The 112,492-nt window shown below is 51.1% G+C and overlaps 6 protein-coding genes across 7 annotated transcripts; 3 read left to right on the top strand and 3 right to left on the bottom strand.

Moving 5' to 3' along the window:
• The first annotated feature begins 34,314 nt into the window (after positions 1-34,314).
• Positions 34,315-36,131, top strand: KCNA10 (potassium voltage-gated channel subfamily A member 10). The gene has a single exon (XM_042800048.1). It carries the CDS (start codon positions 34,388-34,390, stop codon positions 35,936-35,938), a length of 1,551 nt encoding a protein of 516 aa, XP_042655982.1. The 5' UTR covers positions 34,315-34,387; the 3' UTR covers positions 35,939-36,131.
• A 4,844-nt stretch (positions 36,132-40,975) lies between these two features.
• On the bottom strand, positions 40,976-44,777 carry LOC104369246 (embryonic pepsinogen-like). Its single transcript, XM_032988930.2, has 9 exons — positions 44,722-44,777; positions 44,189-44,351; positions 43,761-43,878; positions 43,154-43,272; positions 42,844-43,043; positions 42,308-42,421; positions 41,668-41,812; positions 41,310-41,408; positions 40,976-41,113 (listed from the first exon to the last, which is right to left on the bottom strand). Exons 1-9 carry the CDS (start codon positions 44,775-44,777, stop codon positions 40,976-40,978), a joined length of 1,152 nt encoding a protein of 383 aa, XP_032844821.2.
• Positions 44,778-47,690: 2,913 nt separating this feature from the next.
• On the bottom strand, positions 47,691-52,243 carry PROK1 (prokineticin 1). The gene is made up of 3 exons (XM_042800073.1): positions 52,172-52,243; positions 49,952-50,077; positions 47,691-48,659 (listed from the first exon to the last, which is right to left on the bottom strand). Exons 1-3 carry the CDS (start codon positions 52,241-52,243, stop codon positions 48,540-48,542), a joined length of 318 nt encoding a protein of 105 aa, XP_042656007.1. The 3' UTR covers positions 47,691-48,539.
• Positions 52,244-55,030: 2,787 nt separating this feature from the next.
• On the top strand, positions 55,031-56,881 carry LAMTOR5 (late endosomal/lysosomal adaptor, MAPK and MTOR activator 5). Of its 2 annotated transcripts, none has more exons than XM_042800027.1 (4): positions 55,031-55,068; positions 55,330-55,391; positions 55,881-55,998; positions 56,513-56,881. In XM_042800027.1, the coding sequence occupies exons 2-4, from the start codon at positions 55,331-55,333 to the stop codon at positions 56,571-56,573; spliced, it is 240 nt and encodes a 79-aa protein (XP_042655961.1). In that variant the 5' UTR covers positions 55,031-55,068; position 55,330; the 3' UTR covers positions 56,574-56,881. The 2 variants fall into 2 exon arrangements, with proteins under 2 accessions (XP_042655961.1, XP_042655960.1); XM_042800026.1 differs by having other exon boundaries at positions 55,059-55,142.
• Positions 56,882-58,271: 1,390 nt separating this feature from the next.
• Positions 58,272-69,851, top strand: SLC16A4 (solute carrier family 16 member 4). Its single transcript, XM_032988938.2, is given in 10 exon segments — positions 58,272-58,704; positions 59,217-59,323; positions 60,463-60,595; positions 61,144-61,287; positions 61,769-61,930; positions 62,459-63,007; positions 64,320-64,531; positions 65,282-65,375; positions 69,499-69,638; positions 69,640-69,851. Coding segments are annotated over 10 exon segments (1,596 nt in total). The 5' UTR covers positions 58,272-58,688; the 3' UTR covers positions 69,679-69,851.
• A 9,833-nt stretch (positions 69,852-79,684) lies between these two features.
• On the bottom strand, positions 79,685-87,586 carry RBM15 (RNA binding motif protein 15). Its single transcript, XM_042800010.1, has one exon. The coding sequence runs from the start codon at positions 87,478-87,480 to the stop codon at positions 84,601-84,603; it is 2,880 nt and encodes a 959-aa protein (XP_042655944.1). The 5' UTR covers positions 87,481-87,586; the 3' UTR covers positions 79,685-84,600.
• Positions 87,587-112,492: the final 24,906 nt, after the last annotated feature.

Raw genomic sequence — 112,492 nt, 5'->3', positions numbered from 1 at the left:
TTTATGAGCAATGCATCCTGAGTGAAATGCCACAGTATTTGCTATAACGCTGAGTGGAAGCAATCCCCAAATTGGGCCAGTTTGTGTTCCTCAGCCCCGTTTCCAAGCACAGGAGAAGCTCCAGCCAGCTTTGGCAGATGACAAACCCTTCCCTTATCTGCATCCCGTTGGCTTGTGGGTTCATAAATATCTAAACACAAAGTGGTACAAGGAGTTTGCCGAATAGAGACTGCTCTGCACAAGCGCTCCAAAGAGATGGCGGGAGGAGACTGTGAGGCAGTTGCAGTAATTATTTTAAATTGCCAGTTTATCAGCGTGCTGCACCATCCAGGCCATGCTTGGAGGATGCGGGAGATGCTGTCAGGGGTGTTGCATCCTCCTGCCAGCCGAGCTGCTTGTGCTTTTACACCATTCAAAGAGACGAGCAGAGGGATGGAAGAATTACACCGTCCAACACGGAGACCTCCCCGTGCTTGGGCAGCCCTTTCGGCCCCGTGATCGGTGGCTCCCAGCCTGTGATCCTGACTGCGGCGAGTGGCTGATCCCCGCTGAGCACAGCCTGGCTGGTTGCGTCTGTGCTAAATGACCTACTTTCCTCCACTTTCTTTGCTGAGCACTGCCTCTCTGCCAGGCGAAACCCCACGAAACCCCTCGCGGATCCACTCTGGAGCTCAGAAATTAAAGAGACCTCCAGAAGCAGAATGTACCTTCAGCTTCTGGGTCGTGGGTCTTGCCGAGAATACGGAGCATCAGTCCACCGTGACAGGGTAGTGCCAGCCATAAGAAACAGATGGATCACAAGGCTGAGTAGGCTGTTAAAAAGTGTAGTGTGTCCTTTAGTATTTGTTCCTTATACTCCTATCTTGCTCTCATCCATGTGCATGTGAGTATTCATTTTGCAGGTAAGCTGCATGCTTCATCCCAGGCTTTCTTCTAGCCCCAGGTTCAAAGTACCTATCACCCTTGTGATATAATCCCTTAGCTCTGCTGGAATTTTTCCTCAGTCCTCTTTATATAAAACCCCATTTTCCATACCTTGTTTATCTCTGCAGTCAAATGTTACGGGCTCCTGACTTAACATTACTAGTGATGCTTTTCGGCACAGGGAGGACCACGCCGCACACCTTTGCAAAATCTCCTCTCCCTTCCGAGGGGCTCAAGCCTTCAAAATCCTGCTCATTTACATCGAGGAAGGAAAAGATTCAAGTGCCAAGAAAGCACTACCTCTGTTGCTTGTCCTGGAAAGCTCAGGATGCTCAAGCCCCATTACAGCCCATCGCGCGTGCCCCAGGGACGAGCGGGAGTTTTTAGCCCTCCTGGTTGCCTGTTAGCGAGTCCGCTTCCATTTGGCAAAGTGGCCACTTGGATCCTGAAAGCACCTTCCGGAGCGGAGCTGCGAAGAGGCCATTAGGTAAGATGCTGACAGCAGGGAAGGGAAAAAGATCCCGCGCTCAGGATGCTGCCGCCCTCCCGGTGACGCTCGGCGGATGCCTGGGGCAGTGGGACTCGGGCAGGAGCTGATGCAGAGTCAAACCGTCGCTGCTGCAGCACCGTTGTTTTGCAGTAGCCTTAACCAAGCATCTAGGTGCAAAGAATTTGCAAGGGTGGGTGTGTGAAGTGGGGCCCCCACAGCCTATCTTTAGGTAACCTCTAGGCAAAGGTTCGGCACTTGCACAGCTCTTGCAGAGATGCACATTTATCCTGCAGCTCTGGAAATCAGGCCAGGTCCCTCTTTCTCCTTCCCACTTTCTGTTACTCCTTCTTTTCCCTCCTTTGCATTTGTGCTGGGTGCTGAAAAACCTATTCCTGGGAGCAGTGCTCTCATCCACACCCCGGCACAGTGTATGGGGCTGGAGCTTTAGGCAAATGAGAGCAATATCTGGGTGTATTAAAGAAACAAATCTATGCTTTTACAGATGCAGATTTGAGTCTGGCGAGGCCCTGGATTAGGGCTGGCAAAATAATGAGGTGTGATCCAAGGATTAAAGCCAGGTCTATCCAATATTTAGAGATACCCTAACATTTAGGCCCCCTGCTCCAAAGTTATCCTGATTTCACGGGGAAGGCAAGAACCCAGCTGCCTTTCTCAGCCCATGCTGCTAAAGTCCTGCTGGGACATCGTGTTGCCCTGTGCCTCTCTGTGCTGGAGAAATGCAGAAAGATCCATGGTGAGACTGCCTCAGCTTTTTATCCTTAAAAATAGTGGGAGGATCTGGGTCCAGGGTGTCTGGGAGATTTCCCGAAGGCTCAGCAGAAAGTTTTCCCCCCTCCTACTCTCTGTGGCTTGCTGTCGTTGGCGCAAAGCTTGCTGGCCACCCTGGGTGCTCACAGGAGATGGGGGCGTTGGTCCAAACTGGAATTGGGTGATGCTCTACTAATGAGTCTTTGGGAGGTTATTGGTTTGAAGGGTGACTTGCTGCATTTGTAGGGACCCAAGGAGATCAGGCGCTGCAGCCTCAGGGTTAGGAGAGAAATCCCAGGGCTGGCAAGAACCTGGGGAGTTTGTTTTTGCTGCTGCCTTAATGCAGTCAAAATCAGCTCCTGGTAAGAACAGCGCCGGCGTCTGGGGAGCTGGAGATGCCGAGGTCATCCCACTCTTCACATCTGCAAAGAGACCAGCCGGGCACAATCCACCAGCTGCCCCCACCTCCACCGCAACCTCCCTCCCGCGACCGCCTCTCCGCTCTGCAGGCACCGGGCAGGATCAGGCCCCAAAGATATGGTTTTTTATCCAGTGCGAGGAAAAGGTGGGGGGCCGGCAAGAGAAGCAGAACAAATCTATTCTGCCAGGCACCTGCTCCCTGCCCTGCAAAAAAATGCCAACGGCGCATCGTTTGAGAGCGTAGCCTTTTCCGCTTAGGCACGGGGTTGTCTTCCACTGTCCTTTTATCCTTGGCTAATTAAAGGCAAATCTCTGCTGAAGGAACACAGTTCTTCGTAGTTGAGCCTCAATAACTAGAAAGTGGCTGCGAATGCTCAGATGCAGCTGCAGAAATCCTGGGCAGAAATAGCATTTTTATCTTGCAGCTTACCAGCTTTGGCTTCGGGGATAATACATTTCTGAGTTGTAGAAGGAGACAACAGCAGATACAGCCCCATATTGGCCGAGTTTACTGGAGGATCAGTTGGATGGACTAACTAAACTCCCCAGTCATCCCTGGGGAGGACCTGGAGATGATGTGGCCATGGTGGGGTCCCTCCAATCCCTGGGGATGCTGTGGGGAACAGCTTGGGTGACTTGTGTCTGAGCAAACGAAGGTGTTTGCTGGTCTCTGGGCAGGTGGTTCTACGTGCGAGTCCTCTCATCCCCAAGGAGATGTCTACAGGCAGCTCGATCCCATCTGGAAAGGGCAGGGCCCTGCTCCAGCTGCTGTAGAGGAGGTTGAGGGAGGCTGGTCCCTGATGTTGGGTGAGATCATTGAGATAGGTCCTGGGGAGCCCAAAACCAGGCTGGGAAGGTGGAAAGGGCAGAGGGAAGATGGATCATGGCGCTTGCCTTCCCATTTTTCTGTGTCTGCTCTCTGCCCCCTGCCAGCACGGCACAGTGGAAGGGCTTTGCTCCAAACCTCGTGTTTTATCCCCCTGGGAGGGCTGGGAAGGCTCAGGGGAGAGGAGCAGGGCTGGAAGCTGTTTCTCCAGCATCAGCTGTTTAAAACCAAGCAGTCTGGTCTGCTGGGGTCACCTGGGGCTCAGTGCACTCAATGGAGACTGGCACCTCTGGGGGATGGAGGGATGAGGCTCCCCTTGGCTGTTGGCCTCTCTCCAGCAACTGCACAGGGGATCCAGATGGTTGCAACTTCTTCCACTTCCAGACTAGTCCAATCCACGCTCTTGAGCATTCACATGCTGGTTATTTCCACCCTTTCAAAGGCAGAAGGAGAATTTAACCCTGAAGGACCTCCATCAGATAAGAAGAATGCTCTGCACTTGTGTAACATCTCCTATCCAGTCAGCCCAAAGCACTTTACTCACAAATGTTTTTAAAGGTTTTGGGTTACTGTAATGCCCTGAAACCCTTAAGGATGAACAGTGAAGCATTTGGTATAGCAGGGCATAATTTCATGAAGACAGACACACAAAAAAAGGTTGTGGCATCCAATAAGGCTGGCAAGAAACAGGCATTGATAGTAACTATTATTATTCTGATGATGACGTTACATGGCTCTTACACAGTGCTTTTCATTAGTAGCTCTAAAGTGCTTTAGGAAAGAAGAGATTCAGATGTCTCAACCATCTGCAGCGATTTCAGTGGAGGAGCACAGGCAACGGTCTTATGCAGAAGCTCTTACTGCAATTTTACTGGTTGCAGGGTAAGGGCCTCCTCTGCTCAGCTCCCAGCCACCCTAATGGCATTTTATTTATTATTCAACTTCTAGAAGTCTCCCTGTGCTGCGTAGCCCAGGGATGTGATCCTGAGAAACCAGTGTAGAGCTGGGGGGAACACCCCTCTCCATAAATAACCCCCTCCCTTAAGACCCCCCCTAACACGCCCATTCCACCTGCAATGAATGCAGCAGACTGATGCTAAAATCCCAGTATTTTTGGCCATTTGAATATTTATGTGAGCAGCAGCCCTCCCACGGTGGGAAGGGATGTGGTGTCCCTGGAGGGAGACACCCCCGTAGCTTTGGCCTGCCACCCCGGAGGGTTTTGCTCTGCACAGGCTGAACAAGGACGACGAGAAAGGGCATTGCAAGAGCTCCCCGGCACGGCTCTGCGGTACGAATTCTCCTCCAGTCTTCCTCCCCGCTCTGGCTGGGGGCCAGGCAGGTAACATTAGCTGCCCTCCACCGCAGCCCTGCGGTTGTGGGTGCGAGCTCAGGCTCCAGGAAACCTGGGACCATCCCTGAAGCAGCAGCAGCTCCATCCTTGCAGCGCTGGGCAGAGCCGCCTCCTCGGGGAAGGTCCGTCCTCGCCTCCGCGCTGCTGCAGCATCCGTGGGCTGGGAGGAGCGGCTGAAGGTGAGCCGGCCTCGTGCACCGGCTCAGCGCAAATACGGCTTTGGAAACAGCCAAAGCTCAGCCCAAAGGCAGCTGGTGCCTGTGCCTCATTTCTGGGGCCCCTGGGTTGCACTCCGAACCCACACGAGTGCTCCTGGGCACTCCTGACATTCAGCCCGCGTTGGAAGGAGCTCGGGTTTGATGTCAGGCAGCACACGGGCGCTGCTGGCTCCCTGCGGGGGGTTTGCAGCGAGCTTGGCCATGGCCCGGGAGGCTTCCCACTGCACATAGCCCCCCACCATGTGCAGGACTTGGGGTTTCAGTTGCCTTTGCCCTTTGGCTCCTTTAGCGTTGGAAATCTCCTCTGCATTGTTTGGCTGGTGCGTACCGCAGGGTGTGCACACCCAGCCTGGTCCATGACTATGGGACGTGTGTGGATGCACTCCTTTATGCATGGACTTGCAAATAAATCTGTTAAATGAGCACTGGTTTCAGATCTCTTCCCTTCCATGCCCTCGTTTCAGCCTTACTGATGAGGCTGTAAGGGAAAATAGCTCGTGGGTTTAGCTCAAGCGGTTCCCAGGTGGGATGGTGGCACCTTGACCATGGTGGGAGTCGTCACTGGAAGAAAACAGCCCCTGAGAGCTCCAGAAAGAGCAGCAAAGACACCTTCGACCACAATGCAGGCATCGCTCTGGTGCAGGATTGATGGGATGGCACTGGGATGCTCTGCTGGAGGGAGAGGTTTTGCTCAGGTGGCTTCTCCCTGTCATGGGCTCGGGGGCGGCTCGATTCAGCTCTGCTGCACTCTGCGGCTCCCGCGAGCTCGTCCTCTCCCTCCCCACCAGCATCAGCAGAACCGCCGGCTCAGCACAAAGCTGCAACATCGCGGCTCAAGGATTAGACATACATTTGCCATAAATAGAAAATTGGGGGAATGGTTTTAGTGTATTAAATATATTCTGAGAGGCTGCTGATGTGCAGGAAGATGACTGCCTTATCGATCCCTGTCCTCGTCCTGCTCCCCACCTCCCTCTCGCCCTGTGCCGACCCCGAGGCCTGACCCTGTGGCCAGGAGCTGAGGATTTCTCACAGGGAGGATTTATTTTGCTCTTGGGGAGTGAAGAGCCCTAGAGCTGAGCTCCCCATCAGGCTGGTCTCCTGGGGATGTCTCATGCATATGGAGACACCCACAGAAGGGCCTCTCCATTTGGTGTTAGTGTTGGGAGCCCCACTATGGTCAGAGGAGAAAAACTCTTCATGATTCATGCAGCTTAATTTAACCATTTGCCTGAGGGCCAGAAGAGGCATGCCTTAAAAGAACCCATTTTTCTGCATTCATGGTGAAAGGAGCCAGGAAAACAAGCTCCGATGGACCAAAGGTGCCCACTGTTGGTGCAAGGGATGCCACTTGGATTTCCAGGGCACTGATGCCTGAGAGACCATTATTAAGACCTAACAGTTAGAAGCTGTGTGGGATGGGATGGCTTTGATACATGCCCAGGCAGAACAGTGCTGAGATGCAGGGTTCACATGACTGTAACTGCTTCCCATCACCAGCAACATGCCTGGATCCATATTTTCACAGCGAAGCCATAAGGACATGCCCCCCACTTTCTCAGCTGGTGATTTTCATGCCCACAGAGAAGAGACAAGACCCCTCTGGATGCTCTTTTCTGGGCCGCGTGCCTTTGGCGTGCTGAGGATGTGCTTTCCCGGCTGCCTGTGCTCCTGCCGTCTGCTGTGGTGGCACGATGCCCACTCACGCCTTGGCCGGATGGTTTCCCAAGGCAAACTCTTGCCAAGTGGAGACGGGTTGAATGGCCAACCAGCACAACGCTGCTGGTGCCACGAGCCTCAGCGGCAGCACGGGGGAAGGGGTCTTGAGGGCAGTACAGGACTGTAGGGTCCTCAGGGTCCACCTGAGCTCTTCTGGCCTGAAGACAGAAATCTAAATTAAGCCAGATGATTGATGTGGAGGAGGTCCTCTTCCACTCTGCTGATCATGACAGTGCTCTTGGCAACAAGACCCCATGAAGTTCTCCTGTGGATGCTTCCATATGTGTGAGAATCGAGGAGCTGAGTAGATGCTGTCTTTCCCCATGCCAAATACAAGTCATCTTCTCGTAACCTCGAGTCATCACCACTCACAGCAGCAGTTTCTGGTGCTGCAAGAGGAAGACGAAGGAGCATCAAGGTCCCATGGGAATAAAAGAGTCAACAGGGCTTCGTGGCAGCTCAGCACTGTATCTTCGGTGATACTGAACTGGCTCATCCCCAAGTGCACAGCTCAGAGTGCCTTTTGTTCCCAGTGCTGCCAGAGGCCCAGCATCCTTCTGCCACTGCTCTGGTGCCCTGACCCTGCACACATCCCTGGATTTACTCCAGTTTTGTGCCTGATGAGGTTCAGGCCTTATGTTGCCAGTTAATGGACTTTAAAAGACCTAGAGATCCTGTTCCTCCTTTCCTGGCTTCACTGAGGGTGAAATTTTGCTGCAGGGAGGGTGATGGTGAGGGTGTAAGTGTGCAAATCCCATGGGAGCCAGGAGACTCATCCCTTTGGGTCCCATGGGAGAGCCCAGACTCTGCCTGGAGGTGAATATTTTGCATGTGTTTCCATGCAGACTCCTAAATAGGAGCTACAAGATATAAATAATATAATCTAAGGGTATTCTCTATTCCTTGCTCTCTTCATATGCCCGTGGGAACAGTCTCATGGCTACACATTCCCAAGCCAAGCAGATGTGTCCTCTCCACCAGACCTGTCTACAAGTATTTCCATGACCAACAGAGGAGCAAGAGACACTGCAAGGGACCTGGCGAGACATCTGCAGGGAGATCTGGCTGAACCCAAGGGTCTCAGAAGTGAAGAACATCCTTCTCAGCATGTCCTGGTGATGTTTCCACCCTGGAGCAAAGCCACTCCTTTTTAGTGACTTCCTGATTATTTCATAAAAGTATTGGGAGGGACGGGATCATTTTCAGTGGCCTTGTGAGAGACAAGATGTCTCGTACGGTTCTTCTCCCTATTGATCGGACCCTCCAGATAAGACCTTCCTCTGAAAGCTATTGCCTCGGTTGTCCATTTTTCCTCCAAAATCCTCCTGCAATGATTGTAGCTGGCTGCTGTCTTCAGCGGTTCAGCTCACGCTTACATCTGCCGTTTTTATAAATAAAAGATGAGTGGATTGATTAGTCACTTCCCTCCGACTCCAGGCCTCTCACCCCCAACCGTTTGTTGGCTTAAATGGAAACTTCTCCAAACTCTTCTAGATGGTATCAGAGTACAGTTCCTCTTGGGATGAGGTGGGAGTGTTTAAGCATCAGAAAAATCTCTCCTTCACCTTTTTTCACACCTTGTTTAGATGTAGGGCTGGTTTTATCCTTGCTCACCCATGGGGTCCCCATGTGATGTGTGCAGATCCCTGGGGTGGGATGAAGAGGAGCTGTTAGTGGGGTGGTTGTACCCACTCCGGGGTCTTCACTGCTGGGACTTGGCCAAGATGAGGGCTACATTAAAGCAGGATCATGCCCACAAACCAGTCTGTCTCTGTGCATCACAGGGAAGGATGCTCTGCCTCTTTTCTTCCTCCTACAAGGCCTCAGGCAAGTCCTTTTAGCACAATTCCTAAAAAAAAAAAAAAAAAAAAAAAAAAAAAAAAAAGGCTCGGTGTCCTATAGGTCCTTTATAAACCCTGTCCCCCTGCAACGAGTCACTGCCCGTGGTTATGCACAATGTGGTTTTATCCTGGGTGGGAAGGAGCATTTACTGAGGTGTCTCCCCCTGTTTACTCCACACCTGCTACTAAATGTGCTTGCAGGGGAAAAAAGGAGGAAGGGGACACGCCAGCGGTCCCCATCTCTGTCCCCTGTCCCCCCACACCAGATCTGTGCCCTCCTCGATGTGGTACACCGGCAGCTGCATCCTCCTATTTAGAGGAAATCTATAAACCACTTAGTACAGAGCGAACCCGCCAGCTTTCCAGCAGCCTTCTGCGGAAAATTGATCAGCCAAGGGTTTAATCTTGGCATTTTCTTTTTTTTGCCCCCTTTCTCTCTCTTTCTCTGTTTTTCTGAAGTCATCTGGGCCACCCTCAGCAATGGCACCTAGCACCCAGCGGGATCCATCCTGCCCCCACCTCTCATGCAGTGGTGTGAAGCCCCACGGCCGATGCCCCCACGCCCAGCGAGCTCCCCCCCATCAGCCTTGGGGTTTTGGGGACAGTTTGAGCCTGGTCGGTGGCCAAGGTCCCGTGGAGTGGGTATCTGAGCTGCTTGCGGGCTCTACTGAACTCGATGTAGTCCCTGGGCTGAAAGGGCGTAATATCCCCCCATGGGATGCTTCAGCCCATACAGAATGGTAAAATATCCCTGGTGCACAGACTTTTCCCTCTCTCTTCATTTCCAGAGGTAGGGAGAGCAAGCAAGAGCTGGGAAACCATCCCCAGATGATCTGCACATCCGTACTTTTTCATCTGCACGCTCTCCTTCCCTTTTGCAGGCTCCAGAATCTCTGGGGGTGGGTGGAATAAGCCAGCCAGGCAAAGACTGTGATGCCAAAAAAGTTGTAGATCCTGCCATCAACCTCAGAAGAAGCAGTAAACCCTGCCCAGATAACCTGAACCTGCACCTACACCCAGAAAATCCCCACATCTGGCCAGCACCCACCACAACTGCTTTGGCTCCGGGGGCTGGTGCAGAAATTAGAGCCATTCCTGAGCAGGGAGTTGGGGAAATGTTTATTTTATTTATTTTTTTTTCACAGAAAAATGATGACTCATTGACTGTATGCCTTTTGTTGTTGTTGTGGGAAACATATTGTTTTGATTAATATCTCGGCTTGGGAATGTAGATGAGGAAAAAGATTTGAAGTTTTCAAAGCATCCCATTGGGAAAACAAAATCTCTTTTGTTTCAAATGTTAAGTTGTTTGGGAAAAGGCTTTTAAGAGGTTAAAACTGAGTGAAATGCTTGGCTTAAGAGCAACACTCATTCAAATATTCAAACTGCAAAATCTTTTGATGTCCCAAACTCTTAATTTACTCCAATTATAGGGAGGAAAACCAACCTATCCCCACAAAGAACCTCCAGAGGTGGAAAAGCTGTTTCCAGCCCAGAAATTGTATTTAAAAGAAGGATTATAGAGTCAGGCTCTGTGGGGGCACCTTGGACCTATATTTTTGTCCAAGGCTGACCCCAACGCTGCTGAGGTGATGGAGCTGTAGATCTAAACCATGGCACGGGCAGGAGCTGCTGGTGCTGGCTGGTCCCTCCTCCCCGGGTGACAGCTCGGTGGCTGGGACAGCGTACTGGGGTGTGGAGCAAGGGCTGGAGCCAGCAGCAAAACCCCTCCTGGAATTTTTTTTTTTTTTTTTTTTTTTTTGCCTTTTCACTGGAGGATGATGAAGGGATTTGTAACCAGAGCCTCACCAGGAGGAGGACCAACAGCACCATGAGCATGTCTTCACATGTGCAGGCTGGTGCAGGGAGAAATGCCAGAGCAAAGGGCATTTAGCACATTTAAAACCACTCTTGCAAAGCAGGAAAACCCCCAGACCTGGTGAAAACCATTTAAATCTCCAGGAGGGAAATGCCCAGAGTTTCAGCAACTGAATATATCCCCAAAAGGGACTTGAAGCAGAGCCTTGGGGATACACAAGCTCACTCTGTGGGGGTGGACAAGGTGGCCAGCAAGGGACACGTCAGCGGAGGACCCAGGAGCACCACGTCTCTGCAGACACGGTGGCAATAACTGCTCTGAGCCATTATCTACAGGAAGGGTTGCAAAATACCGAAGTGATGCTGAAGCAGGAGGAGACGCTTGGGCACACAGCAGCTTCCCAGAACGTGCTGTTCTCCTACGCGCCATGAATAAAAATAAAATAAAGCCAGTGTTGGGATGGGGTTTGTCACTGGAGGAGATCCCTAATTCCTTCAATGAGCTTCCAGGTGTCCCCAGTCCATTGGGATGAGGTAAATATCCCCAGTAGCTGCCCCTCGTGTCCAGGCTAGATGCTGCGCTGGGAGCTGGGAGCCAGCACAGGGCCACACATTATTTTAATGTCAGATGCTGTTTTCTTGTTTTCCAGGTGGAGAGCAGAGCACAGGGAGCTGCAGACTGGAGGAGAGGAGATTTGCTGATTGTGTTTTTGGCAATCATAAACTAAAGTGAAATTCAGCTGAGGTTTTGAGCCAGAGGAAGGCAGCAGAGGGGAGGAGAGGAGCATGACAAAAGTTGAACCGTGCCATTTGGATACTTTCAATAAAACATTCACCTCTTTCCTGTGGTAAAGATACATTGCTTTCTGAACTGCACTTTTTTTCGGAAGGGCAGAAAGGCTTGAACATTTGCTCCTTACTGAGATATAAATCATTTTTTTCCCCTGGGGTTCTCTTGTCCCTGCCCCAGTGTACACACATCCAAAGAAATGTCCCATCCCATCCCCGTAGCACCCTCCCCATGCACTGTCCCCAGCTCGCCCCCCCCTCCATGGGGCTGCCCCCCAAGCCAGAGACTCTGCTCAGGTTCCCCCTCCCCAAGTTCAGCTCTAGACATCTTGGTGCTATTTAAATATTTACAGCAGACGGTGGTAAAAAAGATTGAAACATGAATTATTCACAGCTTCGCTTTTATCTTGGCAAGGGCCGTTGTATTTAGCAGGGAGGATTCCTCCGGAGGAGGGAGGGGCTGTTTCGAGCCGGGCAAAGCGATCGAGAAAGTGGAGAGGGAGAGAGGGTCTTGGGGTGGCTGAGGGGGGACCTGAGCAGGCATGCATGGGGATGGCAAGATGAACCAGGCACTGATGCAAGGTGTATTTTTCCCTCCTTTCAGGTCTTTCCGAGTGGTGCAGGGCTGGCGCGCGGGGAGGATGCGCCGGGGCACGTCGGGGATCGCCGGGTGCAGGAGATGCTGCAGCGCCTGCACGGGCCCTGCATGGGTGTAAGCCCTGGCTCCAGGCTTGTCCCCAAGCCTGTGTTCACCCCGAGCCTGGGGCAAAGTGGCCATTTCAAAACGATCTGCATCCCATGGTCATCGCTTCGGGCATCCCGGGCACCGGGTGGTCGTGTAGCCCAGCCTGCACAGCAAAAAAGGGAGCGATTTCCCGCAGGGAACATTGTTCATGCAAGTGGTTTCCAGCGATTGGGGAATTTGTTGCAAATCCCCCCATACTCCTGCTTGCCCCTGAGCAATTTGCCCCAAGGAGGCCTGCAGAAAGCATAACGCAATCCCCTGCAAGACACTTTTTCTGGGGACTCAAGGGTTTCAATCACACCCTCGAGGCAAAAATAAGTGTTTAAAACCTCAACTGCAAAAGGGGGATGGAAAATCCTCTTTGCCTTTCTGTCCCTGGCAGCTTCTCCCTATCAGGATTGACTCCCACCAGCCTGCAGATGGATTTTGACACCATTTCGGATCTAAAGGGGAGCAGGTGACGTAAATCGGAGTCGGTTTTTGAAGGGGAGGAGTGGGGGAGAAACACATTAGGGAAAAAAAAAAAAAAAAAAAAAAATGCAACCCTGTGTTTCCTCTCCCTGGGTTTAGGGCTTGTTCTCAAGCTGGTGGCATCTTGTTTGCACCCAGGTAAATCCGAGCCTGTTGCCGAAGCAGTCTCACCAGTGTGGCCATGCAGCAGAACCCAGGAGCATCCTGCCTGCCATGGCAAAGCCTGGCCCTGCTCTGCTAAATGCCCTGTGCAGCGGAGGGGATGGCAGCACCGGCCCCGCCGTGCCCGCTGCGGCACAGCAGTGCTTTGCAGCGAGCGGGACATCCCTGCCCCTTGATTCCGCCGATTCCCACTGCGGGAGGATCCGGCCCTCTCCGGCTTTCCAGGCTGTTGCATTTTCTTCGCCTGCAGCAGGAGGCGTGGAGCCAGGCTGTTTGATTTGCAGCTCTGTTGCCTTCACCATCCCCGGCGAGAGCGAAATTAAAATGGGGATTTATAGCTCCTGCCTCCCCGCGGAGGCTGCAAATCCTGCGCAGAGCAGCAAGAGGGGAGCGGGCAGCCAAAAGGCAGCTCACGACACAGCTCGGAGCAGGATCGGGCCCCGTGGGGCTGCCAGGGCAGCGGAGCAGCCAGTCTCTGCTTCCATCCTGCCCATGCCAAGAACCAGAGGCTTTTCCTAAAGGGCACTTTCCCATTATTCAGCCCCAAAACTCCACTTCTATCTCTGCCATGGGGGCCAGCTTGACTTGATGGGTATACCCCATGTTACCCCAGCTGGGGATTTGGCCCCTTGACTCCACAGCTGCAGTCAGTGGGAGATTCGCACACTTTTGGCCCCAGGTTCAGCTCCCACACCCACAGAATGATCTCCCTGTGCCTCAGTTTCCCCATGTCTAAACCAGTCACCATACAGAGCTCTGAAGGATTAGGTTTGTAACTGGTGGCAACACGGGATCTTTTGGCTTTTCCAGAGAGGGTGTTTCCTTGCGTACCCCTCCAGGGGGAAATGAAAGGCTGGAGAAGGGAGCATTTGGATGCCCACACCCCAAAAACTGGGTGCTCTTGCGGAACAGCAACATTTGCATGCAGAGCTAGAGACTCAGCATCATCAGCCTGAAAACAGAGGGTGCCCTGGGTTTTTGCAGGTAGGAAAAGCTGAGTTTCCTTGTTTATTGATGAGTGGGCACATATTATCACTGGGGCTTCCCTGAGAGGTTATTCAACCATAATAATAACAATAATAATAAAAAAAAGTGTTAAATGATTCTCTGTAATTAATCCCATGGAGATATCCCAGCGAGGGCTGCGTCATGCCAGTGGGGTGGGAGAGAGGGATTGTTCCTACTTAGGGGATGGAGAAATGAGGTGCAAGGAGCTCATCTGCGGAGGAGGGAAATTCAGAAGGTTACACAGAGGGTTTGCCCAGCCTCATAATTAAGGGCTATCCCTTCCCTGGGAAAGACCCATAATTATTTCCTTGCTCCTAGAGAAGAATTAGTCACTGCTGGCCCCAAAAAAGATATTTCTTGCTTTGTCCTTCTCATCACCAGCGAGGACAGGGGTGCCCAGGCAGCTGACCCAGTTGTCCCTGTCCCTGTGTCCAAACCAGGGGCAGCTCCAGTTTAATGTGGGATTTCAAGGGACTTCCCCAATGCAACCTCCACCCTCCGCCCCCAAGAGCCAACCTCAGACTACCCAAATTTCTGCCCGTCCTCAGGCTTTCAGCGCACTTCAGCAAAGCTCTGTCCCATCTGGGATTTGCTGGGGTGTGTGTGGGGGGGAGGCGGAGATAGCTTTAATATTTTGCTTAAAAGTCTTTTCCAAGAATCCCCCCCCGACCTGGGGGTGGGAATGGGGGTAGCCAGTGGCAGGTTGCAGGGCTGATCTGGGTTACAGGTTGCCCACGGGGCAGGTAAAGTTGGGATGAAAAGGGGCATTTCTCCATAGTCCTGGCAAAGAAAGCCAATGCTGGAGAGGGGACAATCCCACTTGAGAACTGCTTCTGGAGGCTCTCCAGGGTTCAGCTCTCCAAGGGGTGCAGCACATCTTGCAGTTTTACGGGTGTAAACAGAGGCTTATCTACCCCAGGATCCTCCAGAAATGATCAACATCAGCTGCCCATGGAGGATAGGGATGGGGACAGTATCTCCCATGTCACATCTCCAGGGACACGTGCCTTGCGGACTGTGCTGCAGGGCCCTGCCTGGTTCTGCATGACTTTGTCCCTGCATGTGATTTGTGGGGCTGGGAAGATGGGCCAACCCTTAGGTGTGGTCCAGCACCTTCATCGCTCCTTTTTACCCTCTGAGTGAAGCAGTGGGGAGGGAGGATGTGGCGACCGATGCTGGAGCTGGGGTCAAACTGGGCACTGATCACCACCAAAATCCTTTTCCTTCTTATTCCCTGCCCAGTTCCTTGGTTTCCACTCCCACTTTCAGCCCAAACAGCACATCTGGTTTTGAACAGCAGGAAAACCTGCTCATTAGCATCATCAGGGGAGCTGCAGCTTTCCAAAGCTGAGGGCTAGTTGGGCACCTGAGGAATGAGGCTGATCATCTGGTGAGCAGCTCCACCTGCCTGAGGTTAGAAAAGGACCTTTGGCAAAGGCTCAACCAGTCTGGGATTCTCTCTGGGGGTGCTGGTCTTGCTGGGGCAGCCATATAGAGACTGTTCTTGGGTTAAAGCAGGTGAGCAAGGCCAGACAGCCCTTAGAGGGGTTGTGTTTAGATCATTAGACAGAAATAAAACCCAAGATGCGTCTATTTGAGGGTGCAGATCTGTGTTTCACATCCAGTAGCGCTGGGGATGTTGTGACAGATTTCTGGCAGCTCCTGTCTGCATTGTCCTCCCCTGCGGGATCCGGGAAGGGGGAGGAGGGTTTGTTAATGGAAAGGATGAGGAGAGGTGGGTTTCTGTGGGTTTTGTTTTACACCAGTGAATTTTGCTGACTCGTTTCAGGGTACACGTTGTCGAAGTGGGGGTGTGGTGCTGCCTGCTGAGCTGGCAGGAGCAAGAGGAGGCATGAGGAGATGGAGGGGAACTTTTGGGGGCAGCAATGAGAAACCAGCCCCCTGGGAGCCATCCTTAGGAGCAAATGCCTCATTTTTTTTTTTTTTTTTATGTTTATTTTTAATATTTTACACTAGGAGGGCTGTGGTGGGCAGAGGCCATCAGGCTTATGAATATATCAGTGTCTAAGAGCTCCCAATAAATGTATCTGTGTTTAAGTGTAGCCTCTTCTGGCCCAACAGATTATAGGAAGGTGCTGAGTGGGTGGTTTTTTTCCCTTTTTTACCCCAAAGAGGGTAAATTTTGCAAAAGGCACTTGTACCCCCTTAACTTCCAGGAGCATCACTGCATCAAGGCAGGTTTACACCAGCTGAGGATCCATGGCAGGTTTTTAAACATCACATTAGGGATGAAAAAGGGAGAGAATGGATGAAGGAAGGTAAAGGAGCTCCTGTCTGTCAGGTCTTTTCCCATCACTTCTGCTCGGTTGTGCATGGCAGCGGAGGGGATGGCAGAGCAGGATGTGACAGGTCATCACACCAATTTGCCAAGCTTTGGGAGTTCTCTGGAAACCAGGTTTTTGATTACAAGAGCCGAGCTTGGGGGAAGGAAACAGCATTTAGGGAGAATGCTGGAAAGCCTCATCTCCACCAAGACCGTTCCTGAGCCATATCTTTGCCCTTTGAATCCAGCATCTCTGCCTCCATCGTGGGAGTGAAGTTTCATGATCTAACGCTTCATTCCCACCAAGAAAATAACTTGCCTTTTTCCCTGCTCTGGCATGAGCCCATTTGAGCTCTAAACCAGCAGAAAAGTGAGGAATTTGCAGCAGGTGAGCAAGCTGAGGGGGCTGGGAGGGGGGAAGTGGGACCTTTCTAGTGCCTGCAGCATCCTGGCTGATGCAAATGTTGGTACCCATCACCAAGAGCCCCCTCTGCCCGAGGGGAGCAGAGAAAACATTTGTTATGGGACAAACCTGGGTTTTCATCCCAGAGTTGACTGATTTTTAGAAGAATATATAGATACTTGAGGTCCAGAATATGAAACAGCTGTGAACCAATCTCTTATTGCAGCTTCTAAGAGAGCTGGTGCCTAAATCCCTGGGATATTTTGATCCTAGATCCCTAAATCTGGTGGCTTTTGTTAGTTGGAGGGTCCCTCCCTGCATCTCCACCCTTGCCTTCCTCCCTGGAGCAAGGAATGTCTGTTGCATGAGTGGAGCCTGGCAGGTTTCCAGCTCTTCTTTTACCCCAAATCCTCGGCGGTTCAATTACAAGAAATTACCCCGATAGCCTGTGCCAGCCCCTCTGCGGTGGGCAGGTCTCACCTTGGGGGTCAGATAACCACAGCTTGGGGTTAGGAGGATATGTTGAGATGCAGCAAGCAGCTTGAATATCTGTTCCTATGTAGCTATATCTACATGCGTGTTGATATGTATGTGTTAGCATTTTCTTTTGTGCCTCCATATGTATGCAGGTAGAGAAATACATATCTGTACGTGCAGACACTTTATCTCCTTCCCTAGCCACCGGCTGAAGCAGCTGCTTCTACACCTTTCTAATCAGCCCAGTAAGTCATATTTTCATTTGAGTTGAAAGCTGCCCCCCAAAAGATCAATTCTTTTTGTCCCCAGGCTCAGCCTTTGTTGCAGTGCATCCCTGCTCCCCCCCAGCAGCCCCAGAGGCTCTTGGAGCTGAGACCCGCTGCAGCCAGTGTCCCATTAAGTGTCTCTTAGTACAGTGGCTTCATTCGTACCCACAGCTGGATGGGTTTTCATCACTGGTAATAGCCTCGACCCTCGTCATTCCCTGCTGTGTGTGTTGAAATGGGTGATTTTACTAGTGAAGAGGGGAACTAGAGCCCTTAAAATCCCTCTTGGTGCGTGTGTGCCTATGGGTAGCGCATCCCTAAATAAAACATATACACCACTGTCCTCTTCTGGCTGGAACTGTAATATCTCTGTCTTTTGCACTGTTACATTGCAGTCACTTGCCAAGACCCGCAGGACGCTTTTTTTTTTTTTTTTTTTTTCCAGATAAATTTGCTATGTGCCATCCTTCTGTGCTGCAGAGGATGGGATCTGGGGGCCCGACTTTGTCAGCAGCACAGCCCTGGGTTTGGGGAGTGAGGGACGGGGGTCTGGATGAAGCCCTCAGGTCCTGGAGACTGTGGAGTGCCACGGTGGGTTGCCCCCCATCCTGATGAGATTTAAATAAGTGTTGTGCAATGCTGTAAAAATACAGCATCTTGGATTAAGCTGCTATATTTCCATCCCCCAGACAGGGGCACTGTTGGATTTAATTGCTGGTACAAGATATTTTGATCATTTTTGGTTTATGGTCTGCGAAAGCTTCTCCGTGAGGGGCATAAATTCCTCTGTGAGATTAATTTAAGATTACTGACAGTAACTTTAATTTTCTTGGTCATTTTTTCAGAGCTACCCTTAGTCACCAATACCCAGTAACCACAGAGCAGACAAACAGCTTCTTTGGAGACACGAGCAAGCCCTGTCTGATGTTACCAGGCTTTAGCTGCTACAGGGACTTTATCTGGAGACTTGGAGTAACTTGTACAGGCGGAGATGCTGCTTGTGTGTTGGAGTGAAAGGAGCAGACCTGCTCCTCCCTCACCCAGTACAAAGGGATGTTTTGACAGTTCAGCCCTCTTGTGTGCTCAGTGCCTCAGTTTCCCCATATATAACCTCACCTTGGGCAGGGTTTTGAGACAACGATGTAAAGCCATGCTTGGCCTTGTGACTCTGTAAAGCAGAAATATCCGCTTGGGATAGATGTTGCCTTATGCCTGTCCCCTGCACCTCGCAGGAGGGAGCCTTCCCTTCTGCCACAGCTCCAATGAAGCTGGTTACAACCAGGGCACCAGAGCCATCTCCTCGCCTTCTTCCTGGCTGTCCCCATCACGTGCAGGGAGAATAAAGGGCCTAGCAGAGGTCCTATTTTCAGACTTTCTCCCTTGCTCCTCCGTCTTTCCTTCCCTAGCTGCAGGGGCACCAAATGGGGGGGTATTACCACCCTCTCTTCCCTGCTGCAGACTTTAATTTTTCATCTGTGTCTCTCTTGTTCCCCGATTGTCTGAAAAGAAATCATTTCTCTCTCCTTTGCCTCACTGCTCGCCCCAAAATGTGACACAGCCACATCTACCTCCCTGTACCGGTCCAGCCTGCTCTAGTTGAAGGTGCCCCTGCTCATTGCAGGGGAATTGGACTAAATAAGCTTTAAAGGTCCCTTCCAGCTGAACTATTCTGTGATTCCTTACCCTTTGGCTGATAGAAAATGGACAAGCAGTGGCCCCTTCACGGAGGAGGCTGTTGTGGGAGTTAATAAGGATGGATGTTTTGATGTCATCCTTCATGGATGCTGGGGTGAGATGCTGCTCTCCCCAGGGAGGAAGCGACAGCGTGAGCAGATACGTGTGCTGGTCAGAGGTGGTGAGAGTTTCTTATTACTGATACAGAATAGCCTGATTTCGGTGACCAGGAGCTGCCGTGACGTGGGTTAGGGTTATACAAACCTGCCGAGAAGGTGAGAGGCATGGAACAGGAGCCTGCCCGTTGATGGGGCAGCATTGAGCTGGGCAATGAAGACCCACAGGGTGGAACTTCATCAGGGTCAGCATGGGGTCCGGGGTGATTAGTGACAGTGTTTATAGACAGCCTGATGGGGGGGTGAGGATCAGATTCCCCAACACCACCCAGTCACGAGGGATAGCATAGCACAGCCCGATGAAATCAGAGTGGGCAGAGAAAGTGATAATGAAAGATTAGAGAAGGGGGGAGTGCTGGGGAAAGGGGGCCTCGGGGCACAGGGACAGCCATGGTGGGGCCATTGTCCTCTGATTAAAGAGCTGCTCTGGGGTCTGGGACACTGCTCCTGGCTCTGCCCTAAGTGCTCTTCACCTCTGCTGTGTGTTGGGGATGGGGTTGTGCCACAGACCTGCCTGAGATCCCCAACTCAAAGCAATAGTGCAGGCTTAACCTGCATGAGCCTCCCTTATTTTCTGTGCTCCTCTTGCTGACAGAAGCCAGCCCTGAGGCACAGAGGGCGGCATGGTGGGCACCAAGGTGTTTAACAAAACACACAGTCCAACAGACTTTGGCTTCCTTTAAAAGTGCTGCAGGTAGGCTCACGAGCAGCATTTCGAGCTCAGGGAGGGAGCATCTTCTGGGAAGGACCGTACTGGCTGCAGCGTCAGGCAGATACCAGAGTGCTGCCCGCAAACCAGATGGGAAAGATGGGCTCGGGAAGGAGAGAGGGAAAATTGCTGCCCCTGTTGAAATAGGAGCGGGTGGCAGTCCCAGCCTGCCTGCAACCCAAGCGGCTGCTCAAACCTGCTGCCGCGTTACCCTGGCCAGGGATGCACTGATGAGGCAGATCCCTGCCCTCCCTGGGCTTTGCAGAGCTGGTCAAGTCATGCAGGGATCAGGGAGATTCCCCAAACCTCCTTTTATTAAGTTAGTCTCAGCTTTCCCTTCTCCCACTCTGGGTTTTGGGGTGCTGGGGATTCCAACTTCTGAGTGCATGGAGAAACCCCCTTTTTTCTCCCCGCTCCGTGCTGTCGCCCAGCCTTCCCCTTCCCTCTCTGCCTGGCAGGGACCCGGTGGAGCGTGGCCGGCGCGGAGCTGCTGGTGCTTGGGCAGCTCGGGCTGCTCGGGCAGATGGCAGGCAGGGCAGGTCGCATCCCGCGGCACGGCGCGGAGAAAGCCACGGGGAGAAGCTTTTGGTTTGCTGCCTGGAGCTTCTCTGTCAGGTCTGGCATTTCCAGGGCATCGAGGGGGGTCTCTGGGAGCAGTCTGGGTGTGGTGGGGGAGGTGTCCAACCCTCCTCGGAGAGGGCTCGGGGTCATTGATGGTCCCCTGTCCTGCTCTGGATCGGGCAGCCAAGACCCTGGGGAGAGACTGGATTCAGTGCTACAGCTTCGAAGCTTTTGGTGATGAGCAAACACACATAAATCCTGCAAAGCAGGAAAATAAAGGAGAAGAAGGAACCAAGTGGGACAGAGAAAGGAGGTGGTGGAAACGGCAGATTGCCATGAGGAGGGAGAAACACAATCCACCCAAGTGGGTACATAATTTATTTGCCCATTAGCTATTAATAAGCCGGCCTTTTGTATCAAGTCTCCTGACGTCCTTGTAACAACTTCAGGCCTTTCTGTGGAGCATCACCCTTTCTGGGTGTTCCTGTGCCACTTGCCATGCTAACATGATTCTTGATATGGCCTGTGCATTCGTTACCACAATTCAGCTGAACGAGTAATTAATGAGATTCCCCATTACTGCAGTGTAACAGTAACCTCTGGGAAACACCCATGAGGCAGTACCAGTTCCTAGGGATACCGGGCATGCAAGGCTTTGGGTGGTGCTTAAAGGATGAGGTAAATCTTTGGGGCTTTCTTGTGAGTTGAGTTAAAGCAGAAGGGCCAAGCTGATGAGTTGGGCAAGCCATGGACCTTAACTTCCACCGCCCGCTGTCCATGATTGCTGCAGGGTTGGATGTGATACCTGATACCAAGATGCAGATCAGCTCAATGTAGCAAGGAGAGGTGGAGAAGACCCAACCAACCTGGTCAACAGACTCCTGGGTACCCTGCAGCCTCCAGCATGTACCTTCCTCCTCACCAAGTAGAACATAGATGGGTTTAACTCATCCCATGTATTCTTGGAATAAAGATGACCAGGACACCGTCCCATAGACTTGGAAGGATCCATCGGAGCAGCCAAAGTCTCCTACAGCAGGTTCTTGGTGGCTCAGGGAACGAGGTGGGTCTTTGCTAATGGGAAGGCCCTTCTGCAACCCTGGGATATGTCACCTCTTCCCTGGCATTGCCTGATGCTGCTGCTTTGAGCTGAATGCAAGGCCACTTTTTGAGTTTGCCCGGAAGTGTGGGATGCTCAGCCTCTCCTGGAAAACCCCTTAGAAGTCTTCTAGGCCCTCCTTGGGAAGTGGAAGGGATGCAAGTCAGCCAGTCCCCAAAATATTGGCATTGTGTCCCTTAGGCATTGAACAGGGAAGAGCAGTGAGGCCAGGACCCAAACCCAAAGCCATGCAGATCCCGTTGAGGCAGCAACATGCCTTGGTGAGACTGTTCCATAGCCCACATCTGGGCAGATAAGAGCTGTTGGACTCTTTGGTGCCTTTTGGTCTTAATATGTGGATGTCGCTGCTTAAAACAGGTGTTGCTGCCAGGTGGGCAGCTCTTAATGTCAAGGGGAATCCCTCCTGTCATGTGTACGTTGCTCATGAAGCAATGATGGGGGCAAATCTGCCCCCAAATAATGAAGCTGTGACTTGGGGGAGGTAGGAGGTTCAGTTCAAAGAGTTGAGCTCTTGGGGGCACAAACCCTCCCTTGGGTCTGGTTGCCAAAGAATTTGGGTTTGTTCAGGGGAGTATGTTACCCCCATGTGCGAAGATTTACCACAGCCCTCCTTGCAGCACCGCATTCCTTCCCCGTGTTTCCTTTAAAGCCAAGGACAGCAAGGTGAGGTAGGGTTTCATGAGGGTATAGGATTTCCGAATCTGAGTCTTTCCTGAGACAAACTCTTTCTAATCCTTACCTGCATGTCAGAGACGTGCAGGCACCGGCCACGTCCATAACCACCCAAGATACTCTTATTCCTTGAGGAAGGGCTGTAATTTAGGCTGGCTGAACAGGGCTGCAGGTGAGTGACTGGTTTTAATTTTATTTACTGTTCTTATAAAAGTCAATATGGCATTCATAATATAATGGAAATGTAACTGAGCCCAACACTCATGGAAAGTTCCCACCTATACTAAGCCACTCCTTTTATTTTACTTTATTGTCACTAGGATGTAGAAGAATCACCTGATTGAAAAGATTTCCATTTATCTCCAGCTAAAATGGTGCTTGGCTCGTGGTTTTATACCAAGTTGTGCTGATACAGGATTTTTGGATTCTCTTGGGTTTGTGCCTGAATCCAGACAGATACGCTCTGTGCTTTGAGCATTTACAGCCTTTGTTTCTCTTCCAAGACTTAAATAAAGTAGTTACTCTTGGCTGTGATCTTTTTAATGGGTTTGAATGCTTTGCAAGTCTTCCATTAGAAAATCACGAGCCGTTGCAATCTGCTTTATTGGAGCATATGCAAGAAACATTGAAAACATTGAAACACACGTGAGGAAATATTGGTTGCCTTCAGCCTGCTCATATGAAACTGTAAGGATGTGGGGTGAAATAATTCATCAGTATTTCTGACAGGCTGAAATCTATGGCTGCCAAGTAGTCACTTAAAACCTGAAACAGTGCCGGGAGCATCCTTTTTATTGGGATGAATTAAATGGGGAAGGGAATGAGATGCAGAAGCGGACAACATCAGATTCAGGCTGCAATAAGAATAGTTAATGGGATCTTGTTTTTTAGGCTGGTTTGGTTTTGCCTGGAAATAAAAGGGATGTTTCAGGTGATCCCAGGGGTCTGAGCATGGGAATCCCCACTGCGCAAAGCTGCTCAGCGCTTATCCCGGTGATACAGAGCAGGGTGTGGGGAGGGTTAATGGGAATATTGAGTCAAAACTGCTTCTAGTTCCAGTGGATTCAGTACAGTTTGCATTTAGTGATAAAGAATAACATCCAATTTTCAGAGAATCCAGTTTAGGTCATCTTTCCTGGTGTTGTGGGTCAGTGCAGGAGCAGCAGACGAAGCTGGTCCTGGTGCTGCCTCAATGCTCCCTGCAGCTCTCGCACTAACAAACGTTTCCATCCTCCAAGCACTAATGAAAAAGCAACATAAAAACTCAGGCACTGAGGGTAAAGGTTGGGTGGAAGGACTCTGAAGAGGCCAAAGAGACTTTCCTGGGTTAGTACTGAGTTTGGGTTCAAGCAAGCATCACCCCAGAGTTACTCTGTAAGAATTGTTTCATGTTTGAAGTGTGGTGAGTTTTATAGTCTCAGGGAGAGGCAATCTGTGTAGAGATTGTAGAAATTTGCTTACAAGCAACACCTCAACCAAATAAAGCCCAATTTTTAATGGGGAAAAAGTGACTGTCTTGCTGATTCCCAGAGCAATATGATTTGGCTTCATCAGCTGAGCCATTCCCTTTGCACCTCCCCTAACCCCAGAGTGGCTTAAAACTGCAGCTTTTACAGCCAATATCTGTGCCCCTGTGAATGATTTCCCACTGCAGCCCAAGATGAGATTCAGCTCATGGCAATGCAGCTGGGAAAAACACAACTTTGCTATGGTCACTTAAGTGCTGCCCTGGGTGCAGGGGGGGGACCCGGGCACCCCACCCCAGGGTGGCTGTACTCCCCTCCGGGCTCGGCTGCTGCAGGGCTTGGCCGTATCCATTTTCAAAGGTGATGAGGAGATTGGGAAATTGTTTAGAGACAAAACTGGCTCCAAATTTGCATGGGAAGCCCCAGGGCTGTCAGGGGAAGGCGACTCCAAGGGGCAGCTTTTTGCGCTCTCTGAGCTTTGAGGTGTCCTTTTCCCCACAGCTGGGGGGAGTTTTTCCAGGACTGATGTTCTAGAATGTGAAAAGATGGTTGGTTTTATTTCTCTTTATTTCCTTGGGTGTTTGGGGATTTGTTTGGTTTTGTTTTGTTTTTTTTTTTTTGAGCGGCACCTCTGGGAGACTCTGACTTTGTGCACCCTGCTGCTGGGATGCTGCTGAAAGGGCTCAGCACAGGCTGATCACAGTATTTTCCTTTCCCAATTCAACAACACAGTGTGGAAACCTGCCCCAATTACACAGGCTGGAATAAAGCTTGAGGGAAAGGCTACAGCATCCTGAGATGCTGGCAGGAGGATTCGGGATGCAGGCAAGGGCTGGGAACAGCTTTTGGAGGTCAGTTGGGAAATGCCCTGGCTGGTACTCGTCCCTTTCCAGGGTGATGCTCTCATTTTTGCCTTTGCCTGTAAAGTTCTGGGGCAGGGAAGGAAGGCAATTCTCTCTGCAGGGACTGGGGAATGAAATGGAAAGGGAAATAGCTGCAGTTTCATCAAATCCTGCTGGCAAAATGGGCAGGGGCTTGACACGGCAGCTCGGATGCCTTCGCTGAAGGCAGTAGGTGATGCTCACAGCCCCGATGACTCTTTGGACTGAGGGGTTATGGCTGAATGCAGTAACCTCTGCTCTGCACTGGGCTGGGGCTGCTCTTGGCTTTGTCCAAGGTACAGCCAGGACCAGTATTGGACGGGCAAGGTGTGACCCCCCTGCAGAGGTTCACGGAGGAACGGGCACCCCTGGCCCTATAAAAAAAGGGATGGAAAAACCACCCAGGGAGGCAGTTCCTGCTTCCGAAGCATCAGCAGCTTAGGGGCTCCTGTAATGGCAATTGCAGGCCCCCGGGAACAGAGGATTTTCTCATGCACCGGAGCAAAGTCAGGCCCAGATGTTGGCAGCAGCTGAGGAAGTGCCCGGCAAAGGGACCCGTGGCCAGAGGAGCGCTGGATGCTTCAACCCAGCTGGTACCCCTGCGTGCAGCCGTGCTGGCAGCAGGAGCAACAGAGGGTCCTGGTTCTGCAGCTTCTCTCTCCTTTCAAGTGGGTGCAGATGAACAGGGTCCCTGTGGAACCAGCACTGTCCTGGCAGCACGTGGCAGAGCATCCCAGTGAGCAGCTCTGCATGGAGGGAACGGAAAGGGCCACATCTGAGCATCACCTCCTCTTCCTCTGCTCCAGGCTGCTTCTTCCTCATCGTTGCTTGGAAAGCAAAGGCCATGACTGCATTTGCAGACACGAAAGTGGTGGGTTGGGGTTCTGGATGCCGCTGCTGCTGATGGGCAGGACCCAGCGAGGGAGCAAAAACCCATTTCAGGCACAAGGAGAATGAGGGCAAGGAGTCCCACCGGGCTCACGTGGGTACCGGCGTCGCCTTTCCGCCCAGCGCAGGAGAGGTACGAGCATCCCCGCGCTGCCACGGCCATGCGCCCACGAGAGGCAAAGGGGCAGCACCACCGGGCAGCCCCCGGCCAGCGGAGCTGAAGGAGGAGGAGGATGGAGACAGGCGAACCGGGCGCCCTGCGCGCTGGAGGAGGATGAGGAGGAGGATGCAGAAGCCGGGTTTGTTGCTCCCTCCTTCTTTACAGCAGCACTCGTGGCGGGATGAAGTTGGGGGTGGAGGAGAGGAGGGTTTGGTGGGTGGTTTTGGGGCACTTGGGTGCTGCACACCTTTTTTGTTTGGTAATTTTTGGGTGGTAGCGACCATAGGAGAAGCTTTGTTTGTCCTTGGAGGAAAAGCGAGGGCGAAGCACTCTTGATTGCTGGGGGCATGCTGCAAATAACCACGGTTTTGCCGGGAGACAGGGGGTCCTGCTGACACCCATCTCAATCATTTAAATCTTAATTACTTTTTGAGGCCAGGTTGAAATGATAATATCCTCACCTGGACAGGACTATGGGGTCCCAGGCTGCCGTGATGTGCTTGGGAGAGCTGCCCTCATCTCTGCAGCGGCTCTGGCTCAGCACATGATGCTGCAAGACCCAAGTGACACTGGGACCCCAAACCTTGTCACTGGCTCTTTTTAGCTGCCGTTGTTGCAAAAATCGGGATCAATGCAGGTATCTGTCTGACCCGATTAGCAGCTTCCTATTGCTTTCCATTTAGACCATATATCCATTTTTGGCTCTGGCTGACAACCTCCTAGCAGGGTTTGCTGCCAGTGTGGATTCTGGCAGGGGGACAAGGTCATTTATTTGTCCCTAGGAGCAGACTGAGGTTACAGCTCTGAGCTCTGGACAGTGGGGAAGGCGGGGGGGTGGGGTGTGTGTGCTGGTGCTCTGCCTCTATCCCAGCACTTTTGGATAGACTGGGAAAGTTTCCCATCGATTCGGGATCGAATTGTCTTTATCGCGTTACAGCCGCGGTAAGCAGGAGGGTGAGAGCGGGGAGGATGGCTGCCTCCCCCCATCCCCATCCAGGCGCCCTGACGCAGCCGGGATGCTCGAGGGGAAAGGGGTCACTCCATGCACCCACACTTTCTTGCCCTTTACAAGCGCTTTGTGTCCATCTGTCCATCTGCCAACCCTTTCCTAAAGCAAACACTTTGCAGCAGCGATTGCTTCATGAACCCCAGCGGAGAGCAGACCACCAGCCTCCAAAAAGCCCATTCAGCATCCCCCACAGTAAAAAATCCATTTAAATCTTTTCCTGAATCAGGCTGAAAGTCCGACTTTGAGTGCCAGGAAGATGAGGAGGGATCAGCTGCAGCAAAGCTTGGCCTGAACCCAGGCTACCACCAGCTCCCTTCGGCAAGCAGCCTGCATCACCGCAGAGCTCATTTCACCCCATCTGGCTTTTCCCACTACCTGTGTTGGGCTGCGGCAGCTTTTATGGGGCATCAGGTGCGGGACCACGTTGGCTCCCTCCTAGCAGGGACTTGCCCTCACTTGTTATTAAATTACATCCTGACCTGGTTAATCCGTAGCTGATTAATTTTGGACTCTGTGACCGAGTATCAGAAAGGTTTCATCTGTCTCATGGCATGTCCTGTATGTACTGGGCTCTCTGTTAATCTGATGTTTTATATATATACATATAAAAAAATATGGGTGGAAGTGAGGTATGCAAACTGGGGAGGATTAAAGGGGTCCAGCTGGGCATGCTTCTCTCTCTGCCACAGGGGTTGGCAGCAAGAGACCCCTCCATCCCAGCACCAGGAATCCAGTTTGGGATCTTCCTCTTGTGCACCTTTTTCCACAGGGGTCCTGCTTGGCTGTATAGCACATCATCGATTCTGGGGAAACTGAGGCACAGAGACAGACGTAGACTGTAGCAATCTGTGGCCACTGGTTCAGGCTGATCATTTAATTCCTGGTCTGATTTGTGAGTTTAAACATTTGGGCTCATCCTGTGCACCCTTGCCTAAGACACACTCTTAACCTCTCCTTTTAAAAGCAAATTCTCGTGCTGGGGTCTCAGACCAGGCTGCTCCTGAGCTCTGGGCTCCTTTGATGCTGGGGGGCAGGAAAAACTCTGGGCTCGCTCTGAGCCACTGTGTTATTTCAGCAGTTTGGTCCCCTTTCCATTTCTCCACTGTTGCTGCACCGAGGACTTGAAAGCAGAGGCAGCTTTTGCCAGACCCCTATCATGACCTCAAAGGTTTGAATTATTCTTTCCTAATTTTTTATTATTCATAAACTATCAGCATCTCCTCTCCTGCTTACTCCCTCCCAGCTGCACACGTTTGCCTTGACTTTAAAGACCTCGATTTGCAAATGACTCCCAAGGAGGGGGATGAGCTGCAAACTTTTGCAGGATCTTCCCCAGCAGCAAACCCAGAAGCTCCATGTTTTGATTCCAAGGAGGGTTCCTGCCCTGCTCCCAGCAGCAGTAGGTGCCCCAGTCACCTCACTAAGCTTCCAAGGATGCTCCGTGCCTGAATCAGAGCTCAAATACTCCCTTAATTATCACCATCCTTCGTTTCATTAACCTCAGTGCCAGGGCAGCCTGTCCGGCTGGAGTTGGCCCATAAACCCAGCCCTAAATTGAGGGTGTTGAATGGTTTGTGTTGTGTTTTTGCATATTGCAGTCTCCCTTTCCCCCCAAATCCAGCCCTCCCTGATGCTGGGGGGGGGTTGCTAATTGAGGGGCACTTCATGCAGGGCTGAGAAATAAGAAAATTTCACCTCAGTATCTCAAACAGCTGCAGAGGTGCCGTGGAGTCAGCCCAGCTCCATCCAAGAGCTGCGTAGCTGAAACAGTAGTGCTGAACCCCAGCTAATTAGTTCTGCTAAGAAAGAGGAAAATTAGCAGGGGCTCATTACTGCGGTAAATTGCTCCGTGGACTGAAGCCTGTAGCTGGCGCAGGGCAGAGCCCAGCAATTGCGCTGCTTTGCAGAAGTCTCTGCGGGCAGTTTTGCTTGAGAATTAGGGAAAACTCAAAAGAAGTGCCATTGCCTCGTTACAGGGGAGCGGCGATGGGGTCTGCAGGACTCCTCCTGTCTTCCCCTCCTTGTTCCCACCCTGCTTCAGTTCATCCCATGTCAGGTCACAGGGGAAATGGTTGTGATGAGCTGGTCGGTCCTCTGCCCTACTCTCCATAGGGAAAATGAAACTTTCTGTGCAAACACAGGTCCAAGCAGTAATTCAGGGACCTGCTGCAGAAAAAACCCTCCTTTGCCAATTAATCTTTCTTTGCAGCGGGACAGGCTTCGGGATGTGTTTTATCTCCCTTCCAGCGGCAGAGCTCTGTGTGTGGAGCTGCTGGGCAGCAATCCCGTACCAGTGTTTACTGGATGCCCGTTCATCCCAGATGCAGGACACCCTCGGGGGCCAAATTTTTCCATGGGTTAAATCCCAGCAGAGCCAGTGATGCCAGGAGTGCAGAGCAGAGGATTGGAGGGAAAGAAGTGAAGCAGGAGTGCCTGGGGCAGCCTGGATGGGAGGGACATTTAAATCTTTAGGGTCAAAAGGGTGTTTGAAGTCACCTTGATTGAATGCAAAGGCAGAACTTTCCCAAGGGTGTCCAGGGTGTAGCTGAAATCTCTTGAGATGAGTGAATTGTGTAACTGTCCTGTTTCTTGGAGACAATGACGTTATTCCGGGCACGTCTCCCCGTGCCTGTCTGGACCATAGCCCTGCTTTGCCTCCAGGAATATTCCTCTTAACAGCAGGTTTTTGCTAGAGCTGACATCTCAGCCCCAGCACAAGCCAAATCATCGGCTCCTTTGGGTGGTTTTCACATTTCCCTTGGCCACAGATCTTCTTTGCCTGGGTGCAGGATGTGACCCTTGTTGATGTCAGGGAGATTTGGGGGGGAAAAAAAAAATCTCCAAAGGTTTTGTCCACAAACACCATCACCCTGTGGTCGAAGCCATCCCACAGCTGGGTTTGGAGGGGAGATGGGCACAGGCTGAGGCTGAATTTAGGTGCCAGGAATATTGATTTATTGCCTTTTTCTTAGTAAATCTCCAGCTACCTCACCAGGGGTAGGTAAATATAAGCACTGTAATCTATAGAGGTGCAGAAGGGGGGTATATAAAATGATAACCCAACCCTGAAGGGCCTGATCAAAGGTCTGGATAATGTTGTGTCCTGTTTCCATCGCAGATGGCTGGATATAGGATGCTCCAAGCCGGCAGGTCTCGTGCTCTCCTGCGAGATGGGGTGGTTTAATATGCTCATTAACGTCACGGGGGGAGAAATAGCTCAGAGGACAGAAAAGGATGCTGGTGGGAGGGAATTGAGGTGACCAGGTCCCTCAAGAGCAAAGGAGTGGAGGAATTCAGGCTGAAGCACACGGGTAGAAATGTGCCCACCCCCTCCTCTGCTTTCCCCAAATGTGGAGGCCTGGGAGGAGATGGAAGAGGAAAAGGAGGAGGAAGGTGGGAAGGTCGCCTGGGTGAAGGTAGAGGTGGGACCCAGCCCCATGTGAGGCCATCCAACAGGGATGAAACCACCCTGGAACACCCAAGGTGAGGATGCCTATGAGCACAGCAAGCTCTGGAAAAGAAAGACAAATGTTTATAGGACAAAAAAAAAAAAAAAAAAAAAAAAAAAATCCCAGTTATTTCAGTGAATCGTGCCAACTTGCCCTGTGACACCCAGGGCATTTATTTATTTATTTATTATGGAGGTTATAAGCCCAGCAGCCCTGGGGTCCGAGCCAGAGGCTGGCCAGCAGCCAGGCGTGAGGAAGGGGCACATCCCCTCTCTCCCTCGCTCCCACTGATGCCCTCGGTGGGGTTATGCTGGCTGTGCCTGCTGCTGCCACCAGCCCCAGCCACCCTGGGGGGGACACGGAGATGTCCCACATGGCGGTGGCACCGTGGCCATCCCCTCTTGGAAAGGAGCTCGCTGTACCCACGGCCACAGGCAAGAGGTAGGTGGGCAATGGGGGATGCTCCAACCCTTGGGCTTTTCCCTCCTCTTTTTAATACCTTTACTGTACATTAATAATAAAAAGAGCCCTACTGCCTGCTGTTAATCTCTCTCCTGGTGCCAGTGGCATGCGAGTCCCTGTCCCCCCTTTCTGCCTCCCTCCCGGGGACCAGCTCAGACCTCGCCACATCATGGACAAGACTTGTCCTCGCTGGACCATCCGGAGCATTATTGGGGATTAAAGGGGGCATCCGCCAGAAGGGCACGTCCCCCCCCCGGCTCACTCACCGATGAGTGGGCAGGGGCAGGAGGTGGGTGGCCGGGTCCCCTTTCCCCAGGCGAGCAGGGCATGGGGACAGGGTGTCCCCTGCAGCCCGCCAGCCCCCTTTCCCAATGCACCCCCAGCTCTTTTTAGGGTCCCCAGGGCGATGGCAGGGCCGAGGCTCCGAACTGCGCCGGATCCTGCCGCCGTGCCTGCCAAAGCCCATCCCCGGCGTGCTGGGCTGCCAGTTATACAGTGAATCACATAGAGAAGAGCCTTTTAAATGACATTGCCTGCGTTATCCCAAAGGGACCTTTCAAGGATACGGCTGGACTTTTTTTTTTTTTCATCTCTGCTTTCCCTACACATCTCTATGTGTGTTTAATAACTCTCTTCCCAGATGCAGAGAGCGTTGGCACTTCCATGCCCTGTGAGGGTAAGTCCCTGTAGGTGATGGCGTGGGGGGGGCTATGGGAGGAATCGGCTCCTTTCTCATCCCAGTACAAGGGTGATGGGGAGGGGATGGGGAGGGAGAGAGGCTCAGCGTCTCTCATCTTCTGGAAAAACCTTGGAAACAGCCATTGTTCACCCCAGGAGTGCGAGGGGTGGCTGGGGGTGAAAGGACAGCGGGTGGGAAGCAGAAGGGAATTGCAGACAGGGAGGTTTCGATGGTTGCAGAGGGGCTGGTGGAAACCACGGCCCCGATTTACTGCGATGTGATGGGCAAATCACAAACTCCCCCCAAATGACCTTTCTCTTTCGCTGTCTCTCTCCCTCGCTTGTTTTTTTTTATTATTATTATTATTTTCCCCAGCCAGGGATTTCAGCTGAAGGGTATTAGTTAATCAGATTCTGAGAAGCAGATGTTAGGTGATTTAGGGGGAAAAAATGAGGCAACTTTCTAGTTCAAGCCTCCGCTGGAGCCCGGAGTGTGCATTGCAAAGCTCTGCGAGGATGTTTTGTGGCTTCGGGCAGCACGATTCATTTTAGTCTAACTTTAAAATGAAACAGATGGGGTGGTCTGGGGGCTTGGGGACAGGTGGGACCTACCTGTGGTAACGGGGACAGGCAGTCATCAGCATATTTTGGGGCTTTGAAGGCAAGAAAAGGAAAGTCAAAGCCTTGCATCCCTTGGGCAGCTGCCACGAGGGCTTGAAATGGAGCTAAAATGCACCTTTCCGTGTCCCAGCAGGGAGGATGAGCACATCTTTCCATTCTCAATCATGACCATGACATACAAATTGTCCCTTCACAGCTCTGTGCCTCAGTTTCTCCATGAGGGGTGCTGCCGGGGGGCTCAGTTCAATGTCTATGGAGGCTCTGGAGCAAAGCCAGATTTCAAGATATCATGGTTTCTTCCGTGACCAAAAGTCTTGGGTTAAAGCCATCCTATGGCTGGGGGATTTTCTTGCCCGCGGTGCCAGCGTGCAGTATTAAGAGTTAAGGACACTTAATGCTTAAAATACTGAGATCATCTCACGGTGCTGACTTAGGATGCAATTTCATGGTCAGCTTTAGCTGCTCTAATTTTGCTCCATTGTCAAGAGAAGCTCCCAGGCACGTGGTCCCCTTTGGGCTCTCCCACCAGGACAGAGCTGTGGTGGAGCGTGTGGTGGGGCAGTTCGGCTCACCCATCCAGCTGAACACTAAACACTCCTGATGTCCTGATGCAAAATGATTGTCTTTATTTTTCTTTTTTTCTGTTTTAAAAATCATCTTTGGCAGTTAATACTAAGAAAAAAAAAAAAAAAAGTGTACACAAGAGGGGAAAGATATGTGCTGCTTTTTGTGTTTTCTTTAATGCTTGTTTTTTCTTTGAAATATTCAAAGGAGTTTTGTTTGGGCTGGGCTTATGGCAGTAGCCCTTTGCCTGCCTCCTGATGGTACGTGGGCACTGAAATGTGGGTTATCTGCAGCAGGTTTCAGAGGGCAAAACTGCACTGCTACTGCTTCCTCCAGGCATAATTTCTGCCCCATTGCCCTGAATGCTCCTCTCTAAATGTCCCCAAGTGGGAAAACTAGCCCAAAACCAGCCAGAAGCAGCTTTATAGAGATGGATACCTAAGAAAAACCATGCTCCATGGCTTTTTTTTTGAGCAAAGAAACATGATCTTAAAGTAGCTTACGATAAATTGTGGGATTTGTCCCCAAATCCAGAATCACATGACTCCAGTGAAGAAAGAGCAAGGTTGAGCCCTCGTCTGGGATATAGCTGCTGGCTTCTGTATGAAGTTTTGCTTTTGGGGTTGTAATGCTGAGAGCAGAAGAGGGAGGATTTGTAGCAAGCCATGATGTTAATGTCTACTTCTGCAACAGTTTTGGGTTTCTAGCTTGTCCTACCCACCTTCACCAGCAGTGCATCAGCATGGATGGATGAGTCTGATTTGGGCGAAAAAGGGAAAGAAAAACTTCAGAGCCCCAAATGACATCAGTTAAATAGAGGGGTTGAGGCACCATGTGCAGCTTGAACCCCGTGGACAGGCTGGTCCCTTCCCAGCACGTCGCTGCACAAAGCAAAGCCGGTGGTGCAGAGCATCCTCACTGCAGGACCAGCCCCAGCGCCGCTGCGACTCCATGCAGACGTGGCCTAAATTGCATTGCTATTCTTGGAAGTTGAGGGCATTTGGGTTTTTTTCACTCCCTCTCTCCGAACTTCACTGGGTAAGAAAGCCAGCGTGCCCTTGGTGATTAGAGGTCACGCAGAGCAGCTCTGTGTGTCCTCCTGTGGCTTCTCATGTCTGGAAAACTTATTTGCAGGGGAAAGATCTGGAGGGAAAATAAATAAGGGGGTTGAATTTACTTGGAAAGTGCATTTTGGGGCTAATATTCCTAGAACCATTCCCTGTTAACCTCTAATTTCTGTTCGTGCTTCTCCCTGAGGCAGGACAGGTAATTTCCCAGCTCCATAACGTGGCCTGGTCCCTGGGCTCCTCTTTGACTCTGCCTTTGAGTTCAGTACAACAGCAGCAGCATGTTGGGAAGATGAGCACCCAGAAGTATTTTGGGGACGTGATGTCCATTGCCGAGTGCCTGACAGAGCTGGATTGGGAAAAAATCCACCCCTGGCCTGAAAGATACTCTCCAAGTGACTTGAATGTTTAGTCTTCATCTTCTTACTGTGGCTGGGAATATCAGGTCAACCACGAAGGAGGTCTAGGAGAGCTCTGGAGGACATCACCTCACCCACTGCCCATGCCAAAGTCTGGATCAAGACAAGGGGTCCCAGTTTGTACCCCTCTTCGTGCAGAGCAGCAAAGGGGTTCTCCACGGCTGGTGGACATGTCCTCCTTCTTCTTTCCTGCTTTCCTCATGGACTGCACTCCCCAAATCCCAGTGTGGTCCCTAGTTTGGGAATTGCTTTCGGAACTCCGCTTGACCCAGCTGCAACATGCCCAGCAGCTCCTGGAGTTTGACCCGATGCCTCTCCCAGCTGGAGCAGAGGCTGCTGCTAACCAGGACACCCATGTTTAATACCTCCAAACCCTGCTCCAAACTCTGGACACACACCTGGAAATATCTGAAATTGATCCCTTGCTCTGGGGGGCTGGGATTGCTGGGGAATGGCTGGGTGGGACACCTGGGTTCACCCCCATCCTCTGCTACTGCCTGACTTTTTATCCTTGAGTGTTGTAAAAGGTATTGGGAAATTTAATGATGATAATGAAGCCATGACAAAAGGGCTTGTGGGATCTGGAGATGAACGACTTGCTGGAAGTATAAGGCTTTTACCAGTCAATGAAATAAATGTTTCCATTAAAAAAAATAAAGGGTTTTCTGACTTCAGGTTTGTTCTACTCTTTTCAGTTGAGCCAAGGGATATATATGCATAATTCAGCTCTGTCTCCCTGTCTGTTCACTTGCAGATCCTCATAGCGTGGGAAAGACACAAGCTGCCGGCATCCGACCCGGGGATTTATGCTGCTAATCTGATTAGTGTATGATGGACGTGTCCAGTTGGAAGGAGATGGAGGTGGCACTAGTCAGTTTTGACAACGCTGATCAGATCGTGGAGGATCCCTGTTATTCAAATGACCTCAGCCCCGCTGGCCAGTCACGGAAAGGCCATCCCAGCTGCGCCAACCTCCTCTCCAACTTGAGAATCCTCATCAACAGCGAAAACGCCAACAATGAGACCATTTTCTCCAGGTTCTCCGCCGAGTTCAGTGAGCACCTGGTGGGGGAGAGGGTGGGCATGGATGAGGGGGACCAACGAGTCATCATCAACATCGCTGGGCTGAGGTTTGAGACACGGCTCAAGACCCTTAACCAGTTCCCTGAGACCTTGCTTGGAGACCCAGAAAAGAGGATGCGGTACTTCGACTCCATGAGGAATGAATATTTCTTTGATAGGAACAGGCCCAGTTTTGATGGGATCCTGTACTATTACCAGTCTGGTGGGAAAATACGACGCCCGGCCAACGTTCCCATCGACGTCTTTGCTGATGAAATCACCTTCTACGAGCTGGGTGATGAAGCCATGGACCAGTTCAGGGAGGATGAAGGGTTCATCAAGGACCCCGAGACCCTTTTACCAACCAATGACTTTCACAGGCAATTCTGGTTGCTCTTCGAGTACCCTGAAAGCTCCAGTGCAGCCAGGGGTGTAGCTTTGGTCTCTGTCCTGGTCATCGTCATTTCCATCATCATCTTCTGCATGGAGACCTTGCCAGAGTTCAGGGAGGAAAGAGAGTATAAGTCCACCCAGGAGCTTTCTAAGAATCTGACAGACACCTTTCTGGCCCACAGTACCTTTACAGACCCTTTCTTCGTCATAGAGACTGCCTGCATCATCTGGTTCTCCTTTGAGCTGTTTGTCCGGTTCATTGTGTGCCCCAGCAAGACCGAGTTCTTCAGGAACATCATGAACATTATCGACATTGTGTCCATCATCCCCTACTTTGTGACACTCACCACCGAGCTGATCCAGCAAAGCGAACTCAACGGGCAGCAGAACATGTCCCTGGCCATCCTGCGGATCATCCGGCTGGTCAGGGTCTTCCGCATCTTCAAGCTCTCCCGGCACTCCAAGGGGCTGCAGATCCTGGGGCAGACCCTAAAGGCCAGCATGCGGGAGCTGGGCTTGCTCATCTTCTTCCTCTTCATCGGCGTCATCCTCTTCTCCAGTGCTGTCTACTTTGCAGAAGTGGATGAGCCACAGTCCCATTTCTCCAGCATCCCCGACGGCTTCTGGTGGGCTGTGGTCACGATGACGACCGTTGGCTACGGAGACATGTGTCCCACCACCTTGGGTGGGAAGATCGTGGGGACTCTGTGTGCTATTGCAGGGGTACTAACCATTGCCCTGCCCGTCCCCGTCATCGTCTCAAACTTCAACTATTTCTACCACAGGGAGACAGAGAATGAAGAGAAGCAAATTCTGCCTGGGGAGGTGGAGCGACTCCTCACCACCGTGGTGACAGGGAATGGCAGCATGGAGTCACTCAATAAGACCAATGGGGGTTATCCTCGAGACAAAGCCAAAAAATGATGGTCAAGGCCATGATGGGACTGGGCACTGTCAGGTGGGATTGGCTGGATAAGGTATAAAACATCTGCACGCTGTGATTTTTTTTTTTTTTAAACCAAATGTTCTGCTGCTTTTTTTTTTTTTTTTTCCTAGATATTTTTCAATCTCTGATTGCCTGTGGCTATTCAAATAAATACCATCTTTCTTATCTCTCTTCCTGGTCCATCAGTCTGTTTTTTATTATTTGATGCTCATCTGTTTGTCATTTATCTTCTTTGTCCATGGCATCAGAGTGGAGTTCCCCATATACAGAAATTTCCCCCATTTACTGGAGAGGAAAAAAGAGCAAAATGATGTGAAATGCTTTTCTCAGCAGTACCCAGCTGTCCAGGGATGAAGATGGGTCCAGCTCCCTACTTTTCTTAATCCATTTAAAATAATTCCTCCCCACCCACTGCTCAGGATCTGGGGCTGACCAATTCCCAGATTTGCTCTGGCTGAAAAATAAGCTGGCAAGAAAAATGTAAAAGTTATATTTCTAGATGGATGAGTTCCCTGGTCCGCCTGCCTAAACAATTTGGTTGGCACAGCAGGGTGGGCAGTGATGGATGGGACCAAGCCACCAGGTGAGGGGATTAGGAGGAGAGGGATGGTGACTGGTCGCGGTGACACGGCCACCAAAAAAGGTCCAGGACACTGTGGTCCACTGGGGTTTCTGGTGGAAAACTGTGTTCTGAGAGAGGGAAGGGGATTTCTCCTACAACAAATGCTTGACTCGAGGGTTATCTGGTGTACAAATGCCCCTGAGGACAAGCCATGGTGACCTTGTAGCTTTTATTGTCCTTTACGTTGCTGCAAATGGGGCACAGAGTATCGAGGGCTGACACTTCCCAACAGCCTGTCTTCACATTGTAAAAAGGCACTTCTGGTTTTCTAAAACATGCAAATTTCCATAGGCAATTTTGATGGGAGAAACCAGCAACAGATCATTTTGCCATTCTTTCTAATGCCAGCAGGTTTTCTTCCGACAAAAACATTTTGTTCCGACTTCACTGTTTCACTTGGCTTTTTTTGATGTTTCTGCCTACATTAAAATCACAGTTTTTCATACAGTGTCTACACATCCGCTTTTATATCCCACATCTGTTATACTTGATGTCTCATCTCCTAAAGGTTCGACACGATCATTACGCAACGTGCCAGCATCTCTGGTTTGCGATTTCATTCAGAAGGAGCTGTGAAAGATGGAATTTTTTTTTTTTTTTTTTTTTTTTTTAAATTCCTGGTCTGGTGGAAAATGTGAGTTTGGGCTTGCTGGGATTTTCCCTGTGGCAGAAATCCTGAAAGCCTGGTCTGGGGCAGGGCGGGGTGTGTTATTTTGATTTTGGGGTCTTTTTGTGGACTGTCTTTCTGCAATGAGGTCTTTCAAAGCCCAGGGAGTTGGATCCGGGACATGCCCAGTACAGCTCCTTCAGGACAGTTTTTTCCCACTGGGACAAATCTCCATTTTTGCCTGCTCTCCCTAGTTTCATCCCATCCCTTCACCATCTTCTTCCTCACCCCATCCCTTGCAACCCCGAGACTGTCATCCCGGACAGGAGGAGGAGCTGTGAGAGATATTTAATTTCCTTCCCACCATGTTCAAGTTCTCATCACATGTGGGGTGGCACAGCTGGGCACAGCTGGAGACCCCAGCTCCTCCCCATTCACCCCTCAATTCTCTCCAGCAGCTATTTTTATTTTACAGCAGGTTCTTTCGCCTTTTTGTGTAGAAATCTTAAACTTTTTACATTCTTTCATTTTTTAACATGCTCCTCCCCAAACTTCACTCTCAGCTTGTCAAAGCTGAAGCACTTTTGGTGTTTATTCCTTGGAAGTCACCATGAGAAACCCTGGCGAAAAGATTTGGGTTGGAAAATATTCAGACTTCTTGCTAAGAGCACATCTTCACTGCTCCTGCTCCCTTAGCAAACAGGGACCGAAATAGTGCTGGGGTGGACGGATGGATGGATGGATGGATGGATGGATGGATGGATGGATGGATGGATGGATGGATGGATGGATGGATGGATGGAGGGATGGGTGGATGGATGGAGGGATGGATGGATGGATGGATGGATGGATGGATGGATGGATGGATGGATGGATGGATGGATGGATGGATGGATGGATGGATGGATGAATGGATGGATGGATGGATGGATGGATGGATGGATGGATGGATGGATGGATGGATGGATGGATGGAGGGATGGGTGGATGGATGGATGGATGGATGGAAGGTTGGATGGATGGATGGAAGGAAGGATGAACAACCTGATTCTTATTAACTTGTACACTTTATTCTCAAATAAAAGAATAGATGCTTCGAAGTCTGGCATGCAGAAAATCTTATTTATTCGGACTTAACTTTTTGTTCTTGGCTTTGTGCTGCTCCATGGGAGCTGGTCCCCAGCTAGGAATTGGGGGGGGGGGGGGGAGGGGGAGGTTGAGACATGGGACATGACAGATCTCCAGATCTGTGAGCTGAGGACAAACTCTGCAAGGGTTTCCCCAGCACTTGAGGTGTTGTGGGAGGCCAGGTCTGAGGGTGATCCCTGGTTTATGCTATGAGGATGTGGTCAGAGGCATTAAACCTCTCCAGACACATTAGCTTATTTCCAATTTATCCTAAAGTGAAGAGGAGGAAAACCAGGCTGTAATTACACAGTGTCAACACCCAGCTGGTGCTTGATAAAAACCTTCCATAAAACCCATTTTCGCCCACAATTTGCAGTTTAGTACCTTCCCAAATGCAGGCCCAAATCTCAATGAAATCCATAAAAGGCTCTTATTAAGTGTACTATTCTTGAGACAAGCCCTAATGAGCCAATCTGTCACGTCGTCTAGCACATAGGCTGAATTCCCACTTGAAATTTTGTACTGCCACAGGAAAAAAAAAAAAAAAAAAAACAAACCCCCAAAACCAATATGAAGACAAGAAACCTCTTTGCTTTATCAGAAAGACGTCCCAGCTGCTTTTTATCCCTGGAGCAAGTTGGGACCTGTGGCCACATGTGAAATATTTCTCAGCTAGAATTGTTTCCCTCCTCCTTTGGGCTGAAATTTCCAAGCAAGCCCTGGAACATCCTTTTGCCACCAGGCAGCTATTTCTGCATGTCCCCAAGGCACAGGAGTACGGTTTTGGCACCACAGCCACGAGATGGCACTCCAGGATAGACATTTCCTTGGACGCAGACTGTCCCGACATGTGTTTCCCCCTCTCTAATTCATGCTTGGAAGCTTTTCAGCTAATTTAGTTTTTTATTGCCTGTGCAACCGCAGCTGTGGGAAGGGATGCTTTGGCCATGGGGGATGCTCTCATGGAGGAAGCTCATTGCAGGGTGGCACTTGCCGGGGACTCTCAGCACTGGCGCAGAATAACCGTGCCAGGAGGGTTTAGGAGCTGCCTCCTGGCACAGCATTTGGGCTGCTGGTCCTGGCCAGGACAAGGACACGGCTTCCCTCTGCCATCCCACGCACCGAGAGCACAGCTACAGCCCCTGGGTGCTCTTGCTGGCTCTTGTCCATCCTGGCAGGGGCTGGTCCATGGGTCGCTGATGGTAAAGTCCCACCTGCCCAAAAATGCAGGCTTGGGTCCCTCTTGTGCTTGGGCACAAGAGATTCCCACACGCTGGGGCTGACTGAGCCAGGGCTGTGTGAGCTCAGAGGTGGGGAGGGGGATAAATCATATATCCACCATCCCACATCATATACTCTTTTCTAGTCAGCTTGAAGAGAGGACAACTTTTGCACAGTGAGAGGAGAGAAAAATTAATTTCCAAACTCAATTGCCTGGATCTCTCCCTTCACATTGCTGTTCCAATCAGATAAGCAATTTCTGGGCCCCATCAGTGATGGAGCCTCAGTTATCAATAAATAATGCAACTAGCCCCTTATGCCCCAGCACAGTAGAAATGAAGAAGCAGCAGGGACTCTTGGATTTCTTTCCCAGCCGCCTGCTGAGTGTTTTCACTGCAGCTGCTCGGGAGGAAAGAGGCAGCCTCCATTTTTAATAGGATTTTATATGGATGGAGGTAATTTCCTTTTCAAAAATGGGAACTGTGACTTTAAAAGAATGAAACAAAATCAGAGAAGAAATCATCTTGATCATTGCGAGGGAAAATGATCATAAAATAAATATATTAGGTTTTGGTGGGGTTTTTGCACAGTACTAAAGACTATAACTGAGGACTAAGTGGTGTTTCCAGGCTCTTGGTGACCACCTCATAGAACAGACTGGTTCATTATTGGGAAAGGGGCATTTAATTGAGGTTCGTTATGGAGAAACTACTAAGTATAACTGGATTGATCTAAGCTATAGAAACTGAAATAAGGCATCACCTCTACACATGCACAGCTGTGCATGCACTTCTGTAAAAGCCTCATGATGGGAGGGCACACCCTGGATGAGAGCCAACACCTGCCCTGCTCCCTTGGGGGCTCCAAGGGAAATCTCCAGCCAAGCCACATCTTCCAGGGCCAGTCACTGCCCTGAGATGTCTTTGGGCTACTGGACACCACGGAGGGGACACGGGGGCAAACCGTGAGCCCAGGGACAGGGAGCCACCAGGTGAGCCACCGGTGGGACGTGATTGTGGGGCTGCAGGGATCTGCTCTGAGATGAACTGTGTCTGGGATGGTGAGTTCATCCTCCCTGGATAGAAATTTGAGTTTTCCAGAATCACCCACTTGATGTAAAGATAAAAGAGCCAGTCTTCACTTCCTAGGGGCCCACCCCTCAGACCCTGCAAGCTATGACTGCACCTCCCAAAGGCCTTAGTCTAGACTACGTGGACAAAATGGTCCTCAGACACCACAAAGCATCAAGTATATGACAGCTCCCTCCTAATTACTGCCATTTTATCACAAATAAGTGTGCAGCAATCAACTCTGAACCATCAATGCTTTATTTGTGTGTGAGCAAGAGATTCCTTCAGTATCTCCTGCTACACCAAAAAAACATGGTTGTGATCTGGTTGCATGATGAAACCACAGGACCGCTGGCATCGTGGTGGATCTAAATAGCCTTGGCCAGTCCTATACGGTTGTTGGCCCGGTCAAAGATGCTGTAGTACACCCTGATGAAGACGTCTCCTGAGATCCAGAGGTCCCCAGAGGTGTACTGGAAGCTACTGATGCAAGGGCCTTGGTTGTTCTGCATTTGAGCAAGAAAAGGCAAATGGGGAAAATGTGGGCTAGTATTTTTTCTTGCATTTCCCTGGAGGCCCATGGCCAACCATCCCCTGTCTCCCATAGGAATCGGAGGAGCCAAGGCAACCAGAGCCATTGGAGAAAGCAAAAGTACATTGAGAGAGGGTCCTGAAACCAGGACCACCTGATTCCCCCCTTACCTGCTCAGTGTAAGCCAGGGCAGACACAGGATACTGAACCCCATCAATGACAAAGATGACATCGGGCATAGCAGAAATGGAGCTGCAGTTCACATGGTACTGCAGAGAGCAGAGGGAAGAGGCTCTGAGGTGGGAAACATGTTCACAGGGCAAGGAGTGAAGGGGGTTTGCTTTCACCAGTATAAACTAGAAACTAGGAGCGTGTCGTGGTGATCTCTGTGGGAGGTATCAGAGGAGCAAGGCTGGTTTGCCATGAGCAGAGGTGCGGTTTCCCTGTGCGTGGAAGCAGGCTTGGCGCTGGGCTTGGCAGTGCCAGGCTGCCTCCAGGGAAAGCAGAACAATCTGTGGGTGCTCTTACCTCTCCGTATGTGTCCTGCCTGGCCCCGACTGCCCGCTGGATGTTACTGATGTCAGAGGGTGGCCCGGCCACGAGGGAAGTGCCAGTGTCAACGATGGCTTGGCAGCCACCACGGCATGCAATCTCCTGGCTGTCCACGATGATGCTGGGGGCCAGATAAAGCACGAGGCTGTTAAATAACCAGCTGGATCTTAGCGATGTTTTCAAACTTCTTTTATAAGAGTTAAAGCTGTGTAACTCTTGAGCCTTTTGCTTTTTGGAATTTGCAATGCCAGCTGGTATCACAGCCCCTGTTGCACACATGGGCACTGAAGCTCTGAACACAACCCAGCAGTTGGGACCCAACCGAGCCCAAAAAAGTGGGTTTTGGACCATAATTTTGCTCTACTCATCACCAGAGACATCCCCAAGAGCACAGGCTTTGTACAGAGAAGAACTAGGCTGTGTCCAAAGGCACAAAGCATCCCCATTTTGGGTGGCAATTAGCAAAGTACTATGGAGTTTGGCCCTTTAACATTCTGCATCCCACCAGCCATGGGGTGTTAGATGCCAGTGCAAAGCCTCTGATGCTGATGGGTCCAAGGTTTCTTTAGAAATGCTGGTTAGAAATGAGTATAGACCAGCAGAGCTGTTTTGTTACCCGTCCATGGAGAGCTGCCAGTAACCCTGGTAAGAGATGGAGATCCAGTTGATGGAGCCGGTGAAATAAGACTCATCGATTCCCCCAAAGATGACCACATTCCCTGTTGTCTCGCTGGATGATGCAGAAAATAAAGACAGTGGAGGGTTTGCCACATGGCTTCAGTGCAGGTAGCTTAAAACAGCAGGGATGTGTGTCCCACGGGTTGAGATGCTGCTCGCGATGCCGAAGTCACATCTGCTCCCCTCCTTGTTATAGAGCATCAGCGAGGCAGTGGCACAACAGCAGTGTGTGCCGGGTCCTTTGGACCCAGAAAAAGGGAAAAAGGGAGCATGTGGCTGGAAACTAGAGAGGTTTCCCTGCAAGCCATAAGCTGCCCAGTGAGGCTGGTGACCATCTGCTATGAGCCCCCCAGCCTTTGCATGTCATGACACATAGACAACAGCCGGATGGCAGCAGTGACGGCAGAGGAACTGGAGCCACCAGCACATGCAATGATCTGCACCTGCTGCCTTCCCCAGCCCCACATGGCTTACCAGGACAGATAGACCGAGAAGACATTCTCCTCCAGCAAGCTCTCATTCACCAAGTTATCAAACACCGGTGTGATCCCATCAGCAGCCAGATTTGGGTAGCCCAAGCCCAGGATCCCATCAAATTTGACATGGACAAAGAATTGGCTGGGCTCGGTGGTGCTCAAGCCGAAGAGCTGGTTGGTGTCCACTAGAGATGCAACCTAGGGACAAGGAGGATGCTGTAAAATATGGATCAGGCACTGCAATATCAATGTTAATCAGGTGGAGAAGGCAAAAGGACCCCCACTGGAAATGCCATCATGACACTCACTGTGATGGTGTCGGAGCCCACAGTGCCCTCCATGGCACCAGTGCCGTACTGAATAGACAAGTTCTGCCCTGTTCTTCTGTAGGTGGAGGACTGTGATGGGTTAAACATCTGATGGTTTTCTAGAAGGTAAGTGAGAAAATCAGAAATGAAGACTTTCAGCAAGGCTGAGCCGTAAGGGAAGCGTGGGAGGAGGAACCCTGCTGAATTGCTGTTTAGACCTGCCATTTATTATCCTGCTTTCAGGAACAATTTAGCTGTGAGCATTTTCTGTATGTCCCTGCCCCTCCTCCAGCAAACAGGGATCTGCAGGAAAACCTATCACCCTCTTTGGACAGATGGAGAAACTGAGGCACTGAGCACTAGGCACATCACCCTCTGGAGTACCGCACCGAGTATGTCCTACACCCCAAATACTCATCCCTCTAGTGCATTTCACAGGTGCTAGGGACCCAGCACCATGGGGTCTGCTCGTTGCACTGGATAGGTGGCCCCTGGTCCCCTGGCAATGTCACCCCAATCTTTAGGCTTGATCATGCAGTGATAAACCCAGGACGTGCTGCTGGACCCAGCTCTGCCAAAACGGGGAGCCCTGCCTGCCCCTACTTACGGCAAGCCAGGCTGGTGCAGGAGATGGAGGGAACCCAGAGGTTGGAGGAGCCGGTGTCGAAGACCACGGTGAAATCCTGCGGCGGGGTGCCGATGGAGATGGTCCCGTAGTACTCCATCTGTGGGGCAGCAGGACCAAGGGATCCCTTTAAGGCATGAAACCAAACCTGGCGCTTCCCCAGGCTTGCAACCTTCGTGGTCCCCTTCTTCATGGAGACACCCTGCACCTCACAGAGCTGCTGGGGGGACATTTCTGTGTCCTGGCTCTGTCCGGGGCCACCAGCATGGGCAAGAAGGCACAAAGGATGTGAGCTGAAGGCTTTGGGGTAAAATGATTCAGGTTTGTTCCATGCACAGGACAGACATGGGGATGGGCGTCCCATGAACCTCCCCAGGGTTACTCTGCTGGGGATCAAAGCCAATACTCACGTCCAGGGTGTTTAGCAGGGGCTCAGTGGCCACTTTGGTCCCGTTGGGAAAAGCATGTGGGAATTTGGTGCCGATGTCGTAGCGGTGACTCTGGAAGAAGTGGTGCAGCAAACCCTTCTCCCTGAGGACTTCTCTCAGCTTCTCCCCCCTTTCCAAGGGCAGCCTGGCACAAGCACCAAGGAAAAAAATAAAGTAGCCAGGATTTTGCTGCCTGCAGCTCCTGCAAGCAGCATTTGACACTTTCAATATTTGTGCTGATCTGACAGCAGAAGCACAGCGGACTCCCCTAAAACACCGAGTTTTAGGGGATTTCTGCAAAACCCCGATTTCTGCAAAACCCCAAAGCACCTCTAGAAACCAGACACCTCCCCGTCCCACCCCCTTCCCGGGATCCCCCATCTCCCCTTCACCCCTGCAGCAGCTTTCCCAGACCTCAGCTCCGCTTCTCAAAGCCATTAAAAGGCTCTGAGTGCTCATTTTCCCCCTTCACCTTGACTCAGGTGGCCCGAGAGAGCGATGCTGCGGTGACTTACTTGGGGACGCCCTGGGAGAGGGCAGAGGCAGCGCAGAGAAGCACGAGGAGCCGCATCGTGCCGGGGCTGCCAGGGCAAACGCCCGGTGGTCTATAAAGCCCCCACGCACCCCACCTGCGGTACCAAGAGCAAGCAACCTGGGCCACCACTGCCCCGTCCCCTCCGGCGGGCACCCAGCCAAGGCAGGTGACACCCAGGGACCGACAGACACGGCAAACATCGGCTAACATCAATACATCACCTGGCAAGGTGGGGGGACGGTCACCCTAATACAGCCCCTGTGCTCCCCCTCTACCCCTCCCTCCAAACTCTCATCCTTTAGCACGCCAAATCCTTCACCACAGCCGGGCACTGCCTGTTTGTGGGCATCATTTTGGCTTTTCGTTTTGACATCCAAAGCCTTTTTGACATCCAAAGCGTTTTGACATCCAAAGCAGTGGAACACCCCCACGCCCCCATCCTTTATGGGCGTTTCTTCCCCAGTTGGGGTGGGGAAGGGGTTCCCGTGGGGTGCCGACGCGCGTGTGCACCCCAGGGGAGGTGGGCGCGTGGGCTATCCCCACATTTTGACACTCCGGTGCCCGCTGTTATCTGCAAAAAACAATTAGTACGGTGGGATGCAAACAGGCTGCGGGAGAGGTGACCCTGTGGCACGCTCACCCCTCTCAGAGTGGTTTGCCCAGAGATACGGGGACCATTAAAACCAGATTAAAACTCCTAACGAGTGCCTCGGTATCGCCTGCAGCGATAATGGCTCCAGGCAGCGCGCAAAGAGGAGAGCGCGAAGGACGTGGGGCGATGCTGAGCGAGGCAGGATGAGGATCCTGGTGCCCGCTCAGTGCTGCTTTTATTTAAGCACCATGTCCCAAGCCACTACATCCCCTCCGGACCCCTGAAATTTGGTGGCAGCTGCTGGTGTCTCGGCAGGACATTGGATTTCTCTGATGACGGTGTGGAAAAGCCGACAGACCCTTTTTTTTTTTGTCTTTATTTTTCGAATTTCTGGTCAGTTGTCACTATCTAGGAAGGTTGCTGTGGGCAGAGCCACTCCATCCCCGCGCTGCCGGGACGGTCCCCTCTGCGGCAGGGGGAGCGTGGGTTTCTGCAATGGGGCTGGCTCTTGTAATGGAGTAAAGCAGGAATAATTAATAATGATTTTTTCAGCAGAGGGAAGGGAAGCAGCTGCAACTGTCTGGTTGATTGGTGCAGGAGCAGGAAGGGGCTGGGGTTGGGCTATGGAGGCCAAAAAGGCAGCGAGGCGCATCCCAGTTGGGTCTCAGACATTGAGTTCAAAGTTCAAAGGAAGAAGTGCAGAAACCTGCTGGGACCAAAAACCTCACTCCAAGCTAAAAAAACAATATACATAGATTTTAAATAATAATAAAAATAATAAATTAATATAAATATAAAAGAACTAATATATAATAATACACAATAAAGGTATAATAATAATATTACTGTTATATTAGTATAGTGTATATTGTATATTAGATATATATATAGTGTGTGGTATAGCAATAAATAATAAAAATAAATATAAATTTTATATTATTATATATATATAATATAAATATATAAAGGTCACAAAGTCCAGTCTTAACCCTGTCAGTAGCTAAGCAGCTTCCCAAAGGCTGCTGCATCTGTTGGAGATGGGGGAACTGCAAGTTGCTGTAGAGAGAAATGTGGGGTGGGAGCGATAATTTATACCCGGTGCAAAAGTGGGGCTGTTTGATGTGTGTTTTAGAGGAGGGAATTGCACGCTGCTGGTTGGCAACCATACCACGCAGTTATTTCAGGTGTTGACTGTCCAGACCCGGGAGCATCACTGGGATGTGGCGCCGGGTTTGGGCCACCTCAGCCGGGTCCTGGCCAGGTCCCAGCCCGTGCTGGCTCGTGCAGCCGGGCACGGCTCACCCTGGAGCCAGAACATTAAACAGCGAGTGGGGAAATGCACGTGTAGGAGGACGAGAGGGGCACTTGGCACCGCGCCGTTGGGGGGAGAAGCAGCTCATGAGGACGCAAACAGCCCCCCCCCCCCATGCTCCTGATTACGAGGTTGTGTTGACTTTTCCCCCTGTCCCCATGGGAGGACGTGCAGCTTTTGCTTTGTTGATTGTGCTTTTCCCCCTGCATGGAGGTTTCCACCTCTACGGGGAAAAAAAAAAAAAAAAAAAAAAAAAAGGATTTGCTGGGTTTTGCTCCCCTAAATGCACTTTGAAAGCAGCTTAAAAGTGGTTTTTTTTTTCTGCTAAACTGCAGGTAAAACTATGCAAGGACACATCCCTGGCAAGAGCTTTCACTCAGCATCAAACACCAAATGTCAATTATTTCACCCGCCACGATAACACAGTGTCTGCCACAAGCATACATTTGGTGTTTTTAGAAAGAGAAACAGTTGCTGCTATAGCACCAAAACTCCCCAAACCCCACGAAAACACACCAAAACTCCCCAAACAGGGAGGGCCCAGAGCACAGGAAAGGGCCAGGGCTCCCAGCACCGAGCCCCAGGGGCTTTCCAGGAGCAGCTCGAAAATAAGCTTTGTGTTTAAGCACTGCTTCTGCTTGAAAGGAAACCAATCAGGGTGGGTGGGTTGCTGTAAATGCTGATTATTCTTTTTTATTACTTTTCTTTATTTGTTTTTATTTATTATTGCCAGGGGTTGCTGTAGGAAGCAGAAGGGAAGCTCAAGTGATACATGAATCTTCCACAATATGTTTTTAAGAGGGGAATTGAAAGCACATGTCTGAGATAAATTTTAGCGCATTTAATTCACTTCAACATCCCATTCTCCTCTCAAATTTGACTGACATAAAGAGAGGCTCCCAAACCTCATACGGGGCCTGAACCTCAGGCAGATGCTGAGGCTGAAAAACATTTTCCTACATCCCAAAACCCCACATCCAACACGTCACGACTCCAGCCAGATCTGCTTCAGCCTCTGCCAAACGCATTGCATGGCCTGAACTTTGGGGAAACCACTTCCTTAATCCCCCACAGCTACTGGATATCGATTTCTTTTAATTGCCAGCTAGATTAGACTGTCCATCACCAGCTTGAAGAGCAGCTTCCAGGAAAAAACAGGCTGATAAAACACAATCGGGCACTGTCACAATGGGAATTAATCATTACAGAAATGGTTTATCCAGTAGGAATTGCAGGGAAACTGCTCAGACTTCTCACAAAAGGAAGTTTCTGCCCCTCTGATTTTTGTTTTTCCTAGTGCATGACTGAAAAGTGTAAAAATAATTAAAGTCAGGACTCCACCACCATCTTCACCACAGGGCTCAGGCCTGCAGACTCTTTGGCAGATGAAATGATGCTGCTCAGCTTCACATCCCAAATTTTATGATGTGCCAAGATAAACACCATGGGAGGAAGCTCTTGGGTGCTGGGTGCTCAGTATCTACTTTCACTCTTCCCAAATTGCATCACCCTTGATTCTGACTGTATAAAATAAAGGAGGGAGGTGAACGCTAGCTGACAGCATCCATTACATGCAGACAACATCTTGTGGAAGGGATTTATGAGCCCACAGGCATTTGCCACACACACTGTCCTTCGATCCACTCCTCTGCAGTGGATGTTGGAGTCGGGTCCTGCTCCGCACTGGGACAGAACTTTGCTAAGCCACATGTTGGTGCAGCTTGGCCTAACTGTGCCTCAGTTTCCCCATATAACATATAGCTTATAACAACACTGTCTACCTTGGAAAAGCTCTTTTAAGGCTGCCCTGGTGCTATGTGGGCACCCAGCAGCCACGGGAGAGGGCAAGAAATGGGTTCTGGGGGCTTACGGATGGAAAACAGGGAGCATAATCCTAAAAATCAATGTTCTTGAAGTTGATGGAGCAGCGGTAGCGGCCGTTCAGGAACCTGGAGCATATGAGGTTGGGCAAACACGGGCAGGTGTGGTGCTGGCGCTTCCCGAAGAAAGGGACCTGTGGAGAGACACAGGAGAAATGCAGGAGAGATGTGGGCATCAGGGCTTTGCTGCAACCAAAAAATTATCAAATGGGATCAAAGGCCTGAGAAAATCTCTGGGCCTTCTCGGAGGTTTAATAGGGGTATGCCTGAAATTAATTTTTGATCTGTCTGAAGCCCTTCGCTCCTTCCGTGTGCGAGCAGAAGGCACAGCATCGTTAAATCTTGCCCCCACCATGCAAAATCAATATGAGAGCACGGAGTGGGCTGCTCCCCCCGGGGCCGGGACGCTGCTGCTAAATCCTCGCGGAGGAGGGACGGCAGCAGCGTTGCGCTTTGGGCTAATCTCAGCGCGCTGGGGTTTCTTATCAGACAGAAATCACGGCGCTGGGCAGCTCTGCAGCATTAACTCGGCTTCTCCTCGCTTGGCAGAGCATTTATGGCTCAATTTGGAGCAGCACGGTGTGCACTTTTCTAATAAATGAGTGGGCCAGGCGGCTCGGTCCCAGCTCCGAGTTGACAGCCGCAGCACCCATGGGGCATGCCGAGGTTTTAGGGTGGCGCGGACAGGCACGGAGTTGTTCAAAATACTTTAGAGGCTGAAAAACATTTTCCTACATCCCAAAACCCCACATCCAACACGTCACGACTCCAGCCAGATCTGCTTCAGCCTCTGCCAAACACATTGCATGGCCTGAACTTTGGGGAAACCACTTCCTTAATCCCCCACAGCTACTGGATATCGATTTCTTTTAATTGCCAGCTAGATTAGACTGTCCATCACCAGCTTGAAGAGCTGCTTCCAGGAAAAAACAGGCTGATAAAACACAATCGAGCACTGTCACAATGGGAATTAATCATTACAGAAATGGTTTATCCAGTAGGAATTGCAGGGAAACTGCTCAGACTTCTCACAAAAAGAAGTTTCTGCCCCTCTGATTTTTGTTCTTCCTAGTGCATTACTGAAAAGTGTAAAAATAATAACCAGCTGCACCACACCAGCTCGGGGACCACCATGATGGAGCCCAGAGCCTCCTCCCGAATCATAGTCATAGAATCATCGTTGGAAGGGACCTCAAGAATCGTCTGGTCCAACTTTTCTTGGCAAAATCACAGTCTAGACAAGATGACCCTGTCCAGCTGAAGCTTAAAAGTGTCCAAAGTTGGGGACACCCCAGAACCCCCCCCACACCCCTTCTCCATCCTAAGGCATTAATGGAGCTTTTCTCCCACGTGAGGAGCTCGGTGCCCTTTGCCTGGTCCTTGTCCCCCCACCTCCCAGCCCCACCGGGCATCCCCAAGCCGGTACCTTGTGACTGAAGGGGTGGCACTCGTCCCCCTCCTGCCCCAGGGGGGTGCACATCCGCAGCCCCCGCAGCCAGAGGCTGACGGCGCAGCAGGTCCCGCTGCCGCACTGCGGGTCCCGCTCGCAGGCCTGGGGAGAGGGATGATGGTGGGTTAGTGTGACTGGTCGGGAAAGCATCGCTACCCCTCCTCTGGGGGGGGCCAGTGGAGAAATCAGCCCACGCCAAGCTGCTGGGTGTAACCCCTTAATGGGGATTTAAGGGAAAGGGGATTGTTGTTCTTGGCTCTCCCGTTTTGGGTTAAGCTGGGGAGGTTTTGGGGCAGGGCGCGGGTTGGATGAGGGGCGCTGGGGTTTGCAGGGTGAAAGGGGAAATCCCTCGTGCACACCGTGATGGAAAAGTGCACGCCAGAGGAAAAGTTTACAGGTGCCCAACTTAAAAACAGCATCGGTGCTAAGTCAGAGCAGCAGCATCAGGGAAGAAACTCACTGTCCGGATCCTCCTGCCTGCACACACCTCGCCAGTCTGAGCCTATAAAACCCAATAAATAATGCAAAGGCCCAGTGCTTTTATTATTATTATTATTGTTAGGAGGGAGCAGAGTAACTCCAACAACTCAGCTTCTCCCACCCAAGGCAGATGGAAAATGGAAAATGGTCTCCTCTCCCCCCCCAGGACTGGGGAACTGAGGCTCAGATGCAAATGCTGCACCAGCTCACCACAACACATGGAAATTGAGAGGAGGTGGATGGAGGCACCTCAATCACCAAGCAGGTCCCATTTTGCCCCCCAGGCTGTGTTGGCCATCACTTGAGCAGCTCATTGCACCCCAGATTTTCTGAAAACTGACCTGTTTTCCTGACGTCAGGTTGGCAGCACAACAAGAACTGATGGGGCTCACCCAATCCCCTCCCTGGGATCACCCCCTCCTTGGGGCACCTCTCTCCCAGGAGGTCCCAGCTACAAGCCCATCGCTTGTAGAGATGAAGAGGTGTGGAAATTTAAACTGGGGAAAAAAACATGAAGGCAGTGGATAGAGCGAAATTTTGGGGTGCAGCTCTCTCACAGGGGGGCAATAAGGGGATTTTGCAGAGTCTTCCCTTTCCTGAAGGGAGCCTGATTCTCTTCAAGAATCCAAAGCACCTTGTAACATCCAAATACTGTTAAAAATCAGATCTCAGCAATGATGGACCCTCACCTGCAAACTCGGGGTCAGGGGGCTGGTGAGGAGGTGCAGGCAACCAGGGAGCTGCACATCCAACCTCTTTTCTCTGATTATTCAGAATGAGCTATTTAAGACCTGGGAATAATTGCAAGAGCTGCTGGGTGTATTTGGCCCTGGATGGAAGAGTCTCCCCCTGACCTGGCTTTGCAGCTTCAGGTGTGTGCAGGGGGCTGGGGAGATCCAGCTGAAAAAAATCACAGGCTGGAAAGGTCTGACTCTAAGGGGTGTCTGGGAAGAGAGGAGCCAAGAGCCAGCTGAAATCAACCACAAAATTCCCCTCAGTTGGGAAAAGACAGGAGGTAGAGAGGCAGTCGGGATGCAAACACGTCATTTTGGTTTTAAACAGACTTTTTCCTGCCAGGGGAAAAAGGAGGAGGTTCAGCCAAGCCCAGCTTTGCTGAAACCAGCATCTGGACTCCTGAAGCATCACAAAAGCCTGGATTCTGTCCCCAAAACTTGCTGTTCCTCTTGCTTTTAGCATCACCCTTGGTCCAGGTCTTGCTCAGCAGCACCAAGCTCTCAGACACGCCGAGCGCCAAAAGCCCATTAATGCAGCAAGGTAAGCATCATACCTCTCCTTTGCATCCCAGCATTTCCCCCCTCTTTGAATAATTTCTTTTCATTTGGAAGGGAAAAAGACAATCTGGGGTGCTCGTGCCCTTGTCCCGGTTGGGAACAAGCTCTGGGGGATGCCCATAAAGATATATTATTTTTTCCCTGATGGAAAACTTCCTAAAATCCCTGTGTGCTGTGTCTGACGTGGTGCTGAGAAGAGAAGCAGAAAGAGCAGCTCACCGGAGTGACTTTACACTCATGTGTGCTGGGGCTGGCTGTGGGAACAGCATCCACACGTTGGAAAAACAAGCAATAAATTGGGAAAAGAAAACCCAAAGCAAACAGCAAAAGGCACCGATTCTTGACTTATTTCCCAAAATAATTAAAAAAAAGCCCAAAACACAACATAAAAATCAGCCAGGTGGGGGATGGGACTGGAACTTACCCCAGTGATGACGGCGCAGGGGCAGGAGGTGATGAGCAGAAGCAAGCAGAGGGTTTGCAGGAGTGGGCCCATGGTGCCAGGGCAGGAGCTGTCTCCCCGAGGTCTGCAGCAGCCCTGCGCCTCCCACCCTATATAACCCTTCTAGCTCCGCCACCATGGGCTTTTTTTTTCCCCCCTGATGATCTCAGAATAAACAGATGAGGCCTGAATCTCTAATGGTATAAACAAAATATTAATAAAACCACCGAGCAAGGGAAAAAAAACCCCACCTCTCCCACCCGCACTCACAACCCAAGGTTATTTTTCAGCTAAGCCAACACAGCTGGATTTTCCAAGTACACCTCTATATCCATATTCATCCTTGATGGATGTATTTAAGAACTGAATTAAGAATTTGTGATTATTTAGCTAAAAGAAAACATAAGAATAAAGTTGGCCTGCTACTTCATGAGATCACAGTGCTTAATAATGTGGCTCTGTAACAAATATCTTGTAGAAATAGAGACTCAGCTGCATTTATTTGTGAAAATAACAGAAGGCAGATAGGGAATAATATCTTTTTCAGTAATGAGGGTGTGTTTGAATCTGAATATAACGTGTCATCATGCTGATTTATGATTTGAAGTATATCCCCATACCTCAAACTGCATTTGGTGCATCTCCTGGGAGCACAAGGGAATAAGACCAGGGAATTGCTAAAGTGGCTAAAAAGGCAGGAAAAGCTGGAATTATCAGTTTCTTTTTTTAATTTGTACATCCTGGGAGGATGCAAGAGACAACATCCTAACGTGCTCAGGGATGGGGGGGCCTCAACAAAACACCCACCAGCCCCCAGAGTCGTGTCCATCAGGTGAGAGAGGAACAAGAAATCTCTGCAGCCTCTGCGGTGTGATGCCCCTGCAGAGCTGGGGCCATTCGTCAGCCGCCACCTCATCCCATGCAGCCCCTTTGGGAGTCCAGCAATAAAAAAAAAAATTAAAATAATTAAAAATGTAAACACCCTTCCATAGCCAATGCATGGTCCTGGACTCCCACAGTCCAACCTGGATTTGTCCTGGACTCCCCAGACCAAGCTCCCAGTGCCTGCAGCCGTGCTGGCTGGGGCCACACAAGCAGAGACTGTGGCTAACACCCTTTGATCAACAAGAGCAGGAAATAAAACTCCATTTTCGCCCAAAAGTAAAGCTGGGTCTGCAATTCTGACCCAGCAAGCGGAATTTTTTCAGCCCTGGATTGCTAGGTACCATCCCCATGGTATCAGGGCTCCTCACCAGCATTATTTATTCCCTTCTGACTCTTCCCACTGAGGAATAAACATCCTTGAGCCCGATTTTGGGGCTGCTCCCTATCAGATCTGGTCCATGGGGGCAAATTAGGGACCAGGAGCAGACGAGGAGCTCAGCCCCAGGAGAGAAACATGGCCCGAGGTTATGGGCTGCAACTTAAAATATGGGTTTGATTGGAGACACGTGGTTTAATCAGGATTTTCTGTTGAATTTCTTTTGTAGAAGATCAGTCCAGTGCTAAATCATCTATTTAATTAGTTAAAAATAGCCCCGGCATTTCCCTGCCCGGAGACCAGCACTTCTTTTGATGTGGCAGCTGTTCTACTGCTTCACTAAAGTCTCCTCCACCTGGGCTTGAATTAATTAATCTCCACTCTCCCCAAAATTCCTCCTTCCAGAAATCCTGCAGCCGGGAATGGCTCAGGAGCAGTCGCTTTGGGGAGGTATCCTTGCAAATGTACCAACAGCACAGGGAAGATGCAGCTCCCCACCTCTGTAGGGCATATTTGTATTTTTGTCCTGCATTACTTCCTAGAAGGTGGGGGAAAAACAAACGAACAAACAAACATACAAAAAAAAGGCAATATAAGTCTGAGCCATTCAGTGGGGTGGGATGCAGAGGGGAGCCCCTGGGCAGTTGGGATTGGGGCTCTCACTGCTGCCCGAGAGAGCTCTCAGCTTGACCAAGGAGAAAGAAAAATAAAATATAAAATAAAAAACACTGCCACGCTTCACCTCCCCCATCAATAACATTTTAATTTTCTGACCTGACAAGCTAAGATCTATTGCCAGACACAGTCAGGAATGGCTTCAGCCAGCACCTTATTAGTGTCACCAAGCTTTGCGATGCACCCACCATAAATTAACTCCTACTCTCTGCTGGCGGCGGGGCTCATTTTTTGATTTTTTTTTTTTTTTTTGAGGGGGGGGGTGGGGGAGCTCCTTGCAGGAAAACTGGGCTGAGCATCGCTTTTAACATCTCTCTGACCCACGAGAAGGGGAGGGGGGTTCCGACCAACCCCCGCCACCATAGGCACCAGTCCAGTGTGGCCCTTTTTCGGTGTAAATGCGGGGCTCCAGCCCGTGTCCCCGCATCCCCCCGCCCGTGGTCCGGCTGCCAGAGGATGCTCCGGCCGGGGAGGCCGTGCAGGGCCACCGCCACCAAACCACCGCCCCCATTTCATTTTGCCGCGTGAACCCCGAGCGGTGCGGCACGGAGGGAGGGAAACACGAAGCAACCACGCTCAGGGATATCAAGGCGGAGAAAAGGGAGGGTAAAAAAAAAAAACGCGAACTGTGCTACAAAGAGGGCGGCTGTGGGGGGCAAGGGGGTGTGGGGCCTGGATTTGCAGCAACACCCCCCCGCCCCCCCCCCAAAAAAAATAATTAGGCCGCGGCACAGGCGTGAGGGGCTGCTTCATTGCACGGAGCCCCGGGAGGCTGCCGAGGGGGGAGGGCGCGGGCAGGAGGGGTGGGAGCAATTCGGGGTGGCCCCCGGGGTCACCCTGCGTGGGGCTGGGCGGGCGCCTTCCCGCGGGCCAGGCCTTTTGGCCCCGCGGCGCCGCCGTCTGAGCACGTCACGTGGGCGACGCCGCTGCCAGGAGCGGCCGGGTAAGGGCGGAAGTGGAGGGGTTGGGGGGGGGCAGCGGAATGGAGGGGACGCTGGAGCAGCACCTGGAGGACACGTACGGGCTGGGGAGGGGGGGGGGGGGGGACACGGGGGACAGGGGCAGGGCTGGCCGTGCCCCAGCGGGGCCGCGGGGTGGGGGTGAGGGGGGAGTTGGGCCTAGTCCGGCCCGAGGCCCCGGGCTTGCGTGCGGGGCCGCCCCGGCGCTGACCGCCGCTGTCTCCCCCCCCCCCCCCTCCCCGCAGCATGAAGAGCCCGGCCGTGGTGGGCGTCCTCTGCACCGACTCGCAGGGGCTCAACCTGGGCTGTAAGTAACCGAACACGCCGCCGGGGCCGGGGGGGTACCGGGGCCTCCCCCACTGGAGCGGAGAGCCCTGGCAGGGTGGGCGCTCGGTCCCACGAAGGATTCCCGGGGGTTGGGGGGGCACTGGGACCTGGCCTACTGGAGCCCTCCCCGTTTGGGGGGTACCAGGTCTTGTCCTGCATGAGCCACCACCCTTTGAGGACGGCTGGCCCTGCTCCATCGTAGCCTTCCTCCCACCTTTGGGTGTCCCCAAGGGACCCCCCCAGCACCCACCCACCCGCGCCGTGGTACTCAGCTTCCCTGCACGCACTGGAGGAAACCGGAGCTAGCTCTTCCTGTCACATAAAATTCTGGCTTTTTGGTGGTTTGAGGGCAACAGTCTGGGGAGATGCTGCTCGCGGGAGAGGGAAATGGGCCCGGTGGGGGGGCTGCGTCACGTGCAGCGCTGGCGTGGCCCGCGTGGCTTTAGCCAACATCTCCCCCCTCTCGCAGGCCGAGGAACCCTCTCGGATGAGCACGCCGGAGTCATCTCCGTCCTTGCCCAGCAGGCAGCCAAGCTCACCTCCGACCCGACCGATACGCCCGTGGTGTGCCTGGAGTCGGACAGCGGGTGAGGTTCCAGCCCCGCGGCTGCCACTTTTTACCCCCTCTGCCTTTCCCCCAGCCCTGGGGCCCACCCCAGAGCCAGATCCCTAGAGCAGCTCTCCTCCTTTGAACTAAACTGGCAGATGTGGAGGAAGCCCCATCTCTGAAGCTGTGGGGAGAAGGCAGTCACTGCCATAGGCTTGTGAATTCATTAGATTAATGGGAGCTCAAGAAGCAGGAACTGCAAAAGCAGTAGGAAACCTTTCAGGGGGCGGCAGTTACTGCAGCTCTGTATTTCATCTATACTTGGTCTCCCCACGGATAACAAAGCCCAGGCTGTAGCCACAGTGTAGTAGGCAAAGACTTCTCCAAGATTCTTCATGGGAGTGGGCAGAAGAGATGCAGCGACCGCCAGGTCTAGCACAGAGCTGGGGGTTGCTGCAGCCACTGAACTATACCCCTGTTGGGGTTCCCACCCCTGTCAGCTCCTCCTCATCTCAGCTGGCTTCTCAACTGCCTCAGCACTTTTCTTGTTCTAGGAATATCATGATCCAGAAGCACGATAGCATCACTGTAGCAGTGCACAAGCTGGCATCCTGACCCCCGGGAACCTGTGCAACGCTCCACTCCCAGCTCTGGCCCAGCTCCTCCTCACTGGACAACCACTCTCCTCTGCTGCTCCAGTGCAGAACGTGCTTGTAGTACCAAACCTGAGCTGAAGGCTCTCCCTCTCCACTTAACAGCTCCTGTGCAGCTATCAGGGTCTCCAACTCACATTTTAGCACTTGTACTGCTGAGGATGAAATGTGGGTCACTCACCAAGCTTGTGTAATGATCAGATACTACAAGGTGTATGTGTGTACGTGGCCTTATTTGTTGGAGGAATCAATAAATGACCTGCAAAAACACGGCTTTGCTTCTCTTTGCTCTGGCTGTGAAAACTCTACCCGCTGCTTTGCCTCATTTCCAAAGCCAAGCGAGGCAACTTCTCCCAATCCCTTCTTCCTTAGTGTTTCTGTAGAGAAGAGGAATAGTGCATGAGGACTTGAATTAGCGGAGGCACCTCCAGTAGAAAATGTCCAAATGCTTTCCAAGGAATTTCTCCAAGGAGATGTTTAGCCTCCTCTAGTTAAACGTTCTGTGTGAGAGTTACTTGCTTACTCTGTCTTGAAGTTCAAACCTGTGTGTGCTGGCCCTGGCACCTGTGTGAACTGTAGATGGATATTGACAACATCCTCACAAATTCAAGCCTCTCTCCCTCTTACAGATTCAGACAGTTGAATCCTGCACAAAAGCTTTCCCCTTGCAAAACTGTTACACTCAAATGCTTCCTATGTGTAAAGGAGTAAAAAGGAGCTGGCCTGCAGCTGTCCTCATGCATGAAACGGAAGGGAAGCTTCAAAGCCAAGCATGAGCTGAAAAACTGGGCTAGGTCAGAGATAAAACAACATGCATGCTGCTTTGACTTTAGTACTGGGAGCGGCCCCATTTATCAGCGGTGCTCACAGTCCTGCAGTCGTTGCTGTGTATGAAATGGGCAGGTAGGAGCAGCCTGCCCGGGGTGCTGGGCTCCGTGCTCCTGAAGTCGGTTAATTCTGAGTAACAACCCGGCCGCAGCAGCCGGGGGTGGTGTTTCTGGGCCACTCTTGAAGTGTCCCTCTTCTCCCCTCACCCTGACAGCCCAGGGAGCCGGGAGCAGCTCAAGCCAGAGCGGTTCTACCCAGACACCCGACAGCTCCAAGTGCAGGTGCCGCACCAGACGCTGCTGCCAGCACCCCCTGGCTCCCTGCCTGCCAAGCCCACCTGTCCTTCAAGCCCTTAAACCATACTCACTGCAAAAAACATTCCACTTAAATAAAGGCTTAATGCACTCATTGGGAGTCCTGCTATAGGGAAAGCTCCTCCATAGGTCCCGATACATCCCGGGCTCCCCCAGTAAGATGGATCATTGCCTTCTCTGCCAAGGGAGGGGAGCAGAGATCACTATCACAATCCTACAATTTTATCTGACCTCAGGAACACCGATTGGGGTGACAGGTCAGCTGAAACGGGGGGAGGAAGCGTGAGGGCTGTATTTACCCGGGAGTTTGTGCATATTTACAATAGAGGCACGGAGCCAACTCAAATCTCGCTCAACTTCCAGCTCCGCTCGAGGGCTGCGGCAGCACAGCTGCTCCGCTCCAGCTGCCGACCACCTTAACTGGAAAAGCTAAAGCTTCCCAGACGATCCCCTCCTCAGTGACGCAGTTTCCCGGGCCAAGGGCTGCTCGGCAGAGGCAGGACAGGCAGGGACAGGGCTCTGCTCCCCCGCGGCTGCCAGCAGCCCCAGGCTTGGCTTCAGTCCCCCATTGCCACCTACCGCCTTGCTCAGTGTCTGGCAAGACCCAGGGCTTTGCCTGGAGCTATAACTCTTGCAGGCTTCCCCTCCTCCTTCCTCCCAACAGGATTTCTGCTCCGAAAGCCCCGGGTTTCCTGCTCCCAGCTGGGGAAGGGGAGGGACTCCTGGCCTTGGGGCCCCACAAGCCAGGCTCTGCCTCCGGGGAGGAGGAGGACGACGGGCTCCATGTCCCACTTCAGGGCTCATCATCCTCACTGGAGGCGAATGAAGGACGAGGTTTTGGGGTGCCAAGTCAGGAAGGGGGGGATTTAGTCTCTGGAGCAAATGAAGAGACAATTCCTCTTTGCAATCGACTGTTTCAGGGAGGATTTTCCAGCATGCAGCAGCAAGGCGGTAAGGAAAAGTTTCAGGTTCATCGGCCCCGACTGCTGTAGGGTCCAGCTGCTCCCCCAGGCAGGATCCTGCCAGAGGCACAGGACAGGCGAGGATGGAAGGGAGATACGCAGAGATGGGGTAGGGAGAGCTTAAAGATGGATATAGACAGTGAACCCCCAACTGCTGGCACAAACCACTCAAACAATCCACTCTAAAGCAGCAGTGTAGTGCTTGTCACTTAAAATCCCTTAAAGCTTATATGATTACACTCATTTGGTGGGAAAGAACAAGAATATTAAACTGTTTTCAGGCAGTAATAATGTGCAACTTAAGATCTGTTGGCAAAAAGCTTGGTAAAAGCTTCACCCACCCTCAAACGCTTTTGCAAACTGAATGCAGAATAGTAGTGCCTACCTCATTAACAGCCAAGGACTTGAGGGTTCAAAGACTGCTGATTCCTTTGGGGGAATAGTTTTTGAATTGAAACAGCAATGGCTCACGGTGTTAAGTCCTGAAATTCTCATTTCCAGGGGAAAGAAAGGAGGAAAAGACGGAGGCTCTGGCAGCTGGGAAGAGCCCAGGCACCGAAGCTGCGGACAGAGGGTGGGCATGGGGAGTGGTGTTTCACTTCTTCCTGGTAAGCTGGGAACAAATTCAACTAAACCCTCCTGCACCTGGGGCAGATAGAAAGTCTCAAGTCTCACTCACATGGAGCAGAGGACAGGACAGGCTGATCCCACCCAGCTAAGGGCAAAAAAATCAATCGTGCTTTGCTACACACAGTGCCATCACCTGTGTCACCGCGGGCTGCGCAGACACACACACACCCCTTTCCCTACAAAATGCCACCCGAAAACATCTCTGTGATGTAAATGAGGGTGCCCAAGGGCCAAAAGGCAGCTTGCAACAATAAGATGACTTTTCCTTACTCACACACACCATCACTGGGGTGTCAAACCCCAAAGGGGTGTCTTGTACCTTCGGTAAGGGCGCGATCCCACCTTGGGGCAGCAGCAGACTGGAGCTGAGATGGGACTGACTGCAGGAGCAGCACAGGGTGCCAGCAGCACACACACACACGCGGTTACTCTCTCCCAGGAGGACCAGGCATCCCGACACCACTTAAAGGCACTAATTCCCAACGCAACAGGCTTTAACACCACACACCATTTTCCCCTGTCAGCGATGAAGACAATGCCATCTCCCAGCCAGGAAACCTGGGAAGTGCAGGAAAGCTTTCCCCACTTCCACTCCTTCCAAAGTAACTCGCTGCCAATCATTAACCACCCGCTACCCAGGAGGAGAGGGGGAGTTAAAATTAAGGACACAAACCGTCCTTTGCCCCCGTGGCAGGGCAAGCCTGGGAAACTGCACTGGCTAATGTCCATCCCTGCTCTGCTCAACACCTCATCAACTCCCAGTGATCACCAGTAATGCAGAGACCCATTTAGATTATTTTTTAGTATTAAAAAATAACTTATAGAGCAAAAAAAACTGTACAAAAGTCAGGCTCTAGTGTTATTTTGTTTCTTTTTTTTGGAAAGCCAGTTTGCACAGTAGGTTTTTTTGAGGGTCCGTTAAGACAAAACTGCAGCGAGGCCACCACCAGTCATCTACCCTGCTGATATTCCCCCCAACACACACACCACCAGTTAATGTGCCCCCAGTTTGGTTTTCCGCAATACAACAAATTATCCACACAAGAAAAGCAGAAGAAAAAGCTTTTCCTCCTGCCCGACCCCTGTGGCACGTCACCTCCATCTGCTTCCAATTCAGGTCAACGTACTCGTGATGGGGATGCTCAAGACCTTTGGGATTTTCTTCGTGGCTTTCCAAGAGGAGGTGGGGGGCTCCTCCGAGCAAGTCAGCTGGATCGGCTCCATCATGTCCTCGCTGCGCTTCTTAGGAGGTGAGCCGGCGTCCGCAGGGATTGGGGCAGCGCTTCAACCTCGAGCCCGTTTGCTCTAAGAGGCACCGAGGACGCTCTGCAGATCCAGTTTCCATCCCAGACTGCTGCAAACCGCACACAGCTGGTACCCCCACGTGTCTTAGCAGGAGCATGGTCCAAGGACGGGGATCGTGTGTGTCACGACACGTCGCTGTAGCAGGTTTATTACATACGTTCAGAGCAAAGCCTCACCCCTAACACCAATATTATTGCCTCTGAGCGAGCCAGCTGCTGACTAATTCATTAGGAAGCGGGCTCAGGACATCTAAAACTTTGGGGTTTGACTCCCCCTGCCCCATCCCCCCAAGCTCCCGGCATACTAGGCAAGGTCTCTTGACTGTTCTCCTGAATATTAACCCACCCCAAATTTCTTGTCACCCCCTCCCAAGGTGGCACATTGGACCACTTCCCGGGGCACCAGATGCAACGACCCCAATACAAGTCCCCAAGCCCTGCAAAGCAGCATTTGCCATCTTCAGCCCAAGACTTCTCCCTCCTTTCCCTTCCAGCCCCGCTCGTGGCCGTGGTCTGCAGGAGGCTGGGCGAGCGGCCGACTTCCATCATCGGGGCCGGCTTGGTCGCAGGGGGCTGCCTGCTCAGCACACAGGCCACCAGCGTCCCCTTCCTCTGCGTCTCCATGGGACTTCTCCTGGGTGAGCAGCCTGCGACTCATAGTCGGGCAGAGATTTTCCTGGGCACAATGAGTAAAAGCGGCTCCTTTAACATTAAACCAGGCAGTTCCTTTAATAGTAAAGCATCCCCAGCTCCTTTCTATGAGATGATGCGTGAAAACCCAAAGCTTCATGCTCAGGAGCATAAAACACCAGTTTCAACATGTTAGTTCCAACTAACTCCGCTTTTTTTCTGGACCCAACATGAACTCTGGCCTTTTAAAATCCCTTACTAAAAATGCACAGCCTCGAAAACCCCAGATACTCAATATCACGCATGAAAATCTTCCCCACTGACTGCAACAGCAGCAGCTCCCCCCACTTTCAGGCCACGAACCCTGCAGAGCACCTCCGCTATGGGGACAACAAGCCTGGGATGGCACAGCCTTGAACCCCTAAAGCTCACGATATGAAGCAGTTGCTTTTTGGGCATGGACATCTCCATTTCTTCCCCTTCCCGCAGGTATGGGGTTCGCCTGCCTTTACCAGGCAGCCGCGGTGATGACAGCCAAGCGCTGCAGGACACGGCTGGCTTTCTCCAACGCCATCGCCCGCTCCGGGATGGGGCTGACGTTTCTAATAGCGCCGTTCACTCAACTTCTCATCGATTTCTATGGCTGGCAAGGTGAGCACATCTCCCGTTTATTCCAATTCAGCAGCACTAAGAGGGCGTTTGAGGGTATCTGGGCAGGATAAGAGGCTCTTCTTAAAAATTAAAATTGGATGCACTGAAGAACAACTCTGCCTCTTCTAGGATAGCTTGGGGACATCTTGTTAATGATCAAGCACTTAATCAGTCATTAAAGTTAAGTCAGAGACAAAACAGAGATCTCCAAAACCAAAACTGAAAATCCCTACTTTTACTGCACTGTTTCAGGCCATCCTGAAGGTCTGTCACACATAATGGACTTCTAACAAGGGAAAGCAAAACAAACTCCCAGATCCCAGAGGTAGCTCTGGATTTGTTGCCTGCATCACAGCAAAAGGGACTTCGAGCTAGAAAAACAGGAATAAAAGCTCCTGTAAGGTACATCCTCCTTATGGCAGAGCTTTCTCCATGTTCAACACAAAGTAAACCCCGTTCTAGAAAGGTAATTTCCTGTTGCTCCTCCCTTCCCACACCAAGAGAAAAGCATCTTCTGTCTCCCCTCAGGTACTCTCCTGATTTTTGGAGGCATCATGTTAAACCTCGTGCCCTCCAGCATGCTGCTGCGACCTGCCAGCACCCAGCCGCCTCAACCGTCCTCTGCTAAAAATCAAGACTGTGGGTCTTTAATGGCAAAGGAGGATTCAGAAACCCTCGATGGCTGCTTAGATGAAACCACTCGTGGGGAAATACAGCGCTGCAGTGCACAGGACCTTCCCACCACGGAGGGGCTCACGATGTCCCATGGCAGAGAAGCCTCTGGTCCAGTAAATACATCTGCTCTGGAAAGGCTCGAGAAACCCCCCAGGGACAGCTGCTCGCCAGAAATAGCCACCGAGGCCAAGAAAAGCTACAAATCCCTTCCACCGACCGAAAAAGAAAGTTCACAGCCTCTCTTCGACTTCTCCCCACTAAAGGACCCCGTCTTCTGGATTTTCACGTGGTCTTTTTTGTTCAGCCACTTGGCCTACTTCGTGCCCATCTTCCACCTGGTAGCAAGAGCCAGGACGCTGGGCATAAGCAGCATGGATGCCTCTTACCTCATTTCAGTGGCTGGTAGGCAAAAGAATCTTTTAAACTCATTTATAATTACAATGATACCAAAATAGGAAAGAAAAGCAACACCATTCTTGCCAAGAAATAGTCCCAAATATGTCCTAGAATAAATCTTCATGGAAGAGGTTTAGCTCACAGCCCTTAACCCCTTTCTGTATATATAGCGTTGCCTTCTGTACATGTACAAAGTCGCTCTCACATGGTGGGTGGTTCTCTCAACCTAAGCTAGATGATCCCCCATCCTCGCCGCACCAAACAAACACAAGTTTCCAATTACATAGGTGCTATCTGTCCTCCTAAAGCCTTCCCACCACGATCCCTGCTTTGCTTAAACCCACAAGCCACAGAAATCCAGAGTCACTCAGCATTCAAAGACCTCCAGTTTGACCCAGGAATGTGTGCAGAGAAAGAAAAATTCAATATTGGGGAAAAAAAAAAAACCCACACATTAACTTGGATCTAGCCATTTGCATTTGGCACATTCACCTCCAAGGAGGGAAGAAACTACCCACAACCCCCCAGAAAACAAGAACATGCCTGATTATAAACAAGGATTAACACTAAAGTTGCATTGGGTTAAGAAAGCAGCTCCAATCTCAGTCATCATAAAATATTTTATTGTACAAAAATAAATTTTACTTCTACACTGATATAGAATATTTAGAAATTATGTATGCTGTCAAGGCATCCAGAAAGAGAGCACAGCAATTAATCTGATATTTTGAATTAAGAGTAGGAGGGACACTGGTCAGCACGATATTAGTAAGCACTCCTCTGATCTTTAGTTCATAAAAATGTATCGAGAAATGTAAAAATCAAGTATCAAAAGTTTGCTGCGCCTTTAAAAAATGCTGGGCTTCTGTCCTTCTTTGCTTCTTTATAAAAATTAAAATCTCATAAGCACATTTCTTCTTAATATTCTGCTTTTTCTCTATCTTGAAGAAGAGATCAAACAGCAAGCTTATCTTTCCTATTTTTACTGAAGGGCATTTCAGAGTTTGCTGCTGAGTGCACAGCCCTTAACTGAATTTTTAAAGACCACTTTGGTGCACCCACAGGCACTTGGCAATAGCAGGCACCAAGGTTAAGGGAAAAAAAAAAAAACCAAACCAAAACAAAACATGAATTTTACAACAGCCTAAAAACACCTTCCTGTAACTTCCTGGCATTTCAGCTCTTTGTGGTCACGTTCTTACAACGAACAGCAAGTGGAATTGAGATGCGTTTCAGAGCAACGCAGTGCAAAATAGCAAAAAAAAAAAAAAAAAAAGTAGTCTTCTTGGAGGCTCCAGTGAACTCTTCTTCCCCCCAGGTGTGACGGAGACAGTCAGCCAACTGCTCTCGGGCTGGGTCGCCGACCAGAACTGGACCAAGAAGTATCACTACCACGTGGCTTACCTTGTCCTCGGCGGCATCACCAACCTGCTCGGTCCCCTGGCCACCACCTTCCCGTTACTCATGACCTACGCCGTGGCCTTCGCTGTTTTCTGCGGTGGGTTCATGGCTCTGGTCCTCCCTGTGCTGGTGAGTAGGATATTTCATTAAAAACAAATGTATTATGCAGCATTTCCAACAGTATTCCAAAATTATCTGAAAAACCTTTCATAAAGCTGAATTACCCTGGGCTGTTGTAGACCTGCATGAGAGGGCTCTCCCCTCCAGCCTTCCCACTCTGAGCCACTGGAGAGCCCCCAATCCCCTCTCCAACTCACTGGTATCCACAGCCCAGATGCAACAGAAGGACGGGGAGTTTATTGCAGATTTTTAATGACCTTGCCCGGCTAATCACCTTCCACATCCTCCTTTCTGAAAGAGGCTGCTCCAGCTCATAGGAAATGAATGGATTCATCCTGGTCCCCACCACACTAATGCTAAGAGAGAGGCTTGTCCATATCTGTCCCAATCCCAGAATTATTTATAACACACACAGACTGATTATGGCAGGATCCAGACAAGGAGGTATCACTGTAATTTGGCATTTCTTTCTGGGAAGGAATTTAGAGTTTAAAACACCTTTCTCAAGGTCTTAGCAGCGTTACTAGTTTCAGGAGATGCCCAAGCAGCTGGAAGGCAGAGAAGCATCTTACATCCCAGTAATTTCCATGCTGGCCTTAAGGAGGCGAGCAGATTCCAGGCTGGATCAGACCTATAGGTGCAAAGTCCTTTCAAAGCTGCAGCTGAAGAGGAAACTCCCCAGAAAAAAAATGAAAAGGTCTTGTGCTTGCGCATTCACATGAACTCGATCAATAGTTATCCACTTTGTTTTACAAACAGGTAGATCTAGTGGGTGTGCAAAAACTCCACAGCTACTTGGGGTTTGCTGCCTTCTTTGCTGGGATAGCAGCCATCAGTGGACCCCCTCTAGCAGGTAACTTATGTTATGTATAATATATACCCACCGCAGACATCCCGTAATGAAACATGCTGCTGGTTCACTCTCCTACCCATACGCATCCAAGGATGGTTTTTCTCTGTCCAGGTGGGGAGAAAAACACCAACCATATTTCAGAAATTTATCTTTACACACAGGCAATATTTTGCTCATGAATTTGCAAAACCCAACTAGCAGTTTGGAAAATAGCTGCACAGATAAAAGGAGGCTAAACCCCACGTGCACATTTTAACCCTGATCACAGCAGAAGAGCAACGACCACATTACCACGGATTTCACTCCCAGCAGAGCATTTTAGCACTGAACTTGGAACAGGGGGACTGGAAGGGAGACAAGGAGAAGAAGGTAAAGCAAGGACAGGCTCAGCAGCAGTCCCACCAAGCAAAGGCACTGAAACATAAGGAGAAGTCTCAGTAATCTCTTGTTTTGAAGAAGATTACACAGCTCAGCCACAAGAGCTCCTGGGCCCAAAGATAAAGAGGATGAAAAGCCTTTCCTCTACTCCCTCTGCCAGAAAACCAAGGCAGTTTTGAGTATCTGGCAGATTTCAAGCGCTTAGAAGTGAGTCTCCAATCTCTGCTTACGAGCAAGGGACTTGTTCTCCTCCAAACATCTTGGCCAGGACAAAGCTTTTCCTTTCCCTGATGACCCTTTAGCCATACCTCATAACTGGAAACAGGACTTGAGCTCTCTCTCGGCCCTCACGATGTAAACAAACTACAAAAAGCTGCAAGGTCAAACACCAGTGTGAACGATATCCCATCACTCACCTAGCAAATGTATCCTGAATAAAACCTGGCGACTTTTTCTTCATTTATTGCTTCCTGCCCTCCGCTATCAGCTGCCCCATGCCTGCAGAGACACTCTGCTCAAAGCTGCCAAGGATTCTGTAGAGATCTGCTCCATGCAGAGTTTTGGCTGTGCTGCGAGCACGTGAAAAAATTGATTTCCCTAATCAATATTTCTAGGTTGGTAAAACTCTGTATATGGATGCAATTTCAAGCAACTAAGGCATTTCATTGACAGCATGCTTTACACTGTCACAATGATACACAGCCTATATTGGACAAGATCTCTTCTGCCGATACAAGATATATGTCCACCAGAAAGCAATCCCTCTACAACCATCGCAGTAAATCCCCCAACACAGTACCATACAGAATGAAGAGAGCTAAATAACTTGGCTATCTCTCATCCATGCATCATACATGCTAAGATAGCAGTTTACACTTTCATCCGCTTCCAATATATTTTCACTAATTGGAAGCCTTTTGCTTTCTGAAAGTGCTAACCACTCACCATGTGACGCTTCTGGATTTCGCAAAGCAAGCAGATTTCCTGCAAAAAGCATTCCACAGAAATCAGTCGTCTTAATACTGGTGAGATAAATAAAAGCCAAATAAAGCCAAGAAGCAAAACTCTTGCTGATCCATCTCACTGTAGGCAGAGAGGGAAACAATTCAGAGTTCAGGATCTAGGTTTGTGATCCAAGAGAAATTCTACAACTTTCTCTTCCAATATAGCTGTATTAAGTGTGAACACTGACTATGACTAAAAGCTACTGATCAAGTGCCCAAAAGCATCTGCTCCTTGCAGAATACAGACCAGGAATCAAATGCTATGTGAGACCCTGGGGTTTAAGTCTCTCTGACATCCCTAAAACCTTGACTTTAGAATTACAATTTTTTAAAACTCAAGTATCGTTATGCAGTGAAACCCAAAGCATAACGAGAACTGCAAAGGTTAAAAATGCTTATTTTGCATACTAGAACAAAGCCTAATCGCAATGCAACGAAAAGGTGACTTACCTGCAAATCTGTTTAACTAAAAGCCCTTAAATCCAGAGGCAGCCGGCCTGACCGAAGGCCCAGGGTGAAAAGTTTGAAAGCTCCTTCATAGCTCCTCAACCGCCAGCACTGCTGGATGCTTCTGCCATGCTGAAAAAAAAACCAAAACAGAACAAGACAGAACAAACATTATTTTGGCAAGCCGCAAGCAAACAAAGGAGAGAAGAGTACATTTTATTTCCTTAAGCAGTACACCATCAGTAACTTGAACTGCAAAAGAAATAAAACAAACCATGTAATCCAAAATTAGAAAACAGATTCCAGCAACCAGCCCATAAACACCAGCCCCAGCAAATTTGGGTGGTGAAAGGGGAGAGGATGGAGTCAGTTGAAAGCTGTGCTGGCACGTGCATTTAAATGCCCTCATCTAAATTTTACCTGCATCTTCACACTAGGTATTGCTACTTAGGGCACCAGGAATAAACAAAACTTCTGATTACAGACCAGCAGCCTGATTTAAACAGCCTGACCACAACCTGCAGCATGAGCATGTGCCATGATGTTTAGTTTGGACCACTTAGGTTCCAGGGATTTAGCGGCATTGCTTACAAAACTGCTGCTTTGCTGAAGTTTGCACAGAGCTTCTAATTTGGCTTTCTGCAGCAGGAATGATTTTTTTTTTTTTCTGGACAGAGAACAGGGGCACAGACACTGTATGTGCTTTAAAATGCTGGGGTGTCATGCAGTGGAAGGTGATCACTGTGCTGCCAGCGAGGAGGCAATGCTGGTCTTTCAGTGCCAAAAAAAACCAGAAAAATTTAAAAATATCCTGAGGAATATTTTAAAAACAATTTAAATAAATCAGAGCTCAACTAGAGCACTCTGTCCTGTACATCTTACAAACAGCTACGTTAGTATCCCTTCTCCTGTCCAAATCCCAGAAACATTCAGATAGCAAAATCAGATGTCACCATTGAGAATAAACTACTCCACAAAAACATCAGGGTCATGGGAGAGCCACACACATCACCAAGTCCAGCACCGCAGGATCCTCCTTTCCGACAGCAAACTCCACCTTCGCCTGCGCCATGGCTCACACGATATCCCTGAGAAAAAAACCCGGGCTGAAACTTCCCCCCGAGAAAAGGCATGAGCCAACAGAAACTGAAACTGGGGTAGAAAAAGGCAGCCTGCAGCCTTTCTTCTGTTTTATAAAACCTCCCTGCAGCCGTGTAAATCTACAGCAAGGAAAGCATTAGCGCCTCTGGTTTATCGCAGATCCCCAAATTTCACCGGCGTTGGTTCCTTCTCTACTCGGAGCCGTGGCACTCGCCGATAACAGCGGCAGCAACACTCCTGCACGGCTGAACCCGGGGTCTCTGGGGACTGTATTATTGCCCTTCCTAACCAGAACTGGTTTTAAGAACACCAGAATTGGGCCAGATCTGCCATTTGTGTAAATCATGCAAGTCCATGGATGTCACCAGAAGAACTGCATTTTATGCCAGCAGTAGGTCTGGCTCATCTGCTAACCCACCTTGGACATCCAACCACCCCATGCCAGATTTCGGAGTATATTAAGGTTTTTATTACATGCAGCAGCAACTCTCAACACTTTGTGTATTTTAGTTTAAAACGGAGGAATTATCCACCTTTAAAATGATTCCCTAGACGTGAGATGATATGCCATAATTAAACAAAACACTTTGAGGTCATTTTAAAAGGTGACCTGCCTCCTCACAGATTCCTGAGTCTTTATGGAATTTATGTTTTCCTTTTAAGTGCTCATAAAGCTACTTTTAAGCAAGTTCACTTCAAGCTCCTGGCCCAGCATCTCTCATATGAGGCAGGTTGCATTAAATTGGGGCTGCTCACAAAAAGGCAAGGCTGGGGAATCCAGAGTTTGCAGCCCAGATGTTGCAAACACCAACACATGCAAGTCATCTCATTAGTCCAGTGGGATCTTCCATCTGCTGCAGCAACTACTTTTGGCCTGCTTATTTAGGCAGGAAAAAAAGAGCCAGGGATTAAATTAAATCAAATTAAAACCCATGTCCACTACAAGGATTGGGAGAAATTAGCTTTGGGAAGAATGACCTGCAAGTTTGCCTGTTATACCAGTGGTGGTATTCTCAACTGCCTACGTAAATGTTGCACAGCAGCAGGCACATTAAGAGTTAAGACAATTTAAAGCAAATATCTGAGGAATTCTTAAATGAGAACACACATCCTTTGCTTCCCGCCCACCTCCCAAAATGATTTTTTCAGTGAGAAAAATCCAACAGCTTTAATAACAATCTTTTCTCCTGCAGGGTGGCTGTATGACTACACCCAGACATATGTCTGCTCTTTCCTCTTTGCTGGAGCCTGTGCTCTCATCTCACCTATTTCCTTCTTCTTTGAGCCTTCAGCCCAGAAATGGAAGCTAAAAAAAGCCACCCTGAACACCGGCCCCAGGCTTGGCTGAAGCCATCCTACAGTGGAAATTTTAAAAGACGGTCTTTGACTGCATCCATGATCAGAAAGCGATCACCAGCACAGACCTTCTGTACCAGGAAATATAAACAGCAGCAAAAATTAAAATACGGATTTTTAGATGACAGATTCACAGTTTGTATATCTAGATATTTTTCCTACACATGTGATTAAAGTCATTTGAGAAATACGCAGTGTAAAGCATTATTTGATGTGAAAAAATAAGGCCCACAGGGCAGAAGGACATGGGCTTCACTTTGACATTGCTCCTGAGCCGCATCTTTCTGCCTCTCGGGTTTAACCCCCTGCGTTCGGTCCGACAGCTCCGTATCGGAGCGGCAGAGCCGCCCCGCGGGAAAGCAACGCTGACTCACCTCTTGGGATGAGGCAGCCAAGGACCCCAAAAGTGCCAAAGCACAGCAGGAGATTTTAGCTCGCTCTATTCAGATATGAATAATTAGCCCCGGGGAGCAAGGACAGAGATGGTACAGAGAGAGAAGGATTAAACTTCCATGAGGAGACGGAGAACAGCCGTGCCACAAAAACCTTTCTCTGCCAGAAGGATGCTGCACTGTGGCCACTCCATTTCCCAGGCACGGTGTTATTTGTCACAGAACAGAGACCTGGAAGCAAAACCAATTCTAATTAAAGCCAGTACCACAATACAGCGAACTTAAAGATTATACCCATCTCACCAACTCCTCTCTCCTCCTCCCCACCCTCCCAATCATCCAGTGATGATCAGCAAACCCACAAAGGCAGCTCCCAGAGCCAGGCAGCAATGCTGAGTCTATATTCAACCACCACCCTACAGATGTAATTTGGATGGGCAAAATGTAACACAGCTGCTTTGACTTTCTTTCCGGTAGTGAGGTTGGAATTTTTTGCATTATCACCAGATATTTGAAATTATTACACATATCTGGGATATCATAAGGGTTTTACATGCAACCATTCCAGCTACTGGCATTATCTTTTCTCTTCCCCCCCCCCCCCCCCCGCTTTTTTAATATTAAACCAACCAGCCAGTTGTTTCTGCTATAGAAATACTGCTTTAAACTGTGAAATGGGTTATTTCAAGCACAAAATTAAGTGGTCTATATTTAATAAAAAACTACAGGACATTAGAGCGGTATTAAGGAGCTAAAACATTGCCATAGGCAAGAAAGTTCCTCAGATAATGGGGAAAATTCAGCAGTTATACAACTACACGATGCTAAAGAAACAAGATGTGCTTAAATGAGGCAAATATTTAGCCTTGAATTTGCAGTAGATGGGAAATATCAGTGCTGCAAAGTGGTTAATTTTTCATATGCTGATTCACAGCTTCTCCTAACTCCTGCAGGAATCTGCAAGCAGCAATCGCTTCAGAAACCGTCCTTTTACATCTTAACCACTGAATCAAACACAGTTCGTGATTCAGGTGTACCAGCTAATACCTGTCTCCATGAGAGGATCTCTAGTGGGTCATCTTCCAAGCAACCAGGTTTTAAGGAAAAGATGACTATTTAAGAAGCGTTTCAGACACTGGGAGTTTAAGAGGGATGACTGGGTACCATGTCATTTGGCTCAAGTCAGTCCTGCACCTGAGACCTTCCGTAGCAGGGATGAAGCTTTCATTTGCAAATTTGAGTTTTTACCTCTTGAAACATTATAGTTCATCACTCTCCTACTGAACAAATTAAAGACTACCAGCAACACTGGTTTGCTGCTGTAATAGGAACTATTAGGAACACCTGGCTTCAGGTTTTCCAATACAAAAGCTTAAAAACCCCTCTCCTATTCTGCATCTTTCTAACAGGTACTTGAGCCCAGTAGTGCTTTTTGCTATTAGCAACATGAGACCCAGCAACCAAAGCAATGCGGGCATGAAGAGGAGCCACATCCTCACCCCGCTCTTCTTGCTCTACACAATTTATGGCACCTATTCCCATGCTCTAATCTCTTCCTCTCCCTGTAAATAAAGCTGCTCTGCTCAACACCATCCTCCTTTCGACGCAAGCCCTGCTACATTTTCACCTCTTTTGCCACCAAGAAATGACTTGCAGTGGGATGCGGTGTCCACACCTCCCATCCCATCTGCTCCAACAAACGGGCTCCCTTTAAAAGCTCCAGGTTTTTAAGGAGGAGAGTCCTCCCCTGTCCCCTCCGTCAGACTAACATATGCCACCAATTTCTTACCCTTTTTTAGAAAAATGGGTCTCCTGAGTCTCTCTCTTTCCCTCTGCAAAGCAGCAAATAGCTGAGGAGCTCCCATTTCCCACAGCATCTTACCCCACAGATGGGCACCACCAGCTTTTATTTGCCCCCAGAATAATTCCGCACAGGCAAAGTGCCTTTCTCTAGCCCTAATTATCTTTTATCTATCAAAAGAGATTGAGGAAACCAGTCCCTGTAATGAGAAACTCCTCCCAGCTGCCCTGCACAGTCCTACCATCAGGCTGGGAGAAGAGTCTTCAGCCTTTGTCTTTGCAACCAAGTGGGCTCAGGAGAACATCTGGTGGTCAGATACGCTTCTCTCCTCTCACACCTTTTGCTGAGAAGGCAAGCACAGAACAGATGTTTTAGTTCTCCTCGCTGCTCTAAAAACTAAAGACATTTATTTACTTGCAAAATACACGCAACACATGCATTAAGAGAAACAAACAGCAATGAGGCTGGGAACATCTGCCCGGAGGAAGATTTTTCCATCCCATTGAAGTCATCTTGCAAGTAACTTCATAAAGCCAGTTTTGCATAGTAAAGAGCATCACATGCTGTTTGGATAAATGCAAAAGCAGGGTTTGCTGGGACACAAACGAGTTTAAAAGCTGTAATCTCTTAGGCTGACTAGCAAATCCCCTTTGTGCCTGCTCCCTTACTCAACCGCAGAACACGGGGTAGAGAAAATGAGCAGCAATGGCTTAATATGATCTTCAGCACTGAAAAATGCTTTGCTTAAATGCAGTGCCCTCCCAGTCACGGGAAAGCAGCAACCCAGCAGCAGAGGACTGGATCCCCTCACACTTCCCAGCCCATGTATAGCCCCTCAAGCATCATCTCTGCACTTTATATTGGAAAGAAATTGCTAACAACCTCCTAGAGATCTTTCCAAAAAAATAATTTAACTTGCAGTAAATAAAAAAGACCTTGTAAAATTAATGACAACATCGGCACTCTGTCTTGAATCACCCGGTGTAACATTTCCTGCCCCAAGCTCAACTTCTGCACGTGCGATGCCTGGGGTAACATGCTATGGCAAGCTGCATGGCACTTGTATCTTGAGAAATCTGATTTGGAAGCATTTTAACAAAGATTCATTGGTTTAAAAACCTTCTAAAACTCACGCCAGGAAGACGGTGCAGAGAAACCAAATGCTAAAGGTCTCTCTGAATGATACAGCAACATTCAGGCTACCAGAGCTCACTGGCAAAGCATTCAAATGACAAAAAGCTTTTACAATAAACCCAAGAAAATAGCCTCCAGTTTTCACTGTATCCCAACAGAAACCTGGCACAACAACCCAAGTGCCTTTGGGGAAAAAACAAAACAAAACAAAACCAACCAAACAAAAAAACCCACCAAAACAAAGACAAACAAAAAGACTCCAAACAACTTCATTTAGATAAAAAGTTTTCTGAGTACTGATGGCCAGGGGACTGTTATCCTGAATCCTGATTAATTTTAGAACCACAAGATTAAGAAAGCGGGAAGAAAACATGCAATTGGTTTTGCCAACAAGACATTGCAGCACACTCTGCGGTAGTTAAGGATTAGTTATTCCCAGGTTTGTTTAATCCAAACAATTAGGCTGCAAGGTTACCATCCTTCCTGGGAATTACAGGGGGGAGAAATGCTTCTCTGTCATTATTCAGTGATTTATTCCCAGGTATAATCCTGCAAGGCAGCTCCGGGAGCTAGAGCTCTCACCAAAACCAGAGCCAGCAGTAACACAAGAGCACTTGGATTTTTCTGCCACCTCAGCCCTGCCCAGAAGAGCCCAGTCACCCTCGTCACCCACTGGGACCCGCTCCCAGCACCCACGCCAGGTATTTTGGCAGGACTGATTTGCGGCGTGGGCACCTGCCGGATCTTAATCCCCACTTCCACTGATTTTACATAAGCCAGGATAAAAAGCTGCCAAGACTCAGCTCGGGTCTATCAAAGCTACGGAAGTCAGTGCAATTGGAGATCACATCGAGAAGCACACTGTCTAAGTCCTTAACTCACACTAGAATTATTTTATATTATTATTTTATACAGTCATCATACACCTCTGAGGGCCCTGGCTACCAGCTGCAGGTTCTCCTTCCTTGACCTGTATTTGCAGAAACCTGCTTTGGGTCATTGCAAGTCAGGGTAGAGATTTTAAAACATGGATTTAGCCATTCCTCAGTACACAAAATAAACCTCTCTCCCTCCCTTATGCTCTCCATAGTCAGCCTCTCTCCTCGATAAAAAAGTAAATCTACTAATAACCAAGCCTGGGACTTTCCCACCACTCCTCAGATGCCAACGACAGATAAACAAACCTAGGCACTAAATACAGAGAAAGTTGATCCTGACGTTTATCACATAATAAACTACGATCTTTATCTCGCAATAAAATCCCCTCCAAGGGCTGGGCTGGAAACGTTTCAGTCATTTCCCTGATGTGCACAGGCTCCGGGTGAGCTTGGAGAGCCGACCAGGAACCACGTAGCTGCTCGGAGGTCTGAGACCAGGGTGAGGGGCAAGAAGTTTTGGGTTTAACCCGTCACCTGGGATCTCACATTGACCCTTTCTTGGGACCTTGGTTGCTTTATGAACAAAACCACTGCAAGATTTCTCACCTACAGCAATACTGGGAGAAACACTAGCTTTGCAGGACACTCATTAACTATGGGGCTGGGGAGGGGGAAACATATTAATTCAGATTTTAAAGGAGAACAAGAAGCTTCTTCATGGCTGTGGCAGGCACAGGTTTGGGTTTTGGGTGGCGGTACGCAACACACCCCAAACTAGGTGCTCCAGCTACCAACGCTCCTGAGGTTTCTGCTTTTACCTTAAGCCACAGGAAGAAAGCAAAAAGCAATTTAAAATAGCTGGGTAAGGATATGACAACACAGCCTTCCAGCAACAGGAAACAAGGCTGTTCTTCCTTCACCCGCTTGTTTGGCAGATATTGTGTGCGGTTTCGGCTGTTTACTTGCCCTTACACACGCTGATAACAGAAACACTCAGCTTTTTTTTTTCGTGCTCGTTTCCCTCCCTGCCTGGAACACATCCCACAGCTGGGTCTCTTGGATCAGCCGTGTTTGCAATGCAGAATGTTATTAGGCTGAAATTCAGCAAAGCCTGAATTAAAGTTTCACTTCCAGGGATATTAAAGGCTCCACAGGAGGTGGAGGGTTGTGCTGTTTTTTGTTGTTTTGTTTAGTTTTTTTTTTTTAATTAAAAAATAAAAATCTTTAAAGGTAGCATAACAATTTTCATTGAAGTCAATGGGAATTTATCAACTACCCCTATGAAAAAAAAAATTAAAACAGCCGTTTGAAACCCCAGAAGTTTTAGCTTGAGCCAAGAGATCCTCACAGAAAAGCTTTCAAGCCTGCAGTAACCGCAAAGGAGATGGAAGCTCTTGCTCATGGCCACAGATAACTTCAGAAGTAATTCATGGGTCAAAGTCTCTATTTCCAAAGTGATACAGACTTTGCCTCTTAAGTCACCACCGAGCTTTGCAAAACTTTCCCCTACAGATATTTCTCACGTGGGCAAGACAGGGCAAGGATTGCACTCAGGCTCGGGAGAGGTGACTAATTTAACACCAATAAACTGATCTCCAACCCCTCGAGCCTCTGGTCACGCAGGGAAAGGGAGCTACAGCCACCCTGGCAGAGATAAGGGCGGTCACGGGGATGGGGTATCCAGGGCCGGGCTGCCCCAGCCTCAACCTGCTGCTGGGACGCAAGTCCACACAGAGTGAGGAAGAGCAAAGGCATTTGTTAAAGATACTGAACAGCCGGGAATGGGCCTATGCCGATATGCCCTAGTGCAAGAGAAGAAAGCTAAGCTGGCAGATGTGAAACGCGAAGTCTTGCATTCGTCCACCCAAGAGGAACAGCATGGGAAACACCACCACCCCGTTCCGCGCCGCGCCCTCCCTACCACCCGCAACGACAGCAGCTCGGGTGGTTCAGGAGTTCATCCTGCACCAAACCTCTGCCCCGGGCTGGCAATGGCACTGGGTCCAGAGCCGAAGCACCCAAGGCTGGCTTGGAGGCTGCAGGCAACGACCAAAAGCAATCCCTCGGCCAAGCAGGCTGCAAACACCACCACGGTCCACAGGACGACTCCCCTTGAATAGCAACAAGGGCTCAACCACCACCCTCGTTGGCTTAACTCAAAATCCTTCTGCACCCTACACGTGTCCTCAGGCACACCTAAAATGTCTAATTTTACAGGCTTGAAATGCAGCACTTGCATACGAAAGGGGATACAGACGGAAGGATCTAAGTGCTCACTCAATACAAATGGCAGAAATTACAGGGAAAACTGCCAGTTTGGGGCAGGACACTGGATTAAGTTGCATGCATTGCTAACAGTCGGCCTGACCTATCACTGGATCTGGGGACAGGAAATACTGAAGATAACTAAAAATCTATAGACCAATCTTCAGATCCGATTGCAGAACTAGGTATGAAGGTCAAGGCAGGGAGATAAGTAGATGAAATATCCATTACCCACAGTTAACCTACGGCTCATCCGCTCATCTGCGGAAGCCGACCACATGCACAGACAACACATCCCAATCCTGGGACAACAGACACGAGCTCAAACCCAAAAGGACTGGCCCAGGGGCTGGGCTGGGACATGGCAACTCATTAACCAACAGCAACAGCTTCATGTTTGACAGCCTCCATACCTCAGATTTTCAATTGCATTTAATTATTACATCCCTGGAGCGGGATACAAAGGATTGACAAAATAGTAGACCTTTGTGCTGCCACATACGAGTTTTCTGCTCCTGCTAGAAGCACCTCAACTCCATCAGCACGTGAACAAGCAGGATGAACACCAGCAGGCTCTTGTTAATTGTCCCCGAGTAACCCATCTCACCGAGTGCAGCTGACTGAGTCCTTCAGCAGCTTACTCTGCCTTAAGAGTTGACTTCACCCAGTTCTCAAGCCAGCTATAATTAAACTCAGGCACACAGTTACTAGACAATAACCAAAGGAAATACAATAGGAATCACAAAACCATTAGCCCAAAACACTTTTTACTTCTCTCCCTGGCCTTTCTGCAGACAGCTTGCCTGATCAGCTCACACCAAAAACCAGGACACGTAGCGACAGCGTATCCTCAAAGAGCATTTGCCATTTCATAGTAAACTAGCAGCACGAGGCGAACATAAGCTTGTTATTAGCAAAGAGCAGAATCTGGGCCATCTGATGTTTTAAACTTATTAATTCAGCTACGGCTGGTAAAAGCACAATTCTAAAAAAATGTGTGAATTCAAATAACCGGTTCCCTGTCTAATCCACTCGCATCGCTTTCTACTGCAGTGCAGTTAATTAAATGGTTCTCTTTATGAATCCACTTTCCCCAGAAGTCTCATTAGCCAAATTAATATGATGCATATAAAGCACTTAACCCTTCAAAGAGACTAGTTTTAACAAAAGCCTGCCTTTACCTGGCAGCTGAAACATTCCTCCAACCAAATCAGAAGGCAGAGGGGCAGACCCAGCGCAAGAAAAACAACTCACTATTACAAAGCAACCATAGGAGAATCATCCCACACCACATCCCACGATACCTCCAAGTCTCCGGAATAACTATGTAATGTAAAGGAGAGAGGGAACAACCTCTTGGTTAAATACACAGTGAAATCTGAGTCAGAGGGGCAGACCTCTTCTGGAACAGTCACCAATGGCCCCATTTGCCATAACACAAGATACAGTATACCCAAAAAGTGGGAGAGTGCCCAAGCCCGGAAACGCATGCCCGGTTACCCAAGCAGCTAGCCAGCTTGTCAAAAACACCTCCTTTATTTGGGTTACGCTAAGGGATCACTCAGCTCCTGTCAGCATCAAGCACCCAGCTGAGTTAGAGAGGTTGAAACATGCCTCCTGTTACTAACAGCCCCAAATCTTTCGTACAACACTTGAAATTACACCAGATTCAGAGGTTATATCTCAACGGAACATGAAATACATTGCAAAAATATTAACTACAAACATCAATTTCCAGAAGAAAAGGCATCTCATGAGTCTCCCCTCCCCACTTCCCACCCCTCGTTACCAGCAATATCTACAATTGCTCCCATTTACAATAAACAGCTTAATTTAAAAGCTTACACCAGCATCCCATAAACACATAGATAGCTTTGCCTAATCATTGGCTTGGCTTTCCGTATCAACATACACAAATCATAAATCGTATTGTGGGTTAAAGCAGTGTTAATACAAGCAGTTCATGAAGTCAAAGTAACAGCTCCAGCTTGCCAAGCTGAAAACTTGTAGTTTTACTCGCGCGGCATCTTTCCCCAGGTAGTCAGAGAAACTTCGTGTTCATTAACGGGAGCCCCCAAAGCAAACACAGAAGCCACATCGAAGAGTTTCCTCCTTCGCTCCCATCCGCAGAGTGGATGGGAGCAGCACGTCGACCGAAGCAAACACGTTAGTAAAAGTTAGTAGACTGGAGAATCAAGGAGGGGAAAAAAAAAAAAAAAAATGGCAAACAACAAAACAATCTTCTTTTACATTACAATTCAGTTCAACCTCTCAAACCCCCTTACCTGTTTTAGGGATTTACACAGCTCTTTGCCCCAGGAACAGACACCTTGCAGAGCACAACCACGGCATCCTGGTGTTGAAAGGCACCTGCAGCCTAGCAATGATCCTGCACGGCTGCAGGACAGCACTAGGTTCGTTATCCACGGGAAGTTAAAGTATGTCAAGGCAATCAGGGCAAGCTTGCATTTCAGGGTGTCTTCATCTGCATGTCACATTAATTCTAACAGACCGGCAAGCATAACACGAGAGGTTGCTGAAGCCAACGATGCAGCAGTGTTAGCTTCCTCTTGATGTCTGCGGTTGTCAAATGTGCCCCGAAGTCTCCTGCAGCAAACATGGAGTTGTACTCCTGCACTGGAACAGCCTTCCACAGCTCAGGAGCCCCCAATACAGGAGAACGCAGCAACTACAGCACACAACATTTTCGGGCCGCCTCCATTTTTTTTCCTCTCACCATCTGTACTACACAGGGAGGCGACTGCAAGCAAACATGCAGTCGTACCTGGGACGCGATCAGGGTGCATGCACATCCGAGGCGTGTGGAACCATTTGCTTCAAAACCGGTCAAAATAAGGCACTGAGACACCAACGCAAAGGTTTTAAATTACCGACTCTAGCTCTCAGGAACTCTTCATCCATTCAGCACTAAACCCATCACTGCATAACTGCTGAAAAGCCCCTGGAGATGGAGGAGCGCCTCACGTATGTCAGGAAAGGCTTTATTAACATCATTTAAATACTTTTAAGGACTCATTTCTCTTTTTCTTTTGGCAATTTGGTGCAAAGGTTTACGTGCAAGATTCAAAACAATTTCAAACTTTTTCTTCAAAATTAAAAAAAAAAAAAAATCAAAACTAAAGCCAAACATGTTGGGTGAACAAAATAAATCAGAAACTTAAAATTCAGGAACTCCAGCTCTTCAAACCAGCGAAGCCCCAGACTTGTACACCGTTCTGAGACGCAGGGTGGTGCTTCCCTGCTTCTTGCATGCCAGCATCAGCACCGCTTCCTCGTCAAGGTGAGGAGTAAAGCAGCAAGTGACCCCCTTTTTCACTGCAAACAAAGGGGGTGCCACAGCAAGACAATCAACTAGATTTCTTCAGATTTGGTACAACAGGCTGGTCAACGCGAAAGTGTCGGTTCTCCCTGCTTCTTGCTCAAGACCCACAACTATCAGATCAAACATTGAGCAGCAGCAGCAAGTAACCCCTCCGCTGCAAACAAAGGGGTCAAACGTTTGTCGTCAATTCACTTCCAGGCAGAAAAACCATTTTCCTCAAAAGAAACAATTTATTTAGAATGAAACAAAATCAGCTCAACTGTGAGCGCATGTTTGAGTGACAGCTACTTTTAAGCTGTGTGAGCCATAAAAAGGGTATTCCTTTACTTTTCCAGCAATCTTGTGTACACAGCACAAAGCAAAGAGGTCATTTTTTTTTTTCCACTTAAAACACGGGCATTGGCATCACAATAGCAGATACACAACTTTTTTTTTTTTTTAAAGCTGCCATTTTAGTAAAATGCACAAATACTAAACAGATAAGCTTTCTTCCATCAAAAGGCCCATGTAAATTCCACATAAGCCACAGCTTCTCTTCCCAAAGGTCCATTAGAGCTTGGTATCCCATGCGGTTGTCTTCTGCAGTCCACCAGCTTTGCTTGCAGGAGGAAATAAAATGTTATTTCAATACAAATGTATACAACAGGGTTTGGTTTTTTCCCCCTCCCTATATTATACAGATGAACATTGAGCTACAAGGCCTTTCTGAATATTCTACTTGGACTTCAAAAAGCACCAATACCACCCACGGGCACGAAACCTTGAAATGAAGTCACCTTCTATGTATAGATGCATAACAAGTAGTGCAGGGCTTCTTTTTGGACAAAGGTTAAACTAGGCTTACAGTACTGATGATTATTCAACTTTCAGTAACAGTTAATGGGACATGTCAAAATAATTAACCATGAGAAAAACCAACCGAATTACTGATAATTTGGTTGACTTTCCTCAGAGAATATTTCCTGAAGGCAACTTATCAACAAAAATATGAAATGTAGTGTTACATGTTTCTCTTTTGTTCTCACTTTGCTGCATAATTCTAGCAGCAGACAACTCCAATATTAAAGAAAAGGTCAAATCAAAGACACAGCTAATATAATTTAAAATTGTTTCTATTCAAGTAATATTTCTCATCCATCATTTTCACACAATCAAAACTGCATGAAGTTGAATATTCAATTAACCATTCTCTGAACCATACGGTCTGCTTTAAGCCTAATGCAAAAATCATCTCATCATTCAGTTTATGAATCATTGGAATATCTGTCCTTCGGTGCTATCTGCAGAAAGTAATAAAGGGGGAGACAAAGGGGAAAGAAACCCAAAAGCTCTATAGTCACATGGCAATAATTTCTTCCACTCTTGTTTCTATTCAACAGGCATACAGCAGACTCCCCAGGAGTCCTGCCCTCAACACTGTTTTTCATATAGCCAGGAACTACAATTTTCCAAGCCATTTTTCCCTGAGTCCTCAGAGTTTTTGAACCTGTCTTCACAATTTTGATTCACTCCTCCTCCCCATTAATACTTAAGGCCTTTCACCTCAGTTACCATCAACCAGATGGTTCCCCAACCAAAGCAAGTAATCTAAAACTTTCTCCTCCGCCCTCCACAGGGGCTGAGCAAGTTGTCACCAAAACATTTCAATCCTTTAACCTCCCTGTGGGGAAAAAAAAAAAAAAATAAATAAAAAAATAAAAAGAGAGGGAGGGTAAGACCTGTCTGCCTGGCACATAACGCCCTTCTCTCTTTATGAGGCTTACAAGGATGTGTCAGTATTTGTAACCCAGGAGCCTGAAGCCTCCAGAGCTGAGGGTAACCTCAGTGTTCACACCGCAGTCCCAGCGAACAGCAGACTGTACACCAGACGGGAGCAAACAAAGCCACTGGCCGGCAGCCAAGGAAGTTGCATAAAGTTTCCAATTAAAAAAAAAAAAAAAAAACAACAAAAAAAAACAACTAAAATCTTACAACAAAAGTAGGAGTCATTTGAGGTTCTTTCCCCAAAGCATAAAGCACAACTATGAAATGATTCAGGAAAAGGACATCCTTTTACCATGCTAATTCAACAAACTAATGAAATATAGGAATATCAGCTGCACACAACGTTAGAAGAAACACTGAGCTCTCGCTAGAGCAACATAATGCCAAACACAACGAGAGCGCTAAAGTCTGCTACATCTGTTTTGCTCTATACAGAAGTGGTATTACATACGGACTTCTACTCGTGTTCAGCCCCGGCCAAGACGACTTTCAGCGGACAGTTACTCCAATGGTGCACACTTCAGAGCCTAAGAGAAAAGCACAGCTGACCAGGCTGTACCAGCCTTGATGGCAGCACGTGAACTTAAGTGCCAGCAAAAGAAAAATGTTGCCAGTCAACTATGTTTTAAGAACCCTCAAAGGGTGTTAAAATCCTTGCTTACACAACAGAGCAGCAACCACAAATAAACCAGATTTAAAGAAGCAGGTACTCCATTAAATAAGGAACCAGAAAACCTGGAGTCAAATACAGCCTCGCCTGATCCTTATTAGCCTCCAGCGCAGCACAATTTTGACTCATACAAGCCTGTGGCAGATGTGACCACTGCTATTTGACAAGGAAAAATGGAATTGCACCAAGGATGCTCTTTCCAAAAGGGTTCCCACACTGAATTTGCTTCGACAAGCTATGTTGACCCCAAGTTTTATGGGTTTTTAAAACAGGTGTCTACTGCATATCAGCATAACAAACACTGTTCTCAGCCCGTTTAAGTGTTGAACACAAACGATGTTAGTGCTTCTTTTTTTTTTTTTTTTGGTTTTGGGCAGATTTGAATTCCCAGCAATTCAAGTTTCTTTCCTTTAAAACTGCACTTGCAAGAGACTCATGTCAGATGCAATGAGAAAACTCACTCTTAAGTGCAAGCAGCACTTCAAGTGAGTTAGCAGCAGTGTTGATTACCTGCTGACACACAACAGACACCTGCTAGAATTAAAACAGACACTCTTTGCAATAAGTGGTAAATATGCTGTATCTTCTAAAACATAAGTTATTTGCGTTATCAGTGTCATTTGAAAAATTCTCATTGTTAATAGTAAGATGAACAGCTGAATTCTGCCATCTAATACATTCAAACTGAAGGACAACCCAGAAATCCTGGATTTTACCCTCAAACATTTAAGAGCATTAAATGAGGCTTGCATGCTTCCATTTAGAAAGAAAAGCAGCTACAAAACCAAAATCTGTTTTCAAGATACGCTGCCACATTCAAGTTCTCAGTTCACCCTGATGCTTGGGATACTATGTCTATTCATTCCGGTCAGATAAAGGAAATCAAAGCCCACTTAAACCAAAGCACTCTCTGATGAGTGGTTCAGTAAAGCAGTATTACAGAAATTAATATTTTTGTGGCAGCAAATCTCAAGCAAGTACAGTCACATTTCAGAACTGTTGTGCCCATAAAATACATTCAAGACATTTCCTCCTTCATCGACTATTCTGCATTTTGTACTCGACTTTTGTGTCGTGCAAGTTGAAACGCAAATCAACTTGTCCCTGTATCAGCTGCAACAGGAATGTATCGGAGGATTGACTGAGTGAAACAGCATTGCTTTTACGCTGCCCGAGTCTCTGAAAACGTGGCTAAGTGCAAGATTACATTCTGGCTTTAAGTGCAAGATTACAACTTTGGAGCCTGTAAATAGCTACAGTCAGATTTACACTTCAGTTTAGAAGCTAGCTGCAATGCCCCTTCGGTTGTTAAACAAAACAGGGATTTAGATCCCTTCTTTCCTCCTAAATGCCTGTTAGCAAGGTGGCCAAGACAGCTGGAGAAAAGTGCCCAATGAGTGGGGAAAAATGTAAGAGAAAATTAACTAAGTTCTTTGAAAAAAAGCAAACTGTTTCTTCCTAGAATCACAGGTACAAGAGCTCAAACCTCAGCAGCTCAGAGTACTTTCAATATTTCTCCAAGATGCTAAAATCACTTTACTCCAGATGCTTATAAAATGATAAACCTCATGTAATGCCCACTGTACTGTACCTGAAAAGTCCCTAGCAGACAGCAGTTTCTTGCTATTAACAAAGAGGTAAAATGTTAATGAGAACTTTTATGTAATTAAATTATCACAGAATTAAAACCATCTCTGGAGAGAAGCACACTCGCTCAGAGTTTGCACTGTGGAACCAGACCCCACTGTACCTGCAACTCTTTGAAAAAAGGCAGTAAAAACAAAAAACCACAATATAACTGAAGTTATTCTTAAAGCACCTCCTTGTTTCTTGCATACCAGAGTAAGCACAAGACATTCGTGGTTTGTAACAAAGTCCTCAGCTATTTACCAAACATCGTCACTGCTACAAACCCAAAGTGCATATATGGGATACAACAGAACTCAGAAATAGGAGACATACACCTGTTAAAAAAGCATACTTTCAGTGCATGCATTTTGAGGGGCTGGATGAAGTTATCAGACACCCAATAAAGGAATTAAATGTTCTGCAGTGTACCCGAGAGCAGGTGCTGGTCACCTGAAAGACATCAACCTTGAGCCACACAACTCAAAGGGAAACCATTCAGGCTCCTGAGGAAAGGGACCACGCGTGCCAAAGGGCCGCTGGCCTGAGGCCATCACAGAATTTCAAGGACTTGAAAAATGAGATGACACTAGTCTGTTAGTAAGTATGTGGTTTTCCATTTAAACTACTGAGTGCTTTAAATCTGGTCTTTTAGGTTTGTAACTCTATCGAGGATGAGTTATCAAACTTGTTTTAAAATACATGAAATGAAAAAAGGACATGAATCGAAATTAAGAAGACAGGAGTTTGTTCTTTTCCCCCCCTCCCCCAGTTTTTTTTTTTTTTTTCCCCGTAAATCAAAGCAGGCCTAGCCACCCTGCTATCCCCACTGATAGGGAAATCTCAAAATATCCTATTCACGCTAACGGCTAACCAATCCTTCTGGCTTCTAACTTTATAGAAAAATGTAGTAACAGAAAAACGGGCAGGGAAAGTCACCTACAAACAAAGATCTAATTTAAAATAATGACAGGGCTGGCTAAGGCTGTATCCCATAGCACCTGGCACACGCTGGCGGGGCTGTGTGGAGGAGTAGGCAAGGTTGGGTACAGAGAACATGAGGGCCTTAGGACGCCCCACGGACAATGATCATGACCAGATAGTCGTCCTCTGATTTGGCCAGCGCCTTGGCCGTGGAGTCCAGGAATTGCTGGGAGAAATCACAGGGCGGAAAAGCGTGCAGGACCCCGCTGTTCTCCTTGTCTTTGTTACCCCCCACAGGGAGGCTGATCACCCCAGCAGCCTGCTTTTGCTTTAGGTAGGACACCAGATTCCTGAGTGGCCTCTGGGTGGAGGTGGTGGCAGCCTCGCTAGCTCCGGTTGCGGAGCGGTTGTCTGATGCGCCAGGCACAGCCAAAAGGATGGCGTAGCCGTTGGGACCCGCCACTTTGATGCGACGATTGACCTCATCCAGCTTGGGCTGGTCCAGCCGAAGACGTTGGGTGATCTTGAGCTGAGCTACTTTCCCACCAGTCGCTCCCTCCACGAGGAGACTGCTGGCAACACCGAGGTCCCCCTGAAGCAGATGCATATTGGACGGGAAGTTGCTGTTCTTCAGCAGAAGCATCCCCTGCCAAGCCAAGCACAGCTTGGGGGCTCCCCCGGCCTGCGACGCTCCATCCTGCTGCTGTTTCTGAGGAGGAGGTTTGAGGCGGGAGCCTCCGCCGCCTCCTTCCATAGCCCGCTCATCCTTTTTGGCTGGACTTTTGCACTCCTGCGCGGCGGCTGCCGCGGAAGCGCGATGTTTCCGCTCCCGTTCGGCGGAATTCTTGCGGTCGCGCTTTTCGTTCTGACCCCGCTCCAGGCTGCCCCTGCGCGATTCCCGGACAGGCGAGGGCCGCTCCAAAAGGAGCAAACGGGAGGACGAGCGCTCGGGATCACTACTGTAACGCTCCCTCCCTCCAAGGAGCTCAGGGCTGCGGTCCGGTGGAGAGGTTGTGGCTAAACAGTGACGCTTACGGGAAGAAGAAGAGCGCTCGCTGTCTGGAGAGCGGTCCAAGTGCCGGCCTCCGTCCTCCGCCAGCCTCCGTTTCCTAGGCTGATCCCTACTACTACTGCCCAATTCCCTCTCCCCTCGGTCCCGCTCCAAGGACCAGCCGTCCCGGCGGCGCTCTAAGCTTTCCAGTGGGTCGTAGGCAGCTGCCCGATTACTCCTATCCCGTACAGGGGGTGGGGGGGGCACCCACTCTGTCTCAGGATAAAGGTCTCTGTCACGGTCTCTATAGAGTAACGGTGGCGTCCTGTCCCGGGCCCCCCGAAGAGGATCAGGCGGGGCTCCCCGGTGAGCCCCAAAAGCAGCCGCCTCCGCCACGAGCTCGTAATGAGCAGGGGGTGGCAAGGGCAGAGGCTGAAGGTAGGGCTGCTGGTACCGATGCTCAGTGTCAGCAAAGTCTACGCGGAGGCGGCGATCTGGCCCCCCCAAGGGAAAACCACGCATGTGGGTGCACGCTGCCTGCGCCGCGTCCAAGCTCTCGTACTGGATATAGGCCCACGAATCACCTTTGCGGTAATCGATAGTACGAATGGTGCCAAACCGATCAAACTCCCTGGCCAGGGCAGCGAGGGGCACCCAGGGCCCAAGGCCACCCACCCAGAGCCTGGTAGTCGGAGTGGCTTTACCATACCCAATCTTGATGGGGTTGCGCAGAAGCACCTTCCCTGACATGGCCAACTTGGCCCGGTGCGCCATGTCCAGATTTTCAAATTTAAGAAAACCGTACGTGCTGGTCTGCCCGCGCCCCGGCCTTTTGATGTCCACCTCAGTGATGACCCCAAAACGGTCAAAAGCTCGGCGTAAATCTGACTCGCTCACAGTGATGTCCAGGTTGCCCAGGAACAGCGTGCGGTTGGCTCTCTGGTCATCCTCGGGGCTGATCTCCTCCTCCCCGGCGGCTCCGGCACCCCCTCCTCCTCCGCGAAAGCCCCCGGCAGCCGCCACGCCAGCCACCCGCTCCAGCCCGTAAGCCGGCCGCACTCGCGCTTCGTAGAAACCCCCGTAGTCCCTCTCCCTCTCCAACTCCCTGGGCAGAGGGGGCGGAGGCGGCAAGCGGCCCAGGGCGAGCTGCTGCAGCCGGTAGTCTCGATAACCCAGCGCCCCGCCGCTCCCAGCGGGCGACAAAGCCCTCTGCGTCGCCCCAGCCGGAGGGTGCCGCACAGCCGCCGCCGCCGCCGCCGCCACTCCCACGGCCGCCGTGCCGTAGGGAGACTCCTTGTCCAGCAGCGCCGGGGAACGGCTGCCGCGTCGCCGGCTGCTCCCTCCGCCGCCCCCGACGTAGACGGCTTCGATTTTGAGCGGGCGGTCGTAGAGGACGAGGCGGCCGCGGGCATGCTTGGCGGCGCGGGCATCCTCGGGCCGGCGGAAGTTGACGAAGGCCACGCGCTCGTCGGTAGCGCCGGTGCCGGGCGGGAGGCGGCTGATTTTGACGCTCACGTCGCCGAATCGCTTGAACTCGTGGAAGAGCCCGTCCTCCACCGCCTCGTCGCTCAGCGCCGAGCCCAGCTCGCTGATCTTCAGCGTCTTGTACTCCCCGCCGCCGCCGGCCGACTCGGAGGAGGAGGAGGAGGGAGCCGCGGCGGGAGCCCGGGACTCACCCCCACCGCCGCGGCTGCCGCTGCTCCGCGACGCCTCGGCGGTTTTGCCGCCGCCGTAGCCGTGCCGGCTGCCCCCGCCGCCCGCCGCCGCCGCCGCCCCGGCCTCGTACTCGCGGCTGCCGGCGCGGCCGGCCTTGTCCGGGTGAGGCCCGCGCCGGCCGCTGCCGCTGTTGCTCTCGTTGGAAGCCGCCGCCGCCGCCGCCGCCGCTTTCCCGTTGGAGCCGCCGGAGCCGCTTGGCTTCTTGCTGCTCCGCTCGCCCCGCGCCGACGAGGAGGAGGACGCCGAGTCCTCGCCGCCGCCGCCGCCGCCCCGCGAACGCTTGGCTTTGGCCGGCGAGCGCTCCTTGCCCTTCATGGCGGCGGGCGGCGGGGCCCCCTCCCGCCCCCCCCGGGCGCTGCTCCCGCCGGCGGCCTCACCGACTGACTGACCGCCGCGCTCACGCACCCGCCGCCATCTTGGAAGCCGCGGCGGCCGCCAGCCCCGCCCCCCCGGCGCCCATTGGCCGCTCGGCGACCGGCCCGACGCCCTCATTGGCCGCCGAGCGGGGCGCCCCCTCCCCCTAGCCCCGGCCGGGCGGAAGGCCCGCCCCCCTCCCCCTCGCTTCCATTTGCAATTGGCTCAGCCGGCTGTCCTTCCGCCGGCCGGCCTCGCGCGCCCGCGAGGAGGGGGCGGGAAAAGACTCCCCCCCACATACTCCTTCCCGCCCCGCTCGCTCATTGGACGGTTAAAAACGGCGCGGCCTTCCGATTGAGGGTCCGCCCTGTCAATCGTAGCGTTGCAACGCCAGGAGGCTTTCCCCTGCTCATTGGCCATTGGGCCGAACTCACCTCCTCCTCCCGATTGGCTCACTTACCTGCCAGTTATATTGGTTCTGCTGCGGTCCCGCCCCTCCCTTTCCCATTGGCTCGCTCGCTTAGACGCGGGTTCCCATCGTCCCTCTAAAATTCTCGCGAGCCGCTCTTTCCCCGCCCCCTTCCCTTATTGGTCACTGGTAACATTTCCTGCGCCACTCTGATTGGCTGAAGCCTACGCCGCTCCCGAAGAAGCGCGGGCTGCTGCCCGAGCTCCACTCTTCGTTTATCATTGGGCGAGAAAAATATCCCCAGGCATCTGATTGGGTGCAGTCAGACAGCTTGCAGATAGGTTAAAGTGTCGATCAGTCACGCTTTCTCTGGCTCTGTGATTGGTCGAAGGGGGGTAGAGGGCGGTTCCCCGGCGGAGTTCGTCGTGCGGCCGCAGCTGAGGGCTCAGAGCGCGCCGGGTTGCGGCGCGGAGCGGGTGGGCGGTGGGGTCACCGCCCGTCTCGTCATCCCGCAGGGACGCGCAGTCGGGGGCTGAATGCCACCGGCGTGAGCTGGGGCTCAGCTTCACCGCGGGGGTAGTAAAGGAGAGAGTATTTAAGTGGGTCGTGACAGCTCGGTCAACAGCGCCTGTTCTGCCCTCTGCCTGTTTCCTTGTACGTGTCCACAGCGGGAAATACACTGAAACGCCTCCCGGTGCGGCGGTGGGAGCCCCGCTGGTCTCGGGGCCGCCAGCGCCGGGGCAGCCGCGGGCCCGGCCCTCCCCTCCCGGCTGTGGGAGCCTGAGGAGTGTGCCTGGGGCCTGGCCGGGTCACAGATACCCTCACACCTCGCTCGAGGCATCCAAACCGTTTGCAATATACCCCATTTCGAGCTTCACAGAAAACACTAGTTACGCTGCTATATTTTTGCTTTCACCAGCATTCTCATCTTTCACTTAGGAGCTGGTGCTCGAGGAGTGGTTAGGAACGGGAGGGAACCGCTTTGGTTTTGGGCTTCCTCTGAGGTGAGGGTTTGGAGCTGCTGCGACCTCAGGGTCAGGGAAATCCAGTCCTCAGAGAACAGAAGCGGCTTTAATCCGTGTATCTTGTGAGGATCCCACTCCTCCGAGTGGTGCTACATGGGCCCCTGGACTCTTGCTCCTCTTTGCCCCCCCTGCTTTGCTGTGCGTAGTCTAGAAGGGAAAAAGAAATGTTCAGAGGGCGAGAAACCTGAGGCAGGGGTCGGCCCTGCCGTCCCCAGTGGAAGTGCTGCCCCTGCAACCTATTATCCTATAAATCATCTCCCCCCAAACCCTAGTTTCACACCCCCAGGGCTGCACTGGAGAATTACCCCTTCGTTCTTGTGTGCCATCAAAATCCATCGAAATCCGGCAGTACCTGAGGAGGAAAAAAACCTGCAACCACACTGCAGTAGGAAGAACTTCATCTAACCCAGCGATGCCACGGCCCCCCTGAGCCATGTTTTATAATCACAGCCTAAGTGGCTTGAAATAAGGAGAGCAGAAAGCACAATGTTCCCTCCCTGTGCCTCTGAGTGAAATGTCCTCGCATCTCTGTGTCACCCCATGGAAATAGGATCGCTCCCCAGGAACGTCTTAATCCAACGGAGGGAGAATTGAATCAGATTTTTTAATAGCGGTCCATTAGACTGCATTTCTCCCTGTCATATCATCTCCTTCTGACAGAGATTGTACACAGAGGCTCCTGAAATTGTGGGTGGGTTTTCAGTGGTGGGTAAATAGCTGATGTCTAAATATAGATCTAGGAGTGATAGAAATTGTGGTTGAAATATATGTTGAGCTTCTGAAAATGAGATCCTCCTATGTAACGACACTGAGTTAACCTAACAGGCGTATCAGAGACAGACCCACAATGATACGGGAGCTCGGCTCATGTGGATATAATTATCGTAAAGTATATGGAAGACAGATACAATTAGGTGGATGTGGATCATCCAGATGAAGTGATACAAAGGTATGTGCATCACCGGCACGGAGGAGCCTCGGCTGAGCCAGATATGGAGTCTGTCAGACAGGCTTATCGCAACCACTGCTCTTGTCGGGGTCGAGCCGCTTTCCTGGGGAGACACAGCCGAAGGATAAAGCTCAGGCGTTACTGCTTCCCTCTAGAAAAATTGCTGTTTTGTCAAGGTGTTACCATTTTACAGAAATACCTCGCTTCCAGGGCCACGGTTGCTAGAAAGGTTTCTGGAGGCTGGGATGGGATTGATTGAGGAAGGAGGCCCAGCCCACAACATGCTTCAGGGACCAGAATATCCCAGATAACAATTTAAAAAAGCATCATTTTAGTCTGGATCCGATGCGCCCACATCCCCTGCAGATACCTCTCCCTGCCAGCTCCCCTCCTGCATGTCCCATGGCGTCTGTCAGAGCATCACAGAGGAGCTGAGGAATCACTCCTCAGCTAGGTAAGATACAACTGTGGGGAAAAACCTATTTTGCCATATTTCAGCTTCATCTTTGAGGTTACATCTGGTAAAAGCTGGCACAGCTCCACTGGCTTGAGAGGAAATGCATCACTTTAAACAGCTAGTGATAGAGACTTCTATCTGCCAAGGTCCTAACCACTTCCTCGTGGTGCCTTGGGTTGGGAATGAAAGACAGAAATTAAAATTCCTCAGCTGATGAGTCAGAGCATAAAAGACACCTTGGGGGAGCGCTGGGCCACATCACCACAGGGACGGGCTCTCCTGACAGACATTTAATCTGATTTCAGTCTTCCTGACCCGCTCCTTCCAAGGGGGAACTCTTCTCCTCCTGGATTTTTCCACCTCTGCGTCAGCCACCATTGACGTGGATCTCTGCAGTGCCCAGTTCAGCAGCACTGCTGCGTTTTGGAGCTGGTTTTGGTGCTGGGAAAAGGCAATGCAGCACCTGAAACCAGCCCGGAGAAGAGCACGCTTTGTCAGGCCATGAGAAATGACCTGGCGTAAGCAGGAATCTCCCCCCAGGCCCAGGCCAGATAAAGAGTGCACTGTCTGTGCTTATATATATGTGTATGAATAATTAAGGTGCCAGATGGCCCTTGAGCCCCTGGCCTAGATAGAAATGTCTAATTACATTTGGTGTCCATGGGAGTTGGGCATCCAGGTCCCTCTGCGGAGCTGGGCTCATCCCGGAGGTCTGATACTTGGGTGTCGCAGAATCATAGAAACTTACTATTTTCCTGCAAAACCCATTCTCTAGGGGTTTAATTGTGCGTCTCTCTTTCAAAACCTGGCTGGAGATGATCGCAGAGGAACAGGTCAGTCTGACGGAGGAGGAGAAGTGAAGAGGGCTCCCTGGCAGGATCCCAAAGCCCCCGCTCTGAGCCCCGCTGATCGACGCAGGCAGAAGACTTGCGAGCATCTCGACGGGGGAGGCGTTTGCTTGTTTGCAGTTTTGCATTCTGACGAGCTGCCTTTCTTCCTGGAGATGCACTTGTATCCCAGCTGGCCATTACAGACATCGAAATACATTAGCTTCACTTAGGCGAGGCCACAAGAGCCCTCCCGGGACCAGAGCTGCCAGCCCAGGAGTGAGCTGTCGTGTACTCTGACCTGGAGAGGAGGCAAAAGCTTCCCTCGAACTGTTGCCACAATTCTCGCGACGATCTCCGCAGCGACCCAGACCTTGCCTTTGCCAGCAGAAAAGAAAAAAAAAAAAAAACAAAAAAACCAAGCAAACTGGAGAACATCCACCCTGCAGGATGCCGGTGAGGTTTGGCAGCGAACCGCAAGGCAGCTCCCAACAGCTCGAGGAAAGCTGGGACAGAGTGGATTTCTTCCTGCAGCCGGGAAAGCAGCGTCCAGCGCTCACTGGTGGCCTGGAAATGGGGTCAGGTTCAAGATTCCTCAGCCTACCCTGTGCCTCTCCTTGAGTTAACCACTACCCAAAGCCAGGCTCCCTTCGCCCTGGTTCCGCTCTGCTCAGCACCGTCCCCTTTGGGGACAGCGTTTGCAGCGGTTCCCCAAACAGGGGGGTCCCTGCGCCCCATCCTGCCCGTCGACCTCCTTGGAGCATCCTCACAACGAGCAGCCCCAGACAGCCCGGTGCTGCCCAGCCTCCTGCCCACCGGGGGTCCCAGCCCCAGGGCTCTGTCCTCTCCTGCCCGGCAGCCAGAGGAGCAGGCAGAGGAGCAGGCAGAGGAGCAGGAAGAGCAGGCAGAGTAGCGGGCAGAGGAGGCAGAGGAGCAGGCAGAGGAGGAGGCAGAGGAGGAGGCAGAGGAGCAGGCAGAGGAGCAGGCAGAGGAGGAGGCAGAGGAGGAGGCAGAGGAGCAGGAAGAGCAGGCAGAGGAGCAGGCAGAGGAGCGGGCAGAGGAACAGGCAGAGCAGGCAGAGGAGCAGGCAGAGGAGGAGGCAGAGGAGCAGGCAGAGGAGGAGGCAGAGGAGCAGGCAGAGCGGGCAGAGGAGGCAGAGGAGCAGGCAGAGCAGGCAGAGGAGGAGGCAGAGGAGCAGGCAGAGCAGGCAGAGTAGGAGGCAGAGGAGCAGGCAGAGGAGGCAGAGGAGCAGGCAGAGGAGGAGGCAGAGGAGCAGGCAGAGGAGGAGGCAGAGGAGCAGGCAGATGAGCAGGCAGAGCGGGCAGAGGAGCAGGCAGAGCGGGCAGAGGAGCAGGCAGAGCAGCAGGCAGCCCCTGCCTGTCCCGCTGCCGGCAGAGGGCAACGACAGCCCAAGAATTGCCGGGGCCTGATCCAGCCCCGCTGCCGCAGCCCTGTCCAGGGCCGGCTGCAGGAACTGGGACCTCTGCCCTTCCTAACCCCCCACACCCCTCCACTCCCTTTTCTTCTCCATTTCATCTCTTTTCCTCTGCTGCGTGGGGAGTGCTCAAGTTTAATAAGTAATGAAGGAATTTATGGAGCCATTAGCACAGTAATTGTTCGCTTTCCACCTAATATTCAGAGATTAATGGAGAGGGAAGAATAAACCCCCGAAGTACAGAGAGAATTAAGGTAGGATTGGGGATCCAGGATCACATTGCAGTATCACATCCTTCACCAAAACCCCGTGTCCTGAGGATAGCTGCTGCATGGACGTGAATCTGTAATTATACAGATTTGAGCCCCCAGGGACTTTCTGTGCCCTTGGCCACCTGCCCTTTCCAGTCCCCAACCTGCCCTCCCTGGGGCTCACCGAGGTTGGCCCTGCTCGGGACGGTAATGTCTGTATGGGATGGAGGCACCTGATTTTGGGTGTCCACCCCGGTCCCTCCTGGCAGGGCCCCGTGGCTCCTCCTGCGGGGACTCAGCCCGAGGAAGTCAAGCAGTGCCCTGGGAAGCCGCGTACATCCTTGGGCTTCAGGTGGTTTGGCTCACGTCTGTCTCCGGTCCATCTGCCCCCTGCAAGCTGGTGCCTTTGCCTTCCAATCGCTGCTCAGAGGAGCCCAGTTTTACATCCTACTCTGCCCCGAGACCCTTTCACCAAGAGGCAGCAATCTGAGCCACCATCACTCTCTGCCTCAATTCTTCTCCCTCCTCGGGAGGAAAATGAAGTTGTCCCCCCAGGGAGGAGCAGCACGGCCCAGGACTCAGCCTGTCAGAGACGAGACCCACCACGATCCCGGCAGGCAGGTGCCTTTAAACGCTGGAGCCTCCGCTCGAGCCATCGCCATGTCACCGCACGGTGACACGCTGCCGCGGCCGGGACATGACAAACGAGCGCCGCAGCAGCCTCGCACGAGCTGGGTCTTGCTGGGCAGATGGCAAACAGGTGGCAGCTCTGGAGGAGGGGACCTCCCATAACCACGGGACTCCAGGATGACCCAGACACCCAAGATGTGGCTTGGTCTCAGCCAGGGCTCTGGAGTACCTTTGGGGGAGGACGATTCTCCTTGGGTATGGAGAGAGAGAGAATATGGGGGGAGACCCCCCCCCATCGCCGCGCTGAGCTATAACGTCACCGCCGAGTGTGACGTGTTTGCAGGATGAGTGGCACTTGCTCCAGGAGGGAGAGGCTGTGAAAAAACAGCCAGCAGCACCAGTGCCCAGCTCCCCGCCGCTGAGACCTGCGCCCTTTCCCCGTGTCCCGGCGGGAAGGAAAGCAAGGACGCAGCCTGCGGCAAAAGACATTTCTCAACCATTTGCACAAGCAGCCGGGAAAGGAGAAGCTGGGCAGGAGCCCGTGGGGAGCCTAACGCTCATGTGGGGGGACCAAGGAGATGGCCCCCATGTGCCAGCCAGCCCCCAGGCACCTCACACCTCCCTTTCTCCCCCCTCAGGATCGGTACCTTGTTCCTGCTGTGCCAAATGCTGTCACAAAAATGCAGAAGTCCCCCATTTCCCTTTAGTCTTCAGGATGGCGTGTCACGTCTCGCAGCTCTTCCCTGTGACATGCTCCAGCCGCGGTGGGAGCGGAGAGCGTCACGCCGAACAGCACGTCCTCTCCTGTCTCATCAGGGCACCGTTGCCTGCAGCCCTAGAGGAGAAAAGGCCAAGTCTTCACAACATCTTCCCTCCTTTCCAACACCTTCCCAAGCAAAAAAGGTGTCGCCCTGAAATGCATCGCCCCGTGCGGCGGGCAAGGAGCCCAGAAGGTGCCTGGAACCCCTCTGCTCTGAGGACACACATACTGACCACAAAACTCTGGGGTTTTTTTCCTAGTTATCCCCCTTCCCACCCTACCACCCTCTGCCACGCACAGGCAGCCCGACACTGGTTTCTCTTCCCTGTCACCCATACACAAATTCCCATCTCCTCTTAACCAGCTCCAGTGCCTCAGTTTCCCCACATTGTGGATTTTCAGAGAGGTGTTTTTCAGTGCCAGGCACGTGGGGATGGACGATGTCCCCACCAAGCACCAAATGTCCCCGAGCGTCTCCCAGCTCAGGTACTTCTGCACATGTTCATCATGTCTTTATGTTGCTAGCAGGAGGGAAAGATGGCAATTAGAATAAATCAGAGGCTGGCAGCTCCATTTGTCATCTCGAGGGGAACAGTTACAAGCTGGATGGGGTGGGAATTCAGGCAGGAGATAATCAATAAAGCCCGCAGGTCTGTAAGGAGACACCCACCAACCTTCAGTCAGGGCCCCAAAGTCAAAAACCCGCCTGACTTTGCTGTCGGAGCAGCGCTGGACCCAAGGAAGGAACGTGCAAGCTGGATTCCCTCGAGCTCTTGGGTTTCCAAGCCGACAGCCCTGGGCAAATCTTTGCTGCTCAAGGAGACCCTTCTCCACCGTGTAACAGGATCCTGTGCACCACGGAGGAACAGTGAATAATTCATGGGCTCTGACTGATCACGCAGCGCCTGGGGCAGATCTGGGAGCTGCCAACAAGGGCTGCTCGGGGACAGGGTCTTTAGCCTGGGCTGCTCCTAAGTACAAAGGGATCTTCTTACTCCTAAAGTGCTGGGAGCTGGAAAACTCTTTGGGATCTCGATGCCAATGGGCCAGCTGGTGCAAGGGGTGTAGTGCCGCTCCCAGCCACCCTGGTGCTTTACACCTGCTGAGCATCAGCCCCGTGGTGGCTCTGTACTCTTCCTCCCACGGGACCGTACCTGCCACTCATGTCTCCTCGCGGGTGTTTCATTACCGATTCAATCCCACGCCTTTCCAACCCTCTGGCTGGTCTGTCAGCAGCTCCCTTCTCCAGAAGGGCCGGGCTCAGTCCATCACCTCCTTTTTCACTCGCAGCTTTCATGGGGACGAGGACCCAAGCCAGCCTGTGGGACCAGTGCAGGTTACTCCCGAAGGAGAAAAACCACGATGGACAGGGTGGTGGCACCACAAACCTGCTGCATGCAGGCTGGTGAGAGCCCGCGGGGGGGTCCCCAAGGGTTATGTTGCCAGCCCTACCCCATCAGCAGGAGCCCTGGATTTGGTCTGCTAGTAGACCCTGATGGAAAAGAACCTTATTTTAGAGACCCAAAAGGCTCAACGCATGGATTTATGCAGCATGGGGGCAGTTCTAGGGCACGGGAGGGTGGCTGAGAGCAACCCTGCAGCCTCCTGCCCTGGGATCTCGTCCCACGAACCTCCTTCCCCTCTAAGCTGTGCTAGATCCCATGGGTCTTTATCAAAAACCACTCTGTACATTTGGTGCCTGGAGCTCCATCAGCCATGGACTATGAATTCTTGCTAAATATATATTTAAGGGAGTCGTGGGGATATTTTTAAATGACCCCTGAAGCTATTTCTGCTTAATTTCCCTCACTTTTCCTCCGTGTCTCTCCCTCATCTTCTCCTCCACAGAGGACGAGAGCTCATTTTCATCTCTCCTGTCTGGGAGATGGGGTGCCTGGCTGGCTGAAGGCAAAAAAACAGTCCAAAAAAGAGCAGACACAGCTGAGTGAGAATAGCAGCTGGGGCTGGCCCAGGGCAGAGCATGACGGGGTCCATCCCCCCTCCTGCATCAGGGTGCTGCTAATCACCACCCAAGAGCAACCAGGGTGAAATATTCTCCTCTGCAGCCCTGCCCAGGCACCTAACAGGGCTTTTAGCCCCTCTGTAGTCTTAAATTTGATTAAATCTATGCGATCAAGACAAGATGTCTTGATCTCACAGTCCTGATGCTTTGGGCCAACCTTTAATCTCTGCTCAAAATTGAAGGCACATCCCAGTTGCACTCAGCTTGCTGCAAGAAAACAGCGCGTCCATCCACAGCCCCAAAACCAACTTTTTTTTCACCCTGGACCAAACCATTTCATCATAGAATCATAGAATGATTTCACTGCTTTACATCTCAATTTTCTCAACTGACACCTGTGGATAATCACCCATCCCTGGAGCTAATAAGGCCCTGGTGCCTCCTGGCCCCGAGCCACGCACAGACCCCGCAGCTGGAAGATGTTATTTTCCAAGGCAGCCCTCAGGGGAAGGGCAATGTGTGTGTGTGTGTACACACATGTGGGTTTATTGCACCTAAACACTGCCAGGAGAGAAATACAAACCAGTGGAAAACCCAAGTCTTTGCTGCTGATGAGAAACCGGTTCCTTAGGGTTAACTCTTTCATCTCCACCACAGTCTCCTGCCCCATCCTCTTCCCACCGGCCGATGCCCTTGAGAAGCTGCCATCGTTCATCTCGGGCCATCGGCTCATTTGTCTTCCCCGCAGGTGTGATTTGCCCTTCAGGCTCTGCCCCTCGCCCTTACCATCCATCCTTTCCACAGGCAATTAACTCCCAGCACTAAGCTCCATCCCGCCCACTGGCGTCTGTCCCCCTCGTCCTGACTGCTTCAGTTTGGGAATTTCTGAGGTGGTCATGGGGATTTTGTCTGGCTCCTTTGGGTGGGTTGGGTGAGAAGCAGCAGGATTGCCTCCTGGCTTCCAGCAGAAAAGGGGAAATACTCCTTGCTGCTTCTCTGTGGCTTTTCATGCCTGCCTTCCCTCCCAAATTTCCTCACCTGCAACCCACCTTTAGCTTCTTTTTTTTTGGAACTTCCCCAGCTGCTCAGACTGCTCCAACCCTTGTGAAGTACTGACTCCCTGGAATCCCTCAGGAAATTCATACAAGAGCACCTAGTAAACCAGAAAATGGGGATCCCGGGTTGGGAATGGATCCCTGCTGAGGTCCCGCCTCCCGGGGAGCTCCTCCAGCCCCTCTGCCCCAGGGCAGGATTTTAACCTGCATCCACATCATCCTGGATGAACAGCCCCAGCATTTCACCGGTGAGATTTAACCATCAGGGTCCAGCCTGGATTTCCCACCTAGGTTCCTCCAAACTGTCCCACAAGGCACACAGAGGAGCACAGATACAGCAGCAAACATCTGAAGACACTCAGAGCTTCAATTTTTCTCCAAATCTCTCCAGAAAGCTTTAAGAGACCCTAGTTGCTCTTTCCCAGTGCTTAATGACCCCAAGGTAGAGGCTGCTGGTAATCAGGTTACCATTGCTCCGCTGAGACATAATAACCACCAACAACACTCTTGGTGCATTCACAGCAAACTAAATTGCGTGAGCTGGTGCAGCCCGCTCCTCCCTGGGCGCTCGCTACACATTTGGGGTTTGGTGCTGAGGTTGTTTCTCACACCTCGGACTGGAGCTGCTGTGAATATTTGTGTGCTTGTTGGAAAAAATCTCCCCAAATTCTGGCTGGGAGATGGGACAGAAGAGCTGAGGACAGGGGAGGCTGCATGGGTCATGATAAAACTCAGCCAAGGTCCTTTGAAAGTCCCTTTGCACAATCAGTCCTGGAGATGCTCCATCGACTCCTGCATCTGTATTTCAACACAGGACAGATCCAAGATCCTTGTCTGTTAGGAGCTCAGCAGCACCCGTGTGTTACAGCCTGACACACTGAGACCAAGTACAGCTGTGGCGAGATGCCTTGAGATGCCTCTAAGAGGGAGAACCTGACCCCAGGAGATCACCTAGACACGAAGAGGAGACACTACAGCTTCAGAAAACATTATAACAGGTGAGAAAAGTTGAGTGCTGCAACCTGTGCACCCATCTAACCACCTTCCTCACCATTACATGGATGGTCACAAAGCCCTTGCTGCTACTGCTGGGGCTGGGACAGCCCTGGCCCATGCCCTTGGGCCAGCCAGGCTGGTGGCCAAGAGCTTCTGCAAAGGCGAATTGCTTGCAGATGCTCTTGGTGCAGATCCAGGACACCCCGAGCTGCTGCAAGGCAGACCCGGGCACGCAGCAGAGAGCAGAGCCGGGCTGCCCGCTCCTGGCTCCCGCCGCGCTTAAAGCAGATGCAAGAGGGATGCGAGAGGGCAAGCGGTGGGAAGGCAGAGGGAGAAAAAGAGCCAGAGAAACAGTCTCATTCACTATTTAATCAGTTTTAACTGAGGGAGCGCAGTCATCTTTTGCACTTCAGTGGATCCAGAGTGCTCAGAGCTGGTGGCTGCTCTTGCGCAGTGGGCAGGAGACGCTCTCCAAGAGCAGGCTCAGAGAGCCGGGGATGCGGACTCAGCTGGGACACTGTGAAGCAGGGAGGTTCTTCCCTTGAGTACCAGCACCCATCCCAGCCCTTCCCTGGGTCCCTGTGAGAGATGACTTGTAGCTCCCTGAAAACAGGGCTGAGAAAAGCAACCTGAGAAAGTCACTTGTTTCCCTCGTCTGAACGGGATGTGACAGTCCCTGCAGGAGCCTGAGCGCATGGGCTGGGGTTTTGCCAGCAAGCAGACAATGGGGCGCTTTGGAGTCCCTAATGTCCTCTCTACCCCCTGCTGCTTTTTCTTCCCACCCACTTCTTTCATCCCAGTCCTTTCTCCCAGCACCGATGGTATCCCACCCCTTTCCCTGGCAACCCACAGCCCACAGCCCTTCCTTCCCAGTGCTCCCCACTCCTGCAAAGGGCCCCTAAAGGGTGCTGGTGACAGAGGGTGACTTATGATGACCTGTGTCCAACATGTCCCTGGTGCAGCCCTGGGGACCCCACTCAAAGACAAATAGAGACCGCACAACTCATCACAGTGATGACAAGAGCCACGTCTCAGCAAGGAGCTGGCAATGAGCACCAAGAGCCCGTGTCATCCCTGGGGCCAACAGCTATGTAGAGAGGGTGGCTATTTTGGGGGTGCTGGCACAGAATCAGGCACTGCATGGAAGGCAAGGTGGCAGCTGTGTGTGTTGCTAAGTGGTGACACTGCCACGGGAGCCCACTCATCGTGGCAGGGGTGGAGGGGACCAAGTGAAGCTGAATCCGCTGCCACAGAGGCTGGCAGCCCACAGGAGGGTTTGACACTGACTCCGAGCTGCCCAAAGGCAAGAGGGTCCCCCCACCTCAGCCATGGGTGCTCACCCAGAGTGGGCTTCATCTCTGAAGACATCCCTGGAGGACCAGGAAGGTATTTCCAAGCTAAACAACATGGGGAAAAGTTCCTCCCTCCACCACCAGACCAGTGCACATCTCCCTGCTTTGCAGGTGCTGCTTGCAAAGGCAGAAATCAAGCAAGATGCCACCCCGAGCTAATCCGGGTCCTGCCTGGGCCCCAGGCTGCCATTCCCTGTGGTGGCTCCAGACCCTCCGTCCTGGCACGCTGCATCCCTTCCTTCCTCCGAGCCACGGCATCACGGCGAGAGCTCTTATTGCTCGAGCAGGCGCTGCCGCCCACAGAAGGACTCCCAAGGACATCGAGCCAGGGAAGGTCGCACCACGCTCAGCTTGATTAGATAGATTAGAGAGCAGTTCCTAACCCTCCTCCAAGGCCAGCGGAGCAGGGCTGTGATCTTCCCAGGTGACCGGCTCCAGTTTGCCTGGGGCTGATCACCAGTATGCAGAAGGGCAGATGACACCCACCTCCACGGGAGCCACATTTTCCCCAGGTCCAAGGCCAGGGGTGCAGTCCTGCAGCATTCACCATCTCCCACCGCTCCTCTGGGCGCTGTCCCCACAGGGAGACAGGCAGCAGCTAAGATAATTTACCATTTAATGTGGGCAGATGGCTTAATTTAAACAAAATCAGAGAGGAGGGAAACCAGTCTGTGAATGTCTTGATGAGTTCAGCCTGTTCTCCTGTTTCTCCCTGTCCCTGCACTGCCCTCCTCCAGCAAGGTCCCCATGCTGCCCAGGGCATGCCAACACCCTGCTGAAGGACTGGACCCAGCCCCAAAGGCTCCTCAGGTCCTTTAATCCTTTCTCCTGCTCAATCTTCACTGTGCAGGAGGGGGAAAAAAAAAACATCCAGGTGCAGCAAAAATGCCAGACTCCCTCAAGCCTCTTTGCAGCTCTGGTCTCCAGAAGCTCTTGAGATCTTCACCTTGCAGGGTTAGGTTGACTGATGACGTGTATTTGCATGGTTAGAGGTGGTGGCACAGTCACCCCGCAGTGCTGTGCCCCAAGGGGTGCAGGGGCAGGGTCTGTCCTGCCAGTGGGGGAGAGAGAGGGACTGAGGTGGGCAGAGTTAAGGGGAAACTTGCTGGGGTGGACGGAGGGTTCAGTGAAGCTGCTGAGCAGAAGAGGGAAGGATAAAGACCAAAGGGACTCCAGGTCCTGTGCTGTACCTGCCTAAATCCCTTTCTCCTCCTGTTCTGCTCTTTGGGGACATCCCAGTGACCAGGGTGCCCATGAATCCCTTCCTAAACTCCCCTCCAACCTGTGCCCCCCAGACTCTGCGCCTCCACCCCAGATTTCATCACACTCCCAGCTCTTCCCCATCTCGAGGTCTACCCCCAGCTCAGGGCACCTCCTGGCTCTTGCCTTCCACCCAAACCCAAAGCCTGCTCAGGCTTTAGCCACACAGGTCCCATTTTATCACCATCAAGCCCCTCGCGCAGCAAGGTCTTGCCCAGGCTGGAGCTTCTAGTGCTAAAAAAATACCAGTGCCCTCTTCGCCACTTCAGCAGGGGCGGAGGAGGCAGATCTGAGCCGAAACCATCACCAGAGCCTGGTGGTGAACAGGGAGGATGATCAGGCAAAGGTACGAGCGAGCGTTCAGCACTGTGGTTTCCTGCCCAGGAATTAACCCATCACGGCTCCCTGCGCTCACGAGGAGAGCCAGGCAGCCAGCCCTGGTCCAGGCAGGCATCACAGAAGCAAACACAGCACCATGGGTTGCCAACCACCACCATCCCCGCCTGCATGAGCAAAGCAACCCTGAGATGGGGGGACAACACCTGCAACAACTGCGCCGACCTCCCTAATTTCCAGAACAAACACGGCAGGCTCTTATCTATCAAGAGATGGTGATTTTCCTATAATTACCCACATCCCCTATGCACATAACGAATCCATCCTGGTTATGCAGAGAGTTTTCATAACAGGTTGCATGGCCGTAGGTGATTGCTTTAAAAAGCTCCCCACCCATGGAGCCGCGCTTTCCATGCCTGTTCCCTCCGCAGTAATAAACGCTAATAATAAGGCTTAGTACCACGCAGCATTTTATGGCCTGTCTAATGCAGGAAGTCAAAGTTACTGAACACAATGGTCTCTTCTAGCCATAAAAATAAGCATAATCCAAGGGAAAAAAAAAAAAAATAACGACAAAGCAACCTTTTGGAAGCAGCAGAGCACGCCAGTAGCCTTGGTTTGGGATATCAAAGCTGAGTCTGGAAGTTAAGCAATGCGCCTGAGGCTAAAAAGTGCATCGGTGGCAGAACCCATGGCTGGCGATTTGCTCCGCTCCCACCTGGATCCATGAGCCTGCCTTGGGTGCAGTGGGCTTATGCCAAATGTGGCTGGATTATTCCCATCTCCCCCTGGCAATTTTCTCCCCTATTAGACTGATTAGGCACCCCCCCCCAGTTGCCCCAGCTGCCCTTGTTGCCAGCCTGATTGCTGGGGGGTCCTGGGGAGCTGCTCGGTGCTGTATCGGCACAAAGCAGCTGCTTTGCAGTGGCTCGGGGCGGTGATTAACAGGGCTGATAGCCAGCCAGGACGCCCTGATCCGAATTTCAATCAGGCCAGGCAAAACCCATCCACCTGCATCCTTCACAGGGGAAATCTGCGGGGGGAGAAACCCAGAAAATGCCTCATCCTGCATCTTGGGAAGATGCTGATCCCTTGGAAATGCATTCAGCGGTGGGGTGTTGAGGTGGGACAGGGTGTGGGTGCCTGCTGGGGTGGTGGGGTGGAGGGTGGCTGCAGAGGGGATGGTTTTGTCCTGCAGTCTGGAAACCTGGAGGATAAAAGCAGCAAGGAAACGTGGGGAGAGGAACCAGGGGCAAAGGTGATGGGCTCACTAAGAAACTTCTCTTTTTTTCTTCCTCTTGGTGAGGTTTCGAGGACAGGCACAGACCCTGGCCACGAAAGGAAGGAGCCCTTCCCTCAACAGCACAGGCAGCTCCTTGCTCACTGTGGAAGTTAGGGATCCCCTCTTGCTCCTCTTTTAGGATTGCCCAGCAACAATGAGGGACCCAAGTGCCTCAGAGACATGTGAGCCGTCCTGATTTACGCGTGCACTTCAGCTTCCCCCCGCACCCCCTTTGCTCCTGCCCAGCCCATCGGGCTCAGCCTGCCGGGGCGGTGCCGTCTCTGCAGCAGAGACAACGGGATTAGCATCGATTTGCCGGGAGCAGCATCCTCACCGTGGGCTCCACACTCTTCCCCGAGCGGCCAAGAGCACCCTCCACCCCCCCGGCTCCCTCCCAGCCTCCATATCCACCATATCCACACCTCTTCCCCCACAGAGCCACCAGCAGACCCTTTCGCAGAGTGTCTTGGCCCCGCATTGCTCCAAACACTGACTATCAGTAAAAAAGTGGGTCCTGACCCAAATATACCACGCAGCTTTGAGAGCTGAGCCCCCAACGTGTGCATCACCTCCTGCCTGATAGCTTGGCTTTTTGGGTACAGCTATTATAGCACAAGGCTGTTTTCTTATATAAGAGAGAGAGAAAAGTATCCCTAGGACCAAAGCGGGCTGTTTTAGCCCCAAATGGCTCGCTTGCTCCGGTAACATCTGTGCAACTCCAGAGGGAAGTGGGGAGAGGGGGTGAGCGTGCAAACAAGACAACTCCTAGTGCATGTGCTGCATTTCAGGATGGGGAGATGCCTGCAGCCCGGAGAGCTCCTGCATTTAAATTACTTTTCATAGAAGCCCGGTCCCCGTTGCTGTCCCCGGGGGCTGGTGTGGAGGGAAGGCACAACGCGGCCCTGCGGTGCGGCCGGCGGCTCCCCCTGCCACGCCGAGGCCAGGCAGCCGCCAGGGATTTCAAAGAGGTGCTGGGGAACAGAAGCACTTCAACATTTTTAATGATGGATCTTCCCCGCCGGCTCCGCACTGAACGGGAAGCCTTTAAAGTCAGGCTCCCTTTGATTAGACAATGGGCCCAGAGAGAGAGATGCTTCCCCTCCTCTGTTTCTCCCATCCACCTTCCTCCATACCCCTGCTACGCCAAAAAGGACTAAATTTAGAAGCAAAACAACATGAATAGGAAGTAAGGGGCAGTGGATGCTGCCTGAGAGCGAAGCAGCAGCCCCACGACCTGACACATTTAGCCAGCCCCACGACCTGACACATTTAGCCCACAGTCTCCTGATGGGTTTGGCAGAGGATGGGGGACACCAAGGGGGTTCCTCATCATTCTCCCCCAATTTATACCCGTCACTCACTGGGATACAGGAGCCTGTGTTCTGCTACGGAGAGCCAATGTGTTTCCCCCACCAGCACAGCCACCACCAAGACCAGAGAGGAGAACCTGCACCTCTCCCAGCTTCTCCCAAATCCTTCCCGAGTGCTGCTCTGGAGGGGTTGTTTCAGTCCAGCCCCAGCCTTTTAAAAGGCCGTTTCTCCCCACAAAACCCAGCTTTGCCAGGCTCATCAACTCACACTGGCTTTCAGTGCTCCAGTCAGCACCAAAGACACGTTTAAATCAGTTCTGGGAGTGTGATGCCCTTCTCTGAGAGGGACAAGTGCTCAGGAAGCACGAAGAGCCCCCGGCTCTAGCTGACTCTCAATTATTCTGCTCAGAAATTGCACTGTGGTATTTTTTTTTGAGTCGCTAACGTCCCAATAAAAGCATTCCGTTAAGCAGAGCTGGCTGGCAGGGAGCTGGGCAGATGCAAGGCTGGAAGGAACCACAGTTCTCTCGTTATGGTAAGTTTTCCAAAACCCACTAGTTATGTCCCTAAATAGTTTCCTTCCACAAACAGCGAGATGGTGTCAGCTGCTTTTTTTAAATGAACAGCAGAAAATAACAAAAGAGCTGTAAATGACAGCTATAAATGCAAAGCAGAGGCTGGAGTGTGGGGGTCCCACGGGGAGGGACCAGGGGGTTTGCAGGGGGAAGGGGAACACATTCAAAGGGGACGAGGCCAGCACTGACCCTGCGAGGTGCCGCCGCAGCCGGCGAAGCTGCTCAGACACAGTTGACCTTCCCTTTTTTCTTGCAGTCTGGAAGGAGATGGTATTTACTCCAGCTGGCAGCAACCAGAGCATCCTTACTGCAAGCTGCTCCTAGGGCTTCTCCCTCCTTGCCCCGGCCTTCTCCACGCAGGAGGGCACGATGCTCTACTGCAACCAGGGCAATGTTTCCCGCCAGACCTGAAATGCAAGAGGTTTATAATATATCTCCCCCTGTCTCCATGCCCTGCCCACCCCTGCCTGACCATCCCTGCTTCCATCAGTGCTGAGAATGAAGCTGCACAAGTCATCCTCTCTCAAAGGAGGGCCACAGGTCCCGTGGAGAATTTAGCCTGGTTACTGAAATAAAGTCAATGAATATCTGGAGTGCTGCAATTTGTTTTGGGGTTTGTTTTTTTTTTTTTTTTTTGGTTGGTTGGTTGTTTTGTTGTTTGTTTTTTTTTTTTTTTTTACTGCAGGCTGTTCCACAAATATAATTTTCTGTGAGCAGAAAGCAAAGATGAAGACTAGCTCACCCCAGGAAAAAAAACAAAAGGCTGATGATGGAGCTGCCCAGGCAGCCGGCAGTGATAAGAGGCAATTCATCTGCATTGTTTCATGCAGCCTCTGAGACACATGTGAATAAAGCCCCTTGTTACCACTGAGCACCTGGCAAGGTTAAGAATACGACCTCAGCACCTGGTCCCCAATCCCAGGGACACAGGGGACTCCCTGGGACACTCCTGCCATGGTGTGACACCGCACTCAGGTACCCAGCCGGGTCACATCTTCCACCCCAGCTGAACGGCTGCACATCAGCAGCGCGAGTGCTGGGGTGTTAGTCCTCTGCTAACCCATGCCAAGGGTTGGCCAAAGCCAAGGTCCAAGAGCTGAACCATGAACCTCAGACACCAAAGTCCCTCCAGTAGCACGCCCTTGACTCCATGGGGAAAGACACAGTTTCCAAAACAACACAAGAACAAGGAGCTGGGCTGAAATACGACTTTTTTCTCCTTTTATTACCCAGAACAAGGAAAATGGACCATTTTCTGAACACAGCCTGAATAGGAACAAGTCTGCCTAAATTCAGTCTGAACATAGATAAAAGCCCATCGTGTCTGCTGTTTCCAATCCTAGAAAATAACCCGTTGGATATGAGCTGTTTCAGGCATGCTGAGTGCAGGCTAGGGATGGGAGAACAGCTATTAATGAAAGTGGAAGTGGTTTTCAATTAAAAAAAGCAGATGACAACAGTTTTTAGATCAAAAGAAGCTTTTTCACAGAAAGTATTCTTCTTGGGCAAAAATATTAATCAATCATCCTGAGAAATGCTGCAGTAAAAATCATTTTGTTTGGTACAAGTTCTCAACTTGGATTTTGCTTGGAGGACATGGGGTTTTAAACATCCATTTCTCTTTTCATGAAAACGCCTTTGAGAAACTGAAGAAGTTTTTCTGCAGATGGGATTTCATTTTTTTTTCCCTAGGTGAAGGATGGGAAAGCACAAATTCTGCTTTGAAAACCGAGTAATTTGTTCAACCACGGCTGCTCTTGACTGGTTTGAGAAATCAAAATACCAAACCACGTTGCAGAGAACGTGGCCTCGAGGTCCTTGATTGCATCGTGGGGTTGGTGGCTCATGCCTGTGGCCTTCTTGCAAAATCTCCTCTCCGTCTCTCTGGGGAGCCCACCTGCCCTCAGATCCTGCTGTAGGACGAGCTCTCACCAGGAGCTCTGGATCCGGGGAGCCCTTCTGCTCAGAGAAGCAGCTCATCCCTCCAGAGGTGATCCATCCCAACCCTCCCCAGCAGTTCCGCCGTGTTACACATCACCCATGGATCTGTCCCTGCAGATTCCAGCAGCCCCATGCAAGGAGGCCATGATGGAGCTGGCCACTCCCAGAGCTGACTTTTGCTTTGTGCTTTATATCATCATGCTTTCCTGCTTGGTTTCGGCCTCCGTTGGGGCAGCTACAAGCCATCCCAGGCTGGGGTTTATAGGTTTCTACATGCTCGATCACTACATGGAAAAGTCCCATCATAGTGATGGGAAAGCAACTGGGAGGGAATGCCTTGGCTCCAGTTTGGATCTCAGTGGGTTTAAGGCTGGGGTTTGCTTGGAAAACTCATGACCAAGGCAGGACCTCGCTGCTGGGAGCCATATGAGCAGAGACCAGCTCCTGGAGGTTCAACATACAACCCATGTCCACATCCTCATGGAAACAGTGTCTCCAAGCGTGCCACCGAATGAGTCCACAGACCAACCATCCTGCAGTCATTAGGACAAGCAAATGATCATCTCATTGCTGCAGACCAGCCAGTCCTGGGTCTCGCTTGTCGAATCTTCTCCAGTGCCAAACTGGGAGCACTGAGTTTTCTGCACACTTACCCGCTTTGCCACCCAACACTGTCACTGCACCAGCTGAGATGAGTCCTAACCACAGTGCTGGGGACAGGCAGGAGAAACTATATAAATATCTAGCAAGAGCTAATAGTTTTCTTTTTTTCCCTCCAAATTTCAAAGATAGATGCAGCAGGAGGGGGGGAAGGGGAATTTTGCCAAGCTAGAAAATGAAGGAGAACTGAAATGTTTCAGTCCCTTCTCCATGGAGGACTCTTGTGGCTGATGTCTCTATGTTGGCCAACAGGCAAACCAAGACAGGACAGTTCTGCAGCGAGATCCTAAGCAATAGTCTTCATCCTCATGTCCTCTTCGAGCATTTCTGCTACCACACTGTGGACTGGAGACAACCTGCCCCTGGCAAAGCCCCTTCAGAGGTGCCTCAAGACAGAAGAGGACACTGTCCTAACTTGGGTCAGAGGATTTGCTGATTTAACTCTCTTAATTCCTGGAGATGGGGGGCAAATTCCTGGTCTCACCATTCCAGGAGAGCAAACCCAACCCCATCTTCTCCTCTGCACCACATCTCTCCTTTTCTCTGCAGCGAGGCACCAAGGTGTTCCACCAGTCTCCACCATCAACTCAGCAAACCCACCACCCAGAAAGCACATCCAATCCCAAAAAACCCACCAAAGGGGTACGGGATGGGAAGAGCAACACAGCTCGTACCCAACCACCTTTTAACAACGTTTTGCGACCTAACACCCACATCTCTGCTTTTTTTTTTTTTTCTCATTCCTGAGAAAGGACCGGGATTTATAACCACTGTGCTCCTGGAGCCAGAGCTTGGCCATCTCTTGCGCCCGCTCCCTACCTGATGCTTTTTTTTTTTTTTTTAAAAAAACGGGTTGCCCTGGAGCTGGGTCTCCATGGAAACTTGGGTTTTTCAGACACTCAATGGAAAACGCTGGCACGGAGAGGCTTGTGCAGGAATACTGATTCAGTCCCAGCGTCTGTAACACTGACTGCATTTTAATCCCGCTCCGCTACCCGGCGAGCTAAAAATACCCCGCGCGCTGTCGCCTCCTGAACTCGCGTAAACAGCTTAAAGCAACACAACGCTGCCAGAGCAGAAATTTCATGAATCAGCTAAAAAAAAAGGGATGGGGGAGGTAACGGTGGGGTCTCAGCCCTCAGCACGGCATGGGGAGCCCCAGCTTGGTGAGGAAGAGTGTGTCCCCACTCCAGGGATGGAGGAGAAAGAGCAATAGGAGATGTGCACCACAGCGGTCCTTGGGGTTTTGTTTCACCTCTCCAAGATGCCCTTTTCCAGGTGTAAAAGCAAAAAAACAAGGTTTTTCTCTGTCCCCAGCTCACTGGGAGGAGCAGTGTATTCACTGGCATGCCGAGCTCAACACGTAGCACTATCGCGGACTGGGGGAAGGAGCCAACTGTCCCCAGCAAGGAGTTTGGGGACAATCTGAGGAGGGGTGAACTTGGCTGCCCACTGGCAAGCCGTGACCTGGCACAGTGCTTTCCCTTCCCACTCGTATCATCTCTTTGAGAAATAGATGTCGAGGTCCAGCAAATGGTTACCGCCAGGATGCAGGACATCGGGGCCGTCTACGCTGCCAGCACCCTCGCTGTGCTCGCAGCCATGTGTCAGCCCAGCGTTACTGGGACCGTAATAGGCAAATAAGACTGTGCTCTCCTCTTTCCAATTAGCCAGGACTGTCCTCAGCTGACTCCCAGAGCTTCTTTTTGCAGAATACACAAACACCTCCTTTTTTTAAAAAAGGCTTTCTCCCAGCAGCACGCCCTTCCCTAGGAAGGAACACCCAGATGGGGAAACTGAGGCATAAACCTGCTTGCTCAAAACCTGTCCGCAAGCTGGGAGTGAATCCAGGTCTCCCAGTTCCCCCAGCCGTGCTGGGAGCCCGGTGTCGGGTGTTGCCCTTCACCTCCAAAGCATTGCAGCCTGCAACACCCCTGCACCCATCACAGAAACTCTCCTACCCCCAATTAGCACTGCCTCCTAATTAAAAGGCTCGGAAAACCCCAGGGCAGGGGGATGAGATCCCACACCCAAGCAGCTTTGTGGAAGCTCATCCAACCCTGCAGCTGGCTGGAAAGTTGAGCTTGATTTTTCCGGGGAAATTCTGCATTTACAAATTTACTTTCGTCCTGGCTGCAGGGGAACTGCCAGCATTCCCGGGATGCCACTTTAAACCTTTATTTCCACCAGGAATCAGAGAAGCAGGAGAAAAGCCATCCCCAGCTCACAGTGGGAGGTTTCAGGGTGGGCGATAAATGGGGTTTTGCAGTGGAGAATTCCCCCCTTGCCCTGCCTAAAGGAGGAAAGCCAGTTTCCCAGTAAAAACCATTCCAGGTGATTTTTTCCAGGCAGCTACTTCTGGGGATAGGAGAACTTTCTCCAGGGTTTCTTATTGCTGGCTCAGCCATCCTCAGCATCCCATCCCCTCCTAAGCCTCTCCCCTGCTTCTCTGTCTTTCTCAGAACACATTACATTAGTGCAAAGTAGGGATGGGGATAAAAAAGGAACATTTTACATCACTTTCTGTGGGTTCTAAGAGCTTCCTCCAGCAATGGTAGAATTAAAGCCATTGGTTCTGAATATCCAGAGTGGTAAAAGAAATCCATGCAAGGCTCGCATGGCCCAGCCAAAAATGGGCTGCAAGTCTCATTCATTCCTTGATGGTAAAGAAACGCCATTCTGGGCTTGAGTTATTTATTAGATTTCATCATATTAAATGAGTGGGAACTGGACACCTCAAGGCCACCATCCCTAGACCTCCGTGCCAAAATCCTCAGCACCAGCCCTATTAAACTAAGAGCCTGAAGCATGGCTAGTGGGGAGGGGACATGCGGCAGCTGGGGACCTCTGCTGAGCTCAGCAGCTGTACCTCTCCGTGGGGGTGGGAAAGGGGGGGTGGTTCATCCATCCCAGCCCCGTGTTTGGCTCACCACCCTGTGCACATGGCAGCAGTTCACCAGGCAGAGCTGTGCCAGGGGTGCTGGGACAGACCCCAGTGAGCTCACTGGGCATTGAAATGCCACTTGGGAGAAATCCTGAACCTCTCTTCCCAACAGCAAACTGGTTTCAGTTGCTTTGGAGTTGGGGAGATGCTCTGGTAGAAATAGGGATGGTGGGAATAAAGCTGCTGGGAAGCTGGAGAGAGACTGGGCTGCAAAAGGTTTCTCAAGAAATTGCAGCAAGCTCGGGGAAGGGGCTTCCACCCAATGCCAATGTGCTCCCAGCCTGGCCCATAAGGGGCTCAGCACCAGGAAGGGGCTTTCTAGGGCCCTGCCAATCCCAAAGGGAGCCAAGTGGCCCCTTGCCTCACTTCCACCATCACCACTCCTGCTCCAAGGCCACGACCAGCAATGTCAACTGCCAGAGACTTGGACAGCCCCAGAGCTGCCCTAGGGTGGGTTTATAATCTCTCCAGTGCTCCCAGTTCCACCTCCTGCAGCCCACAGGCTCCTCCAGGCAGTGCCCAGCACAGGGAGGCTCAAGAGCTGGGAGGAGGGCAGGGAAGCAACCTCCTGATCTTTCCACAGGTATTCAGTAGAAAAGAGGAGTCACAGCTGCCTGCCAGGGAACCTCCCCCCTTCCAAAATACCCCCCCAGGTGATGCCCCAACCTCCTCCCACAGCCCCGGAGACCAGCGTGGAGTGGGGCTGAGTCAACCAGCGCAAGGCAGGGCAGTGCAAGGGAAGGGACGGGAAGGTGCCCGCTGCTTACGGGGGGTTTAAGAGCGGCAATACAGCGAGCACCGCTGCCGGGCTTGTGCGCACCCGATGGGGCCGTGAGCTGGTCCCGGCGTTTTGGGGTTTCCCGTATCTCAGTGCCTGCGTGGCCATCAGAGAGCTGTCACCCTGCTCAGGTCCCTGCCAGAGAGACAGGGGCAGTGGGGAGAGCTCTTTCCCCGTGGGCTCAGGGTCACGTTGATTTTAGCGGGCGACTTCCAGCCGGCTGAGAAGCAGAGGCAAGCCTGCTCCCGTCGAGCTGTCTCCCCGCTGGGAATCCCTCACAGCAGAGCTGCTGCTGGATTACAGCAATTGCCTGCTTCGGACTGGCCTGCCAGACAGACGGACGCGCAGCACAGCGGCCACGGCTCCAGCTGCTCTTGTCCCCGGGATGGAGATGCAGCACAAGGTCCTGGAAACCCGGCTCGGCCCCGGGTGTCTGCTCACGGCAGGGATGCTCAGCTCCTGCTGCCCTTCTCCTGGGATTTGCTCCAGGCTTGTCCCACGGCCCATTGCTGCCTTCACCCAGCACCCTGCAAGCTGTCCCTCTTTTTATACCCCCACCCGGCAAATCTGCCTGTCTTAAATGATTAAGCATCTTCACTTAGGAAAGGGGAAACTGAGGCACGGGAGAACTGTCCCTGAGCAAACCAGCTGCAGAGGAACCCAACATCCCCCCTGCAATCACCAGACCCCCCCCAATCCCTTTCCCCACCACCTCCTCCTGCAACGGCACCCCAAAGTGGGGTTCTTGGGGGGGGGAAGCCCCTCTCCCAGCCTGGATCCGGCCCCTCGGTTATCCCTGCCATGGATGCAGCTCCCCGGGAGCCGCTGCCCGGCTGTGTGCCGTTCCCCTCCCGGCAGCTACTTTCCTAGATTAAAAATCATGCGCTCATCTCCTTGGCGCAACGCCACGGAGCCTCTCGCTTGTTTTTATTGACAGCACCATCTTTCCCTGATTAAAATTCCTTAAAGTGCACCCGATGGCTAATCCCAGCCCTGAGGCCAGGGATGCTGTCACTGGCTCCCCCCTCTCTATCAAGTCTTTCTGCCCATGTTCCCTCTCTGCTGCGTGTCCCCAGGTGTCATGTGCGCTCCCTTCCCCACTTGGTCTTCAAAAATCAAGGAAAAGAGTCAAAAATGCTCCTGGAGATGTGGGAAAGGGTGATTTTAATTTGGGAAAAGACAGGGGCTGCTGTCAAGATGTTACAAGCTCTGTCCCCATCCCTTGTCCCCCTTCTCCTGCTTGGCTGCTGCTGGCTTTATACCCAGAGGGACGGAGAGCCAAGAAACACGGGCCAGGAGGGGAGTCGTGCCAAAGGCACCCGAATCCAAGCCTTGCAGCTCCGAACGAGCAGCGGCACTAACGAAATCCCCGCCGGCAACAGGCTGGGGCTGCCGGAGTGGGATTGCCCACTGGCAGGGGTGGGCTGCTCAGTGGGGCTACGGGGAACCCTGGGAGCATCCCCCTGCCCGCTGGGGAGCTGGATACCTGGGTCCAAAAATGGTTTGACTTCCTCATGGGGACAGCTGGAACATCAGTAAATCGACCTTTTTGCTCCCCTTTGGGCTTTCTGCTCCCACTGGGAGCGGTTGCTCCTCGATGCCTGGTCCTGGTGCTCCCCCAAGAGGGTTTTGCCCCCCATCCAGCAGCCTGACCTCTCCCATCTCCATCCCCCCACCTACCACAACCCTCCTGTGTCTCTGTGGTCCATCAGGAAGTCGGGGTGTCCATGGCCATGCCCAGCAGCCCAGTGCACAGCCCCAGCCCAGTGTGATGGAGC

The sequence above is a fragment of the Tyto alba genome, unplaced genomic scaffold (assembly GCF_018691265.1).
Source record: "Tyto alba isolate M040663 unplaced genomic scaffold, T.alba_DEE_v4.0 Super-Scaffold_30, whole genome shotgun sequence".
NCBI classification, from domain to species: Eukaryota; Metazoa; Chordata; class Aves; order Strigiformes; family Tytonidae; genus Tyto; species Tyto alba.
This window is presented reverse-complemented; position numbering and strand designations above follow the sequence as displayed.

Coding starts and splice junctions, on each gene's coding strand:
- KCNA10 (XM_042800048.1), top strand. CDS start 34,388: ATGATGGACGTGTCCAGTTGGAAGGAGATGGAGGTGGCACTAGTCAGT.
- RBM15 (XM_042800010.1), bottom strand. CDS start 87,480: ATGAAGGGCAAGGAGCGCTCGCCGGCCAAAGCCAAGCGTTCGCGGGGC.
- LOC104369246 (XM_032988930.2), bottom strand. CDS start 44,777: ATGCGGCTCCTCGTGCTTCTCTGCGCTGCCTCTGCCCTCTCCCAGGGC. Junction 44,352..44,721: donor CTCTCCCAGGGCGTCCCCAA/GTAAGTCACCGC, acceptor TGCTTGTGCCAG/GCTGCCCTTGGAAAGGGGGG. Junction 41,813..42,307: donor TGGCAGCTCTCCATGGACGG/GTAACAAAACAG, acceptor TCTGGCCCCCAG/CATCATCGTGGACAGCCAGG.
- PROK1 (XM_042800073.1), bottom strand. CDS start 52,243: ATGGGCCCACTCCTGCAAACCCTCTGCTTGCTTCTGCTCATCACCTCC. Junction 50,078..52,171: donor CCTGCGCCGTCATCACTGGG/GTAAGTTCCAGT, acceptor CCCTCTCCCCAG/GCCTGCGAGCGGGACCCGCA. Junction 48,660..49,951: donor GCCACCCCTTCAGTCACAAG/GTACCGGCTTGG, acceptor GTCTCTCCACAG/GTCCCTTTCTTCGGGAAGCG.
- LAMTOR5 (XM_042800026.1), top strand. CDS start 55,108: ATGGAGGGGACGCTGGAGCAGCACCTGGAGGACAC. Junction 55,143..55,329: donor GAGCAGCACCTGGAGGACAC/GTACGGGCTGGG, acceptor CCCTCCCCGCAG/CATGAAGAGCCCGGCCGTGG. Junction 55,999..56,512: donor TGCCTGGAGTCGGACAGCGG/GTGAGGTTCCAG, acceptor TTCTTGTTCTAG/GAATATCATGATCCAGAAGC.